The 121896-nt window shown below is 53.0% G+C and overlaps 1 protein-coding gene and 1 long non-coding RNA gene across 2 annotated transcripts; one reads left to right on the forward strand and one right to left on the reverse strand.

Annotated features, from left to right (window-relative positions):
- Window positions 1–59696: 59696 nt before the first annotated feature.
- Plxna1 (plexin A1) lies at window positions 59697–106353 on the reverse strand. Its single transcript, XM_028854387.2, has 32 exons — window positions 106306–106353; window positions 100245–101505; window positions 98665–98847; window positions 87559–87699; window positions 86576–86676; window positions 86193–86316; window positions 85947–86100; window positions 85451–85550; window positions 84124–84238; window positions 80800–81000; window positions 79038–79134; window positions 78769–78965; window positions 78493–78644; window positions 78278–78398; window positions 77891–78027; window positions 76627–76794; window positions 76293–76386; window positions 75706–75945; window positions 75453–75596; window positions 74806–75040; window positions 74351–74493; window positions 73600–73856; window positions 73420–73486; window positions 68272–68418; window positions 68000–68159; window positions 67365–67468; window positions 67014–67110; window positions 66478–66668; window positions 66190–66359; window positions 64298–64510; window positions 64064–64214; window positions 59697–62850 (listed from the first exon to the last, which is right to left on the reverse strand). Exons 2-32 carry the CDS (start codon window positions 101484–101486, stop codon window positions 62755–62757), a joined length of 5742 nt encoding a protein of 1913 aa, XP_028710220.1. The 5' UTR covers window positions 101487–101505; window positions 106306–106353; the 3' UTR covers window positions 59697–62754.
- On the forward strand, window positions 77829–83757 carry LOC119087642. Its single transcript, XR_005091132.1, has 5 exons — window positions 77829–78019; window positions 78524–78694; window positions 82302–82427; window positions 83297–83438; window positions 83663–83757. It is a non-coding gene; the product is annotated as an uncharacterized LOC119087642 (long non-coding RNA).
- Window positions 106354–121896: the final 15543 nt, after the last annotated feature.

The following is a 121896-nucleotide window of genomic DNA, read 5'->3' on the forward strand; positions in this document are numbered from 1 at the left end:
TGGGTAGCAGGACAGTGGGCAAGAAAGACTTTGTGTAGTAATGTCCACTACCTTAAATATATTACGTTCTAGGGAAAAATAATTCAAGGGACTAGGGATGCCATTCAGGGGAACAACACTTGCATATCACATTTGAGGTAGGTAGGTAGATAGGTAAGTAGATAGATAGATAGATAGATAGATAGATAGATAGATAGATAGATAGTAGATAGGTAGGTAGACAGACAGACAGATAGATAGTAGATAGGTAGGTAGGTAGATAGACAGACAGATAGATAGTAGATAGATAGGTAGACAGACAGACAGACAGGTAGGTAGATAGATAGGTAGGTAGGTAGGTAGGTAGGTAGGTAGGTAATGTATAGATAAGAATACGTAAATCTAGAGGTTAAGGACGTTTTCCTAAGCATGATGTCAAAAGCAAAAGTCACAAAGTTTGACTGTATCATCACCTTAAACTTCTGCAAGGTTAAACAAATGGAATAAAGAAAATGAAAAATAAAAACAAAGTGGAAAAGAGGTGATGGGTGTGGGGAAATAATTTCAACACTCCTGTAAATACCCTGGTAAAGAGTTAACATCTGTAACATATTAAAGAAACAAGAAAATATTAACATACAAATAGAAAAATGAACAGGGACTCTGAACCCCCAACTTTCAATGAAAGAAATGAAAAAAAATATCAAAAAGCATTTGGGAAAAGCGCTCAGCCTCATTAGTATTCAAGTACATGCAAATTAAAACAACAAGCCCCCGTTCTCACCTATGAAATTGGCTCTTCATTATTACTGTTTTTGCACCTGGGTTAGAGAGCGGGTGAATCTGGGTGCTTCTGCTTCCGGGCGACCCGAAGTGGCATAGCTTGTTAGAGGGCAATTTCACCTTCCACATCCATTTTGAGCACCTTTGACCCCACCCCCACCCCACCCCCTGTAGAACTGTGTCACGAAAAACAAAGAACCAGCTTGAAGGTCATTTATGGCTGCTTTTTCTTTTTCTTGTAATGTCAGTTAATAGGCAGCCACCTCTATGTGTGTGCGTGTGTGTGTGTGTGTGTGTGTGTGTGTGTGTGTGTGTGTGTTATCCGTTTTCATACAACAGAATTCTGTGCGGCCGCCCAGGACAGCATCGCACACGTGTGAGTGCAAGTGCTGTATTGTTGTGTGAAAAGAACAGGTGATGAAATAATGTGTGCAAAAAAAAAATCAGTTTCTATAAGAAAACTCAGACACGAGACACCCTGAGATACTGGCACATTCTTCCTGCCTTGTGGTTATTTCCATTTTTAAATTTCTATAATAAATATACGTTAGCTGTGTGATACTAATACATGTTTTAGAGAACAATGGAGACTGCATCAATTACAACCCCACCAGACAGTCACAATCAACAGCTGGGGGGATGTGTACTATACAGTTGTATGCATGATATGAAAAGATGGTCATCCTATGTCCTTACGTGAAAATAGGACATCACAAGACAGTGTGCGCACCATAATCTCTCTTTTGTTGAAAAATAGAAAACACATCTATTTATATGCACCGGACACAGCAGATTATCAAGTGGAACACTGGGAATTGTCTTCTCTGACTGCCACAGTCGGATGAGGCCAGCACACTCTTCGCTCTGTGTATTTCTGAGCCCCTTGCGTTTTTTGGCAGCTAAAGTATATTATTCTGAAATAAAAAATCGTCCTTCTTTTTAAGATGCTATTCATGCCCCTATGTCCCAGAACCCCACTGTGCCACCTCCGTTTTGAGGAAATGGCCCACCTCTGTGTCTGCTCCCTCGCCTGGTGTTTTTACTCCCAAGGAAAGTGTCCCAAGGGCCCTGGAAGACCTGGCACACTGCTGGCTATCACTCTGGAGATGCAAGTGACTTCTGGAAACAGGCCTAGGTCAGCCCCACAGCAAGAACTATCTGCCTCAACTGCGAAGGGTCTGAGGCCCGGGGCCCTATGTGAAGTCAACATGCCCTCCTTCACTACTTAGAAGATGGGACATTTCCCCCCTAACTGTCTCGCAGAGCATTACATTCAGAAAAGCCAGGAAGCTGAAGGTACCTAAAAAGACATCCAGGACCCTGGGGCATATGGGGGATGTCTCATTCTGTAGCAATCGCTCTAATACCCTGAGCATAAATCTTAGACCATTTTCTACTGATATAAGAAAATGCCCAAGAGGGGCTAATTTATGAAGAAGTGGGGCTCATTTGGCTCAGAGTCCTGGAGGTTGGAAAGTCCAGGCGCATGGTGCTGGCATCTCGCGACTTCTGACAAAGACCTCAGTTACATCAAACATGACACATGGGAGTGTCCCATGGGACACATCATTAAGATCAGGTCTCTCTTACTCTACTGATGCCACCTGGGAGCCTCCTTCAAGACCTCCTCTACACCCAGTCACTTCCTAGAGACTAAACCTCCAGACACCATCAACATTTAAGTTTGGGGATTGGATTTCCAGCACTCGAGCTTTGGGGGACACATTCCAACCCCAGCAGCACAACGAACAGGAAAGTAAGGGAGGTTCTACACCCAGGGCTGAGAGGCGGCAGAAGACACGGCTGCCCAAGGCCTGTGCTGGCTGGAGGAACAGCTATGGTATTGCTTCTGCCATGAACAGTACTGCAGCCACTGTACTGGAGCAGGAGCCCCCGCCCCGCCACCAAAGGAAGAACCAGAGCCTTCATGCTGTGTACCTGGGTCCAGACCCTGAGTCCAGCCACCGCAGCTGCTGGCTCTCTGCCGTCCTTCCAAGTTACTTTATCGGCTCATGTGGACATGACAGCTTACAGTGAGCCCGGGAAATATAACTCCCATTCTTCCAGCCCCAAAGAGCGGGGCTTGGATCATGCCCTCAGAACCCAGCCACATCCTTGCTCTCCCAATCAAAAGCAGCACAGGCACATCCTGTGTGCAGCCATCTCCTGCCCACAGGAGAACATTCTCACCTCTCCCCAATGGTCGGCACTGACCCCTCCTTTCAGTTCGGTCTTCATGCAGCCTGGGTACTCTCTAGCATTAGGTTAAACGTGAAATGCCATGTACTAAGAACAGGGCACAGAGAAGAAATCTGGAAACATGAGCAAATAAACACATCCTAAACAGGAGGAAGATAGCATGACTCAGAACCTGTAAAGCCAGGGCTACACTCCCTGGTTGTCCAAGCAGAGTTCTTTCCTTCCTCATTCCATCTGCTTTAAGCTCCCTTTGATTCCGACCAGCCCCTCAGCTGCAGTTCTTTCACCGACAGCAAAAAAAACCCACCCACCCTCCTTGAGGGAGCTGCGCTCTCCACCACTCTGGCTTTCTCAAGTTGCTCTCATCTTCTACTGTCCTTTATCATCAGATAAAGATCACCAAAGTCCCCAGAGACACTCCAGACTTGATCCTCAGGGTCCCTATCACCCACTTCCTGTTGACAGATCTGTTGCCTACACCCGATATAAAAATCTCTTTCTTTGTTGACTCAGAACCTGTAAAGCCAGGGCACATTACCAGTGAAACCACTGCTGCAGCCCCTGTTGGAAGCATTTCCAACCAGGAAATACAGTGTCTAATTCAGTGGTGCCTGGAGCCCTGGGGAGGAAGTCTCAAGCTGCAAATACGTTGCCTTGCTTGTTCTTGCTTCTTCCCTTAATTCCAGATCCGTAGTCTAACTACAGAGAAAACAGAACCCTGTGTGGGTCACAGGTCTAAAGCACGTGTCAGCCCCCAGTGGGCACCCTCCTTGCTGGCTCCACAACTGAGTCTCCAGGAGTTTGTACCAGGACTTGGCCAACTGCAGCCTCTGGGCCAAGTCTAGCTTGTCTTCTCAGACACTCTACCTCTCTTAGGAAGTCCACCCACCCTCCCCAAGTCCAAGTCCCACTACCCATGAACAGGTATAGGCACACTTCTGTTTGGATCTGTAGCCAACCAAAAAGATTTCATCTTCACCAATTTCTGGTCTGAAAGCTCTGCTGTACCAAACAGAAGCATCTGAAAACTGGAGGTGTGTTTTCTTTTCCTCTCTCGGTGGATCATGGGGATGATCTCCTCCTGGGTCAAAACTGAGACAAATATCCTGGGGCATACGAACAGGCTCTTGATGGAGGGGACAGAGGAGAGTCAGTGTTCTCCTGGGGAACTCACTCCTGTGAACTCCTCACGGGCTTCTCGGGAAAGGAGAGACTCACCTCTCCAGGCAGGAAGAAGCAGCTGTATATCAGACTCATCCAAGTTCAATAACATGCTGCAGCATCCCTCTCTTCTCTGATCAGTGCCCTGGCGTTTATAAAACACATCTGTCAGGGCTGCAAATTCAATCGACGTTGTCATTGCGCGCTGTGTGATCAAATCCTGAGTCTCATTTTCAGCTGGATCAGCCCTGTAGTTACAAAGGAAACGAGATTGCCTCAGGATGCAGCAAGGTCCTCTAATTCCTCCACCCCATCTTAGATTTCACAGCCTCCATTCTGTTGCTTTCTCTCTATGTCTCCCTAGGTAGCCAGAAGTAGCTGGGCAGTTGCTGGATTCCCATGGTCACCACCCTGCTCAGCCAGGCAGCAGGGTAGCCTCTGCCCCATATCCTCAGTGGGTGTCTGACAGGAACCTGTGTCATCATCTGTAGGTAACCAGGTGGTTTCCCCTCCCCATTTCATATTTCCTGTTGTAGTTTCCTCTGAGATAAACTTCCATCCCATCCTTCTGGGAAACTGATCAAGCTCAGGAAGCAAACAACGTGAAGCCTTCAGGAAGTCCCTAAAACTGAGCAGATTCACTAGACCTCTTCTTCCCTGGGATTATATAAGTGGTAAAAACTGCAGAGAGACACACTCAGACAAGCTGAGCTGCCTGGCAGAGGCTCAGACCTCCTGAGCTACCTGAAATAAACAGTCTCCAACCTGTTGAGCTGCCTACATGCTGTGCTGTGTGCTCTGCCATGCGCTCCAGGTACCTTTCCTGGGTGTGACCCATGCTTGGGTTTTGGTGACATAGTTGTCTTTGAGTCCCTTCTGCTCCTGTAAGTAACCCCTACAAACTCACTGTTTTATCAAGTTGGACTCTGGTGCACCCATACTTAGGTCTGTCATCAGTTTCCTGTCTGGGGTAAATTCACCATGTCCCCAGGAATAGTGTCACAAGGTACCATAGCTTGTGACATACATGCCAGCATGGCCCTGACTACTAACTCTAGTACCAGGTTCATGGTAGGCACCATACAGATGCAGAATGGTGGTTGATGGGAAAAGGGAACTTCTTGGGTCATACAGCCAGGAGGACACAAGGGAACTGGCTTGAAGCACCTAGGAGCACAAGACACTGGACTCTATGATATACATAGAGACAAGGTCTCTCCAATGTAAGTGGAAGACTGGTTGCTAGCAGCCTTGGGGTCCCTCCTGATAGACAGCAGACTCATCTCCAAAGGCAAAGTGTCAGAGCAACTCTGGTTGACCCATCTTGAGACCCATGACCTTCTGGAGATCTTTGCTGACTAGGTACTTTGGCCTATCACCCCTGAGGCTTATGCCAACTCCTCAAAACCTGACAGGCATGGTGAGCTGTGGCCAAGATGGGGCTCCTGATTTACTAAAAGAGACATACATACCACACAGGATGCACACACATGATACATGCACACAGCACGCATATATACACACACTCTTGCTCCATTGGAAGGGAAGGCACTGAGCTTACACTCCCATATTCTACAACATTCACACATGATATGCATGCATATGCTTATACACAGCATACACGCTCTGAGAGGGGGCTCCTGTTTTTACTAAATTAAGATGTATCGAGCATTTGCACACCACACCCCCATACATACACACAGGACACATGCCACAGACGTGCACATACAACAGACATGAACATTCAATATGAATGCATGAAATACATGCACAGAAAACACACACGGTGTAGTGACCATTTCATTACAAGAGAAGAGGGTGGGCTAGAGAGTAGGCTCAGCCATTGAGAGCATGTACAGCTCTTGGAGAGGTCCTGGGTTCGGTTCCCCCCACCTACACCAAATGGCTCACAATTGCCTGTAACTCCAGTTCCAGGGGATCTGATTCCTCTGACCTTTGAGGGCACCTGCACACACATCGTACCTATAAACTCACACAGGCACACACACACACACACACACACACACACACACACACACACACAAATGAAGGAAGAAATAAATACATCTTTGCTGGACATAGAGGTTGTGTGCCTTTAATTTCGGAAGGCAGAGGCAGGTGGATATCTGCATTTGAGGACAGCCTGGTCTACAAAGTGAGTTCCAGATCAGCCAGGGTTACATAATGAGACCCTGTCTCAGAAAGAAAAAAGAAGAAAAGAAAGAAGACAAATACTGAGCACATGTCACAGGCACACACCACACACAGGCACAGGCACAGCACACAGAGAAACCTGTCTCTGACTGAACAGAAAGAATCGGAAGCCATGTGACTGTCTGCCAGGGACTTGTTAGGAAATCACGTTGTATCACTAAGAAGAATGAGATAGCTGTGCAGACCAAGAAATATCTCAAAGTACACCGTCACCTCAGAGAAACCCGAGATGGTATAATGGTACACTGTGGGCCCATTCATTCCTTAAACAATAATTATATATGTATATGTATGTGCATTTTTAAAAGGTTAGGACAAAAACACAGATCTTTGATAAAAAAGAAAGTCTTCATGCAGGGAGGAGGGATAGTGTGGGCGAGGCAGCCTCCGGCAGACTGCAGACTCTCCTTCTCTCTCCCTCAGCTCGGAGAAGTGCACCCAGAGCCAAGTACTGTTTCCCAACCTGACATGAGTCCGGAGGCAGGGAGGCCAGCATGTCACCTTCTTCTTGCTGGGTTCTCAGCCTCCTTTGGGGTTCTCATGTGCCTCCCCATTTTCTGACCCTCTCCCGCACCCCACACTGCCTTCTCCTTTCAGCCTCAGGAATTCGTTCCCACTATGTGGTGCCTCCCTGTTCTTCCTGCAAAGACCAGACAGGCCAACGCTTTGCCAGCTTGTGAAATCAACATCAAAAGTCAGGACTATGGCTTCCATCCTGCATTGTGGTGATATTTTATTTGTGCTCTAACAAAACTTATCAGGGTATCAGAGGACAGAGCCAGCCACTAGATTAGACATAAAGACCAGACAGTGGTGGCACACACCTTTAATCCTATCACTGGGAGGCAGAGATCCATCTGGAGCTCTGTGAGTTCAAGGCCACACTGGAAACAGAGCCAGTTGTGGTGGCACATGCCTTTAATCCCAGCACTTGAGATTTCATGCCTTTGCTTGGGAAGGACACACACCTTTAATCCCAGGAAGTGATGGCAGGAAGCAGAAAGGTATATAAAGTGTGAGGACCAGGAACTAGAGGCTTTTAAGCAGTTCAACTGAGACCCTCAGGGGCGAGGACTCAGAGGCTTTCAGTCTGACGATTTGTGGAAACAGGATCAGCTGAGGAGTTGGTGAGGTGAGGTCAGCTCTGGCTTGTCCTGTTTCTCTGATCTTTCAGATTTCACACCAATATCTGGCTCCATTTTTTTATTAATAAGACCATTTAGCAATTCATGTTACACTGTATGGCCTGGGAACATTTGTCTCCACCTTGATTCTCTGGCACAGAGAGAAGATACCCTACAGCCACCTACAGACAGTTCAGCCCCAGGGGGAAAAAGCTTTGTCCACATGTGGTAAGCTCTAAGGACAGTTGGACTGGGGATGGACTGCAGAAAATGCATGGGGAGCCAGGACCTCAGGATGCAGCAGCATCAACCTTAAGCACAAGTCAGAGTTGTGGAATGCAGTGGCGGACCCTGTAGCTGGAGGTTTTCCTGTGTCCCACTCAGTCCTGCAGCCACTCAGACCCAAATAAACACACAGAGGCTATATCAATTACAAATTGCATGGCCATGGCCTATGGCTCAGTTTTCTTGCTAGCTAGCTCTTATAACTAAACTCAGTCCATTTCTATTAATCTATATATCACCATGTGTTCCATGGCTTTACCTGTGTGCCATTACATGCTGCTCCCTGGACGGCGGGATGATGTCTCCTCCCTTCTCTGCCTTTCTTCTTCCTGTCTCTCTGCTTGAATTTCATGCCTGCCTCTAAGCTGCCTTGCCATAGGCCAAATGTCTTTATTTATCAACCACTCAGAGCAACACATATTCACAGGATACAGAAAGAAATCCCACAGCAGACCCCCACACTGGATAGACACAGAGTGGGGCTGGAGGGTGGGGGAGAGGACTGCCCAGGATGTGGGGCCAAACCTGACAAAGCCCTGAAGAGATTTTTTTCAAAACAGCCCAGATACCACTATTTCTGTGCTATGTCCTGGCCCTCTCCTCCAGCTCTGGCTCCTTCTGATGCTCCGGCCACACAGCTTTCAGGGTCTCCCTTCCCAAACCCCCTCCTTCTGACCAAATCGGCTGAGGTGCCAGCTTCCACAGGCTGCCCAGGCTAGCCCACTCCTGTTTCCACCCTGCACTCACGCAGGACTCTGGAGAGCTTCACTGCATTCTGCTGCTTGCTGCTCACACAGCTCACACATCCAGGTGTTGGGTGATTGGCTGTCTCCCTGTGTAGGCTGCCAGCTCTCAGATGGCGAGACATGTACTCACCATTGTTTGTATTTTGTGGCCCAGGACAGGAGCATCATGTGGGAGATGCTCAGTCACTGTGGCTGCGGCAGCTCACCTCACCAGGCAAGCACCTGGCTGAAAGCCTGCACATGCTTTGCTCTCACTGCGTGACCTTCAGTGGTCACTCCATTTCCCCACCCCATCCTGATCACAGAGAAGGGCATGAGAGTGACATTGGGGTGATGCAGCAGGCCCCCCAAACCACAGGGGATACATCCCAGATTACCCTCCCAAACTTGCAGTGGATGTCTGCAGCCACAAGCAATCTCTCCTTTATAATTACTGCCTTCTCGCCTTAGCTACACACCTTTACACTATGGTTATAACTTCTGTAGTTTGCAGTGCTGCAGCAGAGATGACCCATATTTCTCTTTCTTAGAATTCCAGGGCTGGAAGCTTTGTTTGTCCTTGGATCTTAGCAGCCTTGGTGTGTGACATTTTTCTTCATTAAGAATCACACCTTATCAGTTAAAGAAAATTCATGATGGCTCTTTTTGGCACATCCAAATGGCCAGTACTACTCCTCTTGTTCTTTGGGGACATTGGTAACTACAGAAAGAGTCACTTGATAACAAGTGCTGTCAGACGTGACAGACGGCCTGATCTCCAAGGTGATACTGAGAGACCACTGGGAGGTAGTGCATACCCTGGACATGGGTGGGTCACATCCTGACCAGGACAGGGTGATACACGATCTCATCTCATTTAAAATTTATAAACAATCCACTTCTGTAATTTTCCATTTAGTGTTCTCAGGCCCCAGTTGACCATAGGTAACTGAAACTATGAAGAGTGAGGCTACTAGTAAAAGGAGACTAGTGTATTTGCCAAGTGCTTAGGCTGGTATCAGAACTCAGGACAAGTCACATCAGTGACATTCAAGTCCAAGTCAAACTAGGCACGGGGCAGGACTAGATTAGGGATGGGACCACCTCAAGGTGGCCCTTCTGCTTGGTCCATGAGCTGCTCCAGGTGAGGAGCATGAGGAGCCTGCAGGGAGGTACGTTCGGCCAGCAAGCAAGGAGGCTGACATGGGCCTGGCCAGCTTGCAGAGGATGACCTTCCCTCTAGAAGTGGGATTAAATTCATCAAAGGGATTTAAGGCAGAAGTCAGGTGTGTGTTCATCAGAGAGTCTGCAAGGGGCCTGTCAAGGACACACTGAGGGCAGGTGCAGTCATATGCAAAGTCTGGTTCCTCAGCTTCTCAGTAGCCCAACCTGGAACCCCCAACATCCACATAGTACTTGTCTTCTCCTGAGATTCAAGCCTGTCTCTCCTGTCCTCCCACCTGAGCCGGAGAGGCATGCACCAGGAAAAGAAGCAGGAGGATGGACACCTGTCACTGTCCACTACCCAGCATCCTTCTCCATCCCCCTCTCGGCTTATGGTTCATATGGAGCTGACCCTGCTGCATCTGATGGTAGCACCTCTTCCAGACCCAAGAGGCCAGATGCTTCATCCTCTTGGTCCAGGATGAAGTTCATGGGCTGGTGGCATTCCCTGTGCTCTGGAATTGCTGATGGCCAACTCATCTATGATCCAGGAGCTGAGCAGAGGGAACATGGGGAACCATGAAACTGCACAGGATCCAGGATAGTGTGGAGTAGCCATGTCCACAGGTGACACTGAGATGCTGGGGACAAACTCTGAAGCTTCATGTCAGCTTTCACTGTGTAAGAGATGACCCCAAAGCACACTGACTTGTGTGACCACCATAGCTGAGGATTCTGGCATCAGCTCCCAAAGGGGCCTTTTGGTCCACTGTTCCCGGCTGGCTTTGTCTGGGCACATTCAGTCTTCTGCAGCTGGTCATCTATTGTACAGGACTGTCCTCCAAGCCCAGCTGCCTCCATCTTCAGGGATCTGCCTGGCCCCCTTAGAAAACACCATCACAGTTGGGCATGACCTTCCCTCTTGGAAGGAGGGGGTGAGGAGGCCCATGGGTCCCTCACCTGAGTATCCAACCACCCCTCCCAGCCAGTGGTATGTAATTCTGGCCTTGGGGTCTCTGGGAGACATAAGAGGATATAGGTAGGGAGTGTAGAGAACCTCAGAGTCAGCTCAAGACACCCAAAGACCAAGTGCTCAGCACAAAGGAGATTTATTTGCCCTAGAGGGAGAAGGCAGGGAATAAGAGGCAGCAACAGAAGATGGAGGATGAGGGAGAAGGGGACAAATGACCACCTCTGGACAGAGAGGAGACAGATGTGGCACACAGGCAAATGGCAGTTTATAAAGGTAAATGGGGAAACACTGTTAGGATAAGGTGTTTCATTTTTGTTGTTGTTGTTTTGTTTTTCAAGACAGGGTTTCTCTGTGTAGCTTTGGAGCCTATTACGGATCTCACTCTGTAGCCCAGGCTGGCCTCAAACTCAAAGAGATCCACCTGGCTCTGCCTCCCTAGTACTGGGATTAAAGGCCTGTGCCACTACTGCCCAGCAAGGTGTTTAATTTTAATTGGGCATGTTAATTAGGTGAGCCAAAGGGGGCTTCTGATAGCTGGACCTTGGTAGTCAGCCTCAGGAGGAGGTAGTGGCCAAATAAGGAAATAGACCTTGGTGGCTAGCTTTAAGAACATAATCTAATCTTTTCGCAAGGCAGAGGGAATGGGGGAGAAAGGCAAGGCTTGTCGGAGCCATGTTTGCCATGCAGGGCTAGAGTCCCTTCAGGGCAGAATTAATGGAGTGGGCACCATCTACCATCTAAGGGAGGGAAATCACCATCTCTTCTGGGTATAGACGGTCAATGTTTAAGGTCACTCATGCTCTTTGCCTATGACCCCTCATCATTGCTCTGTCCGTAAACCTAATAAACTCCTTGGTTTCTCAAAGTGCACCTCGGTGGAATCACATCTTGGTTTGTCTTTGAGATTGTAGGAGGAAGGGCAGGTGATCTCCCCAAGGGAAGGATTTTTAGCAACACTGTTGGAAACAGGACTTGGGATGGATCAGCCAGCAGTCCCTTCCACGTGTACACTACGGCAGGCCAGCCAGGGCTGGTTCTCACAGCGTGAGGACAGATCAACCTCTGAAAGCTGAAGCTGGAAGCCAGCACATTTGACCAGCCAGGAAAGGTCTCAGCATCCCAGAGCCAGGGGCTGGGGAGGGAAGCAGCGCTTAGCCCTTTGTGGGAGATGCTGTGTCACACAGCTAAGACGTGAGGCTCAGAGAGGGGAGCCAGCTGAGATATTTTGGGTACAGATGTGCAGGCTGAAACAGGGCAAATTGTAGCTATATTTGAAGCAGCCCACCACAGATTCTCCACCACTGATGGACACCAAGGGTTTGATAAGGAAATTCTATCAGAACTTCAGCAAGCCATTTCCAGTTACATCCGAACCCGATGGACCAGACCCAGTAAGATTGCTCTACAAGACCTGTCAAAGGCTCCTCCTGAGGGAACATGAAAGGAGCCCTGCCTTCAGAGATGCTGGGACTCATCTGCCAGCTCAACGAATGCCCTACATAATCGAAGACTCCCTGCAGCTGACAAGCAGAAGCAGGATAAAATATGACAAGTGTGTCTTTAAAAGCAGAGAATTGGGCCTGGGCAGTGGCGCACGCCTTTAATGCCAGCCCTTGGGAGGCAGAGGCAGGCAGATCTCTGAGTTCAAGGCCAGCCTGGTCTACAGAGTGAGTTCCGGGACAGCCAGAGCTACATAGAGAAACCCTATCTTGCTGGGCAGTGGTGCGCACACCTTTAATCCCAGCACTTGGGAGGCAGAGGCAGGTGGATCTGTGTGAGTTCGAGGCCAACCTGAGTGAGTTCCAGGAAAGGTGCAAAGCTACACAGAGAAAGCCTGTCTTGAAAAACAAAAACAAAAAGAGAGAGAAACCCTATCCTGAAAAACCAATAAAATAAAATATAAAATAAATGCAGGGAACTGACTTTAAAAATGGAGGCAAGGGGCATGGCCAGAGGGGCAAGTGTTGTGGCTCGGAAGGGAGGGAGCTCGGGTCCCAGCATGGGGCGAAATGGAGCCACTCCTGGTTAGAGGCTTGGGGTGCAGACAGCCCATGCCGGATGTGAAAGCTGTTCTCTGCCTCACAATGTTCAGCAGCCAATGTGTCTATGACACCTGGCCTAGGACACCAAACAGACAGACCTGTAGGAAGTTGGACCATGGTCTCCACAGCCAGTGTGGGAGCCCAACAAGGTGCCTATGATGGCCAGCCCACATGTCTAGGACGTGGCTAACAGTGGGCAGCTTCTGTAGCATTGACCTGCTTGCAATTTAGGACTAGCCAGAGGTGCCAACTGAGCACACCTCAGTGTCACCCAGGATCCCACATCTCAATAGACACTCACAGGATTGTCAGAGCAGATTCGGAACACCCAGTTAACATGGCTTTGTGATATAGCAAGAACTCTTTTTTGTTTTGTTTTTCAAAACAGGGTCTTGGCTGTCCTGGAACTCACTCTATAGACCAGGCTGGCCTTGAACTCAGAGATCCATCCACCTGCCTCTGCCTCCCGAGTGCTGGGATTAATGGTGTGTGCCGCTAAATGGTGTGCGCTGCCAATGTCTAGCCAGAAACTCTTAATGAGGAACCAAAGAGAAATACGGATGGTTCAATGTAAGAGAAAACCTGCTGTAAAGTCCCAATTCATGGCCATCCCATTGCAGTAATTATCAGGGGCACAAGGGATACCTCCTCCCACCATGCCCATTCAGCACAGTTCTAAAGGCCTTGGCTTGTGCAGTAAGACATGAAAAAGAAATCCAGTGTATGAATACTGGAAAAGAAGAAACAAAGGCATTCTCCGCATCATGTGATGAGACCTGACGTTGAGAGTTATAGAATTATAAACAACTAGTGCAATTAATTCAAGAGTTGAGCAAGTTGTAGGACAGGGGATCAGAGCACAAAGAGAAATTGTATCCCTCTGCCACAGCAGCAGCAATCAGAATTTTTAATTTTAAAAAGATGCCAGAAAAATACAACAATGCATGTATAGGATTAGGGCAAAATCTAGTAAAGTTATGCATAATCTTTGCACAGAAAATTATAAGGCCTTATTGAAAAACATAAAAGAAGGCCAGAACAAATTAGGCAGATATACCACGTTCACGGGTGAGAAGAATTGACGTAATAAAACTGACAATTCTCTCAAATTGATCTATAAATTTAGTTTAATCTCAACTAAATCCCAACAGAGAATTTTAGAGAACATGACAAGATAATTCTAAGATTTATGTGGATGAATAGAAGAGCTAGAAGGTTTCCGCGCTCCTGAATGAAACCGTGGGAGCACATCCTGACAGCTCTTAGGGTCCCTGTAACCATCAGCAATTGAAGAGTGAGGTGTGGACACAGGAAGTGAGTCACATCAAAGGGCCAGAACAGGGCAGGGAGGGACCCAGACTCAGTCTAAAAGGCAAGGAACTGTCACATCAGTTCTTAGCAAGTGTGACAGAAAACTGGAGTGTCTGTCCATTTGTTGAGAAAAGGTCTTACTATGTAGCCTTAGCTGACCAGGAACTCACTATGTAGACTAAACTAGCCACAAACTTGCAGAAATCCACCTGCCTCTGCTCAGATTAAAGGCATGAGCTACCATGCCAAGCAAAAGTGGAACTTTCTAGAAAGGAAAAATCTACATATTAGTGCCACTCTTTCTGGACAACATGAAAAATAATAAAAATAAAATACTTAATCCAAAGCATAAAGCACCTTAAAATCCTGGCACATTGCAGAATTAGTAAAGAAAGAGCATGGGCTCATGGGAAACATCTCTGTGATTCAGGTGGGAACATCACATCTCTGTGATTCAGAGCCACATTTACCCCACAAAGATAGTTACTGAGAATCTGGGAAGAGCAAGAGTCAGAGGGTAACGCTAAGGGTCCCAACAAAAATGAGCAGAAGACATGGGGGAGGGGGGCCCAGGAGGAACAGGGCAGAGTCTTGTCACATGGGAAAAGACTCCTAGCCCAAAGGAGCCTAAAGACACAGCCAGAGCTCTCACTGACATTGTTGTGTTGTTAGAGCAGTGTGTTTGCGATGTGTGTGTGTGTGTGTGTGTGTGTATTCGTGTCTGTGTGTATTTGTTTAATTCGTTTGTTTTGAGGCAGGGTCACACTGTATAGTCCAAGCTGGCCTTGAACCTGTGATTCTCCTGCTCCAGCCTTCCGTGATGCATACTTACTGAATGCCTATCTTCCATGGGGCAGTTGTCTGCCACTTAGAACATTGGATGGTTCTTATACTGCAGGTATGTACATAAGTGGAGGGATTTCTCTACCCCATGACTCAGAGACTCCATTCCTAACCCCACACATGTCACGAATGTCCATAACCACCAACAGCTTTTATGGAGAAAAATGAGAAGAGACCTAACTGCTCAGCTCAGCGAGACAAGGGACACAAATTGTCTATTTATTCAATGAAAAACTCAACAACTGTCTATTTATCCAATGAAATACTATGTAGCACATTAAATGAACAAATCATAGACAAATCTAAAAGTCATATTGAGCAACAAAAATAAGCAGGTTGCAGAATTTTGCAAATGACACCCCATCGCCCAATGGATTTTAAAGCATGTGAGATAGCACTACCTTCCTTGGCCACAAAAAACAGCTGTAGTAAAATAAAGGTCTGCATAAGCATGAAAAACCCCAAACTTATGATGACGGCTTTGTTGAAGAGGGCGTGGGATCGGACAGAGGTGAGGCACTTGGGGATAACACCCTGAAGGCAGCACCCTGGGGATATCACACTGAAGACTGTCCCCGAGGACAGCACTCTGAGGACATCATCCTAAGGATTGCATCGTGTAGACAGCACCTTGACGTAGCACCCTGGGAACACAACCCTGGGCGTAACTCCTTAGCACCCTGACACAGCACCCTGACTCAGCACCCTGACTCAGTACCCTTTCACGTCACTTGGTGTCAAAGACCTCTCCCATCCCTGTCCACGCTTCCCTCCAATATGTCTGGCCTGCATGTTTGAGTCATATGACTACAGCAGTGCTAGGCAAGATCCAGCATGGAACTTGGAGTCAGACGGGGTACTAAGGACCCCTTCTTCCCTGGGTTGGAGCAGCTTGCTGCCTGTGGACATCAAGGACGGGTGACCTGCCCAAGGATGAAGGCAATAAAGCGAAGGAGAGGCCTGACTGGCCTGGCTCCACACTGGCCAGACCAGCCATCCTACCACTCATCCAGGGACTGTTGCTAGCATGAAGCCCATGTCTTTCCGCAGAGCCAGAGGAGTCCCGGCTGAGCAGGTGATCACAGTGGTGTGGAATCATCCCTGAGCCACACAGCCAGGCACCAACAGTTTACACTATCATCTGCCCTACGTAGACAGCAGTGAAGCCCGTCACAAAGGAGTAACCTCCTCCTGACCCAAGTCTCTTGAGACTTTTCCTCCAGGCTCTGCCCTGCACCCATTTCTCCACATGCCCCCTCCCAACTCTACCTCTCCCTTGTCTTCACCCATTGGGTAGCTCAGAAGCAAGTCCCTAGACACAAGCCCTTGCTCAGATCTTCCCACTGTCTAGGCCAGACCCTCCAGGCTCAGAGGTAGAGGCCCACCTCAAATGTGGGACGAGGTGAGTGACAGAGTCGGCGCCTACATACCTCACTCCTCTCCCCGTGCAGGAGGCCTGGACCACCCTACAGGATGGCAGCTGGAGTCTAGGCTGCCCTATCTTTTCGGGGGCCCCCTCCCTGGTCTCCACACGCTGGACCAGCAGTGTGGCTGCTGTTGGTGGATTAGTCTTCCTAATGGACCGATGTCCTTGGAGAACCAGGAGCAGGATGTGCTTAATAAAGTCATTATTCTGCCACCCAGCTGCGCAGGACGTGAGTAGAGAGAGGGAAGGGGAGCTGGCACTGGGAGGTCTCCAGAGCAGGGACAGACAACTGAGCCAGTTAATCATCAAGCCACAGACTCTGTAAACCAGCATACAAGCAGGTCCCAGCTGGAGGGGGCTCTTCAGAGCCCAGCCGCACTCCATGAAGCTGGAGCAGAAAATGTAGGCATGGAGCACCCCACTCCTGAATTATCTCACTCTCTGCATGACTGGTTTCTGCCCTGACTCCAAGTTAAAGAAAAATGCATTGGGGAGGGGGAGGGTCCAACCCCAGAACCACACCACCTCCCTCCTTCTCCTCCCAGCTGGCAGACTCAGCCCTGTGCAGAAAAGCCCCAGATAACTACTACATAAAAATAAGAGGCAATGCCTGTTCTAAAATGTAGCTGAGTCAGGATCTCCAAAAATTCTCTCCTTCACAGAAGCACAGAGCACCCTGGCAAAGATTGTCAGAATCAACATTTCAGAACTCTGAAAATTAACCAAAGGCTGGCAGCCCTCGGTGGGTGGAGTGGCACTTCAAAAAAAAAAAAAAAAAGCTGACTCTCAAAAAGCTCCCAACTTGGTGGCATTTTAATCTGTCCCATCCCATTCCCATCCCCCACAACTCCAGTAGACCTCAAAACCCAACAGCCTGCAAGCACAGAGAAGCTAACAGCCTAGGCAGCCAGTAGAGAGGTAGGAAATGACCTGCCTGGTGTTTCCAAACATATCCCACTTGCAAAATTGTCTTTATATGAACTGACTCACAATTTACCCAGGGCAAACAGCCTGTGTCTTGGAAATACTTGTCCCAAACTTTCAGCAGCAATTGTTGCAGATGTGTGAGCCTGCACAGGCCAGCAAGGCCAGCAGCAGGTCTGCCAGAGAGCAAAGGAAAGCTGGGAGGGAGGACTCTGCCACCGGAGGGACACTGAACCCACCTGATGCTGCTCGTCTACAGGAGAGAAGGAGGGGGTGCAGGGGTGAGGCGCTGTGTCTGCATGCCAGGGCTAGGATGTGATCATGATGCTTGGGAGAAGGCCTTTGCGGCCGGCCGAGGGGAGACAGAGCTGCAAGCTGCCTGGACACATGCTGGAGGTGTGTCTTGCACAGAGTCCCCTCTGCAAGGTGTGGGAGACATACTGGCTCCAGAAATTTGGGAGATCTCTGCCAACATTTGAGCTGACCCAACTGAAAAATAACAAGCCACAGAGGACACATTTGCATTGGACATTTTGTTGAATTCAAAGGAACAGAGGGTGGTCATATCTCAACAATGCCATCAACTTCAAATTACAGAAGGGAATCCTGGTCTGAGAGAGGCATTCAGGCAGAGGTTGGTCACAGTCTCCAATGCTCAGCTGTACCCGCTTTCATTCATCTCTGAATTCACACATCCTGCTGTTTATCCCAGGCTTTAAAATTTTATTTTGTTTTGTGTTTATGAGAAGTGCTTGCTTGTACGTATGTGCACCATGCACATGCAGTGCCCACGGAGGCCAGAAGAGGGCGTCGGATCACCTAGAACTGAGCCACCATGTGGGTGCTGGAAACTGAACAGGGGTCCTCTACAGGAGCAGCAAGTTTTCTTAGCCACTGACCCATCTCTCAAGCCCCTGTTCTCAGGTTCTGACACTGTCTTTTGACCCATTACAGCAAGAAGTCTGACAACTGGCCAGCCCAGACATGAGGGCATATGCCATGAGGGCTTGCCACAAGAGCTGGCTCATGAAAAGGAGGTTCATCCACAGCTCAGCTTGCCAAACGTGCACCAGCTCTGTGTTGGACACAGCCTGCTTCCCAAGAAGCCAGTGAGAGCAGTGATACTAATGTCAATGAGATTTGAAAATAATCGCCATGTATCCAACAGCAAAATCACACACACACACACACACACACACACACACACACCACATCCATACAGATGGGCACACATACCATGCAGTGTTTCTGCCTTGCCAGATTCTTTTGTCCTAAACACAAGGATGTTCAGGAGTTGTGCTAAGGGTAAGCCCTGCCTCTGCTGTTCCAGTGATGACAGTCTGCTGGGATTCCCCGCCCCCCAGGAATTCAAGGATGGTTCAGTAGTGATAGTAAGAGCATCACACTGATGGTTCATAGTCTGAGATCCACTCTAGACCAAGGGTTAGAACATCTGTTCTGCAAACATCTGGGTGATAAATATGTCAGGCTTTCTGAGCCATATGCAACCTTTGCTGCGGATTGTAGCAACCCTCTTTAAGTAGAAGGATGCTGTCACAGAAACAGGCCCTGATCTTGACAGATGTGTGAAGGGTATTTATGAAATAAAATATCCATTCCTAATAAAACTGTTGACAAGCTAAAAAAGAAATAAGTTTCCAGAATATGAGAAAAGTTACCTATTTTAAATGAGAAGCAAAATCATTCTTAAAGTAACCCACTGGAAGTGTTTCTACTGTGCTCAGAAGTGAGTCAAGGATGTCTGATGTTACTGACATTATTGTTTCAAATTGCCTTGGAAATTCAAGCCAGTGCCATAAGACAAGAAAAATGAATGAAATTTAACAGTTGGAACATAAAGTGATTAAATTATCTTTGACAGAATCAATGTGACTTCTGGAAGTATGGTATTTCAGTAAGTTAACTATACAAAATCAACCTATAATGAAGTTGTAATATATATTTGAAAACAAAAACCCTCCAGGCTAGCTTGGTTGGATATTCAAATACTAGGAATATCACCAAATTTTTCCTGAGAGTTCTCAGCATTCTCAGCAAGCTCCCCACCAGGTGGTGGCTAATGTCGACCTCTCCAGCCCTCCAGTCCGACCCCTGAGGACACTTCTCTCTGGGAGTTTCTCACTACCCATCCCTGAGCCCATTGCCACAGGAATGAAAGGGCCGAGAATATTCCACTTGTCTAAGCCCAAGTGACATGCATTCCTCCATACTTGGTGACAGGAGACAGGCCACTTGTGCCACAAGGTTGAGTGCAGACGATTCTCTCTAAGAAAGTCAACTGCTGTGACAATGAAGAGGGGAAAATTAGTCCTGGGCAGAGAAAGAAAGGACTCAGTCCAGCATGCAGGCCATTCCTTTCATACAGTGTCACCATTGTCTCTTGAGATCTTCATCTCACCCTAGCCTCAGTCCTGACAGATAGAGCTTGTTCAGTGGCAGAATTTCTGCTTCTTCTGAGATTCCCTTTGCTCAGCAGTTTCTCACAGAGGAAATAATTAATGAACCCTGAGTGGCTTGTACCAGTTCAGACTAGACCGTACCAGAATAGACCAGCTCAGACCAGACTACACCAGAATAGAACAGATCAGCCCGTTTAGACCAGCCCAATCAACTTAGACCAATCCAGACAAGGCTAGAATTCAGTAGAATTAACCAGCTGAGACCAACTCAGATCAGACCAGACCAGGATAGACTCCATCAGTACAAACCAGACCAAAGAAAAATAAACCAACCCAGAACAGAACAGGTTGGCTTAGACCAATCTTGATCAGACTAGAGCATACCAGCACAATCAGACCAGACTAGCTTAGACAAGTCCAGACCAGACCAACTACACCAGATTAGACTAGATTAGACCAGGCTAGACCACACTATCATAGGCCAGACTAGACTAGCTTAGACAGCACCAGAATAGACCAAACTGGGCCAGTTTAGATCAAGCTAGACTATACCGGAATAGACTAGCTTAGACCGGCCCAGATGTTAGACCAGAATAGACAAGACCAGACAAGCTTAAATGAATTACAGACTAGACCTAGACTAGACTAGACCAGCCCAAACCAGATAAAGCTATATCAAGCCAGACCAGACCCCAGCAGTCCAGTCCCAGGGGCTGGCTATATCCTACACAGCTCACTCCAGAGGTCAGAAGAGGTAGCTGGAAGTCACTAGTGTCCAGACACATCTGCAAGTCCTTACTTGCAGTTCACACAGACTGTCACCACCACCACAGTTGAACCATTATTCTATGTAGACATTAGTGCCCAACATCTGCTCCCCCAACACATACCAGTCTAGCCTCTCAGAAAGGAGGGAGGCCTGGACATGTGAACCGAGGCCCACCCCCTCACACACAGGCCCGCCTGGGTGGCAGTATCCACAGCTTGCCTTCCTTTGAGCTGGGCCCCTGCTGCTCCTGATGTCTGAGAAGTGCTCCTTTCACTGAGATCCCAGCTTTGCCACGTGTGAGGCCTGTGAGGCGAGGCAGGCTTCCTGCTGAAATCAAAAGATGAATTGGGACCTGGCGGCTGGCTTTTACCTGCTCATCATTTCAACCCCCCTCTGGGAAGCGTCCCCTTTCCCACTGCAAAGTGAGCACTAATCCAGGTGGAACATAATGAGATGCATGTTTGCACGGGCAGGTGGTGGGAGAGAACTGAGCCAGGATCCAGGATCAAAGACACCAACCAAGGCTGAGGCCAGGGTAGTCAGGGCTCCCCACCCACTGCCCCGTGTGGTCCATTTCTTGGGAACACAGTGGCCTCCTCAAAGGTATGGGCTGGGGGGGGGGGTCGACCTATGCAGGAGGACAGGGTCCCACAGGTATCTCCCTGGCTCTCAAAAGGCAGGGGTGAAAGGTGTAGAGGGCATCATTAGGTAACATGGCTTCCACCAGCATGCACACTTTCTACGGAAGGCCCGACCAGATGTCACTGAAAGCTTGGCATCACTCCCTCCACAGACACAAACGGCCTCTGCCCACCCGAGCCCCCAGATAAGTAGAGAAATGAGATCCCTGCCCCAGCTCTGGGCAGTATGCTTGTGAGTACCCCAGAGACTGCTCACAGAAGTGGAGCCTCACTGGCCCTTACGTTGGGGAATTCCACAGTGCAGGTTTCTGCCTTTATCTTTGCCCCCATCGTTGGAGAGCAATGGTGTGTTTCTCTCATTTTCCTGCAGCTTCCATGATGACAAGAATCTCTTTCCAGGGGCTGGAGGGGTAGCTCAGTGGTTAAGAGCACTGGTTGCTCTTGCAGAGGACCCTGGTTTGATTCCCAGCACCTATATGGCAGTCTATAGCTATCTGTAAGTCCAGTTCCAGAGGATTTAACACCCTCTTCTGGGCTCCAAGGGCACATGGTGTGAGTACATACAGACCGGCAGATACTCGTACACATTTAAAAAAAAAAAAAAAAAAAAAAAAAAAAGATCTCTTTCCACCCTCTCAGCAGGCTGGGGGACAGAGTGAGTGTCATCCATCAACAGACAGATGGGAGGCAAGCTGACACCCTCAGTGGTGTTGCCCAAGGCCCCCAGACTAAGTTTACTCTGAGATGACCTCATTCTGTCTTCTCAGGTTGAGATTTAGTTGCCAGGGCAACAGTGTAAGGGGTGGAGCCTAATGGGAAGTGCTAAGGACCGGGTTTCCACCTCATGAGGACGTGTCTCTGGCTTTTAACACAGCTGACTCCAGTGCACTGTTTTGCTGTGAGCTGCTTATGCCACACTACAGGGTGGGATGAAGCAGACGCGACCCCCTCAGCCTTGAACTTCCCAGCCTCCCTACATATCTCATCCTACACCAGCAGAGAGAACACACACCCCTTCACGCTGGCTTCACTCACACATTGTTACCTACACAGGCACTGTCTAATAGGCAAGTCATGAGAGACACCCACATGGCGGTAAATATTCTGACTGCTGCTTGTGTGTGTGTGTGTGTGTGTGTGTGTGTGTGTGTGTGTGTGTGTGCGTGCAAGCGCTTGTGTGTGTGTGTGTGTTCCTTGTGTGTGTACAGGTGAACATGTGAAGAGGTTAAAGGTCAGCCTTGGGTGTTGTTCCTTAGGTGCCATCTACCTAGTTTTATGAGACTAGGTCTCCCATTGGTCAGGAGCTCGCCAAGCCCAGCACTGAGTCTACAAACACAAGCTACCATTTCCGGTTTTTTGTGTTTTTTTTAAACATCGGTTCTGGGGATTGAACTCATATTCTTGAGTTTGTTGAGCCATCTCCTTAGTTCTTTTGTTTTGTTTTTCTTTGCTATTTGAGATAGGCACTCATTATTATAGCCCAGGCTAGCTCAAACTTCCCAAGGCTGGGAGGTACACTACCACACCCAGCTTGGTTGCTTGCTACCTTTTTTTAATAGTGATTTCTTTTCTCAGATTCACTTTGTTGTTATTCATGTGTGTGTGCAAGTACACATGTTGGTGGTACCTCTAGATGTTTGGTCCCAAACCTGGGACAAATGGCTCCGGTGCCCATTTAACAACAGATTCCAGAAGAGGCATGAGGTCCCCTATAACCCGGAGTCTAGATCATTGCTGAGCTGCCATGTGGGGCCTGGAAACTGAACTCAGGTCCTCTGCAAGAGCAGCCAACCTTTTAACGACTGAGCCATCTCTCCAGGCAGGTTGTCACATTTTTTAATAAAGATGCAGGTAGAATTAATTTTCGGGTTTTATTAAATATGTATAAACTACTTTCCCTTCACTATGAACTGACACAAGACAACAAAAGCTGTTACACAGCTCTTCCTTTGGTCCTTCTCTGTCCCCCTTGTGCCGAGGACTCGGCAGCTCGCCATTCTGGCTCCCAGTGCTCTCAGGACCCAGAGGTCCACCTGTCAGGAGAGCTCCGTCAATGAACCACACCAGCCCCTTCCTCCCCTGCTGCCCCCCTGAGATTCTCAGAGCCCAGGCTGGGATTCTGGGCCTTTGATGAGCTGCTTCCTATTTCTGTGGATTACCCACCTCCCTGCCAACAGGTGCATATATCTGCATACAATTGAGCCATGACTACCTGGGTTTAAGCTGCCACTGCCTGCTTTCCGCTGGCTGACTGGGCTGGTCCTCTTAAAGGGGAAACACAAGTTTCTTCCTTCTGAGGCTTTGAAACTATGGAGATGCTGTTTTCTGGTTAAAGGACCTGGTGACTTCCTTGAGGACAGGAATGGTTAGGGGCAGGAGGCATTATCCCTCTTGCCTTTTTTTTTTTTTTTTTTGTGTCAAAGCCACCCTTGTAGAGAGAGTGAGAACCTGAACCTGGATATGGAGTGGAGCGGAGGCCTGAAGGCTGGGCTTTGCTTGATCAGCTGGTAAAGCCACACTGGGAGGGAGTGGCAAAGCCAACCCAGGTGACCAGGGATCTGCCAGGATGATGGCAGGCGGTTAGCTCTAGAACCCACAACATGGCAAATAGACTGTCCTAGAGACCTTGGGGGTCACGTGGGGATAGAGGTGAGGGATGGGGATGGGGGTCTAAGAATGGAGGGAGGGGTAGACCAGGACCTTGATCCCAGACTCCCCATCCTAAGTCTGTAACGCTGCCCTGGTGTTAAATGCATCTTTTGGGACCTCTGAGGTCTAGAGTTTGCTGAGCATGGGTTCAGGAAGCTGTGTTCCCTGTCCTTCGTGGGCCATGGGAAGGGGAGTAACACCGGAACTGGAGACCAGAGGCTAGGAAGGCTGGAGTCTATCTTGCCATCCTGGGTGGGCCAGGCCATGGTCACCCTATCATGCTGGTACTGAATCCAGGCCACAGCACACTTTATTCGGGAATAGGAACTTGGCCTGGTGTGTTCCAATGTTGGGATACAGAGGTGCCAGGATGTACCCGCACCTCTAACAAAAACGCTAAGCAGCAGAGCATGCAGAGTGCTCAGTAGCACTGATAGCTGGGAAAACGCAAATCAAAGCCACACTAAGAGGGCACAGCCAGGCTTGCCACTGCAGCATTGTGGCGATTACCAGTTGATCAAAGGCTACAGAGGTAGTTCAAGGATAGCCTGGGTGACTTAGTGAAACCTTCTCTCACAGTTAAAATACAAACTAGAGGGAGATGGTTGAGTAGTGAAGGGCTTGCTATACAAGCATGAAGACCTGAGTCCAGATCCATACGAAAAGTCAGGCAGCATCTCACACATGTATCACACATGTAAAATCCCAGCAACTGGGGAGTGGAGACAGGGGGTCTCTGGGCTTGTCTACTAGCCAGTCTAAATGACTGGTGATTCTCCAGGTTCAGTCTTAAAAAATGGGATAAAAGTGATTGAGGATGTGCACACACACACACACACACACACACACACGCACGCACGCACGCACGCACGCCACGCACGCACGCACACACGCACGCAAATAAATAGTAAAAAAAAAAAAAAAGAGCTGGGACTCTAACTTAGTGGGTGAGCACTTGCCTAGTATTCAGGAGGCCTTGGGGTCTGTCCCCAACGCCATAAAAAAAAGACCCTCAATGAACTTTCACCTCACACCCATTAGGATGCTCACCATAAAAAGGAAAAAAACTGCAGATGGTGTATGTTGGTGAGGATGTGGCAGCCTTGGGGGTCTGGGGCACTGTGGTCCAAGTGTAGGTGGTAGAACCTGTGCAGGAAAAGCCTAGATGAATGGAGACAAAAACTCCAACAAATGTCTGCACACGGCATAAATGCACAGCTTGCAATTGCCATATTCTTCAAACAAGTATCTAAATGTATCCATGGACTAAAGTCGGGGTAAAGTGAACAGGACTGAAACATACCGTGGAATATTAGGCAGCCTTATAGAGGAAGGAATTCTATACAGGCTAGAACATGGGTGAGTCCTGAGAACATGGTGCTACAAAAAATGCCAGTCACAGAAGACGAGACACTGGGCTTGTCTTTTGTGACTCAGAGGGAGAAGTCAGACTCTTAACGTCGTAAGTGGGATGGGGCCGCCAGGCGCCAGCGAGGAGGGACCAGGGGGTGTTCAATGGGCCAGTGAGGAGAGTTCCAGAGCTGACTGACGTGAAAACACTGCTGAACTGCACGCTTAACAATGGCAAAGATGATACTGTGCTCTGTGTACTTAACCATGATTAGAAAATTTAGAAATAATAATTAGATGGAATGTTACACAATGAGATATGACCTCTTAATAAAAAATGAAATGTATAAAACAAAATCAAAACATTATCAAGTGAAAAAAAGTGTTCCTCCCCCCCTGCAGGCTGCAGGTCAGGGAAGGCAAGTTATTCTGTGCCATCCGAGACCTTCCAGGTTACACTGTCCCTGAGCTGGCACGGAGAGGCACCAGCTGGAGGACTTTGACACAGCCTTGAGGAGATGAGCAGTTGGGGGTACCAGAAGGTCCACATGGAGTGGCTGAGCACCTGGAGGGCCATCTGCTACACCCAGCTGCGCCTGCTCCATCCTCATGGGAAGCTGCCCTGGGTCTCCCACTGTATAGCCAGGGAGCCAGAGCAGGAAGTTAGGTGAGATGGCCATAAACATCCAGATGGACAGTCGCAGACAAGGTGCATTCCTCTCCACTGCCATTTAGGACAGCCCCAGGGATGGAGACTCTAGCTTCCCTACTTGAGGGGTTCCCCACCCCACCTGCACTGGCTTCTACCTCATCAGGTCCCATGTCAGAGATACAGAGGTTTCCAGTGCCCACGGTGGGTTACCTAGGCATGCTAGACACAAAAGGAAGTGGGTGCCACTGGAGGGGTCTGGGAAGAGTGGCTTCCTGCTCTTGTACACGCTGGATACGAGACTGTCCCAGCAAGTGCTCTGCAGCAGGAGCCACGCGTGAAGGGGGCTGGGCATACATGTGGCCAGTACTCAAATCAGCTTATGGGGAGGCAGACAGCTGAGCCACTGTGCAGCTCTCCACCTTTACTAAAGCATGCCGGGACCCAGGACGTAGCTGTGGAGGCGGTCAGTGTGGCTTTAGGCCATCTTCCTCTCTGGGCCCTTCACAATTCTCCAGTCCGGCCAGCACTGCAGAGCAGGGCCAATCGGTACCATCTCTGCCACAGAACTGGGCCGGGCAGGAGGAGACAGTGTCCACATGCACTGATGTCTCAGGCCCAGGGGCAGCAGAAGATCTGGTCAGCTAGGCAGCTTGGCTGTTTCCCAGGGATGGCAGGTCAGATTTCAGCCTTCAGAGACAGGAATCTCTGCTCTCCACCCCACCCAGAGCTAGAGTTCAGCTAGGGCTCACCTGGCCTTCCGCCTTGGTGGCTTTGGTTGAGGAGATTCAGGAGGTGACCACACTGGAGGAAGATAGGCAGGGCTAGGGTCACACAAGCCCATGAAATTAGGAGACCTGAGTCCCTTGGCTTCATCCCAGGGAGGCAGGTGCTGTGGGTGTCTGGCGGGCCCCTGATTCAGGATGACTTGTGTAGCCTCAGCTTGTCCCCTGCCCTCTAGCTGGAGGGAGCAGGCCCACTGTGACTTAATTAACTGCTGGCCTGGGTCCTGCCCTTCTCACTACAGAAAATGTGGCCCTGGCAGCCGGCCTCACATGCTTGAGTCTCCATTTAGTTCTGAGAAAAGCAGCCTTCAGTCACAGATGTCTAGTCAGCTCGTTGTACACACATTGTGGCCTCAGGGCCTTGGCATGAGCTACGCCCTGGCCAGGAACTCGGTCCCTTACGCTCTGTGCAGTTTTGATAAAATATCACTCATAAGGAACTCTTCCTCGGCCACCCTTGCCCATGGCTCATGAGGCTAATGGTGGTACTTGGGCTTTTAGCTGTGAAACACTGGACTGGGAGTCTTGCCAAGAATCCTAGAAATCGCCAAGTTCAGATTGCATAGAAGTCCCGTGTAAGTCCCATGTAGGGGTGGTTGTTGGTGCTTTGCCCCTGAAGCACTGTCCATAGTAGGCAGCAGGTTAACTGCTAGGTACCTGCCCCCGCCGGGGGGGGGGGGGGGCGGCGGCGTGGCCGAGGGGGGCTCCCTTAAGACCTGGGATGCCTATGTGCTTGCTCTCTTGGCTACCTCGTAGTCTTGGATGCTGGATGCTGGTACTGCCGATCAAGGCAGAGTTCTCCAGAGAACTGTATTGGACTTTGCCTCACCCCTCCTGGATCCTGCGACCAACTCCCTTATGCTTGTTGTGAGTTAACCCAAAATAAACCCCTTTGGTTATCAGATGAACTCCATGGAATTGCTTCATTAGTCCCACTCACACGTGTGTGAGGGCCACGACCCCCTCCCACGGAGGACAGGACCCTCATCTCTGCTCTCCATTCTGGGTGAGTTTCTATATGCCTCAAGCTACAGAAAAAAAAATAATAATGTTGCTGGCCCCAGGTTGTCAAAGGCCTTGAGGCTCAACCCAGCTGCCAGCAACCTCTGTATCAGTGCCCAGTGCCAATCAGAGCCACAGACCTCCTGGTACTGGGGTACAAAGCATGGACCTGCAGGATCTGAGCCTCCACAGGGTCCCAGCCTTCTGAGCAACTGATTGGGCCATCCCTAGCCCCACTCCCGGCCCAATGGAGGTTATCACAGGCCCTGTTCTGCTGTGTCCCCCAGCAGCAGATGACGGGATTTTCAGGTCAGGGCAGAGACCCAGGCCATAGGAAAGGAGGTTACAAAGGTCCTGGGTTGGGGCCATGGAAGGAGCAAGTGTAGATGAGAGAGATCTAGGAGGTGGGCTTGAAGATACAGGGCCTAAGTGAGGCCCAGCTACCTGCCAGCCTAGCATCCCTGAGTCCCCGGCTCAAGCTTCCTCAGCACCATGTCCTGTGCTAGTTTCCTGGAGTCAGTATCTTTGATGTGGTACCAGGCACTCAGCATGCTTCAAGAAGGTAGTGGTGCCTGTGTGGCTCACCCCTCAGCACCCAGGACAGGAGAGGGCAAATAAGTAGGTGGCCAGAAGTGAGCTTGAAGGTCACTCTTGGGCAAGGCCGTGGTGGCGAACACCTTTAATCCCAGTACTCGAGAGGCAGAGGCAGGTGGATCTTTGTGAGTTTGAGGCTAGACTGGTCTACAAAGTGAGTTCCAGGATGGCCAGGGTTGTTACACAGAGAAATCCTGTCTCAAAACATGTCACTTCTTGGGATGCTCTGCCTTGCCCCCAGTCACATCCCCACCTTATGGCCAGTTCAAGACTGGCCACTTGGCATGAGGAAGGACAGTTTCCTCAAGGACACACATCTGGAAGAAATGAGACATGGAGGCATGTAGTTGCCCCTCACCTATAGGATGCCCTGGTACTCTTGCTCTGGAGCTCTCCATTTCTGTACATCTTCAATGGAGACAATGCTCTCAATGCAGTTACATAGCACATGTCCTTGGAAGATAAGCTTGTCAACAACGTCCTGGGGTATAATTGGTCCTTTATAGGCATCCACTCCAGTGACAGAAAGTCACTGCCATGTGACTAATCCCCAAGTGTGGCCTTGCTGGGTCCAGGGTCTGATCACTGAGTCCCCACCAGTCTTGCCAGTTACCAGCCTGAGTAAGACTGCCTGTCTTCAACTTGTCACACACCCTGGGCATCCCCGGGTCCCACTCCTAGCCAACAGCTGAGAAATGTCCCAGCTCTCCACTCAGGTAAGGTGCGGGACTATGTCAAGGGCTCTGCCTCCACCCTGCTGCCTTTCCCAAAGCAGACTGCCTTCAGGCCTCATCAGTAAGCAGAGGGCCACCCAGGAGCCCCTACCCACAGTAGACTCTGGGAGAAAGCAGAGAGAAGCTCCACCCTGTGCAGGCCACGCCTACCACTGGACTGTGTTGTTTGGGTGTCAGGAGGGGTCACAAGAAGGAACTCAGCACAGCACATCTTGGAAGATGTAAGCTGTCAACTCGGGTTAAAGGCAGCTAAACACCACCCTGTGCAGGCACTCACTGTGCCTGGCAGGTAGGTACCCGGGATGGAGTGGAGAGGAGACACATAGCTTGTGGCCCCAAGGCCTGTGGCTGGATAGGGCAGAGGGCAACCCAGCTGCAGGTGGCCACAAGACCCCCAGGCTACCCTTCAAGGTCTGGATAGGTATGTGGCCAGGTTTTTTTGTTTTGTTTTGGTTTGGTTTGGTTTTTCGAGACAGGGTTTCTCTGTGTAGCTTTGCGCCTTTCCTGGGACTCACTTGGTAGCCCAGGCTGGCCTCGAACTCACAGAGATCCGCCTGGCTCTGCCTCCCGAGTGCTGGGATTAAAGGCGTGCGCCACCACCGCCCGGCATGTGGCCAGGTTGTTTCATCAATATACACACCTAGGGAGAGCAGGATGGATTGGAAGTGCTCTGTAGCTAGGACAGCACATCCTTCAGTGAATGAGTGGGGGCATCTTAGGTATGCCCCTGTATTCTTAGTGTTCAAATGGATGGAGCCCCATATGCCTGGGGCTCTAGCACCCCAAGCCCTAGGAAACCCTGGCCTCCCATGCCCTTTCTTGCTAGTGTTTCCTGCAATGCTCAGGCTATCAGAGCCACTGGGATACCCATGACCCACCTCTTCAGGACTCTCAGGGCACACTGGCTCCATACTCACCTCCTGGCAGGGCTCATTTCTCATCCCTCCACAGGAAGCAAGGCCAGACTTATTTCTCTACGGTGTACACAGGGCCCATCTAGGGTATACAGCTGGCTGGTTCAGACCTGCTGGGCTTCAGTGCAGGACATGAGACCCATGGGGTCAGCTGAAGGCAAGGTCACCCTGGTATCTCTCTCTCACTGACGTGACATCAGTGAACACACACTGGGACTGTTCCTGGTCCTGGACCACAACAGACAGTCCACTTGGGATGGTGACACTAACCCTACCCCACACTAATCTAGCTTAGCCCAGCCTGGGTCCCACGACCTAAACCCTCTATGTAGGTCACACATCCCTATCTGAACTTGGTTCTGAGAAGCCACATAAGAACCACCTATAGGACCAACAGATAGACAGGGCCTGCAGCTGCCATAGGGCACAGAGGAGTTTTGGATCAGAAAGCCGGCTAATGGAGGGCAGCGGCTACCTATCAGTTGCTAAGGAAACAGAGAGAGAGAATTTCCAGGTCAAGTCCACTGGAGAAGCTGCAGATCAATCAAGAGGAGAGAACCCCAGAGAGAGACTCCTGGAAGGAAGGAAGGAAGGAAGGAAGGAAGGAAGGAAGGGAGGGAGGGAGGGAGGGAGGGAGGGAGGGAGGGAGGGAGGGAGGAGGAGGAGGGAGGAGGGGGAGGAGGAGGAGGGAGGGAGGAAGGGAGGGAGGGAGGAAGGGAGGGAGGAAGGAAGGAAGGAAGGAAGGAAGGAAGGAAGGAAGGAAGGAAGGAAGGAAGGGGGCCCTTAAAGCCCTTGCCCATACCACCCAGCACAGATGTTCCCACAGAGGCATTGGGCAGAGCAGAAGCTCACAGAAGACCCCAAGCTGGCCTTATAGAGATCAGGCGGGCCATGCCTACATGGGAGCTTCATTTAGTTGAGCACACAGCCCAGACCCAGCACCCAGAGATCCCACAATCACCCTCCCATAGTTCCTCTGTTGCCTGAGAAGTAGGCTACTATTTAGTACTGGTTCACACAAGCTGGAAGCTAGATCCCACCCAGGCTCAAAGCTCCATCTGGACACCATACTGAAGACACATAGCACAGAGCCCAGGACACCACTACTGACCAGCATGGATCTAAGGTGTCCCAGGGCCACCAACCTCAGGCTAGACTCAGGACTATGGCTGAGACACCCTCCCCACATCTTGATCTCCCTCCTCTTAGCCTAGTCCATCCCAGTTAGGTTCCCATGCTTCTTTTCACATTCAGCTCCTCTCTGTGCCCCCTTTTCCTGTCCTCATAGTTTTAGCAAGCGCCTATGCTTTTGACCTCATCTTTGTCCTTTGTCCCTTGGTCCTCCATCTCGCCTTCCTGGCTCCTTACTCCTGGCTCTCAGAAAACTCTCCTCAAGATCTGCTTTACCCTCTACAGAACCTCTGTCTTCCTCTTCTCTCTCTGGCCTCGAGGTTCTGTGTGTCTCTGGAATTCTGCTCCAGTTCCTACTGCACCTGGTTATGCTAAAATCCCTATTGTCCTCAGTCAATCTCTCTGCCATGCCCCTAGGCCTGAAGGAAGGGGATGGGTCTGAGCTTCATTTGCACAAGAAGCAAAGCTATGCATCTACAGCCTGCTTGTCTCCTAGGCTCAGTGGAGGAGTTAGTTACCTAGAGGTTCAGCAGGTCTGAGAAGCTGAACTGTTTGCCAAATGGTCTAGTAATATATGGGCCCACAAGAACTTCATAGCAAGGCACAGCTGAATATTAAAGCTGTATAACACCAAATGTTCCGTGATAAATGGCTTCCCATTTGATGGACCCTTGGTCGGTCAAAGTATAGCTTTAATACACAGCTGAATCTCTATAATATATTCCTGCAGCCCGCAAGACTGACTCACTGGTCATGGCTTGAGCATATATGAGACCTCAAAGCCCACCTCCACAGTGACACACTTCCTCCAACAAGACCACACCTCCTAATAGTGCCACTACATAGATTATGGGGTCCAATTACATTCAAACTACCATACCTGGGGACAAGTGGGGCATCCCTGCCCATTTCCCAGCCAGCCTCTGCAGCCACAATATGTGTTCTGGTGACTCACAGTCAGAGAGCAGGGCAGCCTCTTCCCACTGGGCCAAGTCCCTATACCCTACCCCACAGAAAAGTGTCCTAGCTGCAGGCTGCAGGGACACCTCAGTTTGCAGAGTACTTCCCCTGGGACCCATGGTCTTCCCCTCCCTGGCATACATGGTGACTGCTGGTTTTTCATCTCCACTCACTTCTAGGCAGTAGCATTTCTTGATCTCTCTTCCTCCCTGGGTCCATGGGTGGCTGTACCCCAGCCTGGTCAGCCAGCAGATTTTCCTCAGTCAATCTGTGATGGACAAACAAGGTACCGTCATGTGTGACAACTGGAGAGCAGGTACCAGAGGGCTGAAGAGGGCCAGCCCAGGGCAGTCGCAGCATGAATGGGCTGCTGGGACTAGAATCAGAGCAGAGGTATCAGAGCAAAGACAGGGAGAATGCCATTGCCATCCGGAGGCCCCAGTCCCAGGGAGGCCAGGTACGTCTCTGCTCTGATCTGGGAGCCATTGATGCTTCCTCTCCCCAAGCCAGTCCCATTTAATCCACACCCCACGCCCCACGCCAGTGGGGACCAAGCTAAGCAGACACTGCAGGTGCAGCCTCCTCACCACGGCCTTAAGGAAGGAAGCTCTGCTATCAGTGCTCACATCAGCCCTTTGCCCTCAGCGCCACCCTGCCCTCCATTCTGCTGCCAGAGTCCCTCCCTGTGGGTTCCACCCTGGAGGAGCCACTGGTCCAGAGGAAGCAAGAAGAGAGGGACAGTGAGCAGATGCAGGAGTTCTGTGCAGACAGCGGCAAGGGCTGCCTAGAAAACTCTGGGAATGTTCCAGAGCCCCACAGAACCGTCTGCAAGATGGGCTGCTCTCCCTTGGCTGATTGTAAACGCTGGGTTCCCGTGAGATGAGGACCCGAGGCTTTTATACTTTATTGCATTTTAAGTAATTTAAATTAAAAAATGGAAGCTCAAATCAGTTCAGATATTTTAGAACTACTTGGGTATGTAAATCTCTTTCAACGTAAACTCCATCAAATCTAAATGCAGATCAAGTGCTTCTGATAAAAATTTAGCTTTGGAATTGACACAGGCCAAAAGTATAAAACGCATCAGATTTCAGAGACTTAGCACAACAGAAGAGTGTGAGAATCATTTGTTGATATATTTTTTACACTGGTTACCTATGGAATGGAAAATATTTTTGTTATGTTGGGTTAAAGTGAATTAAGATAAATATAACTAAATACTTAACATACAGGTAAATATTAACCGTCCCAATTAGCATTAACTATCATATTGCTGTCACCTGAGAAAGCATATCAGTTGAGTAATTGTCTTTATCAGATTGGTCTGTCAGTGTGTCTGTAACTGATTGTCTTCATTAATGATGTGGGTGGGCCCAGCCACTGTGGGCAGCACTATTCCTAGGCAGGTGGTCCTGGGCTGTATAAGAAAACTAGCTATGAATGAGCCAAAAAACAAGCCAGCAAGCAGTGTTCCTCCATGGTCCCTGCCTCTAGGTTTCTGCCTTGAATTCCTGCCCTCGCTTCCTTCAGTTACGGATAGACTGTGACCTGAAAGTGTAAGCCAAACACTTTCCTCTTCAAGTTGCTTTTGGTCAGCGTGTTTTATCGTAACAGAAAGGAAACTAGAATATTAACTAAATTTAATTTCTCATTAATGGGGCTGTTGTAAGTTTTTTTAATTACCTTCATGGCTTATGTGATCTTTCTATTCTATGGTCCTTTTCTAGAACATTCTTGGATAGAGGGAAAAGGTCTCTCTGAAAACATAATATTGGCACTGAGACCTTCAGGAATAGAAAGAACCTGGGACCTGGGACCAGAGGAATCAGCACATGCAAAGGCCCTGAGGCAGAATGCATTTGGCATTCATGAAGGGCTGAAAGAAGGTAGGTGCCTGGGAATGAACCAGCAAGAAGGGGACTCCTTTGAACAGGAGAACTAGGGACAAATTGTAGACAGAGCTCTAAGTTCCTGTCTCATGTGCTCTTCTGCATATGAGTGACAGGGCCTCTGGTCTCTCCTCCATCCGCTCTCTGCTAGAAAGTGAACGTGCCTCCTCACACTGCTTCAGTGTGGACGCTGTGCTGTGACTTGATTCCCAGTGTTCGAAAGTTGCTCCTGGCACCATGTTGAGAACTATGGGGAACAAGAGCCAGTCCAGTGGCACCAGAGGCACGCGACAGCAAGTATACCACCCTAGAAACTGGAGCCCTGAACCCCACCTACCGGGGAGGTGCCATGCAATCTAAGAGGGGAAGGAGCACACAGACTCCCTCCCCTTGTGTGGGGCACTGGAGAAGGTCAGGACTGGGGAGCAGGGCCTGTGACCTCAGTGCCCTCAAGTCAGCCCAACCTGCTGGTGGAGGCTACACACATCCACGCTCCCAAAGCCCTGCTCCCATCCCTGGAATCAGGACATCACATGGTCTTCCTGCCTCACAGCCGCCGATCTGCGGAGGCCCACTAAAGAGATTACAGCTTGCCTTCCACAGACACCCTGGGCCTTGAGGCCAGCACCACTAATCCCGACAAAGGATAACAGCCACTAATTAATTCTCCGAATCTGATGGCGGCATAAACGCCAGCCAGGCTGCCCGCCTTAATGAGTTTAATCGACTGGACTTGATGATTTTATTTGAAACCTAGGGCCGCAAATTAAGCTCTTAAAAATGTACTTGAACTTGATTGGCAACTGTAATCCCAACAAAGTCAGTTTAATCCCTGGGCTGTTTGGGCAAGAGCAGCCTGCGTGGTGCTGTTGGCTCAAGAGAGCCCACGGGAGCCTCTACTTCCTTGGCGCGGCTGGCCGCCCTTGGCCTCAGCCGTAATCCACCCTACTGACCACATGGCAAATGCCTGTTTGCCCTTCAAACCCCAGTCAGAGTAACTCCTGAACCCTACCTGAGTCCCTCCAATAGCTCCAAGAACCACCCCTCTGTCTACAGCCACCCCTCCTAAGCCACTGTGCCCTCCAGTGACAACAGCCACTTTTGAAATCTGCTGGCTGGGCATTGGGAGTAGCCAGTTTGACGCCATTAGCCTCATCCATGTGTCCTGTGTCCTCATGTCCTTCTGAGGAGCCCTCCCTCACCTGCACCCACAAGGTCCCTGGAAAGTTCTGCCCATCTGGGACCCTTCCTTCCCGCTGGCCTTTCCTCACACACAGCCTCTGCAACACAGCAAGCCTGGTCCGGAGCTGTGGAAGGTCCAGCACAGTACAACACATCCCAGCCCTGCTCAGTCCACAGCATCTGTCCGGTTTGCTAGTCTTTCAAAGGAGTGCTTGGACCATTGTGTTTGGAGGAAGCTGATCCACACTCCAGCTCTTGATCATCCCACCTCCACGGCCCACCTCTGCACAAAGCTGTGCTATTCCCTGCCTTTGGTCTTCAAGGCCTCAACGTGTTTTGCAGAGACCAGCCCCAGCAGTCAACTTCCCAAGACTAGTCCCTGACCACACCCTGGCTCTGCCACCCTGCACCTGCCCTGGTCAACTGTCCTGTCCTCAGTCTTTCCCCAGGTATCCCTCCCTCCAGACTTGTGGGAGAAGGTGAGTGAGCAACCCAGAGAGCACAGGACACTGTGCTTATACTACACTCCCTTCTACACACACACACACACACACACACACACACACACACACACACACACACTCACATGCACACACACAGATATCCTCATGCTCACACACACAAATACTCACTTTGCACGCATACATGCACACACATCCACATATATGTTTACAAGATCCTATGCTCTGGTCACAGAACAAGCTGCCCAAAGAAGGTGACCTCTTTGTGCTTCTCTGAATGATTTTCCCCATCAGATTGGACTGACTCTTTTTGTTGGTGAGACCTAAGGCCATATTCCCTGCCCACTGCAGGCACACTCAAGACTAGCTAACAGTCTTTAAAACAGACCAGACAAGGGAATGGCATCTCTGTCCTCACTGTGGGGACACACGTGTGTCCCCCACATACCACCTATCCTAAAGCCATCTAAGTGCATAATTTGGCTCTTAAATAACCGGAAGCTTCGGGGTGGGGAGTGAACCTGTGATTTAGCCGTGGCAGTCACAGGCCTGGGACCCTGGGACCCGTCCCCTGTGCCCACTGCATCCAGTACCCACATTGCCATCTGCATTGCCCTTCTACCCAGGAAGCTGGTGCTGCATATTCTCTGCCCCTCCCCACAGCGTGCACTCTAGGAGCATCCCCAGCTTCCCACCCCACCCCATGCCTGCAACATCCTGGTCAGTGTCTGGGCCTGATCAACAGCAGGATGCTTGGACCCCTGGGCTCCTCATGCCTGTGACCAGAGGCCAGTGTTTTGATGAAATTTTCAGGAGCTATGCATCTTTCAGGAGCAGGGAGGCAGGGAGACAGCGTGGGGGTGGGTAGTCAGCGTGGGGGTGGGGAGTTAGTGTGGAGGTGGGGAGTCAGCGTGGGGGTGGGTAGTCAGCGTGGAGGACTGGCATGGAAAAGGATGCTCTCTGGACGCTTTCCATTTGAGGAGGTTTGAGCCCAAGGCTGGGATGAGCTGACCCCCTGGGTCCAGCCCTGCACCCCCTGCCTGTCATTGTCCAGGTCAGGACAAAGCCTCTCCTGCCCTTGCCCCGCATTGAACTGCACAGGAAAGAGGCAGCTTCTAGCCACCACCTGCTGGGCCCATCCTAATCCTAACCTAAGATGAAATGGTAGAAAATTAAGGGTCCTGAGGAAGGCAGGAAGCCCCTTGCCCTGGGACTGGGTAGCCTTCCTGCTGACTGGGCTTCAAGAAACTTCCACATAAACAATAAAATCAAATTGCCTATAGAGATAATACCTGCTTTCCCCGGAGACAACTCAATAACTCAAAAACAAGTTCTGGTTCCTTGGGGACAGAAAGTTTGTCACCTGGAGTTGGACCCTGAGCATTCTTTCATCCCTATGTCTAAAGCAAAGCACATAGCCCTGTGATAATTTCACCCTCTAGGGAAGGAGGAATAAGCGAACCAGTGCGTATTTCTATGCTTAGTTTTAAACTTGGTTAATCTTTAAAGCTTTTTTGTAAATCACATCCTTTGAGCAAGTGACTGAGAAAACCCCAGGATCAAATGAAACCATTTTAAAGACACTAAGTGTGCCTTACAGCCTTGCATGGGTGCGGACTGTGCTTTTCCTGTGTGCCCCTCTGAACGCTGCTCTGCAGTCTGAAGTGTGTTCTCTCCTCATCTTTTCTCCCTGCTTAACAAACTCACTAACTCACTTCACTCGGGCTTATCCCAGAATTCTTTGCTTGGGTGCAGTGAAGGACCTGACTTCACCCAAGTTGAGGTCACTAAGGTCCACGGTTATTCAAGTTGCTTGCAGCCATGCTGGGCAGTGGACACTGGCCCATCAGCAGACTCACAACCAGCCAGTTCTAGGAGCCCATTGTGGTACGGGATGCAGGTCATAGGGTCCAGCTGCCCAGAAAGGTCTGATTATTTCAGGAAGTTTTCCCGCTTCACAGGAAGGAAGAATTCAGCCCTGTGGCTTTCTGGCTCATTGCCTCTGCATTGTCTTATTGATTGGTACCCCATCGATCTCTCTTGTAGTCTTGCTGCAGTTGACCACTGGTCTGCTTTCCTTCCCTTGGCAGCTTAGCCTGAATCAGGCCGGGCTGCCTCCATGCTCTTCAGAAGGAGGGGGCAGCGGAAACTGCTGTTCTTGTGTTTTCTTTCCAGTTTGCAAACTCGTTTTTACTCCTAGCGTCTCAGCCCTCAATCCTCATTTTCAGTCTCCTGTTTCATCTCCTTAAGCAGGCTCATCCTTAATCCTTGCTGCCTTGCAGCCTTCCACTGGGCAGCCATAGGTCACATCCCTTTTATCGCTTCATCTTGAACTCCACCTTCCTATCTTTTCCCATTTCTTCGTGCCAACGCTCTCCCCTTTCTTAATTCTTGAATCTCTTCTTTCTAAATCCATGTCAGAGATGACAACGTCCGAACCTAGGTCTTGCTGAGTTCTTAACTTCTGTCTCTGCAGGGCCCTCCATGATTCCCCTCACTGGATCCACCCATGGCTGCTTTTCACAATGGGAGGATCAAGGGACATTGAAGGTGGATGGTGGCACTGGATGATCCAGCCCAGGTAGACAGTGCCTGCAGCTTTAAGGAGTGCTCAGGGAACTTTTCTAGGACTGTCATCCTCTGGTCCTGCCTGGTGTAGGATTCATGGGACCCCAAGATCACCATACAGCCCCCGGTGCACACACAGGGCCAGCCTCTCCTCCTGCAGTTCGGAGGCCACCATGGACAGGAGGCTGGAGTACCTCTGACACTACAGAAGGTATCAGGAGTCCCAGAGGACCCCTACCTACCCATGTGCAGGCTCTGACTTCCTTGGAGATCTTCCTTCAAAGCCTTGGAGCAAAATCTACTCTAAATGAAACAGCTCTGAGCTCTGCTTTTAAAGTATTTGGGAAAATAAAATAGAAAGAAAGGGGGACCTAACTCCACCTCCAGCTTCATACTGCCAAAGGACAATACAACCAGACCCAGATGAAGCCAGCCATCTGCTGTGATGTGAGGACATGGCCAGAACAGGGCTTTCAGGCAAGTTGCACAATAGTGTTTGTGTAGTCGTGGTTCAAGTCCGAAGTGTCTCCCAGAAGCTCATATGCTGAACACTTGTCCCCAACTGGTGGAGTTGCTTGGGGGAGGTGGAAGAGTCTTTAGGAGGTGGAGGAAGTGAGTCATAGGGGTGGGTCTTGGGTGGTCCTAGCTGCCACCCTGATCCTGTCCTCTCTGTTTCCTGGCCCTTTGTGTGAACAGCCTCTGCCACACCCTCCTCCATCATCCACAGCAGCCACTCCCCCTGCTTTCCCTGACGCAGTGGACTGAAAACCCTGCAACCGTGAGCCAAAGTAAACCTTTCCTCTCTTCAGACGTTCTGTCAGACATTATCACAGTGGCACAGTGGCTAATCACAGGGTGTGACCTCTTTCCAGTGGGTGTAGTGTGGCCCATTTCTGTTTCTTTTCTTTTTGTTTTACGTTTTTTTTTGTTGTTGTTGTTTTGTTTTTTGAAGAAATTGGTGTGGGCTGTGTATGTAGAGGTGTGTTTGTGGATTTGTATGTGGAGGCGTGTGCATGGGTATGTATGTGGAGGTGTAGATGGGTATATAGGGGAGGTATGCATAATGGGGTGTGTATGTGGAGGTGTGTCTGGAGGAGGGGTGTGTGTAGTGTGTGCAGGGGAGTGTATGTAAAAGTGTGAGTGTGAGGATGTGTATAGATGGTATATACAGAGAAGGTGTGTATGTGGAGGGGTGTGTATGGGTGTATGTATAGAGAGATGTATATATAGGATACATGTGTATGTGTATGTGGGGTGTTTTAGTTAGGGTTACTGTTGCTGTGATGAAACACCATGATTAAAAAGCAAGTTGAGGAGGAAAGAGTTTATTTGGCTTACACTTTCATATCACTGCTCACCATTGAGGGAAGTCAGGACAGAAATTCAAAACAGTCAGGAACCTGATGGCAGGAGCTGATGCAGAGACCACGGAGGGTGCTGCTTACTGGCTTGCTCAGCCTGCTTTCTTATAGAACCCAGGACCACCAGCCCAGGGATGGCACCACACACAGTTGACTGGGCCCTCTCTATCAATCACTGATTATGAAAATGTCCTACAGGATTGCCTACAGCCTAATCTTATGGAGGCATTTTCTTAACTGAGGTTCCCTCTCTTAAATGACTTTAGTTTGTGTCAAATTGACATAAAACCATCCAGCACAGAGGGTATGTATGGGGGTGTGTATGTAGAAATTCATATGTGTGTGAGGGTGTAATGGAGGTATATATGGATGTGTGCTTGTAGGGGTATATGTAGAGGTGTGAGTGTGTGGATGTGTATGGAGGGCTTATATGGAGAAGGTGTGTATATGGTGTATGTGAGTATGGAGATGTATATGTATGAGAGTATGTATATGTGGGGGTGTGTATGTGGAGATGTATGTGTGGGTGTGTGAGGGTGTATATGGGGGGAATGTATGAGTGTAAGTGGGTGAGGGGGTGTATGTGACAGAGCACATCAGAGAACTCATGCCCACACACATAGAAAGAGGCAGGAGAGAGCTGCATCAGCCCCAGCCTGGTTCCCAGGAAGGTGATCAGGTGTATCTCCACATTTATCCTGTGCCTCTCTTTGCTGTACAAGGAGCATGTATCTTCCTAATTTTTAGCAACAGTCTTATTAAAATAGAATAAAGCATAGTAGTCTCCAATACAGGGTTCTCATAGCCCCCACTGGGAAGCTGGGGAACCATCTGGATTTCTTCAGCAGAGGTCTCCACTCAGCTGGGGTGTGGGAGAGGGGAACCTGGGACTCAGCTGAGCATGAAACACAACCATGGGTCATGAGACCAGAGGTCGCAGATATTTTGTGGGCAGAGTCCCAGTGTAGCCTACAGGAAGGGCTGAGAGGCAGGCCATTGGGTCCAAGTCTTGGCTCCTCTGTTCCTTCCTGGCTGTGTGACCTTGGGCAAGTTGCTCAACTGTTGTCGGCCTCAGCTTCCTTTTTTGGTAAACAGGATGGTAAAGTCCAGTGTGAGCCACAGGGCACAAGGAAAGTTCTCGAGCATGTACCCCTGTGGTCAGCATTTCTCCGAGGGATCCAGTCCTGGCACAGGCCCCACAAGTGATACCCAACACCTTCTTGTGGCTGAGGGCCATAGCTGTCGAGGCTGCAGAGGACCCTCTGATAGAGACACATGTACCCAGTAGCAGCATGGCTGGCCCGAGGGCACAGAGCAGCACCAGAAGTCCAAAGAACCTCACTCCATCTTGCATCCAGCCACAGTGTCATAGACACAAGTCAGGGTGGTAACCGTTCCCATCCTGCTCCGACCTGTGTCTGTTTTCTGTGCTGATCTATTAATCATTTTTTTTCTCCTTGCTGTGATCAAACATCTGACAAGAGCAACCTATGGAAAGGAGGACTTCTTTTGGCTCACAGTCACGGGGACAGCCCATCGGTGGCTGGAAGTCTCACAGGAGGAGTGTGAGGCGGCTGGTCGCGTTGCATCTGCAGTCAGGAAGCAGAGAGAGATGCATGCTGGCGCTCAGCCAGCTTTCTCCTTCCTAATGAGCCCCGAACCTCTGCCTGTGGGATGGTGCTGCCTGCATTTAGGGAGAGTCTTCCCACATCAATTCATTCAAACTAGAAACTCCCTTCACAAACATGCCCAGAGGTTCATCTCTTAGATCCTAAAGACTGACAAGGTGATGGTCAGCATTAACCATCACAGCTTATAGCATGTAACCAGTCACTCAGTGACATCACCTCTGAAGACCTGGTGGTGTCCACAGGACTGAGAGTCCATCACTATGAGCTGGCTCCTCCTGGGTTCCATAGACTGGCTCTAGGTCTGCCAGCTGGGCTATGCTCTTAGCCAAGCCTGGCTTCCCAGTTCCCCAACATCCCGTGGGGTGTTGACAGAATTTGGTTCCTTGGAGGGCCAGTACCAAGTGTCCCATGGTCTTGGTGGCAAAGAGGAAGCACCCTGATCAGACCCTGGCAACTATGCTCTCTAGGGACTTTGGAAGAAAGATCAAGGCGTACCATCAGGGGAATCCCCTGTGGCTGCCATTCACCACGCTGGCCACAGGGCGGGCGAGCCTGACAAGTATGCTGCGTTCCACACTCACAGCATGCCTTAGGCAGGACTCTCTGGGCCCTGTCAAACACAGGTCACCATAGCCTGATACACCTTGGCATCCCTGAGGGGCTCTATGAGAGAGCCTTGACTCTTCACTCGTTGCAAATTTGCCTAGCAACTGTTGCTAAGCAACAACCTTCAGAAAGAGAGGCCAGAGAACTCAGCATATGCTCAAGGTTGGAATGAGGAAATATATAGGTCAGTGGGTGCTGGGCTCAGAGTCCACATGAATTCTTCTGTCCAGGGTGTCAGACCATCCTCTGCTTTGGGACCCTGGCAAAGTCACATGACCCCATTGGACCATCAGGTTCCATCTGTTGTGGGGATAGATGGTGTCTGCATAGGAAAAAGAGGTGAGCGTGAGGGAGTGGGAGACTCCTGGGCCCTGGAATGCTATGGCCACAGGAGGGAACTCGGAACCGCATCAGGAGACCAGCTTGGCTGGAGCAACCCCCACTGCTTCCTCATTAAGTTAAGGGCTCTCCGTAACCGCCTTGGGCCCATCCCGGCCAGCACCCATGATCCTTCACTTGTTCCCAAGTCACTCACTCATTGGTGTGTCAGCCACCAGTGGGAGGAGCCAAATACATGAGCTGTCACAGCACAAGGAAGATGGTGAGGACAAGTGGAGATGGACCAGAACCAAGAGATGGAGCTATCCAGAGCATGAGAGCTATGATTCTAAATCAAGTAGGTGGGGCTGGAGAGAAGGCTCGGCAGTCACGAGCACTGGCTGCTCTTGCAGTGGACCTGGTTCAGTCCTCGTCACTCACCAAGCAGCTGGCTCACAACCACCTGTAACTCCAGGCATCTGACACCCTTCTCTGGCCTCCACAAGCATCAGGCACACATGTGGCACACTGAGGGAAAGCACACACATACACACACACACACACACACAAAGGTCTTTTTAAAGTTTCTTAATTAAGTAGTCAGGGAAGGTCTTTTGTAACTGAGCGCTTTGAGTGACACCAAAAGGAGGAAAGAAAGCAAAAGCCCTGAGTATCTGGGGCGAAGGGCAAAGGGCACAGGTAACAAAAACTAAAGAATACTTAAGGTTCTGCAAGAGAATCGAGGTGACTTCTAATCCATGCTTGCTAGGAAAGACCACACGGCTGGCCAAAGGACAGAGCAGGTGGAGCTGTGCCTGCTAGAAAGATGTCCCTGGTCAGCACTGCCTGCAACAATCAACACTCAGAAGGAGACTGCAGGTGTCCCCTAGAGAGTGATGGCTGCAGCTGCCTTAGGATGGGATGGCAGGAGGGACAGGCAGGACTGGGCTGGATGGAGCTGGCTGGGGGGGGGGCGCCTGTGACAGAGATGGGAGGGAGCACTCTGGGAAGGAAGCCCTTGTCCCTAAGGAGGCCAGACAGGAGCTCTGGAGCCCAGAATCTAGAGAGGAGGGCTGTGTGACGGAGGAGGGACTCTGGCTTGGTTCCTAACGGGCTTTCCAGATTGACCATGACCCTGTCTTTGAATCTGATGCAAATCAAGCATGGTAGCTCATGCCTGTAATCTCATTACTCAACACTGGGGAGGCCGAGGCAGGAGAATTTCTGCAAGCTAGAGGACAGTCTGTGTTGGGTGGTGAGTCCAAACTTTGAAGAAAAAAAAAAAAAGACAAAGACATGAGACAAACCTCACTAGGGAGCCCGAAGCCACAGGCAGGGAGTCCCTTCTAGAGGAGCACATCCCTGTGGCTTCCACAACCATATGACCGGAGCAGTGCAAGGGAGACACAGACACAGATAAGCATAGCACACCATAGTTGTCTTTGTGCAAGGAAAACTGTCTGATGGCTTGCTCCCAAAGGCTGTGAGGGGAGACGATGAGAAGCCTGTCTTCCTCTCAGCTGCTTTTTATCAGGGTGTGTTAGCACAGGCATGGAAATGAGACGAGGGCACCATAGTATATGACTTGAGGAAGAAGACCATGAAGCAATGGTGCCAAATACTGAGGAAAGGCACAGTCCCAGCTAGAATTATATACCCAGCCAAACTGTCCCCTACATATTGTTCACACCAAGACCCTCAAATGCTTAAGTCCCTTACAGTAAATAGTGCCATATTTATATACAGCCCAGGCAAACCTCCTTTATATTTCAAATCACCTCAAGACCACTTATAATACTGTCATATGCATTTACTTACTGCTGCAAGCCATAAGAATGTAATGTAGAGTTTCAGCTGTATATAATAAAGCTATTCCTAGAAAGGTCAAGGAATCTTTTCTAGAGGGAAGCCATTTATCAGGGAATATTTGGTGTTATTCAGCTTCTAATACTTAGCTGCTTCTTGCTATGAATTTCTTGTGCTCATAATTTCCCCAAGAACAGTGTGTATGGACATATACACTCAAAGTACTTGGATAAGGTCACGTAGACAAGGCTTTCTGCCTTCAGGCTCCCTGCTCCCTCTTTAGTATTTGTATTGGGTATCTGCCTTTTGCAAATATCTCCTCTAGCTACATCCAAAGATAGGGCCAGATCCAGTCAAAAGCATCCAAGGACAAGGGACAGCAGAATAGCTGGCCAGACCACCTGCTAGGCACTTCCTAAAGCCCCTGAACTAAGGTAAAACATCCTTTCGGAGACAGCCTGGCTCTTGGGCCAAGTGCCCGGCTCCTTGGTGCATAGCTTTGCTTCTGTGCAAGTCAAACCCAGATCTCCTCCTCCTCTCACAGCCCTAGAGCTACTTCTTAGAACAAAAGGTTTTTAGTACAACCAGGTGCAGTAAAGACTGGAGCAGAATTCCTGGTCCAGGCTGGGTGGTGGTGGTGGCGGTGGCAGCGGAGGCGGCGGCGGCGGTGGCGGACGCCTTTAATCCTAGCACTCGGGAGGCAGAGCCAGACAGATCTCTGTGAGTTCGAGGCAAGCCTGGGCTACCAAGTGAGTTCCAGGAAAGGCACAAAACTACACTGAGAAACCCTGTCTTGAAAAACAAAAAACAAAACAACAACAACAACAAAACAAACAAACAAAAAAGAATTCCTGGTCCGGGCAGAGTCACATGGCCAGAGAGAAGAGAACAAGGCAGAGTTTCTGTAGATGGTAAGACTGGCTCGGGCCGAGGAATAAGGAGCAAGGAAAAGTTTTGTGGACTGTAGGTGGATTTGAATCAGATCAGGAGAGGAGAAGAGGAAGGAAAGATGGAGGATGAAGGAACAGAGGACAAAGATGAGATTGAAAGCATAAGAGCTTAGTTATTATGAGGGCTATGAGAGGACAGAAAAAGAAAGGACAGAGAGGAATTGAGTGTCGGAATGGAACAGAAGCTGTACAGATAAAATTTTGTCTTACAAAAATAGTAAACAGACAAAAGAGCATGGTGTACATAGATTCGTTTCCCTCAGATAACCTCCTGCTGGACATAGCGTCTTCTCCAGGACTCTGAGAAGGATTTTCTCAGGGCAGGCCCCTGGGAAGATTCCAATAACTTACATGAGATGTAAATAGCTCATATATGGAGTACTTAGAACAGCTTGTAGTATAATTTGTTGCTGTTGGGTATAACCTGGTGCTGTGGAAATTGTGTTAGGCTGCATTGCTAGGCTCCATGCTCTCTTGGATTTCCTGCCTGGCTATAACCTGACTTGCCACAGGTCAGAACATAATGTGTAGCATTATCCAATGGGAGCTACACATGTTCCTTGCAGGTAGTACTGTTTGAGGAGGTGTGAAGCCTTTAGGAGGCCGGACCCTGACTGGAGGAGGGGTGTTGTTTGGGGGTGAGCCTTGAGGTTTCTATCTACTTTATTCATCAGCCTGTCTCTATTTCCTCATCCATCCAGATGTGCGTGAGTAGCCTCAGGCTCCTGTGACCATGTCTTCCCAATCATGATGAACTGTGCTCTTAGACTGTGAGCAAAAACAAACCCCTTTTCCCTTAAATTGCTTCTTGTCACATATTTGGTTGCAGCAAGGAAAAAAGTAACTAATACAGAAAGGCTGAGACTAAGGCAGGAGGATTACAGTGAGTCTGAGGCCAATCTGGAGAACAACTGTATCAATGAAAAATAAATATCCTAAAATGTAAATGTAAGTTAAAATACTTTGAGGCACTCAAGGCCTCACAAATGCTGCCCCAAAACCACCATGCACACTCATAAAGGAGCCTCCTAGGAAAGGTGCCTGGCCCACATAGGTGCCATCCAGGAATAGAATGTAGCCAAAAGTTTCTCTGGTCCCACCCCGCCCTGCGGTTGGGACAAATCTCTCCCACCTGCTGTCCCACAGCCGCTTATAAAACAATCACTCAGAGGCTTACATTAGTTACAAACTGTATGGTCAATGGCTTTAGCTTATATTAGCTAGCTTTTTCAACTTAACCCATTCCTATTAGTCTATATGTTACCACGTGGCTGTGGCGTTACTGGTCTGCTGGCATCCTGTTGCTCCTTTGGCGGCAGCCTGGCATCTCCCCCCCCCTCTCCTTTCTACTTCCTGTCTCTCTCTCTTGCATTTCCTGCCTGGCTATGACCTAACCTGCCACAGGCCAGAGCAGCTTCTTTATTATCCAATGGGAGACACACATATTCACAGCATACAGAAAGACAACCCACAGCAGTAGAGGCATGGAGATCCCAGGCCCTGAGGCCAGAACATAGGAATGAGGTTATCATCCTCCTTAGGATGCTGAGAAAGACCCAAGACCATAGTACAGTCACCTAAGATAGACAGGCTCCAGGAAGGATGTGGACAAGAACAAGTTAAACTTGTGTTTGAGTAACAGTAAAGCAAAGCCAGACCTCCAGGTGGGCCAATCCAAAGGGGAAGCAATGTAAGGAAAGCAGGTGTGGTTTGAATGAGAAATGCTCCCAGAGGCTCAGATACTTGAGCACTTGGTCCCCAATGGGTAGCATTGTTTAGGGAGGTTTAGGAGGTGTGGCCTTACTGGAGGAAATATGTCACTGGGGTGGGGTTTGAGAATACACAGCCTCTCCCTACTTCCTGTTTACTCTCTCCACTTTGCGCTTGCCACCGAGGATGTGAGCTTGCTCTCGGCTTCTTGCCCTGGCCAACATGCCCACTGCTGGCTGCCCTGCTTCCCTTTCACAGTGGACTCCCACCTCTGCAACCATAAAGCCAAAATAAACAAACAGGGTTGCCTGAGACACGCAACTTGTGCTCAGGTAAAAGGGCTAAAGTTGGGTGTGGAGGCTCATACCTACAACCCCAACCTTCTGGAAGCTGAGACAGGAGGATTGCAGTGAGTCTGAGGCCAATATGCTCTATAGAGCGAGAGAGACCCTTTCTCAAACAACAAACAACAAACTGAAATAAAATAAAAATAAAAAGGCTGCCTTGGGGTGAAATGGGTATATGGGGCAAGACAGGAGTTTCTGTTTGTTGTGGCAGTGATGGGGTTGGGACCCGGGGCCACATTCTTGTTAGACAAATGCTGTACTACTGAGCTACACGCCATCCCAGGACAGACTTTTGTTATAGGGCTGACAGCCACACATGCTGAATGTTTAAATAACACATACTTTATTGTGGTAAAAAGTAAGGGTTGAAAGCTGAGTACGGACACTTCTCTGGTGCTAGAGCAATAAAGCTAGCTGCAGGGCCGTCGGGATGACTCGGGTACGGGGTTTGCCATTAAGCCTGACAACTGAGTTCTGTCCCCAGTACCCACATGCTATAAGCTGTCCTCTGACCTCCACAGATGCCTTGACTTGGGTGCCCACCACACACCTGCACACAATATAAACGATAAAACGCCAACCCCCCATAACAAAACTAAATGGAGCTGACACAAATGCCCTTTGTCTGGAAGTTTTAATGTTCTCTCTCTCTCTCTCTCTCTCTCTCTCTCTCTCTCTCTCTCTCTCTCTCTTTCTCTCTCTGCCTCTCATTTTGTTTTATGTGCACAGGTGTTTGCTTACCTGTGACTTTGTACCATGTGTATGTAGTGCTCTCAGAAGTCAGAAGAGGGCAAACAGACACCTTGAGATTGGAGTTACAGACAGTTGTGAGCCACCACGTGGATGCTGGGAATCAAATCCTGGTCCTTTGAAAGAGCATCCAGTGCTCCTAACCACTGAGCCATCTGTCTAGCCCCTAAAGCTTTATTTTTTAATTGTGTATTTTTTTTTTATCTATTGTGTGTATACATGAATGTATATAGGTCAGAGGACAACTTGCAAAAGCCAGGTCTCTCCTTACTTCACCTAGGGCCAGTGATTAGACTGAGGTCATCAAGCTTGGCAGCAAGCTCCTTTACCTGCTGAGCTGGCTAGCCAGTCTTGATGCTGTTAGGATTCTGCCGCCACTCCAGCTGCATAGCCACACATGCACAGTTCAGCAGCTAAGCAAGGGGTCTTACGTCGTCAGTGTGCGCTGGTGATTACGTGCGCACGGCGTAGTCATGTAACCAGCACAATCGTGGCATAGCTCTGTAAGCCCACCTGCACATGTTCACAGGAATCCTCAAAAATTCGGACACAGAGTCCTCCCCCTCTCTGTTCTCTCCTGCCCCCCTCCCTTTCTCTCTGCATGTGCTTCCCCTCCTAATAAAGCTCTGATACTGGGTTTTGTCGTGGCTCGTGCCTCATGACCTTTCTGCACAGGAACGAGCGCCGCTTATCATTTTTACGCAAAACAACAGATGCTCATGCTCCTCAGGGGAAAATTTACAGTCCTGGAGATAATTTGATCCCACTTCCAACTCAACAGTTAGGAGAACAACACAATCCTGACTGTTCTCCAGGCCCTCTTGTGTGTGAATGCACTTTCTGGGTGCAGACCCCCCAGAAGGGCAGCCCTCTGCGGTGGCAGCCCATGCTTAGGCTTGTGTTTCTGCAATCAAAGTGGGTCCAGATGGTCTTCCCAGGTTAAGTGGGGCTAACCTGTGCAACGACGCAGGTGTCTTTCAAGGCTAGACCCGGGCAGGCACGGGAGCTTCCTCATGGAGACCTTTCCTGGAGAAGGCAGCTGCTGTGTACTGAGGATGCCAGAGTGGCTCCTGTGGGGATTGCCTGACAACAGCAACAGCTGTGCCGGTGTCCTAGGCACCAAGTACAGCAGAGTGAGGAGCTAGACTTCAAGGAAAGCTGGTGACATGGACAATCAAGAAGGGTGGCAGTAGCCACAGCGGCCCCGGGAGAGCTCGGATAGAATAAGACTGAGCTGGACATGTCAGTAGGGATGGCAGTCCAGCTCTGTAGTCAGCCTGTGACATAACTCGACACCTGTAGACCTCTGGGGGGTGGGGTGTCCCCACAGCTCCCTTCTGCAAGCTCTGTACCATCTAAATCAGAGCTCACCCTCCTGGCCACCGGAAGCTCTGGCCTCGGCAGCTGGCTGACTCTGGCTGTGTTTGGCCAACACAGCTGAGCAATGCCATCACATGTAATGTATGCTGACCTCCTGAGGGGTCACATACCAAAGATGGCACAAGGCGACCGCGTACATGGCTTGGACCCTCCCAAAGGCCGCATAACAGGAGAAGGCCTGGGAGAGTGACAGGTCATTGGCCCCTGAGAAGATGGCTACAAGGACTCACCCACCGTTAGTAAATCACTGGGTGTGCCAAAGCAAGACACAGCTGATGACATCATTTTAGCCTTGCAGTATAGGCACACCTAGCCCCAGTGAAGCAGGAGGAATCTTCGAGCATTAAGATGTGCATGTATGACTGGGCCAAACAATGGGCCAATGTGGAGGCTCAGCACACACTGGGCAGGTGGGGGGGAGGGGAGGGGAGGGGAACAGAGGCCCACAGGTACTATGTGCAAAGATTGTATATTTCAGAGCAGAGCCTGGTAGTGGGACATTCCGTTTTGCCTGCTGGGATGTTTCTGGAACCCTATGTAGGTAGGGTGCAAATGGAGGGAATGTCTGAGGTGCAGATGGGGGGAAGTGGCAGTTTGGGATGGTATGCTGGGTTCTTGAGCCTTTGCAGGCAGGAAAAGCAAGCTACAGGTACCAGGTTACCTTGGGTAGGGAGGGTCCAGCCAACAGACAGGGACCCATTCTGCTGCCCTGGGGACATATGGGGGCTCATTGTTTTCTATCTGGGTGTGGTCACAGATCCCTGCTCCCTGACCTTGCATTGATTGCTCACCTACAGAGGATGGCCATCGATTGCTCATGGGAGGCATCCTATCCTGCTGGCCAACATCTCAGTTTCACTCCAGGGCCCAGCAGGCACCCAGACCTGGAAGTCAAAGGGGATCAGAATGCAAGCCACAGAGGCCCTTCAACGTGACAGGCACTCACAGCTCTCCAAGGAGGCCGGGAAAACCGGAACAAGACAGGAAAAGCCACTTCCAGGACCATAGGCAACGTCATGCCACATGACTACTGAGAGGAACCAGGGGCTCCCAGAGTGGGGCATCCTTGCTCAGCTGCGTCCTAGCGAAAAGTTCCTGAAGGCCTGAGGGTCTCAGTGAGCTGACTCTGTGCAGGTCATAGTGGCCTGGCTGCACAGGTGGTGCTCAGGCAGATAGATAGCTGGCAAGCTACACTGGAGAGAGTTGGGATCAGCAGCCACATAGGAAGAAGAATCCAGGCACTCCAGGCCTCACTAGCCCAAAAGTAATCCACAGAGCAAAGGTGTTCATCCCAGTACCTGATGCACAAGCCCCGGCAGGCTGGAGGCCTGCAGGCTGTCTTCAGGCTGTCTACCCCAGTGTCATGGCTTGAAAGCCAGGGCTAGGAGAATCTGGGATCCTGGGGATCACTCAGGCCCGGAAGACTAACCTCATGCTGGCCTGCAAAGAGAGACTTTAGCTACTTTGGGACAAACTTCTAAACACAAGCCAAGAAAGGAAAGAAAGAAAGAAAGAAAGAGAGAGAGAGAGAGAGAGAGAGAGAGAGAGAGAGAGAAAGAGAAAGAGAGAAAGAAAGAAGAGGAGGGACAGGAGGGAGGAAGGAAAAAAAGAAGGAAGGAAGGAAGGAAGGAAGGAAGGAAGGAAGGAAGGAAGGAAAGAAGGAAGGAAAAGAAAGAAGGAAAGGAAGGAAGGGAGGGAGGGAAGGGAGGGAAGGGAGGGAGGGAGGGAGGGAGAGAAGGAAGGAAGGAAGGAAGGAAGGAAGGAAGGAAGGAAGGAAGGAAGGAAGACTAGCCCCTTCATTGTAGCCTGGAAGGGATACTGGAGATGCCTAGCTCTGTAGGGCCCCTGAAGCTTACAATTCCAGGGTGTGTGATTCCTGGAGACCACTCAGGGGCTGATTCCCATAAGTGGGGCAGCATGGTGGCACTCCTGTCCCTCAGGAGGCCTCACCCTGTGCACTGTCAGCTGGGTCTGTTTGACAGGCACTGCAGGGTTAGCAAAAAAAAAAAAACAAAAAACAAAAAACAAAAAAAACATTGTCTGGATAAAAGTGAATTCAAGCAAAAATAAGAAATAAACTCAAGAAGCCCCAAATCCTTATTTCCTGTAGTCAGACACCCATCAAATGGCTCAGTGCTCAGCAAGCTTCCTGCAAGTCTGGATGTTCACAGCTCTCACAGGGTCCCCGACCGGCCTTTCGGCCCTCTGGTTCTTCCGTGTGTGTTTAGGGACAGCTGGTCACAGCACATCTTGGGCGGCTGGGGTGGTAGATCTCTCTTTGCAAGGTCTCACGTCCTCTATCAGGTTAGAGCCTCCTAGTGATCCAAGACAGATTGAGCAGCATCTCTGCCACACCTCAGTGGTCAAGTCCATGTGACCAGAGGTGGGTGTGAGGGACTCGGAGTATCCACGAGAGGAGCAGTACAGGACAGTGGTCAGTGTGACCAGAGGTGGGTGTGAGGGACTCGGAGTATCCATGAGAGGAGCAGTACAAGACTGGGGTAAAAAGACAGAGAGAAGCCCTCTGCAGCTGACCGTTTACACAGCTTGGGAAACAACCCCCTGAAGCCCGTGGGAGGACCACATGGAGTCCCAGAGCTGTACCCAGAGCTGTCAGCAGGGCAGAGTTGGCAGCTGGTACCCCAAGGGAGAAGGCAGCCTTGTGAAAGGTGTGTAATTCCTTCAAAGCACTGAAGTTCTGTTTTGGAGTGGAAGAAGGGTTTGGATTGGGAATAACACACACACACACACACACACACACACACACACACACACACACACACAGGCTGAGTGGTGGCTGGCTCTCCATTGCAGCAGAGTTGAGCTGGGTCTTTGGGGAGGTGAGAACATCACAAGTCTCTGACCTCTTGGACTCCACTGATGAACTCCTTAACACCATGGTAGGGTTGACAAGTGACAGAATTGAGAGGTGGGGCCTGGATGGGAGAGGTTGGTTGCTAGGGTCACACCTATGCAGGGCATACTTTGTGCCCTGCCTCTCCATTCTCTCTATCTTTGCTTCTTGGCCAACATGAGGTGAGAAGTTGTGCTCTGCCCTGCTCTCCCTCCATGATGCTCAGCTCCATCCCAGCCCCATAGCAGGAACAACTGGATCAAAATTTCCAAGACTGTAACCAAAATAATGTTTAAGTTGTTTCCCTCAGATATCTGGTCACAGTGACAAGAACACTGACCAATATGACAGTCCATCATAGTAGGGTCCTGCAAACCCTGGGCCCCATCGGAAAGGCCAAGCTTAAGGAAGGTGGGCTTAGCTTGGTGCATTTGCCTAGTCACAAATGGGACACTGTCCACCAAGATGTATAGACTGCATGGGTGCAAAAACTAGCATGTGGTAATTCATCATCCATCCACTCAACAAGCATGTACTGATCGCCTACTGTGTGCCAGAAACCACCCTAAGAGCAGAAGACATCTGGGATGGAGACAGACCAGTCCCTGTCCCCACATGCCAGCAAGATAAAACACCAGCAATGTGCTGTGACGGGGGAAGACTACTATATGATGTGGCTATTTGGAATACAGTGGCCACCAAGAAGGTAACCCTGATGTACCTGGAGGGAGAAAGAAGAACCATGGCTTTTCGGAGGAACTAAACCTGATGTCCTTTCTAGAAGCCAAAACAAGGCCGAGGACAGGAGAATTTTGCCAGTCCTCAGCCACCCCCCAATCCCAGTGGGTCGGTAAAGATCCTGCATTGAGTGAGGGGAATGCCCACTCCCCACCATGGGAGATGCTGTGAGCCAGTGACTCTTGGAAACGGGAGCTTGGAAGTTGGCAGGAACTCCAAAGTCACGACCACCCGCCCGAGCTTTGAGAGCCTCTGCCTGCAAGATCTAATGGGCCTTTAGCAGCATGCTGAGAGCATGCTGCAGCCAAGTGGCTCTGTGCTGGCAGCTTCCTAATCCAGGATTAGCCCACCATGGGATATAGCCATGGCTTTACCCTTGGTGTTGATGTCCACAAGTGAGTCTCAGTGGCCCCTGACTTGTGGTCAGAGGCCTGAGGGGACAGTCTCAGGTGTTGTGTTGTGTGATGTATTGGCCATATCAGCTCTGAGCAGACATTTAGACATTTAGGCCCAGGTGCCGGGGCTGACTGCAGATAGAGGGCCATTTGCCTCTCAGGAGGGACAGCCACACTCTGCAGACCAGCTTCAGCAGCGCCATTAGGCTTCTCAGGCTGAGGTGACTGAGGGTGAGAAGCAGATGGGTGCTGGTCATTACATGGCACATTGGAGATGCCACATGTCCCAAACCTTAGAGTCACCTTCATGTCTGGACAGCCCAAAGAGGCCCCCAAACTCTTTCTTCACAAACTCTGCCCCTTGTTACAAAGCAACCAAACCAAACCTGTAACCTCTCTTTCAGGAAAGAAAATTGGCTCTGTGGGTGACCCTGGCAAGCCCCACATTGTGGAGCAAGTTCTGTTCTGCCAGCCATGTAGGCAGCCCTCAGAGGAAGGAAGGTTGGGACCCCTGGGTCTGTACCCCTCCACTGCCCTCAGCCTGTGGCATCTGGGGTTAAGTGTGTACACACTCTGCTCAGATGGGTTTGCCAATGTGGCTTCCTAATTGGCTGTGACTTCTCTGATATTGCCCCGCAGGGAGGCAGGGTCAGACATCAGATTTAAAAGTGCCTCAATCCCATGCTACTAAAGAAGCCCCTTTAATGGTCTCTGTTTTGAAAATGTGTTGGTTCCAGATCAGTTTCCCAAGGGGAATGGGTGCTCCCTTCCTCCTCTTCTTCCCCCAGATGGCTTAAGGTCATGGCAAAGCACGTGGGGCTCCTGACACTAGGAAAGAAAGCTCAGGTCCCTTGTCAGCTCCAGAGGAAATGTCACCTTGTACAGCTGGGCAGGCTGAGCACTGCATGTCACCGTGAGTGATGTGAGCATAGACTGTTCTCCTGGGTGCCATGTCTCATGCAGCCTGGGTCCTGGAACCCCAACTAGGAGCAGTGAGGGAGTGAAGAGGATAGACACACAGACATGTGTACGGTAAAACTGAGATCAAGTGGGATCCTGCTACCTTATCATCTTCATTAGATAGAGCAAGAGAGGAGGGGTTTTGCTAGTGTCTCTAGGTGTCTGTAGGGAGCAGTCTCAGGCTGGAGACATCCTGGAGAAGGAAGCTGCAGTTGCTAGTCTGCATACACTGATAATTATTCATAAACACTCCTACTCGGGCTGCTGAGGAAAGCTTTGCATTCCCCTGGGGCCTGGCGCACACGGGTAATGGCTTTGCTGATACCCCATGGGGCTGAGCTTTGGAGTCCTTTGCATGGCCAAGCCCATGTCAACCATACACATTCACCCAGGACATCACTCACTCAGGGCTTCTTCGGCTCCACTCTCTACACTGCAGAGTCATAACTTTCTTCTGTCCCTCAGCTCTGAATGGCCCTCACTGTCAGTCACTTGTTGCTTAGCCCTTAGCCGCCCCCCTTTCCTCTCCTCTCTCTCTGGCCTGACTTCTGCCCCTCCCCCTTGAGCTCTCTCCATGAACTTTGCCCATGGCACTCAAGGCAGCATAAAGGGTTAGAAACTCTTCCCTCGCACCCGTCACCAGGACACTTCAAACAGGAAGTCAGCCTGCTGGGCTTTTTCATAAGCTTTTCCCCCACTCTCACCCTAACCTTGGGTGGGCTCAAGTCCATCCATTTTACTGTGTGACAGAGGCCAGTGCCAAAGGGCAATAAGAGATACCCGTGTGCTCTCACCAGGCTTGGCTACTCTCCCCACCACATCAGTGGACATGAGTGCATCTAAGCTAATCTAAGCTATTTATCAGAGAAGTGGGGTACATTGGTCTTCCTTCCTTCCTTCCTTCCTTCCTTCCTTCCTTCCTTCCTTCCTTCCTTCCTTCCTTCCTTCCTTCCTTCCTCTCTTCTCCTCTCCTCTCCTCTCCTCTCCTCTCCTCTCCTCTCCTCTCCTCTCCTCTCCTCTCCTCTCTTTTCTTCTTTCTTTATGAGCAGGTTGGGGTGGACACATGTGGGTTCCAGGGATGGAACTCAGGTCATCGGGTTAGGTAATAAATGACTTCACCAGATGAGCCCATCTTGCCAGCTTATGGCTCATTCTTGAACTAGAACAATGTGTCTATCTTAGTTAGGGTTTCTATTGTGGTGAAGATACACAATGATCATGGCAACTCTTTTTTTTTTTTTTTTCTTTTTTTTCTTTTTTTGGTTTTTCGAGACAGGGTTTCTCTGCGTAGTTTTGCGCCTTTCCTGGAGGCAACTCTTATAAAGGAAAATATTTAACCAGGGCTAGCCTGCAGTTTCAGAGGTTTATTCCAGTGTCATCATGGCAGGGGGCATGGCAGCATGCAGGCAGACATGGTGCTGGAGAAGGAGCTAAGAATTCTACATCTTGATCGGCAGGCAACAGGAAGTGAACTGTGTCCCACACTGGGCATAGCTTGAGCATATGAGACCTCAAAGCCCACCCCCACAGTGACACACTTCCTCCAACAAGGCCACACCTGCTCAATAAGGTCACATCTCCTAATAATGTCATTCTCTATAGGCCAAGCATTCAAACACATGAGTCTATGGGGGCCATTCCTATTTGAACCACCAGAGTGTCCTTCCTCTGGTGGTCTTTCAGTCCTGGCCAATGAGCAAAAAGTAGGAGGAATGTCTCATTCCTCCTAGGGCTCCACCTGGACTTCTGGGCTTCAGTTTGTGTGGGCCTGGCACTGGGTGCGGTGAGTTCTCTATCATGCAGACATGACCTAGAACCACAGCAGGTAGTCTGACAAAATGAGGGGACCTGGAAAGAGAAGCACAGGGTGACAGAAACCGTAGGAAAGAGAGCTTGACTGACTGGGGGCAGCTCTGACGAAGGATGGCGGCCAGACCCAAGCTTCAGGTATGCTGGTGAACTGACCCTGAAACCAGGATTCATGGACAAGGAGAACCCAGTTTCATCCAAAGATGTGAACAAACATCTCTTGACTACAGACGGTCCTGGAGATAGGAGTCCCTCCTGAATGGAGAGCCCCATGGTGAGGAGCTGGGTGGGCTATGTTGGACAGCCAGGAGCCACAGTTGATTGGAGCAGTCCAGGGACAAACAAGAGACTCCCCGGCCACCATCTGACTGTGAGGTGCCTTCTTAGCTCTCAGCTGCTCGGGTAGCAGGGGAATGAAACACACACACACACACACACACACACACACACACACACACACACACACACACACACGTGTGCGCACACACAGCCCCTGGCTGGTGCAAACCCACACAAGAACCCTGGAATGCAGCAGGCTGTGCTGAGCAGTCCCCAGAGAAGACGGAACAGTTCTGGGCTTTTGATCTGATTCCAAGCCCCCAGCATCCTCAAACAAGCCAAAGCGCTGGCACTGCACCAACTGTGAAAAGCTGCAGGGAGATTCCCACCTTTCCAGATTCCCTTGAAACACGAGGAGACCGGCACAGGGGAGAGGGCGTCCCTCAGGTTTGGGTGGGCTTTCTCTTTCCTCTTTTGGGTTTGATAGCTCTTCCCTGATGGGCCCCATTTTATATCTTATTTGCATGCATGCACATTCAGCCAGAGTTCACCTGGCCCAATATAAGAGAGCTACCAAGCTCTGGACAGAGTCTTCTTGCCGCATGTTTTGAAGAAAGAAGACAAGAAGGTTCCAGAGCCTAGCTCCTGGCTCTGGCCCAGTTTCTGGGTCCTCTGTGGAGAAGGAAGAATACCTTCAAGATTCAGGAGAGATAGTCCTGTCAGAGGCTTCCATGCCTGAGGGCACCAGACGCCCTCTGGAGCTGCAAGCTTGCCGACAATCCCCAGGCAAGCCTGTAAGGACATTACAATGCCTACAGCCTCTCTTGGTTGGGACCCTGCTGCCACTGAGGGTCTCAGGGTTCCCACTTTCCTATTATGTGAATCTTCTCTAAGTGCCCTCACTTCCTCCCGTCTGCTCTACCCATTCTTGGAGGCAAGGTGGGACAAGAACCCACGTAAGAGAACTGATTGTCTCAATTGGGCACTGATGACTGACCGAAGAAACAATCCCACCCACGTCTCGTTTACCGAGCCGACAAGTTTATCGGTGTTACTTGCAAAAGCACAGGTGACTTGGTGTCAGCTGACCCACGGAAAGGCCCGACCTAGCGTGGGTGGCCACCCTCAGAATTTGCATCCCTGGAGCTCCCTGCAAAACTTTCTGGCAATCTGGAAAGCCTCTTCCTCAGAAAATGTCACTGCTTACTTGATCTTGGGAAGGGGCCTCAGAGATCTTACAGCGTCAGGAGTCTTAGGAGCCTCCCCCTTTCTCTCCAGGAGGTAATGTCACAATGCCAGAGAAGTCGGGCTTAGGATTGTGCAGGCCAGGACCTGTGCATGGGCACAGCTCTGAATGATTAGCAAAATTCAGGCTCAAGTGCATTGACCATTCTCTTGGGCAAGTGCCTATGTCCAGCCCACCAGAGCATCTCCTCCTTGAGGCCAGATTAATTGGTTCGAACAGGTGCGGATGCCCTAAGGGTGGCTAATAAAATCCCCACCTAGACACCTGCTGACCAAAGAGACCACTTCCCTATTATGCAGCAGCCACCAGGGGCCTGATTTGGGAAGATGTGGAAGACAAGAGAAAGATGGGGTACTTCTGACCCCAAAGAATCACCTAGATCCAACCAGGAATGAGGTCAGGCACTCCTTGACTTTTGTAAAAGTCAACCAGCTCTCTCACCCACCCCACCATATTACAAACAGCAGGGCATCTTTAAGGGACATGCCTGGGTGTTTGTTGAGGGTGGATTATGAACTAGATACGGCCAGCATGGCCAGAAGGCTTGATTCCCAGCAGACTCCGTCTGTGAACAACAGGCAAGTCTCCCAGGGGCAGGTGATAGCTGTAGGTACCTGCTCCTGTGTGGAAGCTTCCCTCTGTCTTCCCAGTGTTTGGGAAGTTCCTGGGCACTGTCCTTGCAAAGCCTCACCACAGATAAGGACTTCAGGAGCCAGGGCAGGCAAAGAATGACTACAGGCCCCACCTAGGTGCCCAGGGTCTCTTGGAGCAGGTTTCTCACCTTTGTCCCTGGCCTCCTCTAAAATTAGTTAACATTGGCTGATTGCTACCAGCCCGGGGCCACACTGAAGAAACAACCAGGCCATGGCCAGATCTGCCCTGTATTGTATCTTGGGCCCAGCATAGCCTGAAGAAGCTATTGTCTCCGAGAACCTCACTCCAGGAGACCTAGACACCCAGCCAGGTGTGGCCTGTCATCTCATGGATGGACCTGCCAGAGATGTCTGCCACACAGCAACCCCAGTGCTATGGTGGGCTGGACATAGGCACATGCCCAAGAGCATGCAGGCACTTCCCACCAGCCTCCAGTGGCCAGTCCTTTAGCCACCAAGAGTAAACCAGGTCAGTTTCTGGCTTTCCAGGGGCTGGCATCCCCATTCCTCTGCAGGTAGCCTGTCTTGGCTTCTGTCTCATACAGGCTTCTCCTAGGTCTTCACATTGACCCTGGTACCTAGGTCACTCCTGCCTCTGCAAATGGTCCTTCCCTCCTCTGGGACTCCATTCTTTCCCCAGAGGCCATCTCCTGCCCCTGGATGGTTTGGTTCTTGATACGGCCCTCTGAGCCTCAGCTAGACTTCCTCCATGTACCCAAATCTATCAGCAGACATCTTCCTCATACCTCTGGCCTGGTTATCATTCCAGCTCACTGCTTTGTTCTCTGCGGGAACCATGGCTACTCTGGGGCCCAGGAGAGATACAGCAAAACACCTGTTGATCCAGAGTTGAGGACTGGCCTTGAACTCTGCCACCCAGACCCTTTGGCTGCCCTGCTCAGAGCCACCACAGCCCTGCCTTCTATGCGCTGTGTGGTAATCAGACCATGCTTGCCCTAATCATGCTTGATCACCCCGTGCAGGGGCACTGATTGCTGCTTTGAGAGGCTGCCTCACTCCTGGGTTGCAGAGCCAGAGCCCTTGGCAGCCTAACGAGGGTAATTGAGGCAGGGCTGATTGTGCCACAAAGTCGGAAAGGCTCAAGAGACAGAAACGGGCCATGTCACACCCCAAACGGGACCACATTTACTAAATCTGTTTCCCATGCAATTTCATGGTGATTACGTTGCCTATTTTTTTTTTTTTTAAACGAGCCGGCTGTCAGGACAGACCAGCTGAGAATGGAGAAGCACTGATTGTGATTTATGGAATGCCATCAGAGTCCAGAAAGGACCAGAATAAGACAGAGGCAGGCAGGGTGCTTCAGAGCACAGGGGAACCAGTGTGGCCTGGAACCTCTGCTCCCTGGCCTTGTGCAGGGGGTGAACAACACAGCACATGAGACACGGGCCCTAGGCATTAGGATGCTCCCACGGAGGTGGAGCACCACCACAGGCATGGGGAGCTGCCTCCTCCAGTGCTACTGCACCCAACTCCACACAACACTCTGTCCAGGTAAGAGGGGCAAGCCTGGGCCCCCGAGCCAAGCCATGCAGCAGCAGAGACTGCAAAAACCCTTCACCCCATGAAACCGAATGAGTGTGCACATGGGCTGTCCCACCCTAGTCCCCTTAGTGCAAGGCCATGCATACACTTCTGGGTTGCCCTGAACCCTGGGGATGGAACCTGCTTTTGGGTGAACAGGGCCTCAGGGGGCCAGCCTTATAGATGGTTATGTTCCCAATGAGGATTGTGCATGGTCCTGTCACACAGGCTACCATGAGGTTCCCTCTTTGACCTTGCCTGAGTTCAGATGAGGGTATGCTGTTCTGAGTTTCAGCCATAGATGAAGCTGATGTGACACATGGGTCTATTAGGTTTTTGGGTGCATTGACCCTGCATGTTCACACCAAGCCCCTAGTCTGGAGGGCAGAGGTTCAGGGTGCTTGCTGCCATCTATGAGGTACTGCCCTGAGGATGTGATAAGCTCCCTATTTCTATGGCCACCTCTTGGATCCTTACCCCACTAGAATAAGACCCAGAGCCACGAGCTTTAGCAAAAATGTTTAATCTCTCCTTAATGTGTGTTTATTTACAAGTACTAAATCTGAAGAACCGTAAAATAGGAAATAGCCGTATATTTACACATCTGATGGCAGAGCATATCGGCTCTGCCGCTTCCAGAGAAGCAATGGCCGAGGCCTGGTCTACTCAGACCATCCAAATGACCGTTTTTTTTTGTTTTTTTTTTTTGGGGGGGGGGTGTGTAAAGGGAGTGTTCTGCGGCATTAAAGGACAGCTAATCATGGGCTTCACCTTAAAAATATCTTTCTCTCTCTAAATATATCTACTCTAGCTTGTGTAGCACCGATGTGAGCCACCAGATCCAAACTGGGGGAACTGGAGAAGGGGGTGGCGGTTCGGGCCCCTCTGTACCAACAGAGGTTATTGGCCTGTGCCTGGGACTCAATGCTGTGCCTCTTGGGGACACATCAAGGCCCTTATCCCTGCTGCCCTATTTAGCTGTCCGACCATAAGAGGGTGGGGCAGCTGGAGAGCACAGGGCCAGCCCAAGGCATGTGGAGGCCAGGCACCCAGGCTCAACTTTTAACAGCCCAGGTACTCCTGAGTCTGGGTTCAAAGGGGAAAACCAGGCAGGAGGTTAGGGCTTTGGGGGACAGAGCCTACGTCAGGCCGGCAGTACCAAGAGTGTTAGGGCCAGGCTGGCTGGAATAGTGCTTGGCCACCTCCTTGGGCCTAGGACTGTAGAGGGTGGCCTTGAGCAGCTAGCTACCACTCAGTGCACAGGGGGCCCCAACCCAAGCTGTATCTAAGCTGGAGTGGAGCCCTCTGCAGGGTGCCGGAGATGGGATGGCTCTTGAACACCAAGGACAAGCAGATGTCAGAGCCCAGTCCAGGAGGGGCAGGGAGGTGGGGCCTGGCCCTGATGGCTGTGCCGAGAAGATGCCTGGTGAGGCCAGCTAGGACAGCTCGCATGTAAACAGATACGCTAAAGTGCTTGCGAACAGATGCCCTAGGGAGGCTGCTCCAGGCTACCTCGCCACCCACCTGTGACACCCACATGGGTGAGGTGGCCTGGTAGGGTAGAGTGAGGTGGACCCATTCTAAGGGAGCCGGGGGCCTTGGGCAGGGCGGTGGGGCTGGATAGTGAAGGCATTAAGCCTAGAAGCTGTGCGTGGTCCAGGCAGAGCTGGAAGAACTGGGGGCTTCTATCTGAAGCCCACATCCAGGGAAGACTTTAGGGGAAACTGAGGCTCCCACCCAGGCACAGCCCGGAGGCATCGGAAGGAAGAGAGGGGGTATATCCATGGGTAAAACCCCAGGCAACAGGGGCTGAGAAACGGCTCTATCCAGGCTGGCTAGACTTGGCTGAGCCCAGGATCAGCTCAAAGAGTCAGCCACACAGACACCTGACCGGAGCTCAGGGCTCGGGTGCCCAGGCCCCTTGACAACCGCGGAGGAGGAGCTCCCTGAGTCCCTGCACCTGCCCCAGAGCAACCGAAAGGCGCAGCTCCAGGCTGACCTCCGCCCTGTCCCATCTGGCTCCCCAGCTTGGAATGTGAGGGACCACAAGGCTAGTAGCCCATGGACGTGGGGTACGCTTTCCCCAGCACTAAGGCTGGGTCAGGCCACAGTTAGCTGTCCCTTAAAATCCATGATAATCTTTAGTACCATCGAAAAAGTGAACTTGGAAAGGGGATAGGCCGCTCGCTTGCTTTCCCAATGACTAATTAATTTAAAAAAACATAAAAAAGGGGTCTAACCACCTCTAGTATTCAACACTTGCAGTTCGAAAAGATCAACTCAGACTAAACGCTAGCACAGTCATGCAGGTCCACAGCCTCCGTACCCGAAGTTGGGGCACCCGGTAGCTTGGGCAGCGGCTTCTTCCGTCTGTGGGAGCAGAGGCCACATCAGATGGCAGCTCCAGGACCCGTGGCTTTGCTCTCTTCCACCTGGGTTCCTCCTGAATTGCCTTCCTGTGCCCCCTCCCTCAAGTAACTGTACAGCACCCCACTGGGGCCGGGCCACATATATATATATACACATACATATATATATATATATGTACAGGGTCCATTAAAAATGTGTTCTGTTGCTCGTTGTGGGCAAAGGTGGACACAGCTGACCTCCGGTCCCTTGGGTCACTGTCCACGGCCAGCAGGTGCCCTGCCCCTAGCCCCCAGGGCAGAATGCAGCAGGATTTCTTGTTCCCTTAAAAAGCAGTACCCAGATGTCCCTCTGTTGGGGGCCCAGGACACTGCTGAGATGCCAGACTGGAAGCCATGGGGGAGTGTCGGGCAGGGAGGACAGAGGGTGCTGGGATGGTGGGCTGAGCCAGGAGCAGGAGGTGGGGAATAAATAATGGGAACATGCACTCTGACTGGAGCCCCAAGCCCGGAGGCTCCCAGAGGCACAGCCCTGAGGACAGAGAGGGGTTCGCCTAGCCGCTGTCCGCATGTCACTCGGGAGTGGGATCTGCAGCCCCTCCATAGGAGGGGGTTAGGGCCTCTCCCCAGCAGAAGGATGTGGCACTCCAGCCTTGGCCGCGCAGAGCACGCGGTGAATCTGAGGGTGGTGGCAAGCACGGGGTGCTGGAGTAGAGGCTGGTAGGACAGTCCCAGGCTGGGGCTCATTTTGCCCAGCCCTGGGTATCTCACCTCTCCCTCAGACTCTGCCTGCTGGTAGCAGCTGGAGAAGCCAGGAACTGCAAACTGGTCCAGCTCCTTGTCCTGGTGCCCTCCCTCTGGAGGGCCTGGCCTTCTATCTCGGCCCCTCAGAGGCCACCTCTCTCCCAGGAAGGCCACCAGCAGCTCTTGCCAAGCAGCAAGTATCCCCGGGCAGGACCAGCCATGCTTTGCAATCCTTGCCCCAGGGCAGCAGGCCCCAGGTACAGAGGTGGCTCAGCAGGAACCCTCACATCCACAGCGGTAAAAATCGGCCCTGCACGGCAGGGAGAGGAAGGCGAGGGCCAGGACCCAGCTGCAGCCCCACACCTGGCACTCGGTACAGGTGAGCCAAGGGCTTCTCCTGGGTCCCCCTTGCTGCCCTCCTGCTCTGCCTCCTGCTGGGTGGTCACTTCCAGGGCTCAGCTGCTCAGGGCCATTGTGTCCACCACCTGCTCCAGCTTGCTCCGAAGCCGCTGCCTTCGTGCCTGCTCATCTTTTTCCAGCGCCACCAGAATCTGCAAGGGGTGCAGGGGGCCCAGGGTGGGAAAGAGTCGGGGTTAGAGCTGGCTACCCACAGACATGGGCTGAAAGCTCGCAGGGAAGCCTGAATGGGCACTACAAGTGACACTGCCAGGCCTAGTGGGGGATTTGGGGAGCAGTCAAAACGTGACTCTACCAGTTCCTAGCTGTGAAAACAGTTCTGATCCAGAGCCCTCCAGCCCTCCAGGGTGAGCCCCCGAGATCATGACTTCTACCCTCATCCCCTTACCACCAGGCCCTGGCCCCGGCTCTGACCTCTCCCAGCCCACCCTTCTGGGGCTTGTGTGTGGTCCATAGCAGCACTTGACCCCCTCCCACCTGTGTGACAGTCACTGACCTCTCCTGTTGCTGCCTTTCTTATGCTCTTAGGTTGTCTTGAGGATCACACCTTTACCTACAGTCATCTGGCTCCCCGTACCTCAGTCTGTGTGGGAGGCCAGGCTCAGAGTCCCATCCTATGCCCTCAATCACTACAGCCTGTGAGCCCTTCCATGGCTGGTGTGGTGCCCAGAGCCCTTCTGAGTCCACAGGTCCATGGCCTTAGACCTGTCTGTGGCTTCCCGCCTCCAGACAGGCTGCCAGGCTATCCGCCTCATTGGCTCAGCCCAGCCAGCAGACACAACCTCTTCTAGACCTATAACAATCCATCTGTCTCAGGGACATAGCCAAGTTCAAAGCCTCTACGCCCAGGTAACCCTGGCCTGTGTACATCTCCTGTCTGTCCCCAGTAGGCCCTAGCTCAGCCATGTGGACTCTAGGGATCTTAGCCAGACAGGCCACTTTGCCTCAGTGCCTTGGCACTGACCATACATGCCCAGCCCCTGGCTATTTGCACCCATATGCTCTAGCCCAGAGTAGAGACAAGTCACCCCAGAGATGAGCCAGGGACCTGTTCCTTGGCAAAGGACAAGGAGCTTCCTGGCAGTTCCGGTCCAAGTCAGAAGACGCTGATAGCTTGTGCCTAGCCCCAGAGAGAGCATCTAACCCAATACACTCTGTTATAGGCCCACAGCTATCCACTCTGCCCCAGAAACCATTCTGTATGCCCAGAATCTCTGCTTTCCTTATTGTCCCAGAAACAGCTAGGTGGTCAGGTGCAAAAGCAAGTATTGGGCCAGCTCTGAGATGCAGGTGGGGTGGGGTGGTGGGGTGGGGTGGGGGATCCAGGGTGGGGGGTGGGGGGCACACCTCATCCTTGTACTTGGCGATGTAGGAGTAGATCTCATGCAGAGCACTCATGCTGTTGAACTGGCTGAGATGCAGCCGGGACTGCTCTGCTAGGTAGGCGCTCATGTCTTGGTCACTGATGGCAGGCATCTTGGCAATGTCAGCATAGTACCTGACAGTACGCGGCATGGTCAGCACGAGTGGGCTCACAGGGCCTGTCCACCCACCAACCTGTGCCTCCTGCCGGCCACCCACCTTTCCACCCAGCTCTTGTAGTTGGGGATGTCCTTAGCGTAGAGCAACTTGTTGGAGGGTGAGTCTTTGCCCAGCTTGTGCTCTGACGTAGAGCAGGAGTCCATGAAGGTCTGCGCCACCACCGAGAGGCAGGCATCCGTGATGCTGTTCTTGTGGATGTCAAACACAAACTGTGGGTTCTTGATCACATTCACCCAGAAGCGCAGGGGCAGGCTGTGGACGAACAGGCCCAAGACTGCTTAGAAGGGCCTCTTCTGTACCCCACTTTCATTCTGTACAGCAGCTAGGAGTGTGGCCAACCATCCCACAGGCTTGACGCTCTCCTCCAGAGAATGAGTGGATGTCCACATGCTCAAGTGGGGCAGGCCCCGCACCCTACTGGCCAGACAGGACATGCTGCCCACAACCTGGTACCTCCCAGAGCATTATCCCACATGTCCAGCTTATGTACAGGGCCATTCCTGACGTCTGCACACTGGCTTATATCCCTGCTTCTGTGCTCAGCCCCAGTCCGAGGACGTACGCCTTAACACCACCCTCTCTGCCCTCCAACGCCTCAGACAGCCTTGGCCAGGCAATTATCACACACGCTGTTCAAACAGAAACTAAATGAAACTCAAGACTGAGGCTGTTGGTGACCACAGGCGTGTGCCAAGACTGGTCACTCTACATGGCTGAGGCAGCTGCTCTAGAGTAAATCTAGAAGATTCCACACAGCAGAGTGATGCTGGCCGGTGCTGATCTCAGCAGTCCCTCTCTTGCTGAGGCTCAACAGGCAGCACAGATGGGTCTGGGGCTTTGGCTCCCACAGCCCTGGAGGGAGGCAACAGATAAATGCCAAGAGGATGGCGAGAGCGGAGAGAAAGAAGGGGCGAGCGGAGAGAAGGGCGAGGGGAGAGAAAGAAGGGGCGAGCGGAGAGAAAGAAGGGGCAAGCGGAGAGAAGGGCGGGCAGAGAGAAAGAAGGGGCGAGCGGAGAGAAAGAAGGGGCACAGGCTCTGTGCTGAGGCCAGGGTCATCCAGCACACCAGGCCGAGGGACAGGAGACTAGGGAAGCTGATGACCCACTGGACTTGGAGGTCAGAGCACAAGTCCAGGGCGTACGGAGCTAACGAGGGTGGGCACGAGGGGTATGCCCTGGGGGGAACGCAGAGTGGGGTCCTGGAGGGGAAGGAAGGAGCTGGTGATACAGGGTCCACCCTTGCCAGGGAGGAGAGCCAACTGACCAGTCTTCAGTCCAAATGGCCTTCCTCTAACCTTGTGGGTTACTAAGGGGGTGGGAAGACCACACACAGGGGCGGAGCCTGCTGCCGGGTCAGGGCTGCACATAGGAGAAGCTCAAGGCTAGGCTGCAGGCAGCTAAGGCTGGTTCACAAGTAAAGGTAGTCTATGCTGGGAAAAGGAAGGTCAGAGCTGAGCGCATCAGTAGTCATGGGGAGCACTGAAATGAACCCACTGGGGCCTGGGGTGGCCTCAACTCTCACTGGCGGTACTCAACTTTCAGCTGCAGTACAGAGCTCCATACTTACTGCCATGTGACCTCAGAGTGGCCTTTTAGAGCCATCTCTGCCCAGACGCCAGCACTATACATCACTGAGCACACGCTTGTAAGATGAATATCGCTTCCTCCATGCTATCAATTGGCTCTGGCCTACTAAGTCGTTTTTTACACGGCAGTCCCTCACCCAAGGAGCTCTATACTACTCGATAGGCCAGAGTAGCAGTGTGACAGGATCCAGGGCTGGAAATTGGGAAGGCCCAGGGAGATCCTGGCACCGTAGGGCCTGCCCACACTCTGCCTTGCCCTGGCAGTCCCACCCTGGTGGTGCCTGCCCACACTCTGCCTTGCCCCGGCAGTCCCACCCTGGTGATGCCTGCCCGCCACCAGCCGCACCAATTGCTCTTCCAGGTATGGCGCACATCAGAGTCGTGTATCTGGTGCTTGTCGGCCTGCTCGTCCAAGAAGTCAAACATGTACTTGATGGCCAGAGGCAGGGCAGAGCCACGGTGTGCTGTGCTGAAGATGGTCTCAAACAGGTCATCCACGAACTTCTGCAGTGTGCCCTGTGGGATGGGGTGCTGAGCTTCAGAGCCGTCCAGGGCACCAACCTCTCAGGTGACCTCAACAGGTCTGCAGCTCTCCATTTGGCCTTGTGTTTTGGGCCTACCCCCATACACCTACCTTGGTGGCCAGCAGCCTTGTCAGGTAGATCTCGGAGACCATCTTGCTGCCACGGTCGCCCTCGCGTTGGTCCAGGTGGTCGTGGTTCTTTACCAGGTGCCACAGCTTTGTGCCACTTTCCAGGTCTGGCGTGATCATGGGTGTTCGTGAGCGGAGGCTGTCGGGGCTACTGGCTGTACGCAGCATGCTCTCTGCAGGAATAGCCTGTCAGCCGGCAGGGCCACTTCCCTGACCAGTGGCCAGATCCTGCCCCACCCAGCCAGCTTTCCCTCAGAATCTGGGGCACAAAGGCTCTTTCTAGGTATGCTGGGAATGACCACTGTGGCCACATGTGCAGCATGAGGTTGCTTGGTTACAGGTTATGGGGAGAGACACCGCTTCCGAATTGAAGGGAAGGCCGAGAGCCCAGTGACAGGCTACAGCCATGTCCCTTTAGTCCTGTCACTCAACACACCACGGCAGAGCATAGGAAGACGGGCATCAGTCCAGGTCCACTGCCCACCCACTACCCGGCTGCAACCCTGCTGGCCCCTCACCGTATCTGCTGAGGGACTTAGTGAAGGTGGAGGAGTTGGAGATGTTGTAGGCAGATGTCTGCTTGGGCACTAGTGCCACCGATGAGCCATCTGTCACCTGTGGGCAGATGTCAAGGATATGAGTTCCCAGGATGCCAAGATGTCCTGCCCAACATGGGGCACCTAAAGACACCTCTGGCCCTGGAGGGAGTCAGTCATGCCACCACTGAGTCTCCATCAGGACGGTTCAGGGCAGATAATCCCTTGGGCACGGCACAGTCCACACCTGGCTGGGCATGCTCCAGTTTAGGGGAAGGAAAACCCACACAGTGACCATAGTTGGGGGGCCTGGTTCCTGGATGGTGGGGTCACCTGATAGTGAGCCAGAGTGTTCAGCCTCTTCCAGTCGTTGTCAATTTTGGTGGTAACGTCCTCGTCCTGAAGGATGATGCGTGCCATGCGGCCCTGGCGCCACTCTACAGGAAGGAGGGTATTAGAGGCGGGCCTTCCCTCGTGCCTTCCCTTCTACCCAAGCGCCTCACTCTATCAAAGGAGTGGGCAAGACGCGAAGGCAGGGAGGGGCTTGCTCTGTACTTGGGGAAGAGCCCGGGGTAGAGCTGAGGCCCTCAGCTCCAGTCACTGGCTTAGAGGTGGGACAGTCACAGGCTAGCCCTTCACCTGGATGAGCCTAAGAGGTAGGTCCTGTTTTATAGGTCCCAGGCCCAGCCTTTCCAGCTCCATCTGCCACAGGATCCCAGCACTGTGTCCCACCTCTTTCACCTTCCCCCAATGCAAAGGCCTGTCCCCTCAGCCCTGACTTCAATATCACATTCATGGCCTGCATCTTTTCCTGCATCACTTTACCCTGGCCTGCAGACCCCAGCTTACACTGTCACCTCCCTTGCAGCCTTTCTGTTGGATGGCAGGCATCCCCTACCATCAGGACAGCTGGCACTAGGGGACTGGCCTCTGACCAGAACACACAGGAACACTTGCCCGCCACTCACCCAGGTCCATGTCCCCAGCCTTGGGCCGCTGTGAGTAAGGCACACCCTTGTACACAGCATCCAGTAGCTTCTCCTTGACCTGTGTCACGGTGTCGCAGTTCAGCCCCTTCACGGGAACCTCAGGCGCATTCTCATTCTCGGGGTTCACACAGTTCAGGGTCTGTGTGTGAGGAGGGTGGTACGGCAGCATTAGCCCCACCCCTTGCTTCTGACGGTCCTGCTCACCCAATTCAGTGTCACTGGAAGGGGAGGACCCAGGACTGGGGGCTCACCAGGGTCTTGTAGTCAATCTGCTGCCGAATGAGCTTGTCCTCACTCAGAGAGTAGCGGGCCTCCCCTGTGATGGCGTCGATGGGGCCCTTCTCCATCTGCTGCTTGATGGCACAGTACAGCATGAAGAGCGGCTCCCCGGCACACTCCTGTGTAGACGCAAGGGCGTGAGGTTAGGTCAGGACCTAGTCAGCCCTTTACGGGCTATCGAGTTGCTTCCAACAGCTTCGTCTCCTCTTAGGAGGCAGGCCTGTCTCTGGAGCCAGCATCGGGCAAGGGAATCTAGTGAGCAACCACCCCAGAGTCCTTGTGACCGTAGATACGGAAGTCCTTGATAAGTACAGTGGTACAAGTTAGGGCAGGCACACATGGACAACATAATCTTGGAAGGGAGAAGAAGGGGGGTGGATTCGGGCCTGCAGTCTCCTTGGTGGGCCCTGCCTGAGCTCACCGCACACCAGGTGTGATCATGATCTGAGGGGTGTCTAGGGACCCACCTAGCCACACGCCCAGCATCACTAAGACCATGCTTTCACCGTGAGCATCAGCATAAACATGCTGACTTCTGAGGCTCCTCACCACCAAGGGGCAAAGGAACCCACAATCTGGTGCCAAGAAGAAATGGGGGCTGACGGGGGTGGGGTGGGGGCCCTGTGCTACCTGTCACCCCTCACTGCAGGTGTGGGGCCTTTGCCCTGTCCCTTTATCCCCCTTAGGTCCTCCCAGGTCCTGGACTGAGTCACAGCACAGTGTGGGGGAGGCAGCCACTGCTGCGAGCTGAATGAAGGAAAAGTGATCACAGGAAAGGCTCGCATCACTCAGCGAGGTGAAGGAAGCAGCTGGCTGGAGCTCAGGCTGGTCCCATGGCTCTGAAAGACCGCCCCTGACCCCTGGCGTCACTCTTCACAGTGGCCAGTGGCGGAGAATGCCCAGGCATGGGGCTGGCCCAGGTGGGTCCTTGGCAAGCCCACAGCGACTCTGCTCCTGGACCCAGATGCTCTAGACCCTTGTTAGCATCTGAGGTAATTAAAGAGACAGCTGCTAAGGAACGGCCAGGAGCATAGATCATCGGAGACCTTCCGACAACACTCCTGTCTTTGAAATTATGTTTCATTTGCAAACTTGGCTTCATTAAGTCAGCCAGGGAGGAGGAGGGAGGGGGAGCAGGTTGGGACTCGGAGCCATCAAAGCTGCCTCTTTCGGCAAACACTACCTCATAACGTCTCCCCAGATTAGATGTCTGCCCTGAGGTTCCTAAGCACAGTAAAAGGAGCAGAGGAGGCAGGCAAGGTGCCCAAAGTTTGAACGCAGACCCACCCAACCCTAATGCATTTGCCCGGGAAAAGCCAGGGCTTCTCAGAGAAAGCTCAGACTCAGCCAGGCAGCTCCTCAGACCCAGAAGTCCCCCTGCCAGCCCAGACCATCACTTTCACCAGGCCTGCCAAGACTGTGAAAGAGCAATCAGAGATGAGACCCAGGAAGGAGGCGGGCCCAGAAAGAAGCTGTCCTAAGCCCAAGGCCTTCCTCTCTCTGGGCCTCATTTCCCAGTCCCATGACAGGGAGAAGGTAGGGCCTCTGATTCCTCTCAACCCTGTGGAGGGGCAGAGAATGGCCCTTTCATACAGAGAGGCAACAGAGGAAGAGCACAGCTCAGTAAATGAGGCAGAGCAGCAGCTTTCCCATCTGCAAGGGAAGTCAAGGCAGATCCCTACCTCACGCCACACGTCATCTCTACCACAGGGCTGCAAATGATGGAATGCTGGCATTTAAAACAACACCAAAAACACAACGACAAACCTACATACACTAAAGAAAATAACCCTAGAAAACACACAAATGTTGCTTCAAAGATGAGAGTGGCTGGTCAAGCGAGAGATTTAGCTTGTTAAATAAATGCCAGCCGAAGCATGTCCATCCACAAGCACTCATCTATGGCGATGGAGTCAGCGGCACCCAGGCCAGGAAAGATTCTCAGAGTCAGCACATCTGATGTTGCAAATGAGTATGCCTGGTCAGCTCCGGGCACTCTGGAAGCTGACTGTGCCGAAGTGACAGAGGACAGTGGAACTGACAAGGCAGTGGTCACACTGTGTGCCAGCTTACCCGACAACGCGGGCCTGACTCTAGCTGGACAGGGGACTGGAGGGAGTGAGGCATGACGCAAAGCACATGGTGTGACAGAGAAGCAAGCCTGCGGAGCAAGGTGCAGCAGCACCAGGGCTTTGCACAAGGTGCAAAGCACTCAGGATGGGCGTGGCTGCCCGTAGCTTGGGAGGCTGAGGCAGGGGGTTCACTTAAGCCAGAACGGCAGCCAGACCTCAGGACAAAATCTAACAAAACCTGTTCCTCTACCTGCAGACATTTGCTTCAATTCAGAACCTGCCTGGGATGGCATGCACTGAATACCGATGGCTGTGACCACCAGAGCTGGGGCCCCGCCCCTTTACCTCACAGGTGCTGTTGACAGTGCAGTGACAGGTAGGAAGAGCACCCACCTCACTCACGCAGTCTAGTCACGGGTATCTGTGGGGCAGGGGGTGGGCTCAGACCCTGCCCACGTGCAAACTCATGAAGCCTTCGACCAAACCCCATGCCTTCTGCTTCCCCTTCCACGGTCCCCAGTACAAACTGAACTGTGTGTGCGGCACGGTTGTGCAGCCCGAGGCGGAAGTTCCACTTCTAGGAGGGCACGGGCCATGCTCCTGAGTGGCTTACGACAGTACATCTGCACTTGTGTGACAGTTCCCCACTGCACACTGTGGACTGCAGCTAACCAAGCAACTGGCCCGAAGGAAAAAAAGCAGAGGCTGTGCGGGGTCACAGAGACCACACACGCCTGTCAATACTCAGGTCTGCAGCCACATGGTGGAATTAGCCAGCCACGCAAGGGTGTGGCGGATGACTTCCCCACGGCAGTGAAATTCAGAGCAGAAATGATAAAGGTGGCAGCGTGGAGGGTGGGGAGAGGGACAAGGAGCAGATCCTGAAGACGGGCTACGCTTTACAGATGTACTAACTCCAGGTACCTGTACACGAGACACTCAGGAGGCTGAGTACAAGGGGCGTGAGTTTGAGGCCAGCCTGGGCTATTTAGGGAGGCCTTGTCTCACATAATAAGAAGAGGGTTGTTGAGATGACTCGGAGAGTAAGGGAGCCTGCTACCAACCCTGACAACCGCGGGGGTCCAATCCCTGAGACCCACACGGCCGAAGGAGAGAACCAACCCCTGCAAGCTGTCCTCTGACCTCCCCAGGCGTCGCAGTACACACCCACATAATAAGGAAATATACGTGTAATTTAAAAAGTTTAAAAGCTAGTGAAGTTTTGCATTCTGTATATTTGAATCCAATAAAACCGTTTTTAAGTCTGTGGCACGTTAAAAAGAGACCAGCTGTTGAGCCATGAAAGGGTGGAGGAACTTGTCTCGTGACTGAAAGCAACTGCCCTGGAAAGCTATGTAGTATGTGGCTCAAGCCTTAAACTCCAGAGATGGCAGAACTCTGGGGCAGGAGGAGGGTCTGGCGGCCAGCTCAGGGAAGAGAGGCACTCAAGTGTATCCTCTCTCAGCACTTTAGGGCAAAAGCCTGTGAAGAGGCCTAGGTGTGGCTCAGTGGCCACAGGCAGGGATGGAACAGGCCTAGGTCAGCCTGAGCCTACTCCTGGGGCAGCAAGGCTCCAGCATGGCCTCCTGTGGCTGGCCCGGCCTTACGTATGTGGAGTTTCAGTTTCCACTGCACAGCAAAAAGGCCACACAAAAAGCAGAGCTGAGATGAGACCCCAAGCTCCCTGGCCAGGGCCTAAGAGTGGACCTGGGTCAGGGGGCCGGCCGTTTCCCTTAAGCTCGGCTTTCCTCTTCTTGCTACCCCTCAGCTGTCTTGCCCTCCACCCCCATCATTCTCACATCCCTGAGTGCCCTGAGACGCCAATGTCCCTCCACGAGGCTGTCCCAGACGTCTGACAGGCTCGGCTCCCTCTGCCCCAGTGGCAGCTGCAGGGCCAGCTCCACCAGCTTCCAGAGGCAGCCGGCCTCCCCACACTGTAGCAGTAGACGCTCCAGAGCTGGCTCAGGATCTGAGACCCAGAGTGGTGAACTGCACCCGCTCCTGGGTGTGGAGAATGAGGATCAAACGGGGTCAGCACGTGTCAAGACCCAGCATGGGCACAGCTGCTGGAATGCCTGAGCCTTTGCTCTGCCTTGCTCCTTCTGGTTCACAGAGCCTGCTTTAATGAGCATGTAAATAACTGTCCACGGGGCAGCAGTTTCATAGGCGATATGCCCATTAGCTATCATGGGGGCTGCTGTGCAGACTCCCTTCTCCCCAGCTGTCCCTGTGCCTCCAGGTCACTTTCCTCTATCTCTGGTCCTCCAGCCCTCCTGACGTGCTCCTCACAACCACTGCTGTCTCTTACTGCCATCTCCTACCTACTGGCTCTCCTCTCATCAAGCAAAGGCATGCCACCAGGGAGGGATCTGCTCTGAGCAGACTCAGGGGCCACCACTTCTGGGCCAGCCAGCCAGAGCTCAGCAGCAGCCTCCTAGGGGAGGACCGTGCAGAGGTAGAGACAGCAGCAGCCCCACCTCTGCCCACTGTATCCACAGAGCACTGGCCAGGCCTCATATGCATAGGTTATGTTACCTGGGAGACCCACTGTCACACTTGTGGCATGTATCCCATTGGCCACGAGGTTAAGGGAAGCCAGAAAGCGGCAAGGGACTGTGTGGTTATCCAGTCTCCTACGTGCAGGCAACCAGTTCAACCAACCAGCCCACCCTGGCACCTGCTGGGCTCTGGGGAGCCAGAAGCCCAGTGTGGACTCCCACCCTACCAGGGACTGTACATAGAGCTCTTGAGGGTCAGTGTCAGGTGCAATCCCCGTCCTGAGCCTCGCAGCTAGCTCCAGACGTCAAGTGGAGACCCGAGCTTATAGCCAAACTCCAGTCCGGACACTAACTCCAGAGTGTGAACGCCTACCCTACTGGTGGCAAGGGTCGGAACAGGAAACAGAAGCAAGGGGTCTGGGTTGCTGGGCTGGGACACTCACACCCGGGCTCTGACCTTGTACCTCCTTGGACATTCCACCCCACTCACCCCCTGCCCTCCATTCACTGGACCCCTGAGGCTCAGCTGGCCCTACATGGAGCCACCTACCTTGAGGAACTTATACAAAAGGAAGGTGAACCAGTTGGTCAGCATCTTCTCGGCCACTGATTCAGTCCTACGGGAAGGGCAGTAGATGGGAGGGGGGAGTCACTTCTACCATTCAGCAGGTACAGGTGCCCACAACTCCCATGGCGAGCCGATCCCCGGGCCAGGCTTCCCTCACTGTACCTCCGCAACAGCAGCTTGGGGTGGTTCTTGCTTTCCAGGTTCTTCTCGATGAGGTCAGAAAGCAACTGCTTAAGCACGCCCGTGGCATACTCCATCTCACCCTGCAGGGCCGTCATGATGAGTGAGGCCACATTCCCACGGTCACGCATGGAGAAGCTACGCTGGGCCTCCAGTGTACGGATGAAGGTCAACAGGAAGTGCTTCTTGGTCAGCAGCTGTCCGAACAGGGTCAGCGACTTCTCCACATTGGCCTGCACCTGGGAGCACAGAAGCCTGCTCGGAACACAGGGGCACGTGGCCAACAACTAAGGCGGGGAAAGGCCTTCTCTGATTCGGAGGCTCCCCGGGCCTGGAGCACACAGGCAGGCTAGGTTGCCCTCACTGCACGGTGAAGCTCAGCACCTGCATCCTCCAAGTGACCCAGGCCGGTGAATGGTAATGTGCAGAAAGCCCCACACAGCCTAGGCACAGGGAAAGGAACAAGAGTCCCGGGCTAACGGGCAGTTAGCTTGGATGAGGCCTGGGGCACTGTTCCATGCCTAAGACCTTGTCACCCAGGGCAAGCCCCCTGCTCCAGAAATCAGGCCCCTGCCTCGGAGCTCAGAGTCCTAACCCTGGGCTGCATCCAGTTTGGGTCTGAGCCTGTGCTCCCTCCTTGGCTAAGCCCTAACCTTTCTCTGGAAGGCCATGCCAGCCCTCGTGCCCACGGATGCCCACCAGCCCCCAGGGGCCTCTGGGCGGGGGGTCCTACCTCCATCTCCTTCAGCACGGGATGGTCCTCAATCCCAGGGAACAGCACTCGCATGGCATACGTGCGGTAGTCGAGGAATGGGATGCCGGCACCATCCAGGTCGCTGGTCAGCTCATGGATGTCTGTCTGCAGCTCTGCAAAGGCTGTGGCCAGATGTGGGGTCAGGGGCAATGTGGGGTCAGGGCATCATGCCTGAGGCTCCCCTCCCCCTCCCCTGCCTGCTGTCTGGCCAGGATCACTGGTCCTGAGCTTAAAGAAACCAACCAATGTGCTTTTCTGTGCCTCAGTCTCCCTAGTTTAGGACAAAATTCTCTCAACACCACTACCTCATCCTCTGCCACCTTCCTGCAACTGAGTCAGAGCTAGTTAGCAGGACAAGGTGGGCTCAGTGGTGGTGACTGCCTCAGCAACGCCCTCCACCCGCCAGCTCTGATCCTACCCATCTCCCTGCTGACCTTCCTTGCACTCAAGGGCCACACGTGACTCCAGGTTGTCCATCTGGAGCTGTAGGCGCTTGAGGGTACGGTCAGCATCCCGGGACTTGCGTTTGTAGGCAATGAGCACGGCCACGATGACCAGCAGCAAGAGGCCACCACCCCCACCGATACCCACGATGGCCGGCAGCGTAAGCAGGCTATCCGAGTACACCTGCAGCATCCCAGGTGAGAACTCGAAACCGCCGGCCCGCACCTGCCAGATGGGATAGACATGCTCAGAGGGTATTGGCCCCTCAAGAGCTCGAGACCTCTGTCCAGCGGCCCTTAAGCCACTGGTGGCACCCGCCTGTGGGTAACAACTCTCCAGCAGGTGGCCCAAGTGGCTAACAGGTGCAAGATGCTGGAGCACGGGCTAATAATACCCAGGTAGCTGGCACATAAGCATCAGCAGTGGAGCAGTGATGAGGGGCTCACAGTGGTGGCGATGGTGGGGACTGAATGGGGCCTTCATTCGAGCTCAGTTCTTGGGTATTTGCTCAGAGGTAGGATTGCTTTGGGGGGGGGGGGCAGGGTCAGTAGGTCAGGAGAGTGGTTCCAGGAGACCACAGCTAGGCTGTGACAGGGATTTCTTGGCTCTCTGCATAAAGGCAGGATGGGGAACACACCGTGACTTTGTGCTGCCCTGTGAGATTGGGTGCTTCACACAGCAGCTGCGTCTCAGACACAGTGAGGATACAGGGTGTGGAGCCGATGAGCACCGTGTAGTTGAGCCGGGAATTGCCAGGAGCAGGAGGCAGGAGATTCCGTCCCTGCAGGGAACAGGGTGAGGTGAAGACAGTCCTGGGGCCTCTCCCCTGGCCCCAGCTGCCTATCCCAGCTCCGTCTCTGCGGCAGGAGAGCACAGTGGCTGAGACCCACCTTGAGGATGAGTGGGGAGCTGGGCTTCAGCTCTAAGAGCCCAGTCGGGCTGAGCGGCTCCAGGACAGGATCCGGGTAGTAGACGAATGAGGAGCTGTTGAGTACCAGCAGCGTGCGGACATTGTCCATGATGAACCCAAGCTCCTCTGGCCGCTCTCCCAGCTCTGGTGGGCTGCGCGTTGGGTTGTGTATAGACGGCGCCCGGCACACCATGGTGGTGTCATTGTACACCATGCAGCTCTGGGACACAGGCACCAGGACCTCAGGCCAGCCCTCCCATTGGGCCAGCTACCCAATGACAGCCCCACCCTGGGAATAATGGCTCCCTGTAAGGACGCTCTAGGCATCCAGTGTTTAAGATGTCCATTCTCGGAAGGCTGAGGGCCAGACAGGCCAGAGCCCAAGGCTCACCCCTAGCTGACCACTTCGTCTTCAAGGCCTCAGAACAGACAGGTAAGCATGGGGAGGCAGAAGCAGGGGTGTTAGCAGCAGTAGTACCGGCCCAGGAATACCCATATGGCCAGAAGGGGAAGGGCAGGTCAGGTCAGAGTGAGGTAGGGGGTCAGAGGCACAGGGCATTCACTCACATTCTCCCTCTCAACACCTCCATACTTGGCCCGGATTCGAGGTTCACGGACGGTGGCCAGATTGGTGCCTGTGACTGTCAGGAGGGTCCCACCACTAAAGGAAGGAGTGAGGAGTCAGACAATGCCCTAGGCCTAGAAGTACAAGAGGGACACACACAGCCTCTCCCTGTGTGAGCAAGCGGCTCAAAGCCCAGCCAGAGCACTTCGGGCCAGGATTAACCACGGACTTAGGAAGCTGCCAGAGCAAGCCACCATGGAACACCCTGGGGAGGCACTCCCTGGGGAGGGAATGGCGACCAGGGCAGGGCTCCCGGCTCCACAGCAGCTCTCCCACCTGTTGATGCTCCACTCGGGGTCGATCCTCAGGATAGTGGGGTCTTCGGTGTAGTTGTACTTCACTTCGGGGTTGGAGAGCTGGGCACGGTTGATGTTGATAACAATAGGGGCGCTGCCAGGGGTCTGCCCGGGGGGTGTCAGGCAGCGGATCTCTCGAGAATTCCTCCTGGGGTCAAGATGGGTGAGGGCACGGTGAGGCAGCATGTCAACACACCAGCGGTTCTCCACAGTGGCTGAGCACTGGCTCCCGGGACAGGCATGGGCCTCCCTCGGGTGGTGACTGGGCTGTCGGCCGGGGCCCTAGAGTGGCCACCAGTGTCTGGTCCTACCCGGGCCCCTGGCTGGCCCCTCCGTCCTCCCTACTTTGGGTCTCACTACACTTGGCTCTGCAACCTCCCTCGGGCACGAACTCCACCCTACTCCCCTAAGGACACAGTCTGCAATGCAGACGGGTAGAGTAGATCCTGCTAGCTGTTCAGGAGACCCTGGCCAAGCCTCTGTCTTCTCAAAGCACCAGGCAGCCATCCTAGTCCTCCCTGCCAGGCTTGAGAAACACACCCCTTTCAGATGACAGGCGAATGCTCGAGAGGCCAGAGATACTAAACTACACACCTGACGCGTCCCCCTTACAGCCCTGCCTTCCTCAGCCCTCTGAGCAGAGTCCCACCACCAAGTGCCTTGAATTCAACAGCTCCCTTTTCCTCCTGCACACATACAACGGTAAGGTGGCCTGGGGAATGGGGTCACAGGTCACCTTCATCAGCAGTCAGCAAGGCAAGACCTGCTCTGAGGCCCTGCCCCTTGGCTGTATTACCTCAGCCTGGAGGCCTCACAGCCGCCAGGCTGCAAACACCAATGATTAGCCTGATAACGGGTAATTACCACGGGAAAATATTTAAAGGGCCGTTCCATTATCATCTTTAATCTAAAATTATCCACTTCAAGCCTCAAGGCTTTTGTTAAGATAGCTGTTTTCTCTATTAAACTTTTTAAAAATTTACTTTTTATTTTGCTTGCAAGAGATGTCTCCCTTCTCCTTAGGAGGGCCTAGGGTGGAGGCAATAGGTAGTACCCACTGAGGCCAGGCCACACCCCTTCCCACTCTGGAGGCTGGCCCCCTATCTCCATGGCAACCTTTTCTGCCTCCAGGTTTCCATAGTGATCACCCCACCAGGTTTTCCATACCCGTTGCCCAGGCAACAGGAGGGGACAGCAGAGCCAGGAGGGAAAGCCTGTGGCCCCTGACTCCTCTCACCCCGTACCAGGAGAAGGAGCAGGGCCGGCCACCAATGGACACAGCCACATCACTGCCTGCATTCAGATGGCTTCCTTCGATGCCAATCCAGGTGCCTCCGGACAGAGGCCCGCGGGAGGGGCTCACACGGTAGAAGGTTGGTGTCTGCAGGAAGATGGCTTGTTAGAGGGAATCCCTCTCGAGTGCATACTGGGTCCCTTACCCCGTGTCCCCAGATAGTCAGACAGCCCGGGCGGCAAGAGTAAATAAGCGCTCCCTTGTGGCTGGGCTCAGCCTAGGTCTGGGCAACAGGAGCGGTGTCCTATATCAGACATGGATCCGGGCCTACTTCTGCAGTACCCCTAGCCACTTTCTGGAGGTGACAAGAAGTAGCGGGCAGGCGGGTGGGGCTTACCACAAAGGTGAAGCGCTTCGGGGACAGGGCTCGGAAGTCACTGGAGCAGTCCCGCACGCACACCTCCACCAGGGCATCGTGGGCCCGCAATGTGCTGGCATCTCCGATCTCACAGACAATCCTGTGGGCACGGTGGGGCACGGTGGGACTCGGCACTGCAGCAGCACCGCTCCCCAGGCCACCCAGGCCCTCACCGCCCACTCAGGCTGCCTTACTGCTCTGCGCTGATGTACTCGCTCTCCACAGGGCTGCACGGCACCTTGCCCACGTGCACTCCCTGCCGCACATCCTGGAACCGCAGGCCCAGATTCTCGCCAGTGATGGTGAGTCTCGTCCCTCCCTGCCGAGGGCCAGTCTCCGGGGACAGCTGCAGGAAGGCAGAGGCTGGGGCGGACACGGCAAGGTCTACCGTGGCAGGTGAGAGGAGGTGGTGGGTGGGCTTACACGAGCGGACCAGGCAGGCATTGGACTGGGTCTCCAGCTCCTCCTACCTTGAAAATCTTGGGGTTTGTGCAGCGGTCTGTGCTGCCATGGCGGGCATGCATCCAGGAGGTTAGTGAGTCAGCTGGGCAGTGGTGACGCAGGGTACAGCGACGTTCAGCTACACACCAGCCACACTCAAAGCGCGGGTCTGCCTTGAGGCAGAGGCCGCAACTCTGGCGCAAGGCTGGGCACTTGTAGAGGTGGGCTGTGACAGGAAGGCTGGTCAGTATAGACCCATACACCATTCATCCACCCAGGCGCCAGCCCTGCTACTCACCCTGGATGTTCTGGGGGTTGTCAATGACAAAGTTGCCATTCCACACAACTGACAGGTTCACAGGCAGGTCGCTGACATCATTCCCCTCATAGGAGTACTGTGGGAAGCAGGCACAGCGGTCATGTTTGGGATGCTGGGCCATCACCCCCATACCACATAGAGGGTCAAGGACACCTATGGGGGCCCCTCACCATCTCTGAAATCGACTACTGAATGGGCTTGCCTACATGCAAGCTGGAATAGAACACATACAGCTCTTCAGCCTATCTCTCCACACAGGGCTTCTCTTCTGGCTCCATGGCCCTGCTCCCTCCGGCCAAGTTCTATCTCCTGTAGCCATGAAGAAACCACAACCATCACCAGCCTCCAGTGTTATCCTCCAATGCTGCCTCAGACACTCCTTCCAACACCAGGGCAGCCTTGGCCCAACAGCATCAGGAAAGCTCTGTGAACATCAGTCTTTGTCTGCTAAGCAGGCCAGGACTTCTGAGGTGTGAGGCACTTGTGACCCCACAGCCTAAGCACAGATCCAAAGACCACTGTCCTGAGGAATGAGGGCTGCTCCCACCTCCACCTAGGCTGGCCTGCACTTAGGACAACAGCCTCCAGGGCTGGGCCTAGGCTTAGCTGCCTCCCACTTTCTGCAGCTGATGACCTCAACTCGGTCTTGTGTTTGGGCCGAGGCAGGCAGCTTGATGTCTCTAAGGGGCGGCTCAGCAATTCATCATTATTTTATCTGAAGGAATTTAATTGGATCCTATCAAATTCCCTGATACTCTCTCTTCCCTTTAAACACTGCTGAAGGGAAGATAAATGGGGGTCTGCAGAGAAGGGGGCAGCAGAGATGAGGGTGGAGAGACACAGGAAGCAGAATCTAGAAAAGAGGGGTGATAAGAGCCAGAGGAGTGTGTGTGTGTGTGTGTGTGTGTGTGTGTGTGTGTGTACACACAGGCTTTGTGAGGAGCCAATAAGAGAAGGATAGGCGGTGACCAACAGGATGGGAAATGGGAGGTGAAGCCTTCCATGTTGGGTAGAGCTGCCCTTCTACTCACCTGCAGCCCATGCTATCCTGGCAGACGACTGTGACCCCAATTCTGCCCTGTTAGACAGACCTGTCAGCCAAGGGCTGCTGGAACCAGGGGGTGCGGACAACTAAAGCCTCACCAATAGTCCTGTGTCCATATGCCCCGCCAATCTGATCATAAGCCTGTTCCACAAAATCAATCGTCCTCCTGACTGCTTCCTGGGCAGAGGGGGAAAGGAGGCTACCAGTAGCAATGAGCCAGAGGAAAGCCGGAAACCTGAGCTCACCCGCCCATGCACATCTGGAAAGGGCTTGTCCTATAAAGAACTCTGCTCTAGAGAAGTCTCAACACCAGATTGGCTGAGCTCAGTGACAACTTTGGGAACGTCACTGTGACGTATGAGTCTTCCACCAAAGGTTTTCCCTGACTACCCAGCAAGGCCACCTGCTGATGTTCAGATGCCTATGGTGGGCAGTTATCTGGTGGTCAAAGGATACAGGCTGTGGTCATTGTACCTGGCTATTTCACTCAGGAACTCAGACCCACCACCAGCCCACTCACCTACACCACCCATCATTAGCCAAGGGCTTGGTGGTGGCCAGGGAGTCAGCAGAGCCCTCTGGCCTTCCTAAGGCACACCTGGTCACATAAGCCATCAGGTCTGGGACTGGGTGGGCAATGGCCCACTCCAGAGCGTGGAGCACCCCACCTTGCCCACCCGCCTGCTGTCCCCTCACCGAGGAGTTCTGGCATTGCAGGCTGGAGCTGTTGAAGCGCAGCGCAGTGACTCGGGCTGGGTTGCCTGGGATGTGGAAAAGGCACTCGTACCCTCGCTGACCTGACTGGGGTTGTGGCAGGTTCCGTGCGGCCAGGGTGATGGGCTTCACCACGCCCACTGGCACATAGATGTGGGTAGAAGGCAGGATCTGTGGGCAGTCCTGGGGATAGCAAAGCTCTGGCTGAGCTGGGTCTGGTGGCCAGCAAGCAGTCCAAGTTCCACTGTGTCCCAGGCTGTGGTGGCTCACAGGGCCCAGGCTCCTTGTGTCACTTTGGGCATCACAGGGGCAGCAGTCTTCAGGTCCTGTTCCCACCAGGTTGTAGCTGCACAGAGGCCAACTTACTTACCCTGGCCATAACCTAGAACCCCCCCATTCCGGAGCCACAGGTACCCCATCTGGCCCACAGCTGCACAGACCCGAAGCAGGAGCCAAGAACAGAGCACTGGGGTAGCAGGCTCTCAGCTGGGGGCCTGGAGCATGTAAAAATAGCCTGGGCCCTGCAGAAAAACAGCCAGGCCCCCCAGGGCCAGGTTTCAGCAACAATAACTGATGCAACGCCTGGCTTGCTTGCAGCATGGCTGGCAGCAGCCTCAGGAGGAGGTGCCCCGTGGGAGCCGTGGAGCAGCTTTAAATAGGGATGCTGAAAACAGGCCTGATCCCTGGGGGCTGCCTTGGCTCCCAAGGTGTATATGGGCCCAGGATCTGCTCTGCAGGGCCCAGAAGGGCCTGAGCTCTGACCCAGCCTCTCATGGTTTGACCCCAGCGGATCTGAAAAGGCTCAGTAGGCAAGCCTGTGGGATGTCCCTGTATCCACTGGGCACTAGCCCCCGCTCAGGTGGCAGCCCTGGTGAAGGCACCGGTATGCAGGGCCACATCCACACGACTGCTTCCCCTACCATCTGAGGAGCACCCAGTTACTGTAGCCCAAGACTCAGGCTGTGATGGGACCCGGCTGAGAGAACAGCACTAACTTCGGCTCCGCCTGTCCTGGAGCCCCCAACAGCCATGCTGAGCTGGGCTTACCTACTAGAACACACCAGGTTCAGAGTCTAGCATTGCCCACTGCCCCCTGAAATACCCTTGTGTGAGTACAGCAGTCAGAGGGCAGACATGGCTCCCAGCAGCCTGGCCAGATCCTCCTGCCTCCCCGATTACCCCAATATCATCCTCCCTGCTATCCATCTGCTGGATAGAAGCCCTGCCTAGGCCTCGCTGGTGTAACCTCTACTTCACCTAGACTTCGGCATTCTAAGCCCAGCAACGTATCTTCTAGTTATGAATTCCAGGACTCACAGGCCAGGCTAAGTGGAGCCCTCTGGGGCACAGAGTCCAGCTGAATTAACCCCGCCAGCCACTTGCATCTCAGGCCCTGCTGACAGGGCATAGATCCCTTAGGATCTACCGGTTCAGGGCCAGGAACCAGCAGCCCTGAAAGGTCTAACCAATTCCTTGTTTCTCAGCAGTCCAAGGAGAGACTGCCAGGTACTTGTGGAGTGGAGCCAGGGTCCCTGCCTAAGGCTCCCCATTCCACCTTCACCCCAGGATCAACCCGAAGGAGCCAAGAGAAGGGATGTTCTAGGACTCAGGTCAGGTTCCCAGACATCTGACTCCCAGCCCTCTCCCTCATGCAGACAAGTCTACTTCCCCGTTGGGAGCTCAGAGATCATCCCAGGGCCTGGCAAAGGAGAGAAGCCAAGAGGAGGCCACTCTACCAGGCCACTGGGGAGGTCACATGATGGGTTTCTTGTGGAAGGCCAGGTGCACCTCTCCACTCCTACAGTAAGGTCAGAATGTGGTGCTAAGAGGACGTCCCAGGTCCCTGGGACTGTCAGCATAAGCTTTGCTGACGGGTCTCCGTGAGGTTCCTTCTAGGGCCTACCATCCCATTCACTACCTGCTCAGCAAGAACTGAGTGCAGGGAGGGTGAGTGCCTACAGGTCAGTCTCCATCTCCAAGCCAGTATCTGGGTACAGTAAAGCACCTTGAGTTGGAAAGCCACAGGATTATGGGAGCCTGCATCAGGTCCCCCAGAGCCAGAGGCAGGGAGATGGGGTCTGCTGCTTGGCACTGGGTATTCCAGGTTTTCCAGTTTCATTTGCTAAGTTCGTGGCTGCACGGCACTCCTGACAAGCCATACAAAGCTGCAACTAACGAAGAGCAAGCACCCAGGGGATCAACTAGTTCCCCCAAAGAGCCCTCCCTGACCCCGGCCCTGTGCAGACAAGCCAGGGCTCTGTGCTTCCCACCCCACTCAGCACACCATGGCTTTGCTGAAGACCTGAGTGGGCTGCCACTACCAGGAGGACAGTTTCCTCTGCTTAATAAAACTTCCTGGAGGGGATGGGCTAGTCAGGGCAGGATCAGAGGGAGACCAGAGAGGAAACCTGGACACCTTAGCCTCAGGAAGCACCAACAAGGGTCTCCCTGCCTTCTGCTAACACTTTGCTTTCTCTAGGGCACTGCATAGGCCTCTGGACGTGGCCTTAGGCCAACCCTGGCCAGGTCCCAAGGCCCCTGGTTTGGCCCACCCGGCTTCTACCCATCCCACTACTGTATCCCTGGCTCTCAGCCACTGTCACAGCCCCCATCACCATCAGGTCCAGGATCTCGCCTTCTACTACTACCTTGTCCTAGTAGATGTTAGGCCAGCAAGCAAGGGGGTGATGGGGAGGTACAGGGAGGAGGGACAGAGGAAGGCAGGCTCATGGGGCCCCACTCATACATATGACCTTCTGCTAAGGTTTCTAGACAAGTCCAGCCAGACTGCAGCCCCCACAGACCCAAGTGGGAGAATTCATGGCCTCTTCCTTCCCAGCCCCAGGACAGTATTCGCAGTGAGAAGAATGGGTCCTGCTTCAAGTCCTGTCTCCACACCAACACGGACCCTAGGATCCTGTCCCAGGCTCCCATCCATGCAGGCCTGCATACCCAGGGTGTCATAGATTCCAGGAGGAGTGGCCTGCCACTCAGACAGTCCGACTCAGCAGCAATTACCATGTGGCGCTTCAGAAAGCCCCACAGCTCTGCTGTGCCTGGAAGAGGACTGTCATGAGAACCGCCGGTCAGGCTGCTCCGGCCCAGGCTTCCACAGGGGTCTCCAGTCTCTGTCTCCCAAGGATTACAAAGGACACCAGCAAATGTTCCCAGGCTGGCCTCAGGCTATGACATTAAAGTTGCCCCCACCTTGGTCACACCTCATAGTGTACAACTGGCATTCTAACCAGCCACACCCTGACGGTTACTGGTTCTTCTGAAGTTTTAAGGCCACTTATTCAGCCTTACCTCAGACACATTGACACGACCTTCCAGAAAGGCACAGTCGGCCGCATTGTTGGTGCAAACGTGCCGGTATTTGCACCAGTGGCAGGGGAAGGAGCCGTTGACACACGCCAGGCAGCTGCGGGGGGAAATGGGACAGTTAGCGGGGAGCAGCTTGTATGTCCACCATGGGGACCCGCTGTGCTGCTTCTCCTCAGAGTGCCACCTCTGGCCCTTTGCAATGGCTGCTCCTGGCTGAGAAGACAGCCAGACCCTCTGCCTGCTGCACAGGTCTTGCTGAAAATGGTCTTGCCTCCTCTGGCTCTCCTCCACTGGCCATTATGACCGAGAACCAGAATGTGCTGGGAAGCACACTAGAAGGGCTGCCGTCCCACTTCAGTGGGCTCAGGCTGGTGCAGGCAGCAAATGGTTCTTCAACTACTCAGAGCCTCAGTCCACCTCTGCCTGTCCTAGCCGAGTCAGCTCCACCTGGGCAGGCGCTGCTCATCCCGCATCTCCTAATCCTGCCTGGGGTGTATAAAGACAGTCTCATGGCCTCTAGAACACACCTTTTCCCTGCCTTCCAGGACTGCCCTATCAGTTGTGGTCACCTTGCTCCTGAAGACAACCCCAAGGGCCCCTGGATACAACAGTCTCCTGCTCTGAAGATAACCTACCTTGCCTGGACAAGAGAAGGCCCTGGGAGTCTACCAGCAAACAAAAGCATGGCTGAAAAGCCAGCCAACCCTATCTCCCAGGCCAAACCTGTTAAAGTTCTCTCTGAAATCCCCACCCTTGCCTTGGCCTTCTAAGGACCCTCTCTTGACCAGTGCCTTAGCTAGTGAGTGGATTACAGTTTGCCCCCAGCTCCCTCAGCTGAAGCCAGGTGCTGGAAGCCAAGGTGGGAAGCAGCAAACAGAGCTGACCCCCATCTAACAGGCAGGAGCCCCAGGAACTAGGCAGAAGTCAAATGCCTGGCTGTCCTACTGAGCAGCAGCTATAGCCAGGTCCAGAGTTGGCACTGAGGTGCCATATCTGGGTTCCACAATGGCCCAGATCACTGTCTTCCTCAGAGGTCCTGGCCCCACTCTGGTGGGCAGTGAGGCTTTTCACAGGTCACATCTCACTCTTCCACCCAGTTACTAAAACAGCTCCCCAGAGCCACAGCTTCCCTCCATGCTGCCCTCAGGGCCTTGCCCAGTCAGCTCTTCAACTGGCAGGCTGCTTTTATGGGGGCCTCTTATTCTGCCTGCTTGACCGGATGTCAGCCCCCGGAAGGCAGGCCTGCCAAGTGTCTGCAGCAGGACCCAGGGATGGAGCTGTAGCAAGGGCATGACCTAGGGACACTCACGACTGGTGAACACTGCAGTTATAGAAGACAAAGTCCACAGATGCAAACTTCTTCCCCGTCTCCTTGGACTTGAGGTAGAGCTTCACCACCCGCTGGTCCCCTGCAGAACACAAAGGCTAAGGCACAGACCACAGAGCCTGGTACTCAGAGAGCCCAGATGGAAGCCAGCCCATTAAACCTCTAGCCTAGGCCCTAGGTGGTGGATGCCCCTTCCTCAGCTGGCCAGTAAGGAGTCAGAATACAGCTTCCTCATGAAGGCTAGGCTAAGGGGACTCACTGGGCGACTTGCCAAGTGTTGAGCAACCAAATGGACCACAGCAGGCAGAAAGGTGCTGTGTTCAAACCCCCCCCCCCCACCAGGCTTTCACCACACACAGAGCAAATGTCCCCACCTCCACTCCGACCTCTCCTGAAGCTCTGTCCAGCCGCACACACCTCCTGCTTTCGACTCGCCTTCTGTGTCTGCTCCTGCTGAGCAGGAAGGGTACCCACTCACCCTGGCCCTGCGTGATGGGTGCCACTTCCCGGGCAGAGGGTGAACGGCAATGGATGCGGCCATCTTCCAGGATGCTCTCCGTTTCTGTGAAGTCCTCAAAGGAGCAGTTGACACCGGCTGAGAGGTCAGGCACATTCCAAGCCTGCAGCACAAGCTGTCCCGTGGCACAAGGCCGGGGTGAGTGGTTGCCTGCCCTACTTGCCCCACCCCTGCTCCCTCCCGGCCACCTCCAGCAGCCACACTCACCGGCACCTGGGACATGGTGACTGACACATTGCGTGGCTGGACGGTCAACTGCACACACTGCAGCAGGTCAGAGGCGAACCGCTGGGGCTCATCTGCCCGCTCACAGGCATCCTGCCTAGAGCAGCTGTGGGGAGAATGTGCTCAGGTCGGGCCCCTAGAGGTCTAGAGTCTCCAGGGCCACCAGAGAGGGGTCCCGGAGCTAGGGACACGGCTTCCTCTGCCCCCACCTTATAACATTCCCATCACTGGTCAGTGGGGTCAAGTGAGACCTCAGGGAGCCCCTGGGCAGCCATGACTATCTGAGACATACACAGCAGGCTTCCAGGAGCCGGCCACCAGGCCAAATGTCACCCACCCCTTCACGCCAGACCTCCCAGACTCACACACTGTGCAGGACACACCAGCCGCAGTGGGGGTCCCGAGACCCCAGGCACAGCTCACAGGAAGTATACTGCACACAGCTTTCCACAGGTACCCGCGTCACCTGGGGAGGGATCACAGTGTGAGGCCTATCTAGGCCCAGCCCAGGCTCCCAGCCCGTCCCTGGAGTCCCCATCCTGTAGGACTCAAAATCCAGGCTGGGTTAGCCTGCCTCAGCCAAGTGGACCCAACAGGAACAAGAGTTCCAAGACAGGCAGCCAGCTGAGGCCTTCAGCCGTGGCTTCTGAGGGATAAAGAGACTCGTCAGTGAAAGAAAACGGGCCAGTGGTGCTCAGAGGGGCAGGCAGACTCTGGGTCTCCCCAGCTCTCAGGACTCTAGAGGCAGAGAAAAGCAAGAGCTGGTCAGAAAGCCTAGTGTCCTGCCTGCTCCCCTCCAACTGCTATCTTCCCAGCTGTCACAGGGACACCAGTTTGCATGGAAGGATGGAAAAGGCACCACCAGTCTGGTAAGGCTGAGCACACAAGAGCACAGCCTTAAAAAACTAGGCAGGCCAGGCTGGCCAGAGCCCCACAAAGAACACAACCACAACCCACTCTAGGCAGACAGGGCCTGTGCCAGGTAGCCCAGCCCAGCATCCCAGCTCCAGTGGCACCTGTGCTTGGACAGTGCTGTCACTCAAGCCAGCGTCCATGGTTTGAGATCAGAGGGAGAGAAGAAGGCCTCCTTGAGCAGGTCCTAGGGAGTCTGAGGCTACATGGATGGCACACGGCCCTTATATACACACCTCCCAGAACAGGTCCACTGCTCATCTGTCTGCTGAGTGACATGTCAGGTTTTACAGCCAACAGGGCACCTCCAGGGGGAGAAGCAGCCTCATGACTCCTGGCAAGCTATTCCTCAGTTTCCTTATGATGGGGTTCTCTGGCTGGGGACCCCACCCCAGCCACCCTGATAGTCCACGGCTGAGCAGCCAGGGGCACCCACCTGCTTTTCCGTCATAGCATAGAGGTACTGGCGGTTGGGGCTGAGGACGAGGTCACGCAGGATAGGGCTGCCCTCCTGAGCCACCACACTCTCATAAGCCAAGGCTGGCCTGCCGCTGGGGTTTGCGAGGTCCACCAGAATCTGTTGTAGCAAGAGTGCTCAGTGAGTGAGGTAACCCAAACCCAGAAAGACAGTTATGGTATGTACTCACTCATTGGTGGATTCTAGATATAAAATGAACAATCAGACCACAACCCATAGAACCATAAAGGCTATATATATATATAGCATGGAGGTCCCTAGGACGACTGTGGCTTATAATAAATTTCAGTTTTACTCAATTATTGAAAAAAAATAGCCAAATGAATAGAAACACATGAACTATGAACCAAAGGCTGAGGGGCTCCCAGCTGGATCAGGCCCTCTGAATAGGTGAGACAGTTGATTGGCTTGATCAGTTTGGGAGGCATCTAGACAGTGGGACCAAGTCCTGTGCTCAATGCATGAATTGGCTGTTTGAAACCAGGAACTTATGCAGGGACACTTGGCTTAGTCTGGGCGGAAGGGACTGGACCTCCCTGGACTGAGTCTACCAAGTTGATCACAGTCCTCGGGGGAGGACTTGTCCTGGAGGAGGTGGGAATGGAGGGTGGGCTGGGGGTAAGGGGAGGGCGTGGGAGGGGGGAGAATAGGGGAACCCATGGCTGATATGTAGAATTGAATGGTATTGTAAAATAAAAAATATATATCACAAAAAAAAAAAAAAAAAAAAAAAAAAAAAAAAAAAAAAAAAAAAAAAAAAAAAAAAAAAAGAGTGCTCAGTGAGGCAGGCCAATAATACTCTATCCTAGACCCACCTCACCTGCTAACAAGCACCTCCCCACCAAAGCCCTGCAAGAGCCAGGGTTGGTTCAGACGGAGCCAAGGCTGATCCAGCTCACTGTCCCTGATCCAGCTCAGCCCAAGGACAGGGAGATAGGACAAGACACAGAGGGCAGGTGGGTGTGTCTTGGTTCCTCTACCAGTCCAGACACCAAAACTCAGTGGTAGGGTAAACGTGGGCTACAGTGCCTACCACCAAGCTGCAGGGACTCTGGATTCTTTCATGGGTCAACTGAGGCCTGTGAAGGAAAGCAGGTTTGAGGTGAAGGGGCACACAGAGACCTGGTGATCACTGTAGCTGAGGAACAAGACCAGGGGCTCACACTTAGGGAGGCCAAGGCTGTCCCTGGGTGTCTTAGGGGATGTCTTGGGGTGAGGGACACCCCAGCAAGAAGGTGTTAGGGAGAAGGGTGTCTCATCGGCATGGAAATATAGTTCAGATCCCAAGCAAGCCAGGCGCTAATTAGCCGGCTCCTCTCCTGCAGCCTTGGTGCTGCAAGTATTTTTAGTTGCTTTCACCAAACAAATGTATTTAATTAACAGAGAGACCCATGGGGGCTTTCAGGGTGGGACTCATGGGGCGCATCTGCCCAGCTCAGCTGGGCCTAGGCACAGTCTCCTGGGCACAGGACCTGCAGCTTGGGTTCTGCCCACTGTGCAGCTAAGGATGCCTAACACCCACGTCTATCCTTTTCTACCTCGGGGTAGGGGGCTGGAGTGAGCTTGGTCTTCTCTGCACCCCACAGTGAGGGGTCAGGGCAGACCTGGGGGCAGCAGGGTCAGGCAAAAGCAGCACCCTGTGGAGGCCAGCTCTGTCAGGAGCCGGGCGAGGGGCCAGCCAGGGTGGGGCCTTGTGTCTCTGGGCCAAGAGGCTGCTGGCTGAGAGAGAGGGGGAGGGTCACATTCCTGAGAGCCTGGGCCACCCCCCACATCCGCTCAGCTGCCTCTCCACCAAGACAGGCTTAAGTCAAACCAGGCCTGGAAGAGCAGGGTAAGGGAGGAAGTCCTAGGAGGCCTGCTGGGGCCGGGCCTATAGTCGCCCCAACTTTCTTCCTAGGCCTCTGGATGGACGGACAAACAAGAGCCGCTAGCTCAGGTGGAAAGGGGCCACAGCAGCCCAGTGCCCCGGGAGCTGGCAAGGGCACTAACCCTACCCTAAACCTATACTACCCAGCTATGTCAGAGCAGGGGCGGGGCCAGGCCTGTGACTGCTCACACTGCTACACGGAGTGGGTGCACGGCAGGCATGGGCACGGCTGGACTCTCACACACTGCGTAGGCCCAGACGTGGCCTGGATGTCTTTCGGCTGAAAGGACGAATGTGGGGTGCTGGAGCTTTCCGCCACAGTTTCTCTATTCGTGAAATGGGAAACACCAGCACCAGCACCCGACACCCGAGACGGGTACCAGGAAACAGCCTGTCCAGTGTACAGGGGACTGAGAGCTCCAGACCCATGTCCTCCAAGCCTCTAAGACCAGGACTCTACTTCTCCCACACTCTGGGCTTCACCCACCTCCACATCCCAGGAAGATCCCATCCTCTTCACTCCCAGTTGACAGCTCTGAACCCAGCATGTAGGGTGTTCTGGACAGGGACCCAGGGAGTTTCCTCCTGCCACACCGATCACCATTAGCAAGGTAAGGCTGGGGACATGACCCCAGCCCTATCCTGCCTGCCACCACCTGCCACCACTCTTCCCAGCCTGGGTAGGCACACCAGCTCCAGTCATGCAGGGAAGCGCAGGCCTTTCTCTGAGCAGTCAGTGAGGCAAGGACGGCAGGTCACCCAGGCCCAGGAGGCCCTGCCCCCAGCCTGCTGGCTTAGTTGACAGCAACAGGTGGTCTCCACAGACAGCTGCAGTTGGGGGCATGTTAGTCCAGCTGTCCATCCACCTGCCCAGCAATGGGCCACGTCCACAACCAGCTCCCAGGGACAGGGCTAACTCTGGGGAGAGACCACTGGAAGAGTGTGGAAACCACTCCTAGGCTAGAGGAAGCAGAGGCATCAGGGAGGTTATGGTTGTGACAGGACCTCTGTGCATCCCAGTGTGATGGGGCCTATATATGCATGTGTTAGTGTCCCTGAGTGCATGTGTGATAATGGGCTTATGCTTGGAATATGAAATGTCCCCCACAGGCGCATGTGTTTAATTCCCAGTGGGTGGCACTGTGCGGGGAGGTTGTAAGACTCGTCGGAGGTGCATGTCTTAATAAAAGAAGCGCATTCCTGGGGTGGCCTCGAGGTTACACTCTGGCCCCATGTGCCTGCCCACAGCCATGTCCTTCCCCCTCTGCCATGATGGACTCTGGCCCTCCAGGACAAACTTTCTCCCTTAAGTTGTTTTTGTCAGGGTATTTTATCAGAATCAGAAAAGAAAATACAAGGTCCTGTGAGAACATGTGTGTGATGGAGTTCCCGAGGTGCATGTATGATGGGGTCTGTGTGTTTAGTGTGTGATATAGTTCCCTAAGTACATGCATAATGGTGTCTCTGTGCACATGTGGAGGATGGGGTCCCTGTGTAGACACACAGAACAGGTTCCTATATGTACACATATGGTGTCCCTGTGGTCATATGTGCAATGGGTGCATCTATGACAGGTCCTTGTGTACATACCAGTTGATGGGGTCCCTGTGTACACACATGGGACAAGGGTTATGGTCACATGTGATGATGGGATTCCTGTGTGCACATGTGTGATAGGGCCTCATTGTGCATATGTGTGAAGAGGGTCTCGGTGTATACATGTGATAGGGACCCTGTGTACACATGTGTGATCTCTGTATATTATACAGGTATAATGGGGTATTCGTGTGCACATATAGTGGGACTCCCATATACACACATATGATGAAGTTCCTGTACATACACATTTGATGGAGTCCCCATACGCATCTGCAGATGATGGAATCCCCTGGTATACATGTGTGTAATGGGGATCCTGTCTATACATGTGTGTGATGGAGCCCCCATGTATATGCATGTGTAATGGGGTCCCTATATACATAAGTGTGAGGGGTCCCCATGTATATACCTATATAATGGGGGTCCCTGTGTACGTATATGCATTGATGGAGTCCCCGTGTGCACATTACATGTGTACAACGAGGCCCATGTGTGCAAACATCAGGGGAACATCTGGCTGGCATGATGGTCCCCAGGTCACGCTGTATCCCACTATGCTGCAGTCACTACGGTATAGCCAGCTTCATCAGACCACACAGAGAGGAGGTAAACTGAGACTCACACAGAACCTGTGAGAGGAACCAAGCCTTAGACCTCCTACTGCAACTGGGGACACAGTCTACCCTCAAGTGCTGGGGAGTCAGCCAGGGGGCATCCCAGGAGGGCAGAAGCAAGAGCTTCAGAAGGTGGAGTGTGTACAGGGCCAGCAGAGCCCACGTGCCAATGCCTCAGCTGTCCACTGCACGGCCACCCACCTTGAGACAGCTGGTCCAGCAGCCCCTTGAAAACCAACCGGGCAGCTGGCAGAGCATGGGAAGGCTAGGCTGGGGCATCCCGGGCATCCTTACCACCTCCAGCTGTTGCTTTCTTGCTACTCACATTTTCCCCAGACACTAGAATCTTCAATAACTGTCCTCAACTGCCCACTGTCCCCAGAGGCTGTGGTGGAGCCACCTAGCCTCCTTGGACATAGTCCCAAGCTGCTCCAGCATCTATTCACCCCAGCATGGTAGCACAGGCTTCCCCCACCCCGTGCCTGTGCCTCTCAAGCCTCAGGTCTCTGTCCTCTCTGTTGGGGGTGGACCTGGAATCTGAGCTGAGTAAGGAGAGAAGCCAGGTCAGACTCTGATGTCCCCAGTGGACAGAGCACCACCACGATCCAGCAGGCCAGGGAGGACCCTAACTCATGGCTCCCAGGACACCTCAGGGGAGGCCAGAGAGCCTTGTCAGGCTGGAGAGGAGGCTGCCACTAGTGGGGAAGGCCAGAGTCCCAGGCTGGCCAGCCTGTCTGCTGGGCTCCAATCACCTCTAAGACCCTGCCAACTGCTGCAGGCGGGTGGGCAGGCAGCTGACAGCCTGGCCAGGTCAGCTGTCCGTCCAGTCCAGAGCCAACAATAGGACCATTATCCAGACTGAGGGCAGGCGGGGTTGCTGAAGAGGATGTCTGGGCCATCCAGGCTGTATGCCAAGGCCGGCACGCGCCCTAGCTGCCCGGAGGCAGGGGGCTGCCCAGTTTTGCCTAACCCAAGAGAGGAGAGGTCCCTTGCTCTGCTCACCCCAAGATAGCCGCCTGGGCTGACCCTACAAACTAGCCAGCCCTGACCTCCCTGCTTGTTTTAGTATACTGGGTGAGCCGATCTCACTCTCTAGGACAGGGAGAGAACAGACCCGGGGCAGCAGCCCGTGAGCATATTAGCTTCTGCAGACACAAGCGCCAAGCCTGTCTGCCATGGGAAGTTGTCACAGGAGGGGCTACATGAGGCAGCCTCCATTCCCACCAAGGCCTTTCCTCTAGCCCCTTCCTGGATCCCCACCACTCTCGAAGGCCAGGCAGTCTGAGAGTGTAAGTGTAGCTGATACTTCTGTTGCCCATAACTGGATGACAAAACAGGGTTTGAAGGTGCCTACTAGCTGTAATTGTAGGCGGGGGTTCCAGGAGTCACATCTCTCAAGCCTCTACCTCCACCACACATAAAAGTAGGGGGCAAGGAGGCTGCAGCTCCAGCAGAGGACAGCCAGGGCTGTGAGGACTAGTTGCAGCCTGCTCTTGCACTGACCTCTTCCACACAGTGGGTCACTCTAGCCAGGACCCACTTCCTAGGACTGTGAGAATTCAGGGGCTCACAGTTCTGTAGGAGAGAGCATCTTACTGAAGGTTGCCGGGAGACTTGGAGCTCTGATCCCACTGTTCTCTACTCATGAAACACTTGTCCTAGGAAAGACCTGGGCTGGGGCTATTCTGGCCTCCCCTGCCATAGATGGACCCTGACTGCTACCAGGAGAAGGGATGCCGAGGGTGGGTACTCAGAGCAGGGCACAATGTCAGCTGATTGTTCTAAGGGTGACTTCCGTGTGAATCTGCGTGACCTGTGGTCACTAGGAGCTCAGGTGCTACCACACTGGGGCTAGGAGCTAGCTAGCACTGATCAAGTCTGTCTTGACTCAGCTCCTGGTTGCACGCCTCCTTTAGAACCAGCAAGAGGGTGTAGTGCTCCCAGGGGACACAGATGTCTGCTCAGCACCATGAGAGTACATGGATTCCACAGGGGCAAATCTACTCCACAGAAGGCAGGCAGCCTGAGCCCCTCCATTCCCTACTCACAACCAGCTGAGGGAGAAAGCAGAAACAGCTCCTGCCAAGCAGAGCCATGGGTCTCCCACCTAGTGCTCAGAACAAGACATCAGAGGTTGGAAGAAAAGATCAAGGGAGCCTAGTCAGCTCCTCCCAACACAGTCAGAAGCTGTCCGCCAAAGGCTGGGTCCTTGGAGCAGTGTTGCATGAAACACGGCATTCCAGGCAGAGGGTTGCATGCTCGACCTGCATGTGGTCCACACACTGTGTAGCTCATGGATCCAGAGCAGGCCACAGCTTGGCACTGTGGTCAGGATGACCCTCACACACAGCAGCTGAGCAAAGGACACAAAGGAAATGCACATGACTCAGCCCATTCCCAGCACGACAGCCGCGAGAGGTCAGCCAGGGCATCCCCGGAATGGGCAGAGCCTGGGAGGGGATCTGGGGAAGGTGATGTGTCCCCCAGTGAGCCTTCGCTGTGGGCACCATTATGGGTGCCTCTGAGGACACAGGGTCTCTAGCAGGGCTGGGTGCAGAGGCAAAGAGGGCAAGCTGGAGGCATCCAAGGTCAAGGGCCTGTGGTGGCAGGCGGGGCTGTTTGTCCCCAGGCAGCCAGGCTGCAGCAGCACAGACTCCGCAAGCAGCAGAAACAGCTGTAAATGAAGAAGGCCACGGGCACACTTGAAGTGCACGGCAAGCGGCTGGAGGTTTCACTTCTGCTCCGGGCTTCAGCTGTGCCGAGCAGAGCTGTGCCCACCTCTCAGAACATCCTCTAAAGACACTGATTATCACCCTTGGGAGAGCCAGACATCTATGCCTGCACAGATGGGCAGCACAGGCTGAAGGGTGAGGCCTTCAAGGCCTGTGAGCATGGGTCTGCCAGGGCACTGGGTACCTTAGCCACACCTCTATTCCAGAGGCTCACAGCAGCAAGAAGGCAAGAGGGTATGGTGGTCTTGGATTGTAATGAATACTACCAGCCCTGCTCTTACCCACACCCCAGTCCTGTCTTCCACCCTCTCCAAGCCTATGGACAGCTCACAGGGAGGCTTACACTCATCCAAGTCCAGGAAAGGAAAGGGGTTTTGGGAAAGCCAGGGTAGACCTCCCTCCTCAATGGCTGGGTCCCAAACTGGCCCAAGAAGATGAGTGCTCCCTCAGGCCTTTCCTTCAGCTTTGGTGCCCCCACTGGCCTGTGATGCCTTTCCTCAGCTGTAGAATCCCACAGCGTGGGTCTCTGGCCACAAACTAGTGGTCCAAAGGTACACTAGGTAGCTCACAGAACTTTCTGAAAAACGTGGGTTAATTACCAACACTGAACAAACTCTCACATGAAAAAATACAGACATCCAGATTCTCTTGGAGGGGCTGGGGGGCAGGTACCCTGGCAGAAGAGGCAACACCTGGCACCCTTACCAGAGGACCTGGCTGGACCTCAGAGTGTACAGTCCCTTGGCTCTGTACACCCTGAAGTATAAACGGACAGGGTGACTGGCCTGGGGTACCCCTTCCTTCCCAGCTCTGCAGTAGCCTGGAGCAAGTACTTGGCAGGAGTCCAGAGACCATCTTTGCAGAGGTACCTGGGCCATCCTGCAGGACCAAACAAGAGCTGCAACTGAGAACTCTGGCCAGAAATGGCTCTTTGGAAGCTGTAGGGGGAGCTATTCACAGGGCTGGGTTTCTGGGGCCCAGGAGGATGCTGGGAGGGACATTACAGAGAGATGGCCTCTATTGGGGGGAGGGTCATGTTGGCAGGCAGGGCTCTGGGGAAGAAGGGGGAGGTAGGGGCACCCCAGCCAGCCTTGAGCAGCTGAAGTTGGCAGGTCTTAAATTAATCGCTACAATTTTACACAACAACACGTTTGGCAGGGCCTGGCCTAGGGCCAGCCAAGTCTCTGGAGCTCCCTAGATGCTTTTTAAAGCCCTGGAAGTCCCAGGCCTGGGAAAGATGGGAGGGGCCAGCCCAGCCTGCCTGCCCTAGGTCAGGCAATGGCCTGGGGTCCCTAGAGTCCAGACTCCAACACACAGTGCTGAGTGGGGAAGAGGTGGGGCCATGGGCACCCCTGAGCACAGTTGGTCAGTCAGCAGAGCCAGGCCCAGAAGCCTCAGGGGTGGGAGGAGCATGGATAAAAACAAGAGGGCTCAGGAGGCCACGCCAAAGCCCAGATGTAGGAGGCTAGTACTGGCTTGAACAGGGGAGCACAGAAAGTTGCCATCTGTCAGGGCCATGATCTGGGGAGGTACAGCCTGTGAGCATCTTGTTGCCTGGGGGTGGACCAGCCCCAGGACCAGCAGTGGGAGCTACAGGCATTTCCAAGCCAGGACAGGTAGAGGGGACTCCACCCTACTCCCAGGGACAACCTAAAGGTACTGCATGGAGGCCACCCCAATCTCAAAGGCCACCATAGCAGCCCTGGATGCAGTCCTGGGGACCAGTGACTGAGAAAAGGACAGCAGAAGGCTCCTCAGAGTCACTGAGGCAGAGCCTGTCTCAGAGCCCTGCTAGGTTCCAGTCATCCTCCAAGGACCCACTGAAGAGGGGAGGGAGGGAGCGAGGGCCCTGGACTCATGTGACATGACTGCTCTGTACCTCAGTTTCCCAATCTGTGAAAAGATGCTGGGATGGTTGGGAGGCTCTGGGTGAGTCAGTCACCTGAGTACTCAGCGCATGCTCACAGTAGGGAGCTTGTTAGGCTCTGGAGAAGTAAGGCTCTCACAGCCAGAGGAGAGCTGACAAAACTTCAGAAACACCTCATTTGCACAGCACTGGCAACAAAAGATGTTTGCTAAGACAGGGACACCTGTTGAACCATTTCATGAAATCCCACTGGGACAGGCAGACTGGGTGAAAAGGGTCGGACAGCAGGGCCCCATGACATAATGATATCCATGTCCTGAGTGGCACAGCATGGACCCAGTTCAACCACAGACATCTAAATGAAATGCCGTTTGCACACCCCCTCCTGCAGCGGATCCCATACACCCTAGAAAGGCCCCATCCACTCAAGAGCTGCACTTAGCCATCTGCACCCAGGGATGCCAGGAGCCTAAGTCACACACAGGCGAGGCTCTGGTGGGCAGGAACAGAGGCCCTTGGCCTGATGAGGACACTGGCTGGGGGCAAAGAACCAGCTCCTCACCTGGACTGTCTAGTGGCTGTCCAAACATAATCTCAAGGGGGTAACCTGGTCTAGGCAGCAGGGGGCCTCCACTCCTCCCTGCCCCCCACCTGCCCTCTTGGGCATGGGGGAAAGGGGAAGGGCTGGCAATCCAACCTTTGCCACAGACAGAGCCCACAATGCAGCCTCTGCCCATGGACAGCCTCCAAGGTTCCACACTCCAGGACTCAGTTTCCTCTCTGTGGGAGCACTGCCAACCAAGACTCAGGGGAACAGGCATGCTCTGAGCTCACCAGTCAAAGCCAGTAACCCAAGGGGCCCTGGGGCCCAGGAGGCAATGAGGAGACAGAACTGGAGGGACCTGTTCTCCCAGCTCACTGGGGCCTGTCTGCCACCCCCTCAGTCCACAGGACATCAAAAGGGGCACTCCCAACCACAGAAGCCCATCTCCAGCTGGGAGGTAGGCATGGGGGTCTCTAGGTTTATTGCGGCCGGCTTCCACGACCCTTCTCAACCCACATCCACCCACCTCTCTCAGTGGCTCCCAGTCCCGTGTGCCTCCTCGAGACACTCTTAGGTTATAGAAAAGGGGCTCCAGGACACACCTACACCACCTAGGAGTCACAACCAACAGGACAGGGCTCCAAGGGCAGCAGGGGCCTAGTCTGAGCCGGCCAACCACCTACCTCCATAGGCCAGGTGCCGGGACTCTATAGTAAAGAATCCAAGGGATTCCTTGCTTACCCCAGAGGCCCCTCAATTACCAGCTCAGGTCCCAAGGCCTCAAGACCACCAGCAGCACCCCAGGATAGTGACACTGAGAATGAGGACTTCCCAGAGATCACAGAACAGGCAAGGCTGGGACGTGGTTTCCACAGGCCAGGCTAAGGGGCTGAGAGCAGCCAGGCCTTCCTGGCCCTGGGCCCAGGCTCACCCACGGGCACGCGAGCAGGCAGGCCAGAGGGAGGGGCTGTGTCAGCAAGAGCTCTCAGCTGTTATTTCATCTCCTGGCCCTGCTTGATGGTCCTCTGGGTACCCAGGCAACTCCACCTTTCAGTGTTACTAGAGCCTTCTTCCACCCAGGTGGGACCCCGCCCACTGCCCACCCAGGGACAGGCAGACCGACAGCCTCTGGAAGTCCCCCCTTGTCCAACCAGTCCTGGAGAGGAAGCGAGTCTAGAAATCAAACAAGCCAGTACACAGACCCAGCCTCACCCCAAGGCCTGAACGGGGCCCCCATCACTCAAGTCACCCGCTCCCTGGGCACCGGGCTATGGTGTGATGGGGGCGGGGCTCTCCCCTTGCCCTGCCCTTGGCCTTGGCCTTGCTTGGCTGCATGGTGGGTGGGAATGGAGCTGGCTGACAGAGAGTGCTGCTTCAGCAGACACCAGATCTCCCAGGGCTGGAAGGAGGGCCCACTGGGGAGGGGGCCTGCACAGCCCTGCTCTGCCCAACATCTACACAAGCTTCCCCTCCAGCCTCTAGACACCCAAGCCGTCCTCTAGGACCCTGGCTTCTGTACAATGACCCTGAAAGTCTTGTTCAGCAGAACAAAGCCAATCACAAGCCCTATCACGAGCCCCTTGGGCCCCCAGATACACAACAGGACAGAGGAAAACTTCCCATGGGAAGCCCAGAAAGAAGGAGGCCCTTCAGAGGCACTCGCGAGATCTGAGCCCTTCAAGGTCACTGGGCCTGGCACAGAGGCATGCACCCACCCACCTCATGCACAGACCCAGTCTCCCTGTCAGAGAAAATCTGGCTTCTATCCCTTGGATGGGACCTGTACCCACACACAAACACACTACCCAGGGGTGGCCCCTCCAATCCCACACAGGCCTGACCTTGCGGATGCGGCCGCTGCGAGTGCCAGCAAAAACCACGGTGCGGCCCTGGTAGTCATAGGCAGCTACAGCAGTCAGGCCATCATCCTTGTCCACAAAAAGGGGTGTGCCCTCGATGGTGACCGTGCCCCCCAGTGGCTGGTTGAAGTCCTGCCCACAGAAGTCGTCATCGATCTGCAGGGGCTGTAAGAAGTGGCAAGGTAAGCATTTAGACCTTCACCTTGAGTAGAGCAGGGGACGGGGTTGGGGAAGGAAGGCCCAGGGAGGGAGTGGGGGGTGCCATAGAGCTACCCAGACCCAAACAAGGCCCATAAAATTCTGGGGGAGACACAGGGCCTGTGACGCAACCCAGGTCCAGTGAATGTGACGCGTGAAGGAAGGGTGGGTGAGCTGTAGGGCCCCCAACATGGAACCAGGCCAGCCTACTCCAGTAACGGGAATGATGGACAAAGGAAGTAATGGCCTAGAATTGGGGGACAGCCAATAGAAGTATTCCTGCTGCAAATCGTACATTTGCACCTTGCGTGTAGACAAAGACGATGTGTAAGGCGGGAGGGAGCGGGCACACCCAGAAGGCACAGAGAGGGACCTGCTGTGCCGGCAGGAAGCAATCAATACCTCCAGGTTCCGGAGACGGGGGAGAGTAGAGGCACGAAGGGGAGGGGGGTAGACAGGACCGGAGTTTGGGGAGAAGGAAGAGGGACAGCTGGCTCTCCTCTGGGGTAGAGGTCACTGATACGGATGCAGAGGGAGGCCAGCCAGGCTGGGAATCCCTGGGAAATAGTCAGGAGTAATGAGCAGGTCTGAGGCCCGGAGCAGGGCACCCAGAGTCCATATGGGAACACAATGCCTTTCCTGAGAAGCCAAGAGAAGAGCGGTGGCTTCATCTCCCGCTGCATTCAGAGCCCAGCCACGCCTATGGCACCCCTGGAGGAGGCAGGGACTCTACCTGCTCCTCGCTACTCCAAGGAGCAGCCTGTGGCTCCAGTCAGAGATGGGAAACCTGCTGGAGGAATAGCTGGCTTTGGGGACAGAGAACACTGGCTGTAGAGCACCCAGCACAGGGTAGCTGGGCGGCCCCTATGTCAGGGCCTCTCTCGGAGTACATCCCATGGTGCATTCAGCACCCAGCATTGGGCATGGTGGGGTTCCAGGAAGCAGGCAGCTTGCCAGGAGGATATGGGGGAGATAAGCTCCATAGAAGCAGTATCTGGAGTCCTTGTACTGGCTGTATGACCCTGGGGAAGTCAATCTACCTCTTAGCCTCCATTAACCTCATCTGTAAAAGGGGAGCAATCTAAAAATGGTCATCACCATCCAATGTCCCTGAGGGCTTTGGAGCTGTGTGGACAGGGGCTATCACCCACTTCCTAAGGCACACGGTGATGCTATCTATGGCTAGGAGCAGACTTTGGGGCTGGTAAGCTGGGTTCAGGTCTTGTCTCACAGGGCTCGGGGCCAGGCTGGCGAGAAAGCAGAAAACATGCCCAGCACAGAGCAGGGACACCAAGGTGTAGATAAGATGTGACCCGAGGGAGGGTGGCAGGAGCCCCTCCCCATACTCCCCTCCCCCCACTCACCGAGTTGATGCAGCCCAGCTCCTTGTTGAGCAGCCAGGGCAGGGAGAGCTTGCCCTCGCCACGGTAGCAGGACTGGATGCGCTCTTTGATTTTCTCCTTGATGGCCCGCAGTGTGAACAGGCACAGCGCCGACTCCTTGGGTGGCTTCACACGGTTCTTCTGGCCCTGTGCGAACACGGTGAACAACACGTCCTCATCCTCAGCGAGGCCCAGCTGCTTGGCCAGGGCCTTGCCTGGCCGGCTCAGGTAGGCATCCTGCACCAGGCGGTACTCCACTCCGGCCTGCTCACAGCCAATGGGGAACTCCACGTAAGAGTAGAACTTGGGGTCATTCACACACAACCGCACAATCTTGGAGGTGAAGAAGTGCTCACCCGCGGCATCGGGGGAGGTGAGCTGCGTGTCCAGCTGCAGGGTGAGGTAGTATACGAACTGCTCGCTGCGGAAACTGTACACATAGTAGATGTCAAAGGCTGGGAACTTGGACAACGTGTCTGATGGGATCTTGAGCTGAGATGACACAAACTCGTCCTGGTACACGAAGCCAAACATGTCAGCATCTTCCTCGTTAGCCATGAGCCGGCGGCTGGACAACGTGGGGAAGTACTCTGATTTGCCATCGATGGGCGTGCCTACAAAGAGCTTGGCCTGGCCCTGGCCAGGTGGTCCGGCAATGAGTACGCCCGCCATGCTGCTGGCTTCTCGGACACTGGACAGGTAGTGCTCTTTGCGGTGGTGTGGCTCGCCCAGCTTGAAGAGGTCGTCCAGCCTCAGGAACTGGCAGATGCCCTGGGAGGCACTGCCACAGGCCAACAGGCGGTTGGCAGCATAGTCCAGCAGCAGAAGCTTGTTGACGTTGTCTGTGCTGCCCAGGCCATGCGGGCATGACTGTACACTGGGGGGCGGATAGCATTTCTCGTTGTCTTCCACAGGGCCCGTCACATGGGCCCGAAGCAGGGTCAGGTTCCCCGACAGCTTGTAGATGCGGTTCACTGCGCCAACATATACCTCCCCCGTCTGCTCGTGAACCACCAGGTGGGTGAGGCCCCAGTCATTGGCCACAAAGGTGCGGAAGGCGGGTTGTGGACCCACGCCAGCTGGGGGTGAGCTGATGGCCATCCACACACCCCGCAGCAGCAGCAGCAGTAGCAGCAGCAGTGTCCGAGGGCTCAGGGTTGGCAGTGGCATGGTGGGCTGGGGCCTCAAGTCAAGGTACTCAGGTCCTGTAGGGGTGAGCATCATGGGACTGGGTTTCTTGGCCCTGGAAAAAAAACAGGCAAGAGAGGGTGTGAGGGTGGTGTTGCCCACTTATGCACAGGGCGTTCACGCATGGCTTCCCCATTCTATGAGTTCCCCAGGTGTGTGTGTGTGTGTGTGTGTGTGTGTGTGTGTGTGTGTGCGCACACGCATAAGCTATGTAGATACCTCCAAAAAGACCCTCTACCACTACCCAGACAGAACAGAGCAAAGAAGGCACTTCCGTGTCCTGAGGCATGCAGGCAGCAAGGGTGAGCCAAGTGTCACAGGGAACACACTGTGGCTAGCAGCAGCAAAACAGGATAGCGGCCTGGCAGCAGGGCGCTCCACTACAGCCTGTGCCCTGCCATTCCTGACAAGGTAAGAATGGGTCCAGGAACACAGGACATCTTTCAAGGGTCTGGGGTCCACATGACCCTGACTCAGGACCTGCCCATGCCCTGAGGATCAAGATCTCTCCGGATCCTCAGTCTCAGATGAGTGGCATGTTCCCTGCATCAATGTCCCCCCACCAAAGCTGAGCAGAGATAGGCTGTAGTACACATACCCTCCTCCACACAGTGTCAGCTGCCTTGGTGATTCCCAGTACCACTTGGCTCAGGGCAGCCATGCCCCACACTATTAGACACTCTCTGATGTGTGGACTGCTCCCGAGACCCTAAAACAACCCCCAGCATAGCGTCCACACCCACAAGGACCACCAGAAAGAGCCCCTCCCCCACAGTTCCACAGCCCCATGGCAGTAGTTCCGAGCTTGGGTCAGACTAGTGCGCCCAACTTTCCATGGGATCTTGTCTCTGGCATTCCTCCCTGGTTGACCTTGGCCCAGCATGTTACAAACTTCAAGGTCGGCACTCTAAGGAAGAATCTAGAAGCAGTACCTCCCACTAGAAATCCCATACCCCCAGGCAGAGGACACTGCCCGCAATGGCCCCTTCCAGGACTCCTGTCTCATACTGCACTCTAAGCAAAGACGACTTCCAAAGAGAGGGAGGGCTCCCTGAATCCCAGCCCTCAACAGTGTCCTCTGCCCACTCCTGGCCCCTCCACCATTGTCTACCCTCAGCCAGGACCCCATGAGGCAGATCTGGGCCACTTTTTGGACCTGCACTGCCTCCCAAACCCTGGCATGCCACCTCAAATCCAGCTGTGTACCCACTGCCCCTGCAAAGTGCCACCTTCCAGATTTGAGTAGTTAGTGTTGGTCAAATGTAATGGCCCTAATGGAGACAATCCCTTTTCCTCAGTTTCCCTAGCCACCAAAGGGATAGCGACACTTCTTTCCTGGTGGCTGAAACAGTTTGAAGTCCATTTCCTGATTGACAGGTGCCATACTCTTGAGGACAGCAGGGTCACAGAGCCTGCCCTGTGGGCTTGGGATGGGGGTCCTCTTACCCTACTCCTTGGCTGATGTCTGACCACGGAAGTGTTTAGTGTGGCAGTCAGCCAGTACACACAGCTTCTCTATACTCCCACACACTGCCCTCACCCACAGCCCCATTCACAGCTCGGGACACTGAGACTTAGAGATGGCACCCTCTCCAAGTCTAGGTGTGGAGCCAGCCAGAGGCAGGAAGCGAGTTACAGGTGCTCAGGCCTTCATCTTCCATGTCTTACTCTAGCGCACAAGGCACCTTGTCCGTTCCGCTCTGCCCCCACAGCCGCTCAGGTAAGCCTGAGATGCCTCTTCTGACCTGCTCATTCGGACAGTAGCTGCTAGCATTCAGTTGTCTGCCTTCATCTGTGGCATAGGCCTGGTTAGTGGCTCTGGCTACTTATTGCTCAAATGCTCTCCCCAAAGGTCGTAAGCTGGGTGCAAATAGGTCACACTTTCTCTCCAGAGCCACCGGGCCCAAGCGGATTCAGCAAACACTTGTGACTGAGTGAACAAGTGAGTCAAGGCACTAGGAGTGGCCAGCCAGGCCTGGACAAAGCTGTCCTCAACACGAATCCAGATGGGGAAACTGAGGCTCAGGGCAGCAACAAGTGTTGGCTTAAATCCCAGAGCAGATGCCGGGTGGTATACTTTCGCAGGAAACCTCCCAGCAGGCTGTCAGCCGCCCTGTGCCCCAAGAAGAGCAGCCACCAGGGGCCCCCACAGGCAGCCAGAGGGGAGAGCACCCCCACCAGTCTCCTACCCCCCAAACCAAAGCAGACTAGAGAGCAGGTTGCTTGCAGACCAAACGGGCCTGGGCTGAGCACCGAGTCCATGTGAACTCCAAAGAAAACATGAATCACTCACCGTTTATCAGTTCAAAGCAGGCCTGCAATTACCAGGGGCTGGGCTCTCCCCTCCTCCGGGATAATTATACACGTCTTAATGCAATTACGGGCCCTACTTTTTATATTAAACAGGAGGGCCCTGGCTGAAGAAGCCACCATCCAAACTCCAGCCTGGCCCTGGGCCCACTCCCCCGCCTCCTAACAGAAGCTGCTGGGAAGGGATTGGCCTGGGGGGCACAGGGCTGCCGGCCAGAAAGGAGGGGATCCCAAGCCCACACCTACCACGCACAAAGGCTAGCAGGGATGCCTGGGCTACTTTCTCTAGTTTGGAGAGACGAGACTCAGGGCTCAGACAGATCCAAGGTCACACAGCCAGCCCCGATAGAAAGGGACTAAAAGCTCGAGTTCCTGTAGAGACCCCAGGCAGGAAAGCAGCCAGGTTCTACTCAGAAAACAGTGTGTGTCTGAAAAGGAGGGTCTGATACTGGGTGCTGGGCCAGGCTGGGGGAGGGGAACAGACGGCTCTGGGTTCTGTGAGCTTCCTGGCCAGCCTACAGAAGCTCCCAGAGGGGCCTTTCCACCTGCTCTACAAGAACCAGGTCCAGGGGAAACTGGTGGGGTGGAGGTACTCTAGGAGGGTGGCATGGAGAACACTCCTGCTAGAAATGCAGATGGGGCAGCTTGAATGGCCGGCGCTCCCCAACATGGACAAGTGAGACACTGAACAGGAGGACCATGGTGGTGCTGGGTGTGTGTAGAAGGGACCCAGAGAGAGAGAGGCCAGGCTTGTAGGTGGGGGCCTCAGCCAGGGGCCACTCTGGAACAGGCCTCCAGTGGAGCGCATAGAGCCGGTACCCTGCCCTCTCCTAACCCTGGATGACACCATGGTTCTTGCTCAGAAACAAAGACCTCAGAGCCCTCACAGGGGGAAGGCTCGCTCCCTGTGTCCTGTTGCTCTGGAGCCTAATGGGTGTGGACAGGCTGGTCTTGTCATCTCACCTAGTGGTTCCCCCTCAGCAGCCAGAGGATTGCCTTGTCACCCTGCCCCACCCTGTGGGAGGTCACAGGAGATGGTCTCCAGTGGTCTACTCTCTACCTGGAGGCCTTGGAGTCCTGCTCTCCAGAAAAGGTGCCAGCTGCTGGCCTTCCCTGGGGCCCCATACTCCTGGCCAGATGCTCCATGGGATGTGGCTTTGTCCACGACATCGTCTCTGGCCCCAAACCCAAGAACACATATCTCAGCCAACCTTGTACACAGACCCCCAGCCTCCACCCATGCTGTCCTCTGGGTCTGAAGACACCTTTGGTGGGCTCCAAGCTGCCACCTCCCCACTGCCCGACAGCTTAGCCCTGAAGCAGAATCCCTGCTTTGCGCCTCTGCCCAGGGCACTAGCTGAGCGCTTCCCAGACCCAGCAGACTCTTGACCAGCCTAATGCAGCAACTCCCTACCCTCCTGCTCACCCCCCAAAAGCATGGGACTTGGGAAAATTAGGGGTGCTCCCGGAGGGCTGGAGACACACAGGATAGCACCACCCCCACAGAACTGAAGACGGGCAGCACCTGCTGGAGGGGGTAGGCAGCACCAGGGGACAGAGGGCCGGAGGTAGGAGCCTGGCTGAGGGGCAGAGGCTCAGTTCCTTCCCATCCCCCCCAACACACCCCTTTCTTTCAAGGGGCGTGGCCCCAGCACCCCACAGATGAGTCTGAGACAGCTCCTGGCACCAAGTAACCCCTCAGAAGCCTTCTCATCCCCTTCCAGGGCTGCACCTGGGGTCTCTGCAGGCAGAGGGGCCTCCCTGGAGTCTACGCTCGCCCTTCCCCGCAGCAGCCAGAGTAAGCCCACCACCGCCACGGTCCTCGCCGCACCCCAGGCCTGGGACCGTCCAGGAAGCATGGGGGGAAGCCTCCAGGGAAGGAATGACCCCGTGGAGGCCCTGCGCAGGGGGAGGCCGAGGAGGCCCGAGCCGGCGGCCTCTCCGGTGGCACCGCACCGCCCCTTGCAGCCGCCGGGTGGAGGGCCTGCGGGCCGGGGCTGGCCGCGGAGCTCACTCGCGCGCTGGGGCCGGAGGGGGCGGGGGTCCCCACGAAGCCTTGCAACTTCCACCCCCACGGCCCGAGGCCGGCCCAAGGCGCAGCACGGGACCTCCCCAAATCCCGCGGCCCTGCCCGGGCCTGCCCAGCGCGGCGCTCGCCTGCGGCCCACGTCCCCGCCCGCGGCCCGGTCCGACCCGGCGCGACACGGGCCGACATGGGTACCCGCAGGGCCCTCCCCGCGGGGCCACTGCAAACTTTCTCTTCTGCCTGGAGGAGGGGGCCGCTACTGCGACCATAGACATTGCGCCGCCCGGATCGCAGGGCCCCCGGACGCGCTGCGACCCGCCGGGACGCAGCAGCCTTTCGCAGAGACCGCGCCCGGACACACGCGGGCGCCCGGCCGGAGCCGCAGGACACGCCAGCCGCGGACACGCGCGCCGCAGTCCCCGCGCACACCCCTGGCCACCGCCAGCGCCCCCCGGCCACTCGGGACCCCGGGCCGCTATGAGCCTCCGCCGCCCGCGGGAAAGTTGCGCCTCGACTCACCCGACAACCCCGGGCGCGCCCCGCCGCCGGCCATCGCCGCGCCCTGCCGCTTGCCCCTCCGCGGGGCCGCCCACGCCGCGCAGGCCGCCCAGGCCGAGGCCGCCGCGCCCGGGCTCCGCTCCGCTGCGTGGCTGCGTCGCCGCTGCCCAGCATGAATGGGGCGCTGAGCGCCGCGCGGCTGCGGACCGGCCTCGCTCTCGCCGCCCCGCGGAGCGCTGTGCCGCGCGCATGCGCCGGCCGAAGCCGGGGGCGGGGCCGGGAGGCGGGGCGGGACCCGCGATGGCCTGCAGGGGGCGCTCGGCCCCGCGCCCAGAACGCGCGCGCCGGGCCCCACCGCTTGCCTTCAAAGGGCGATGCCACCTTAGCCTTAAAACTCTGGGCTGGTGTAGGGGTGGGTGAGGTGGTCGGGGTGGTCCCAGGAGTCGGTGCGCTGTATAACGAGCACGGGCTGGAAGCCGAGCTTTCGTCCACGGAAGGGTAAACTGAGGCTGGAGGAAGCACTTGCCCTAGTCTTACTGCTCATCTTGGCCTGCGCTCCCAATCTCTAAGGTGGGACAGGCACTGCACCTCGCAGGCCCCAGGCAGTGGCGCGTGCCGAAATGCCCAAACTCAGGGACTTACGCGGTCCTGCAGCGGGGCGTGTTAAGACCACCCCAGCAGAATAGAGACAGTACCAGGCGGACCGTGGGCACGGGACTGGCCTGCAGAGCTGGGTGCGCCCGGTCTGGGGCGCAAAGAGAACCCGGTGCAAGGTAGCCAGACCAAAGCGAGGCAGGCAGCCGCGCGCAGAACGGAACAGAGCAACCACAAAAGGTGGTCATGGGAGGGGCGAGCGCTGGCTGGGTACAGCCTGGGGGACCCAGTGCAGTTCACCCGGTAAGGACCATTGTCCCTACTTAATCCTCCCAGGCAGCCATCACCCTCTTTCCCTGTGCTCATCCTTGCCTGGCTTTTTCTCTGGGTGTGACCATTTATATTTTGTCTCCCCGAATGACATATTCTTTTGTGTGGCTTATTTGGGGATGCTATAGAAATGGGGTCCCACTATCTTCTCTGAGAGGAGTGCAGGGGTTCTTGGACAGTCTTTTCTCTCACTGTGTGGTGTGGGCCACTCTGGATAGTAAGTGTCCCCCCTCCCGCTCTCCCCTGCGCCCCCCCCCCGCCCCCGCTGATGCACTAGGATTCCCCATTCTAGACCTTGGAGTGCAGGGCCGTGGTAGGTGTGTGTTTAGCTTCAGCAGATTCTGCAAACTGGTTTTTCCCAGTGAAGTCCCACCCCTCCGCATGGTGGAGAAGTGTCAGCAACAGTGGAAAAGGTTGTGCTTTGATTTTGCCAGGCTGAGGGTAGGAGCTGGTTCTCCATGCCCCCGAATGAAGGTGAGGCTCTTCTCTCAGTTACACTTGGCGTCCTGTACAAATCTCTGCTGTGCTGTACGGATGGGGTAGACTGAGACTGCATAGGCCATAAGACCTGCCCAAGCTCCCCAGTTGGTTGGTGGCGGAACCTGGAGCCTAGCCCAGAAGTCCAGCTCAAAGCGTGGGCTTCCCAGTTGCACACCTGGTACAGAGCTGACAAGGCTGCTTCACGTGTTTGGCTGTGCTGTCCACTCCACAGCCTTACACAGACTCAGCAGTCTGCTTGGAACACTTTGGGGAGGTAACAATGTGAAGGCCACTGCCAGCCTGAGGATGTGCTCATCCAGCTGTTCCCTGAGTTGCCTCTGCTCCTTGGCTCCAGAGGCTGGCTGCCTCTGACCACACTTGCCTGGTCTCCTTTGCAGACCTGTCTTCCCAAGTACCACTTGGCAGGCACTCAAGGCTCTTCCCATTTTGGGATCAGCAATGTCCCAACATTGCTGGATTCTGCTTTGAGGTAGGTCCTCACTTCCAGCTTCTCTGAGAAAACTGGGGCTGGGTATGGTCAGAACTCAGCTCAGGGTTACCTTGGAATCCCACCTGTACCTGTCTCCCAAATACAACACATTCCTGTAAGTTGTCCAACCGTAAACTCTAGTGTCATCAACCAGTCCCTCTATCCTTCTGCATTTCCCAACCCTGAGAATTCTTCCAGAAACTAACTCCAGGCTGCTCTCAAATCCTTTGTCTCCCATGTGTTTTTCCCATCCCTGCTCTGCAGCATCTGTCTACTTACTAATGAACAGCAAGAGCTTTGGAAGTCAGCGCCTCAACTGTGTCACCCTGTTGGAACCTTCAGGAGTCCCTATCTCATGTTAAATAATGTCACGTACAGTCAGTCACCCGGTGAGGTGATAGAGAAGGCCGTGAGGCAGGGTTTGGGATGTGCTGGTGGGGGCTGGAGAGAGAAGACTGAGTGTTAAGAAGGTTGGCTGTTCAATCATGAGGTCTGAGGTCAGATCCCAGCACCCAAGTTGGGCAGCTCCCAAGAAAGCTTTCTTAAACAGGAGTCTAAAAACAAAGAAAGAATTAAAGTGTGGCTAGATTTGGCTATATTAGAATTAATATTTTCTGTTCATTGGAGGTTCTAAAGGAAGCAATACAGGCACAAGTCAGGATTTCAAAAATCTTACAGTACTATACAAATGATATGTATCCAGAATATATGAAGAACCCCGAGCATCAACAAAAGGTGGCTACCTCCCCATATATGGGAGGGGGATAGATGACCATCCCGCCCTTCTCTGGATGAAAAATGGCTGGGGCTGTTCCTTTGGGGTAGTCCAGGTTAGCGGCTTCCTCAGCTCCCTCAGCCTGTCGATTGCACTGCCCCTCAGCTGATGTCTCAGCTCATTTTTGTGCGACCTTACTGAGTCCCGAGAAGCAGAAGTAGAAGAGCCCATGACCACAGAAAAGCTGGGATTGAACCTGGGTCTGCAGCTTTACTGCTCCTGACCGCATTTCAGGGAGGGGAAGTGAGTCAGCACAGCTGCTGGCACTGTGGCTGCCAGGGCTTCTCCCTCTGGGGTTCCCCTCGGGGGTCACTTCTCTGCCTGATGCAGAACAGAGGGCAGGAACTGGAGAGGAGGGCTCCCGGGAGCAAGGGCCCTTCACATGCTCTAGCCCCAAACAATTTCAAGGCCATTTCTGCACGTGACAGGCCCTCCTACAGAAATGGCTCAACTGGTTCTTCCTTCCTACAGACAGCCCCATGTTAGGGTGAGAGGTCAGGAGGACAGCATTGGGAGAGCCCACTTCTCCCAGGCCCAGGTTAAAGCCTAGGCCATTCCAGTCTGCCCGTCCGCACACCAGTGCCTCTCTGCCCATTTCCCCCTCTCCCTGCTGCCACCTCCTGGCTGGAGGATGTGGGCCCTTCCTGTCTCCGGCCTCCACCCCACTGTCTGCTGCTAGCTTTCTACCTATGACCCAAGGAGGGCTGAAGTAGAGTTGCTGGAGATCCTCCTGCTCAGAACCCTCCACACATACATGTATGTCATACACACACACACACACACACACATACACACATATATATACACACACACACAGAGGCATGCACATGTACACACATCACACAGGCATTAAATATGTATAGGTATATATGCATACACTCAGACATACATACACACATGTACTCACAGGCAAATACATGACACTCATGCTTAGGCATACATAAATGCATACATACATGTACTTACACTCAGGCATACATACACACATTCGCTCACATACATATGCATATATATAAACTCTACATGTGCACATGTATTGCTTGCACCCACATATGCAGCCATGTACACACAAATATGAGCTCACAGAGACATGCACATACATGTGAAACACTTGTGTACATAGAAACATATTTAAAAACATGCACTTGTACAGCTCCCCAGCACAGAGGACTCACACATACATCCATCTGCTGGCCTGCTTACCCCTCACCGAATGCCCTCCCAACCCATGTGTGATTTCTGTGCCCCCAAAAGGAGACCATGACCCCACGTCAGGCTCTGACAACACCCTTCTACTGTTCCTGGGAGAGCTTTGTACACCCAGTTGTCCCCAACCTGTGCATGGTCCTCTGGGAAGCCTGATGAGCAGACAGGGGCTGGTGCAGTCCCTTGCACTCTGGGAAACCCACTCTGCTCCCTGGACAGAAAAGTCAATGTAAATGCGGGCAGTTGTTCCAGGTCAGCGACAGGAGGATGTCAGTGGAAAGTGTTCACAGCCTCCATGCTTGGTCTTGGCTCTTGTCCAGCCTCTAAGAGGAGGAAGAGGAGGAGGAGGAGGAGGAGGAGGAGGAGGAGGGAAGCACCTAGGCTAGGAGCTGGTACTGCAGACAGAGGGCTTGCTTGGCCCCAAGCACTCTCCCAGCCTGTCCACCTGTTCTGCCCTCCTCATATCTGAGATAGATGCAGGTGACAGCAGCTCCCCAGGGCCTGGGATCACTGGGGTGTTGCTGCTCAAAGAACTGGAAGGCAGCCATGCAGGACCTCCTGTGGCCAGGGGGCCTTGGTACTCCCTCCAAGTTAGTGGCTCTGATGACGTCCTCCTCAAGGATAGAAACCTCTCTAGCCACCCCAGAAACCTCCACTAAGACTTGGGAGCCCTTGGCCAAGTACCAGAGAAGCAAGGCATGAGCCTCCTGGCTTTGCTGGAGATTGTTTTTTTTCCACTGTGGTATAAATAGCGAGGCATAAGTATAGAGGCTAGACTTCTTTTCTCCCCTCTTGACAGGGATGGGCAGTGCCACTCTGCCCACAGGTACCAGCCCAAAGAGGACAGCTATGACACAGAAGAAGGAAACAGGATTCAGAGTCTCAACCTGACAAACCCCAAATGTTTAAGGGCTGATAAAACAAACAAACAAAACAAAATAAAGACCCAAGAGGCAACTTTGGGAGTTACTTTGACTACCCTGACCAACCATGTGAAAGGTTTCTGGAACAATGGTGATGTCTATGGATGTGTTAACATGGAAAGGGGTCTGACCCATATACAAAGAACTACAGGCAACTAATGACTGCTAGAACAAGGAGACTTAGCTTCTCCCAGGGATGAGCCCCACTACTGGTTGTCTAGTGCATAGAGGTCAGCCTTGAAGCCATATACAGACAAACAACAAAACCAAACTCAGTAGGTTGTTTATATATATTAATGCACACACATACATACACATGTTTGTCTGTATGTAACAATAATAAAGAGAAAGGAGGTCAACTGGAAAGTCCCAGGGAGACACTGGGAGGGATCAAGGAGAGTTGCTGGGAGGGGCTGGAGGGAGGAAAGGGAGGGAGACATGATACAATTCTATTTCAGTGAAAAGATTTTTAAAAATCACCCGTCACAGCAAGGACCATCTCAAATTGTATGAAAGGTGTCATCAACAGGGATGACGTCAGCATTGGCACGAGCTGGTGGCTTTAAAGCAGCCATCATAAAAGGTGTCTCAGTGAGCAATCAGGACCATGAATGGAAGAAGGAAAGTATGGAGTCTCACTAGGGAAATAGCTATATTATATAAAGACAAAAACAAAGGCAAGGGGACAGAGGGACAATCTACTGAGCCTGAAGACAGACCAGTAGAAACTATCTAGTCTAAAAAGCAGAGGGAAAATAGTTTATGTGGGGAGGGAACAGCTCAAGCCTCCTGGGATAAAACAACATGTAACATTCATGTCATTCAAGTGCCAGGAGAGGAAAAAGTGGGGAAGCTGGGAAAATATCCAAAGGAATAATGACTGGAAATTCTAAACTCTGGCAAAAGCAGTAGCCTTAACGATTCAAGAAGCTGAATGAACCCCAAATAGCATAACCTAAAGAAATCCGCACTAAGATACATCACACTTGCAAAAACTTTAAAAAAAAAATATTGAAAGCAGCTACAGAGAAATACCACTTTCACTAGGGTGGAAAGCAATTCAAATAACACAGATTTTTCATTAGAAATTATGGTGTCCAGAAAGATGCAGAACATTATTAAATGCTGAAAGAAAACATGGTAATCATGATTTTTTTTTATACCCAATGAAACTATCCTTCAGGGACATAAATGGAGACAAGAGGTGTTCACCAGCAGACTATTCAGTTCATATATATGCATACTCCTTGTGGCTAAAGAAAATCATGATATAGCAGAAAGAAAATGATAAAAGAAAGAATCTTGGATGAAAGAAGAATAGGTAAATGCAATAGACATCTGTAGAGTATCTAAATTTAGACATTGCCTGATGTTCCAATAAATGATGTAATACTAGCCACAGAAACCTGTACACATACTAAAAACAAGGCAGAGAATCCAAAAGTAAATACTAAACAGGAAAAAGAAAACAAAAACAACAAACTGGAAGCAAAGCAAAAATTAAAATGGCAGATAGCCATACTATTAGTAGTTACAGAAAACAAATGGCATGCTTCCATTTGTATAATATTTTGGGGGTGACAAAATTACAGAGGTAGAGGGACAAACTGGAGGTTACCAAGATGCTCTGGTTAAAGTAGAGTCCCTGAGGTTTGTGTATTCAAGTTTGATCCCCCTGTGGAATTTTAAGGAGTAGAAACTCTCCTGTGGTGTTTAGGGCCAGGGTCTGTTGAGGATGTCAATTGTAGAGCTCCTTTGAATCCTGGTGGCTTTAAAAGAAAAGGGAGACAGGACCAGAAGATGCACACACATGCATGCTTCCTGTCTCTCTCGACATGGTGTCCGAGCAACAGGACTCTACAGCAAGAGGCCATCACCAGATGACCCTCGATCACGGACCTTCAGAACTTCAAGCCAAGACAAAGTTCTCTACTCTTCCTTCCTCCTCTCCCCTCCTGTCCCCTCTGAAACAGGGTCTTACCATGTAGCATTGGCGAGCCTGGTACTCACTGTGTAGCCTAGGCTGGCCTTAAACTTGCAGCAATCCCCCTGCCTCAGTCCTCTGAGCCCTGGGGTTATATGAGTGAGCTGCAATTTCCAAGTTGAGGGAGTGGTTGTGTAACTTGATGTTGTGATGGTGACATGAGTCCACATGACAAAATGACAAAGAACTTGTTGACACCAAGACCAATGTCCTCGTCTCAAGGTGGTGTCACACTGAGTGACCTAAACACGAGTCCTTCTGCTCTTTCCAACTTCCTTTAAGCCTACAATTGTTATGATTTCAAAATAAGTTTTAGAAAATTCCTTGGTTGTTGCTTTAACCCTTTCCCAGCTTGGTGCAAGTGTTGCCTCTTGGACAGGGCTGCCATGGGGTCTCCAGGGTCCACCCTCAGAAGCTACTGTAGGGACTCAGAGTGCCTCAGTCCTCAGATGCTGGATCTGGGGCCTACACCTATGCCACTTGGCTGTGGCTCCTGTCACTGCTCATTTGCTTCGAGTCTAGGATGGGAGCAGAGATGACAAAGGAAAGGAAGGTGTCCAGGGCGGCTTCTCCAGGTAGTCCTGTCACTTCCTGTTTCCTGTGCATCTCCTTTCCAAGGAAGCCCCCACTCCAGGAATGGGCCAGGGAAGTCATGGTTTCCCTCGGAAATAGCACTGATCTACAAGCAGAAGCATAGGCAGACACCTCAGGGTCTTTTGGAGGGGCAATGGGCAGATATAAGGTGTCTGAAGACCAGTGCAAAAGTTAAAGACTCAGGCTTTGTGACCAACAGGGAGAAGGGAAGGGACTATGTATGAACCATCATGAAGCAGAGTGGCATGCTCCAGGACACAGAGCAAGCTGCACGGGATGGCCAGGCACCAAACCCCAAGAACCAGTGACAGAGCAGGCTGTGGGAGAGAGGTCCCTTCTCTCTGCAGCTGGGTCTATCCCGAATCCTTGCTCTGTCCCTGCTCTCCTCTCAGGATTTCCCTGACACCATGTACTGTGCTCTGAAGGCACTCCATTCTGGAAGGATTTCCTCCCATGAGGTCAAACTGCTGAACTTAGCTGTGGCTTCAGACTCCCCAGGCCTCTGCTTGGGCCAGAAAGGCCTGGACTGAATACCAGTACCTTATGCTTTTTGGCTTGTGCCAGCACTAGCTAAAAGCAGAGGCATCTGTCATGGGCCCTGGCATTCCCCAGCATGGGCTAAGATCCACAGGAAATGTGTGAGGGCACCAGAGTCATTGACTTATATGTAGCTCCTTAGCCTGCCCTTCTTGGGCATCAGCTACACCAGGTGTCAAGGCTCTGGTCCAGAAGAGCTCCAAGTCCAGCACACACTCCATGGACCCACACTCCATGCCCTGGAAAACCCTTCCTGAGTAGCAACATCTTCTGACTCGAGCAAACTCTAAAATGACACTCCAAATATTTAATAGCTAGCCATAATGGACACCAGATATTAGCAATGGGTAATATCTAACAGGTTGGGCTGGCAGACATCCATCCTTGTGGAAACCTGGCTTTACTTGTTCCCATAGATAACTGCAGACTCACTCCGAATGGCCCAAGGACATTGAGCTTCAGGCATGGCTGGATCCAATTTTGGCTTTACCTTACCATTATTCCCAAGTCTTCTCAGAACGTCTTTCTCACATGGTTCTGATGCAATAGAATCACACCTTCATTGCTGCCACCATTCAGGAAATACAAACTGTGCATGTACCTCTCCACCGCACTGTTGTGTGAGGCAGCATGGTGACATCTCCAGAACCCAGGACTTCCATGCAGTCACCTTTGGTTAAAACAACCAATGCTTTAACGGTTAAAATAGGTGCTCTTTTCTTTTTACTCAAGTAGTACATAAAGTGAAACACAACGAGAAGCCTGTCTTCAAGCTGCACTCAGGACAGCAAGTGAGAACTCTGGGCAGCCTGGGCTCACATAGCCAGCTTGGGATGTCTTCAGTCCTGAGCAGATACAATCTGCTGCTCAGACACTTTGATGTGTGTTTTGTCCATCTTTCCTCTTACCAAAAAGTTGAGTGATTATTCCTCAGGAGTGCCTGGAGATGGAGACCTCCCTTCCTTTCCCCCATTTCCTCTCTCCCTCCCCCTCTCCACTTTCCCCTCCTCCCTTTCATTTACATAAAGTGCACAGGCTTAAACACACAGTACCACACCATTCTGTCAGCACGGCACCGTTCACTTGCTCCACATCTAGGGTGGGAGCAGATGACAAGGGAAATGAAGGTGTCCAGGAGACTTTTCCAGGTAGTTCTGTTGTCCCCACCACCCCTCTGTGTGCATGTCAGCATGAGTTCTGCACTCTTGCATCTGCGACTATCAGTGCTATGTCACATCTTTGCCTCTTCTTAGGTGTGTGACTAGCTTCTAATGGATAGACAGGGTAAAGGGACAGGGACGCTCTGCACATATGCCATGCAAGGTAAGGGGCAGCCTTATAAAACTGAGGGCCATGGGACAGCTGGTGGTCTCCAGGAGCTGGACCCAACATCAGCAAAAAGACAGCTGCAAGGGAATGGATGCTGGTGGCAGTCAGGTGCACACAGTGAAGTCTTGCTTCTGGGGAACAGCCTGGACATACCTGCACTGCAGCCTGAGTGACTGATGAGCCAGCTGGCTGGGCCCAGAACTAACCCAGGTTGATGAAATGTATGCTGGGCCAGCCCAGGTTTGTGGTCCTGTTGGGGAGAAGAAAAGCAAGCAAATGCATGGGAGAGATGGTTCAGTTGTTAAGAGCACATGCTGCTCTTCCAGAGGAATGAAATTTGGTCCCAGCATCCATGCCAAGTGGCTTATAACTGCCTGTAACTCCAGCTCCAGAGGGATCCAACACCTTTGGCCTATGTGGGAATCTACATGCATGTACATGCACGCACATATGAACACTATCTAGAAAGAAAGCAAACAGTAGTGGCTCTGTGCAGCAGGACTGGGTATTCTAGCTGCTCACTGTGCAGTGTGACTTCCTAGGAACACAAGGAGAGTGCGACTACCCTAAGTCCACAGCTTCCGTGAATACATCCTGTATGGGCAGAGAGGACAAAAAGGTCATTCTCTTGAGTGCCAACCCAAGAGTGAAACACAGCATTCCAGCTCCTTAAGGAACCACCAGGTGGTTAAGGACACTGGCTGTTCTTCCAGAGGATTGGGGTTCAGTCCCCAGCATCTACATGGTGGCTCACAATCTTCTGTAGCTCCAGTCCCAGGTGACCCTATGCCCTCATCTTATCTCTGTGGGCACTGCACACATGTGATGCACAGACATACATGCAGGCAAAATACCTACACACACACACACACACACACACACACACACGCACGCACGCACGCACGCACGCACGCACGCACGCGCGTACACACACACACACAAAAACAAAAACAAAACAACTCCTCCACAAACAAACAAACAAACCAACAAACCATCAAGCCGTTTTCCAAGCCCTCCACACCGCTTACCCCAGCAGCAGCAACAGGAGCCCTGTGGGGCTGTTTGCCTTCATTTCTGCCCTGGCTGGTACGTAGGACTTTTTGGTGGTTTTATTTTGCATTTCCTCAGTAAGACATCATGACTTGATCTTTGCCTCAACTTCTCAGAACAGGGGGTGGAACCTAGAGCCTCGTACACTATGTGTGAGGCAGGTGCTCCCCTAAGCCGCACCCATGCCTACTCTTGCATGTTTATGAAACTCTTGAGAGTTTCCTGATGTTAGCTATATAGCTGTGAGGTGGTCTTAAAAAATGATCGTGAATCCCAAACTCAAGTCCAGGGGAGAGAAACTTTATAGGTTTATAGATAAAGTGAGACTCACTGGGGCCCCTCATGGGGTCCAAGAATAATGGCAACACAGAAATACAGCTGAGTCAGAGGGGACCAGTTCCCAGTAACTGGGGTTCAGCCCCTAGATCCAGCCATGCCTGAGGCTTCCCTCTTAACATCTCAATCACTCAAGCCGATGAGAGTTTTTGTTTAAGTTGGCTGGAGGTCAGGGTCTGTGGCTCATGCTGAAGGAGTCTGATTGACATATGATCCCAGTATGCCCAGACCCTGACTCTCCAGGACATAGACATTCTTCAGGAATGTCTCTTGGGAGGAAGCAGGAAAGGATGGAAAGGAGCTCCCTGGATCCAGACTCAGCCACCCCTACCTGCTGCTGGTCTATAACCCAACTCATTACCAAGTGTGTTTTGAGGCTGAATAACCATGTAATTGGCTCATACGTTCCATAGTCAAACTTTAGCAAATATGTTTTTCATAATTAGTTGATGTTTATTTAACAGGAATAACCAGCACATTAAATTTAATGAGGCAGGTTTTCACGTGAAGTGGGAATGTGCTTCCTTCAGAGTGAATTGCTTTAGTTCTCCTGGTCCCAGACCTAGGGTGATGCCAGACTGGCCTGGGTCTGCCGTGGGAACCCATCGAAGAGGGGAAAGGCAGAGAACCAGAGTCCACCTTGAGCGCTCCTGACTCCACTACAGTTTCCTCCTACTACCTGCTTTCTCACTGGTCTCCATACTCAAGGGAGCCTCCCCTGGTTTTACTCTGTGCTGTCTTCAGCAAGTGCCTGACCATAACTGTGATGCACAGCAAGGTGGTCTCTATAGGTGTCTGGTAGGTGCAGAAAGACCTGCCTGATCCTCTCTCAGGGATCTACTAATCCCAGACCCTGCTTCTCTGCTGGCCTCTCTTAGAAGGCAGAAGGACTTTGCTGTTCAAGGAGGTTCACATTGTCTAGGATTGGAACAAAGCTGGCCTTGGTAACAGGAGCCATGGGCCCAGATACACAGGGGAGAAGAGGCTGCCTGCCTCATGACCTCAGGTTGTCAGGGGCCACACCCCCCACCCCCATTGCCCATTGCTGGGGCTGGAGGAGAGCTCAGTTGGTAGAGGCCTGCTTAGCATGTAGGAGGTCTGGGCTTGATACCAAAGCATTAAATAAACGGGTGTGGTAGTGCAGGCCTGTGATCTCAGTACTTGGGAAGCAGGGGATCAAGAATTCAAGGTCACCCCTGGCTACAGAGTTGAGTTTGGGGACAGCCTGGGATATGTGAGACTCTTATCTCAAAATAAATAAATAAATAAAATAGGTGAGGCCAGTTTAGAACACTAGAAAAGAGTGTTAATTACACACACAGCCATCACCCTATCTCCTAAGAAAGAACAATAGCATGCTCTGTAAACCTCTGGTCTTTCTGGATGTGCACACATCTTTGTGTCCTGGTAAATTATTTTTAATTAGTTCCAAGAGGCTCACATTCATTTCTGTACCACACAGCAAGTACCTCACACTCTTGGTGGATGTGGCTCTGCCTATGGGTCGATCCCACTGTCTCATGTTCTCCACCCATAGGCATGCAGACCTTTGCCAGTCACTTACTTCACTGAGTCAGCCCTGGTTTAGCCCTGACCTCAACATTCCTATTCCCTTTCTATTCCCATTTTTTTGATCTCGGAGCTGGAGCACCCAGGCTTTGAGCTCTCAAGGCCTCCCATTGACAGACTTGCCATAACCTGACCCTGGACACCCATCCATCTTTCTTGCTGGCCTCTGACCACAGGAGAAAATGGACAGGGTGTGACCCTGCCTTGATAGTACCCAGGGCACAATGATTATGCTGGGACACTTGTCCCCTGTGCAGTGATGTGGAAGCAAGGAGGAGCCTGCGGGATTTTTGTCAGAGAAACCTTGTGCCAGCAAAGGGCAGACAGTAGAGGCAGAGGGAGAAGCAGGGCTGCCAGGCAGTCTCCATGGGCCTTGCCCAGCCCTTCATGGACAACCTTTCGAGTCACCCCAGGCTGGGCACCAAAGCCAGCCTGAGTACTCCCCACTCCCCATCAGATGCAGGATCTGGTACTCAGCCTGTATTTCCTGGGGGGAGGACTCAGTGCAGGACTACTAGCAGTGTACAGTGGCAGGTCTTGGAGGAGCACAGTGGGGGTCACTGCCCCTCCCACTGGCAGGTTATATCCGTAGATATAAAGAGAGAGGGGAGGCGGCTCATGGCCAATGGGAGAGCTGACGGGCTGGTCTATCAGGCCTTTTTACACCATGGCCCGAGCAGACACCTGGATCAATGCTGTTATGCATCCGTGTGAAAACAAACACGCACGCACGCATGCACACAAAACCTTATTTCTAGCACCAGTTCTGAGAACCACTGGGCAGCACCAGGCACGCAAACCTTGAATCTGTTAATGCCAGTGTGGGCTTCCTTAGTCCATTCTGCAAACTTGGCCTCCTGTATTTTGCAGCTTTTGTGTAAGATGTGTAAGGGTTCCTGTGAATTGTCCTTCTATTGTCCCAAATGTCCCTTCACATTGTCCCTTGCAAGACTCAGTCTGGAAGTATCCTCTGTCTCGTGTTACAACCTCCTCTGCTCTCCTGGAGGCAGCTGCAGGTATATCTTTTTCTATTCTTTTCTTTTCAGTCACTCTGTGCCCTCAGAACTAGGGTGATGTGTCCTGTAAACAGCACACAGAAAGCTTTTGTTTGCTTGCTTTTTGTGAACATGGAAACTCTGTTTTCAGTCTGGGGCAATGGACCCAGAGCCTGGCTGCTAGGGAAGTGCTCTACTACTGAGCTACATCTCCAGCCCTTTTGAATGTTTCATTTTTTGAGACAGTCTTGTTAATTAAGTTGCCCAGATTGGTCTCAGACTTGCAATCCTCCTATCTTAGCCTCGCAAGTAGCCAGGATTACAACTATGAACCACTATGCTCTATGGGATTAAGCATTTTATTTACTCAATTTTATATAAATGGGTGTTTTGCATCCACATATGTCTCTGTGTGCCCGGTGCCAGTGACAGTTAAAAGAAGGTGTCTGATCCTGAGACTAGAGTTACAGAAAGTTGTGAGCTACCATGTGGGTGCTGGGAATCAAATCCAAGTCCTCTGGAAGAGCAACCAGCACTCTTAACCACTGAGCCATCTTTCCAGCTCTGGGATCCTGTATTTTAAAAGACAAAGTCTGTGCATCTCACCTGGCACACTCTCCCAGGAAGTCACGGTGACTGCCCTGCCGTGTACTGGGTATTGTCCTCTTGCAGATCCTTGCACTAACTCTGGATATGCCTACTGAGGGTGACAGTGACAGGACCAGGTGGGGCAGAACTAGTCTGGTCTCAAGGCTGCTGACACTGGGCTCAAACCTGACTCACTGTCATGGACCTCTCCAGGCCAGTGATGCCATGTAAGGAGAAATGGGCTGCAGCCATATAGCCTCTATAGCCAACACTGGACTTGCGCCAGAGACACTCTCTGGGTAGCCAGGAACAGGCAAGGGCACTCTAGGATCAGGTTAGAGGGTAGTTCTGTCCCTGACACAGTTGGGGTCCATCTCCAATAGAAGGTGCAGTGTTAGTCTGAGGGCAGGGGTTGAGGGCCAGGCTGCTCTGGGTCCTGTCTCTGGATCTCCCTGTGTGATCTTGGCAAGTTATTCATTTTCTCTGTGCCATCCTGTCCTCATCTCTGAGGATGATTATAGTAGTAATTACCCCATATTGCTGTGTGAGGCTTTAAGCAAACATGCACTGATCTGGTTCCTGTTTAAAGTCTGCTAAGTGCTAGATTTGGCTGTTGGTATCATTCTCTGCCAGCTGTCCCCTACCTGTCAAGACAGAGTATAAAACACACAGGTCCATGTCCATACCTGCACTGACACCCACTGCTCATGGCCATCATCTAGGCACAGGCACACATGCCACCACAGAGCAGTGAGCAGCTGCTGAGCACTATTACTCAGACCCTTCCTTCTCAGCGGGGGTAGCCACAGCTCCCCCAGCTGCCTGAGCCCTTGGCTCCCTGCTGTGTCCAGCTCTGGGAGGCGATGATGATGGGATGAAGCACACTAACTAAGCAGGGGCTGATTCTTCTCCCCACAGGCAGCCCTCCCTCTGGTAGCTGCCTCCAGCTCCCTGAGCAGCACTCCTTATCCCACCCCCATGGTGCCAGCAATCCTTTTTCCTTGTGTCTCTCTAGCCCTGGTGGGCCAGGCGCTTCCTGCTGCTGCTCATCTAGAGTTTATCACAACACCCAGCTGAGGTTTCCGCTCCTCTTTCTCCTTTGTGATCAGCTCCCTACCTTCTGTTCCCTCTGGCCTCAATAACCATGGCTTTCTCTGCTTTCCTGGTTGGACGGAGAGAATGATACATCGAATTGCTCCTCAGCAGCAGGAATTACCAGGACATTTTTGAGGTGCACACTCTCTGACACACCCCTCTCTCAGGCAAGGTAATGGATGTGCCAAGTATGTACACAGAAACGTGCCATGCATCTCTCTCTCTCTCTCTCTCTCTCTCTCTCTCTCTCTCTCTCTCTCTCTCTCTCACACACACACACACACACACACACACACACACACACACACACACACACCCTAAAGAGAAGCTTGCTTTTGGTATCAGGGAAGTCATGGAAATGGGATGAGGTCCAGGCTGGGGACAGCTTGTATTAGCAGGTGTGCTGAGGGAGGCTGGCCACCTGTGCACAGATACACAGACCTAGGCACACAAAAGCACACAGAGGAGAACGTACACCAAAGACATACAGACACACACAAAGCATACTTCCCTGCCCATGTGAACACAGAACTCCCACATTTGCATACTCCTGTATGCACATGCAGAAATGGACATGTGCATTCCCACACCTGCATATTCAGGCACCTTTGCATATACTATCTACACCATGTACACACAACCTCTATGGCCCAAGAGCAAAGTGCCATGAGCAGTCAGCCACTCCTTTCTCATCCAAACACGCCCATCAGGAACAAGCAGAGACAAGGAATCTGATG

The sequence above is a fragment of the Peromyscus leucopus genome, chromosome 3, assembly GCF_004664715.2.
Source record: "Peromyscus leucopus breed LL Stock chromosome 3, UCI_PerLeu_2.1, whole genome shotgun sequence".
In the NCBI taxonomy this organism is placed as follows: Eukaryota; Metazoa; Chordata; class Mammalia; order Rodentia; family Cricetidae; genus Peromyscus; species Peromyscus leucopus.

Bases quoted from the DNA above. Each gene is read 5' to 3' on its own strand.
- Plxna1 (XM_028854387.2), bottom strand. From the start codon at position 101,486: ATGATGCTCACCCCTACAGGACCTGAGTACCTTGACTTGAGGCCCCAG. The intron at 73,857-74,350 runs GTAGGACCCCCC...CTGTGCTCCCAG, and splicing joins CCGTGCTGAAGGAGATGGAG to GTGCAGGCCAATGTGGAGAA. The intron at 68,419-73,419 runs GTAGGTGGCTCC...GCGTCTACACAG, and splicing joins TTTTGTATAAGTTCCTCAAG to GAGTGTGCCGGGGAGCCGCT.